Raw genomic sequence first — 121,896 nt, forward strand, 5'->3', positions numbered from 1 at the left:
CCTGATCTAGAGATTAGACGTCCTACTCAAGAGCTCTCCAGGCTGGAGGTTGGCAATCCTGCTGGTAAGCCCTCCGCCTTTATATCCTAAGCTTCCCAGATGAAGAATTCTGTGCTCCCTTCCTTCAGCACAAATTGGCTGGTCCTGCCCCCAGCAATGATCTGCCTCTTGGTTTTGGATGCCGTCCAAGGGAAGGAGCCAGCGCAGCGCCCTCGAGGACCGGGGCCAGGGGGGCGCGGGCTGGCCGCTTCCGCGACAGCAGGCGCGCAACTCCAGCCGTGGCCGGCGCAGAGGCGCCCCTTGGCCCAGAGGGACGCGGGGAGGCGTGACACGAGTCAGGTGATCCTTGCGGCCCATCTGCCCGGGTGTTTTCCCGAAGCTGGCCAATGGAGCGCGGGCTGCCCGCCCTCCCGCCTCTCTCGCCCTCCCCTCCCGCCAGCGCTGCTCGGCCGGCTCGTCTTTCACACGGGTGACCCGGGTCATCAGCATGTTTGCGCCTCGCTCCAAGCCCACCTTAGCGCCGCAGCCAATGGCGAGGGAGGCGCTCCCTCGCAGCCCAAGCCCGCGGCCGGAGGAGGGACAAGGAGGAGACCGCGATGGGGGGGGGGAGGAGGGGGGTGTATATAAGACAGCTGGGGCTGCAGGCAGGCCGACGGCGGGAGTGCGGGGCGAAGGGGGTGGGCGGCCCGTCCTTGAAAGCAAAACAAGCAACAACACTAACTCTTCCCAAGTGGGGGCAGGAAGGGGCTTGTGCCGTCTAAAGTGCATCGCGTAATCCCGTTGAAGTTGCACACGACTTAATACAGCTCCAGGTGCATGCATTTAACATTGGGGGCTGTTGACAGGTAAGGCGGGCTTGCCGGGAATTCCACGGCTGTTGCTTTGCGTTTGTGCTTAATCCCTTTGTAAACCAGATTTGGTTTTCGACTGAAGTGTTTAACAGCAGGGTCCTCCTTGCAGCTGCTTGGCGAGAAGCTGTACTGTTGCTCTTTTAAAGAGGGAGGCACCGCCTGCCTGCCTGCCTGCCTGTGTTTCCCTTGAAAGTCAATTCCCCTTTAGGCGTTTGGGTCGACCCTTGAGACCTCCTACCACCTGCAGGAGCTCTTCTGTGCCGCTCCGTGTCCCCTTGCTGTAACTCTTGGGCGAGGAGTTCTTCTGGTATGGACTGGTACTAGCCTGGCAATGAATGGTGTTTTTCTCTTTTGCAGTCAACTAGGAAAGGCGTGTTGGTTGTTTGGGGTGAGAACACGGGTTGTCGGCATGGTTGCCACCAGCACCTTAAGCAATAAGAACTCTGTCTGTATTTCTGAACTGATACAGCAAAGGTTTCAACACGCTGCCTTAACTGGTGAGTGCCAGGTGGGGGGGGGGCGTTCTAAGCACCTCTACTTCGGTTCAGGGGTAGTCAAACTGCGGCCTTCCAGATGTCCATGGACTACAGTTCCCATGAGCCCCTGCCAGCTGGCAGGGGCTCATGGGAATTGTAGTCCATGGACATCTGGAAGGCCGCAGTTTGACTACCCCTGGTGGGGCTTACTCCCCGGAAAGTGGTTTTTGGCTTGTATGTTTGGCAAGGTTAGGGGTAGAGCCGCTGGCTGGGGGGAGAGGGGCTTTTCTAATGTGAATGCTTCATTCTCTTAGCTTCAAGGAGATATACAAAAAGTTCTCTCTTTAGCTGAGTTCTCATCTGATTAAAGAATCTCTAGGCGATCCGCATTTAAACAGATGCAATTACCTTGCTTCCTGCTATGTGTGAGAGCAGCTTTTTTGAAATGAATGTCTTTTTTAATCACTTAGTGAGTGTAAACTACGAGCTCCCACCGGAAGGAAGAGCCATCACCATATAACATCTCCGTTGCCTGTTTCAGTTAACATACCAGAAGCAAAGTAGCCTACAAAAGCAAGTGTGTGCCTCACTGACAACTCTCGCTTAACAACTAGAGTTGCCAGTTGAAGTGCCAACCTTAATTGTTAATAAAAGGTGGTTACTGGGATGTTGATTTGCATCTTCAGTATCGTGAAGGTTGACTTAGAACTTCAATAGTAATCACGCCTATGAAGAACTAGGTAGGGTCACGTGTCACAACTTAGGTTGGTGGTGTTCCCAGTTTTGCTGAGCACGTATGTAAAAAGTTATAAATGAATCCAGTTTCCCCATTACATTTCCTACTACATATTTAAAAGTTCCTTAATTTGTCGAACTGAACCTGCATGGGTGAGAGAGGGAAGACGCAAACAAGTTGGTGCTGATTTTTTATTTTATTTTGCAACCATCCGACACATGGGAGGGTCGTTTGCCTCTTGGGAGTATGTCCTCCCTGGCTTATTTTGCTGACATCTGTTCCTGTGTCTGCAAAGCCCGAATACTGCTGGTGGCCCCCAATAACCCTCCTCCGTTTCATTAAAAGCTCTCCTGCAGCCCAGTTGATGTGAAAGGAAGAACAATTTAATAAGCTGTTTCAAAGACTGTAGGCTGCTTTCTGGCAACAGATCCAATACACCTAGCTGGAAGTTTGCATTAACGTAATGAGAAGCTCTGAATATATTGCTGAAGTAGGAGTTTACTAACTTAGTTATTCGATGCGGTGCAAACGTAATGCTTGGCTGCTCGCCACTGAGATTTGTTTTCTTCTCCCCGTTCCTTGCAGACTTTGACTACTGGGATTATGTTGTGCCAGAACCCAACTTTAATGAGACGGTGTTTGAGGAACGGACGTGTCAGAGTCTCGTTCGAATGCTGGAGAGCTGCCTGTCGAGATCAAAGCAGACCAAGCTGCGCTGCTCCAAGGTCCTCGTCCCTGAGAAACTCACCAGGAGGATAGCACAGGACATCTTGCGCCTCTCTTCGACCGAGCCGTGCGGCTTGCGTGGCTGCGTGATCCACGTCAACCTGGAAATGGGGAATATATGTAAAAAGCTGGATAAGATTGTCTATGACCCTACCGTTGTTCCTACTTTCGAGCTGACCCTAGTGTTCAAGCAGGACAGCGGCTCCTGGCCTAGTTTTAGGGATTTCTTCCCCAAGGCTTGCTTTACAGGCGCCAGCAAACGCACGCTGATCCTGAGTCCCGGCTTTCGGCTAATTAAGAAGAAATTGTACTCCCTAATTGGGACTGTTGTTGAAGAATGCTAGGAACACTTCTTGGAAAAAAACACACCGCCTTTTAGAAATTTGAGCCTCCAGCCCTTAGGAAATATCAAGCTTGATGATGCCTCAGGTTAGAGGACTAGGGCTTGCCCTGGTCCTTTAGGGAAGGCAGCCATAAATCCAGATGGGCTGGCAAATCTCTCAGTGCAGCTAGGTGGTTACTGGGTGGAACAAGGAGCACAGCTTTTTGATATACTTGAAACATTCCTTAATTGGTTAGCACCAGCTCGGCCAGCCTGTAAGGCCCACTAGACGGCTGCCTGTTGACCTCAGGGCTACCTGTAGGCCTTACCATGTGGTGGCTTTAAAATCTAAAAACCGACAAGGAATCTAGGAAGCTTAGGTGTCTACTGGCTTGCTAAGCTTCAAGGAGGATTGGGGGGAGTTAACTCTAAGCTTGAACTGCTGACAGTGTCTTTTGCTTTATGTGGGGAAATGGATGACTTTGCTAATGCCAGAGCTATGGGAAGATGCTGGTAGCAGCTCTTTGGTAGCCCCAAGAATAACGAGGAAAGGAGAAACACGTCCATGGAAGGGGATGCTAGTGTGACGGCTGGAAGCTAGCATCACTTCTGTCTGCTGGTTGCTTTTCTAGGCATGCTGACCTGGTCAGACTTGACCCTGTTTTCCTGTGGACTAGGTAAGAGTCTGACATGGTGATGGGGTGTCTTCTTCAGAAAGTGGTTCAGAGAAGACCAGCTCTCCCAGAGTGTCTTGAAACAATTGCACTGCAGCTCAATAGCATGTACCCTAATGCCTGGAAATGTGGTGGTGATTTGTGCTCTTTTTTTAAAAAAAGAAATGTGCCAGAGTGTAAATGTGGCTCTGAGTGTGGAATGTTAATTTGCTTTGGGTTGGATTCTCTTGGACCAAGTTCTCCTTCCATTGGAGGAAGACTAAGAAGTCGTAGGATCCAACCTCTTCTTGGTCTCGTTCTGCTGCCGGAATCTTGGCTACTCTTCGATGGGGAAACCTCAACTACCTCAAGCCCTTGGTGGAAAACAAAGACACTGCCCAATCAAAGGGTTTCCTTTCCATCTTGCTTTCCCCGCTGTCTGTTTAAAGAAGCATTTTGTGTAGTGGTGGTTTTCAGTATAATCAGTGGTGAAATAATCCTCACAACACCACAGACTCTCAGCCCTGTAGATCAGGGGTAGTCAACCTGTGGTCCTCCAGATGTCCATGGACTACAATTCCCATGAGCCCCTGCCAGCGTTCGCTCATGGGAATTGTAGTCCATGGACATCTGGAGGACCACAGGTTGACTACCCTTGCTGTAGATGGTTTAGAAATCCACCAATGCTTGTAACTTGGTTCTGCTTTTGATGACTGGTTTTAATTAGTTCTGTCCTGTTACCTCTGACTTCAGCCAAGAAACACAAAGGAAAAACTTCACAACCAAAGGGCAGAGAATGTCACCTGACCCACTACAGGCTCTTCTCCCCTCTCTGCCCATCTATCTGCACTCCAGACATGTCACCAGCATGCCTGAGCCAACCTTCATCCTCTATGGAGGAAGGTCTTTATATGAGACTCTTCCTTCCAGCTTGTCCCCATTTTCTTTCATGTTCTCCCATTTCTAGGCTGCGGCAGGAAGGTTCCTTGATGCACCCTGTGAAAAATTTCTTCTGTGCACTAAGGGTGTGGGATTCAGCTCCTCAGCTGGCCTCTGGCTATGATCCTCTGGAGATTCCTGTCATGTAACCATTCATACTTTGGAAGGGGGAAGCTCACCGATTTCTAAAGCCAACAAAAGGTAGCTGGTGCCTCTTGTGCCGTTCTAAGAGATCTTTCTCGGCTCTGGAGGCCTTTAGATCTTGCATCCTGCTTGTAAGCTTTGCCTAGTCCATCTTTAACCATGAGTGAGTAGTGTGTTTGAACGCATGTTTCTGTTTCAAAGTAGAGACACCTGTTAACAAATGGTGCTTTCTCAGTTTAGGAAAGTGCTCAATGGAATGGTGCAGAAATTGGGCTAATAGAGAAGAGATTTCAGTAGCAGATAACGGCTTGTTTTAGGCATTTGGGCTACTCGTGTTATCTTGCGTTGTACAAAGAAAAAAAAGAAGTGGGACTCCCAAGCTTTCTCCTGGTGACCGTTCTGGTTCCTACCCCTCCGTAGCATCCAATGTCAGGGAGAAAGTGATCAAAACACACGCAGGTATCTCAAATCTGTCATCCTGCACTGCAAATACTTGGTTTCTTCTCACAGAGTTTATGGGACAAATGTAAATAGGGAGGTCACATAGTGGTTGACGCATGCCCCCGACTTTCAGTTGTGAGTCACTCGCTTACTTAGCTGCGTCTGATTGCAACTGACGTTACTGCCCCGCTCCAAGCTACTAAGCCTCTGAACAATTGGTACAGGACCATCTTGAACTGGTGTTGCACTTTTTGCTTTTAAGCGTCTGGTGTTGAAATACCGCCTTGTGCAGAAATGTCTCTGTCTTTTTGGATTTGCACTGATGCTGCTTGGACTCATGCCGTGTTAATAGGTTCATGCCTTGCCTTGGTGCGGTCTTAAGAACTTTCTAGTGTTGATCTTAGAAACCGACGGTTTTTATGGAAGTCTGTAAATAAAGGAATATTTTAAATTCTCAGATCTTGGGTTGTTAATTCAAGTCTCTGAAAAGGCAATGTGACATGTAGTGTGGGGTCCTTTGGGGGGTTTTTTGGGGGGGAAGCACACAGCAGATGGGGCAAGCAAGAGGGTGTGAACTCTGCATTGCAGGAATCCCAACTTTCATAGAATTATATATGAAATAGAATTGGAAGGGACCTCCTGGATATCTAGTCCAATCCCCTGCACCAGGGGTAGTCAACCTGTGGTCCTCCAGATGTTCATGGGCTACAATTCCCATGAGCCCCTGCCAGCAAATGCTGGCAGGGGCTCATGGGAATTGTAGTCCATGGACATCTGGAGGACCACAGGTTGACTACCCCTGCCCTGCACTATGCAGGACACTCACAACTTTGATGACAGAAGAATCTTGTGGTTTCTCCACAGCTATCAGGTTGGGTCCACTGGCATTTCTTGCAGGCAGAAAGTGTTTTGGAACATGGAACATGACTCTGGATAGCCCTGATCTCAGTAGGCCAGGCCAGGTCCAAGTTCATCAGATCTTGGAAGCTAAGCAGGTTCCTCCTTGGTCAATATTGGGATGGAAGACCACCATGGAAGTCCAGGGTCGTTTGGCAAAGAAAGACATCTGGGCAAACTGCCTCTGAATGTCTGTTGCCTTGAAAAAACCCATCAGGGGTGACTTGATGACCAAAAAGAAAAAAAATTATTTTCCTAAAGCTGCTCTAAACAGGATGAAGAGTCTGGTCCCCCAAACAACCTTGGGTAGAGTTAGAGGTCTGCGGTGGATGGAAGAATTGGTGAAAATTTACCACTTTCTGTCTGCAGAAATCTGCCCAGGGATCCAAGCCAATGTGAGTTTCTGTGAACTGGTGGCTCAAATGTGCAAAATGAGTAACCTCTGACCCTTGGAAGCTCATGCCACACTAAACATAATCTGTCAAGAAGCCACAAGATGATTCCTTTTATGTTCATTACAGCAGACTCCCCCTCCTTTGAGGGACCAGAATATGAAAATTGCCTCTTTAAACAATCAGGCTTCCATTTTAATATGTTTGAAGACTGGAGTTCATTAAACAAAGCTGTTCAAATTATTCTTATTACCAGCCAAGTGGTTAACTACAGCGTTGTCTGTTATGGTTGTAGCTGTACTGGGGGCAGAACACTTCTTTAATGCAGGGGTAGTCAACCTGTGGTCCTCCAGAGGTTCATGGACTACAATCCCCATGAGCCCCTGCCAGCGTTTGCTGGCAGGGGCTCATGGCAATTGTAGTCCATGGACCTCTGGAGGACCACAGGTTGACTGCCTCTGCTTGAAAGTTCCCAGAGAGCTGGTAGCAACCTGAGCTGCGCAGCACTTGGGCTTTTGACTGCCCCAGCAAGCTTGCCCAGCTTAATCATGCATGGTAGCAATTCCACTTGAATCTGGTTTTTTGTACCCCGCTTTTTACTACCTGAAGGAGTCTCAAAACATCTTGCATTCTGCTTCCCTTCCTCTCCCAACCACAAACACCCTGTGAGGTAGGTGGGACTGAGAGAGCTCTGTGACTGGCCCAAGGTCACCCAGCTGGCTGCATATGGAGGCCCCCCAAGACAGCAGTCATAAAGACAATGTACAGGTTTTAACCTTATAAAAATTCAAAAGGAATACTGAAGCAAAGTTTGGTGTGCGGCTGAGCGTGAAGACAGTAAAAACAGTTACACGGGTGCTGCAGTGCAATTCTAACAAGGTGTTTGTGGGGGTTCAGGCCAATTTATATGGCCCTATTCTGTCCTGGAAGCAACATATTTCAATAAAATGGATATGTTTTTCAAGGAAACAGAGTACAAGTTTGAGATGCCTGCTAACAGGAATTAGTGTAGGTCTCACCTGACTAAATCGCCACGATAACCTTTGATCTGTTCTCAAAGAAGTGTTACAGTTGGCTATCCAGTGCTGTTTTTGACTTTCTGCACTGCGTTCAAAGGAAAATGATCTCCCCAAGGGGAACTGGTTTGAGAAGCTGTTTTTCTTTGTTAAAGATGCAGCTCACATCCCACTGAATCCCACTGGTTGGCCTTCCTATTGATTTGAACAAAGCCGGGTTGTGGTCTGTAAACAAAATCCGTATAGCTGTCCATGTTTCCTCAAGAGGGTGTAATGTGCACCAACAGACATCTGAAAAATCAAATTTACTTTGCTTGTGATGATGCCGGTTTTCTCTAGAGGTGACCACCCAGTTGGCTCACGTGGATGATTTGTTCACAATGTAAAACCAACGGCACTGCAAGCAGTTTTGCATCTAAGATTGTTTGGATTTGCAAGTGCCTGGGCAACCATAGTTAATGCCAATTGCTTGCTTGGATTGTATGACTTTGGAGTTGTCACCAGCAGGTTACTGCATATCATTCAAAGTCAAGCCTGTTGGAACAGCCCTTATCCAGAGGACCCAGGCTAACCTGAGCTTGTCAGATCTCAGAAGCTAAGTAGGATCAGGGGCAAGTCCAAAGGGGCAAGTCTACACTTGAAAGACAAACCATGTTCAGCTTGGAGAAGAGGAGGCTGAGAGGGAACATGATTGCTGCCATTAAGTATTTGAAAGGCTTGGAGGATGGCAGGGAAAGGTCCCTGTTGGCAGTAGAGGATATGACCCACAGTAATGGATTTAAACTATGTATAGAATGATATTGGCTAGATATTGGGGGGGGAGATTCACAGTCAGAGTAGTTCAGCAGTGAAGGGGGTAAACTCCCCCCTCACTGGCAGTCTTTAAGCAGCAGCTGGACAGATACTTATCCTGGATGCTTTAGGCTGATTCTGCATTGAGCAGGGGGCCGGACTAGATGGCCTTCATGGCCCCTTCCAACTCTATGATTCTATGCCTCACCCAGCAGAACTGAAACACTTATTTTGCAGATCATTGATAACATATATTTCAGGATGTAGGAAATTTTTGGGGAATGCAACACGAGAATGCTCGTGCGTAATATCTTGCAATCACAATACAGATAAATTTTAAGCATTTGATAAGGAATAACGTTTTCCAGATATTCCCCAGTTGCTCCTTGCAATCTGTGATCTAAACAGAGAGTTCATTGCATATTTGTGGTACCCTCTAAGGAAGACATGTCAAATTGGAAAAAATGACACCAACACCAGAAGATGCTGGTTCAAGCAAGCATCAGACATATGAAGTTTTTTGCAGTGGATCAGACCACTGGTTCATTAGAAGATTTTTCTCCTGATGAAAGGCAGAAGAGGGGATTCCCTTTGACTGGGGATCGTGGGTCCTGCACGGGAACTGATTTTTTGTAGTCTGGAAATCAGTTGTAATTCAGGAAGAACTCAAGGCCTCATTTGAAATTTGTGATATCAGCCATTATCCTCCCTTGCCTGACACCTATTGGCACGTGCCCAAATACCCACCCGCAAGAAAACATCAAAAATGGTCATGCTCAAGGGCTTTGAGCAAGGAAAGGAAGGGGGGAAATAATATGGTTGAGTAGAAACAAGCAACGGCCAGAATGTCTATTCTATACATCATCCCATCATTTGGAAAGAATTGCATGTGTGAAAAATGATGATAGCTTTTTTTTTTAACCTCCATATGTCTAAAGATGACTTCTAGGGTGTTCTTTATGGCAAAGGGCTGCATAGGGTGTATATTTTTGGGAGGAGATCTGTATTCATAAAATTAGGATTTTTTTTTAATTGTCCAAGTAATAAAGCTATAAATAGGTACCTGCCGGATGGAAACAATATTTTAAGGACTATTTATATCTCATTTTAAATGCTCCATTTGCATGGCTTGTACCCACAAAATGAGGCTTTAATAAGCCTTGCCTCTGCATCAATTTGATGTTTACTTAAGAGAAGTAAATCTATTTGAGAGACTGATTAAAATCCAAAAATACATAAGGGTTATATAGTATGTAAACAGAGAGACCTCTCTCTCTCTCTCTCTCTCTCTCTCTCTCTCTCTCTCTCTCTCTTCTCTCTCTCTGGGATTAAGCCAAATCCTTCTGAAATGCTGGCAGAAAACCCTCTCACTATCTCCCGTGAGACCAAAGAGGAAAGTAGTAAACAATCCCATTTATCACCAGGCACAGTTAAGTGCTGAGAGGTGTGAGATTCAGCAACTGGTCTATGATAAATTGTCACAACCCTTCGCTGCTTCTCCACTGCACAAAAATATGTATGCAAAGATGCAAAGACTAGCTACGTGGATATAACATGGGAGCAATCTGTAACACTCTACTGCTAAATTTTGCATGAGAAGGGCAACTGAAGAAAGAGAGAGAGTAAGAGAGAGACTCAACATACATAGTAATTGTTTTGGCAACAGCTTTCAAGATTGTTCCTCAAACTGTGAAAGATCTTAAAAGCACTATTGAGTTAATAACGAAATTAGATTCAGCGGATTTGCAAGCTTTAGTTGTGTATTATTATGCTTTGGCCTGGAGGGGGCACAGATCTAAATAATGTTTATTTTTTATACCACATTAATGGTCATGTCTTCATCCAAAGTATCCTAAGAGTTGTTTTTGGAGAGGATGCAGAGATTTCTTTATTAGCAAATCCTTATCTCCTCCCAGTCAACGGTAATGACTGGGGAAGGGAATGGCAAACCATTCTGCCATGAAAACACTAGAGAGCGTCACCCCAAGGATCAGACATGACCTGGTGCTTGCACAGGGGATACCTTTACCTTTACCTCCTCCCAAACCCTAGCCAAGGTTTTGCATTAGGCAATATTAAGTAGTACCCAGAACAATGGCAATAAGGCCAACCACATTTAACTTTGCAGTTAGAAGAAAAGTGATCACGGAGAATAGGAACAAGGAAAATCCTACCGTTGTGTGCTTAACACATATCTATAAGCACAAACCAATCCCATATGATCAAAATAATGGTAGACATTGATCTTGGAAAGCCAATATTTTACAAAAGGAATCCCTTGTTTTCTATCCTGGGGGGAAGGGGCATTCTCTGTCCTTCCAACTATTCAATTACCAAAGAAGTCTTGGAGAAGGGGCTCAAAGGTGGGCTGGGCTGTAACTTTCTGCAAAGATGTAAAAATATGCCCATTTTGCAAGGTCTGGTAAAGCTGTAACCATAGATGCCGGGAAGAATGCCAACAGACAACCGATATAGTGTCAAAATTCCTGGGAGCCATTTTGGTGCGAAGAAAAACCTAAAACAAAGAGTTGGTAGAAACTCTAGTTTTCTACCTGCATGGAATTCTATTCTGTGCAAGAGCATACAGTCCTATAAACTCTCATCTGACAGCAAGTGGTGTATGATGGTTAGAGGATCAGACTAGGATCTTGGAGACCGAGGCTCAAATTGCTATTCTACCTTGGAAGCTTTCTGTACCTTGAGCCATTCAAGCTGATCTACCTAGTGCTGTGAAGACAAAATGGAGGACGAGAGAACAAGACAGTGAGCCACTTTTGGTCCCCGCTGGAGAGCAAGAAGAAGAATGTGCCATCAAGTCACAACCAACTTGTGGTGATCCCAACCACTGGGCTCGTCTCAAGACAGGAGACGAGCTCTGAATAGCAATCTGAGTCTTTCTTGGAGGTCTTCCATCCTAGTACTGCCTGAGGCTGGCCCTGCTTAGTTCCTTTGTTCAGACAAAGATGGATGAAGCTGGGCTATTCGAGGTGCTATTGGAGATTAGCGCAGGGTATTAATAAGCATTGTAGTCCACCAGACACTTTATCCTCTATTTGTGAGAACTAGACTTCACTCGTTGCTGTTACAGGGGCTGAAGGAGGGAGGGAAGCCCCTCGACTAACTCTCTTTCTTCTTTGTTATTGAACACACAGAGAGGAAGTGATGACGCGGTCCATATGCCCAAATCAATGACAGTGAAGCTTTTTGCTCAAACGCCACTTGATGTTCCCCGATTAGAAGTTCGATTCCAAGCATACAGACATTACACCCTTGCTAATAGCTCTGCAGGCGGGCCCAGCAATTTACAAAGCCACACACAGAATGTTTTCTAAGTATCTGGTGTTGTGTTTAAGAAGACATTCTATTCTTCGTGTGGCATTTCTCAGTAGATCACTGAAAGCGTTCCTGGAGTAATCAGAGTGTTGGGCATTGACAAGATTCAGACATATAGTCAATGCTTCGTTCATTAGCATCACTGGCAGCTTCAGAATACGTCTGACACTGGCAAAATGTTCTGCATTAACTTTGCAGAGAAGATGTGGGGAGTCTTCATTTTGTTGGCTTGCAGGTATTTGTGTGCCAGTCTTGCTCCCAACAACCGTCAGTTCTTAAAAACCATCCTTGCATATTACTTATTTAGAACACAGTCCAGTCCTAGTTAGGTGCTTTTCAGCCCAATTGATTTCAGTGTAGGAGCTTTTATGGACCAGCTTAACTCTCTGGTTGAAATCAATGGGAATTTAGAGTGCTTAACGTTGGATGGATCGTGTCCTCGTGTACTGATTATGTCTGCAATCGCCTTGGTCATCTAAAACAACTGCCAAGATTTTATGAAGTTATGTTTTTTTAAAAATAATTTTATTATCCCCCTCATTAAAAAACACAAGTGAACGGCTCTGCAAACCTGGGTTTCCCTCTACATTTATACAACTCTCCCTCTTCTGTACCTGGCCCTATAGGGCAGATCTTTTGATTGGCACTGTGCAGCCAATCTTTGAATTACATATATAGATTTAAAGAAGAGTTGACGTTATTTCTTGGATTTCTGAGCTGCCCTTCTTTGATAAGGTCCCAGAGTAGCTTACAATGAAAGAGGAGGAGATTCTTGTATGTCACTTTTCACTACCCGTCGGAGTCTCCCAGCAGATTTATAATCGCCTTCCCATTCCTCTCCCCACAACAGACATCCTGTGAAGTAGGTGAGGCTGGGAGAGTCCTGATATTACTGCTCAGTCAGAACAGCTTTATCAGTGCTGTGGCGAGCCCAAGGTCAACCAGCCCGTTGCATGTGGGGGAGCAGGGAATCAAACCCAGCCACCCCTCCTAGCCATTACTCCAATCTCATACAATAAAAACATTAAAATCCTAAAAGTTTTAATCTAAACAAAACCCTACTCATTTGCTGTGTCAAATAAGCCTCCTATGGGCCTGAAGAAATGGTGCAGATGTGAGTGGAGCCCTCTAAAACCGGGGTAGTCAACTTGTGGTCCTCCAGATGTCCTTGGACTACAAGTCCCATGAGCCCTGCCAGAGTTTGCTGGCAGGGACTCATGGGAATTGTAGTCCACGAACATCTGGAGGACCACAGGTTGACCACCCCTGCTCTAAAATACTTGGACTACATTCTTCCCTGAAAGATGGTACCAAATCAGGTTCAAGAAAGTATGTGCTGAGGAAACCTGCAAGGTGAACACAATACAATAGCCCTTTGAATACAAGGTCCTAAAGACAGAGAGGCCCTCACCTGGGTGGTTAGCCTGGTTAGCCTGATCTCATTTGATCTTGGAAGTTCAGCTGGGTTGATGGGAGATGGAAGACCACCAAGGAAGTCCTGAGTAGCTACACAGAAGCAGACAACGGCAAACCTGCCTCTGAATGTCTTTAGCCTTGAAAACCCTACGAGGTAACCCTAAGCCAGGTGCAACTTGATGGTATTTTCCACCATTACCAGGGAGAGAGAGAAAAGGGTAGGTCTCTTGCTCTCATGCCCTGCTTGTAGGCTTCCCAGAAGCCTCTAGCTATTTCCTGCTGAAAACAGGGTGCCATATAGAGTTGAACGCAACCCGGCGGCGCCCCTCCCCCCCACGGCACAGCGCTGGCCGCTTCAGCTGAAGCGCATATGAGATCAGTCCCTGATTTGATCCAAAATGACTCTTACAGTGGTAGAGCAAACTGAACCTGGTTAAAAGAGAAGGGGCAGGAGTCACAATTTTTCATCTTTTCATCTTACTCTGTGGAACAGTTTGTGAAGTTCAACCGAATGAAGGAGTATTGCATTGGGTGACTCATATCTACCTCATCTAGCTTTTTTCTTTTTTTTTTTTACAATGTTAACAATGTTACAAGTTAAAAAATGGAAAAATAATCTAGAGACGGTTGTTCCATTTTTCAAAGTACTGAGTATTCAACTTGGGAAACTCTTCCAAGGCTGTTACAGTGAGTTCGCTCTCATTGGTAACCCATTTCCCCCACTGAAAAGACTGGCATCCAAAATGGTCTGGCAAGTTTTAAGTCAAAGCAGCATTTCTTCTAATAGTATTAAAATAGTTCTTTTGAATAATTTGATTAAATTATCAGAAAACAGAGGGAATAATGACAAATGGGCTGAGAAATGGTGAAATATACAAACAGGAGCCAAAGTAATTTATTTTAAACGCATTTGTTTTAAAACGTCTAGACCAGAGGTGGCCAAACTGTGGCTCTCCAGACATCCATGAACTACAATTATCATGAGTCCCTGCCAGTAGGGCCTCATGGTAGTTGTAGTCCATGGCCATCTGGAGAGCCACAGTATGGTCACCCCTGTTCTAGACCAACATTCTCAGCCTATTAAAAGCCTATAGATACATTTTTTTAAAAAATCTTCCTTTGCTTTAAATCAGGGGTAGTCAAACTGCGGCCCTCCAGATGTCCATTGGACTACAATTCCCAGGAGCCCCTGCCAGTGAATGCTGGCAGGGGCTCCTGGGAATTTTAGTCCATGGCCATCTGGAGAGCCACAGTATGGTCATCCCTGTTCTAGACCAACATTCTCAGCCTATTAAAAGCCTATAGATACATTTTTTTAAAAAAAATCTCCCTATGCTTTAAATCAGGGGTAGTCAAACTGCGGCCCTCCAGATGTCCATGGACTACAATTCCCAGGAGCCCCTGCCAGCGAATGCTTTAAATCATTTGTTGAATACAGCAGGACCCCTGCCTCACATGCTGGCACACTATCTTTTCACAACCAGCTGTACTGCTCAATAGTCTAGGCTTGTGCCAAAGCCAGACCCTGTAAAAAGTCTGACAAGACACTGCAGGGAATAGCTCCATCTTGGACCCCCCTCTTCAGCTTGTCCTTCACTATAGGTTGGGAATCACAGGGATCGCCTGACCCCTCCTTCTCCCCCATCCCACTGTATTGCTGATTCAATGGCCTGGCTAAAATTCTTTGTCTTACACATATGACTTACACTTGGCCCCTCTGCCAGGGGAAATCTCTTCCCCAAACTCAAGAGCTAGACCTATTGAGACATGATGTAGACCCATTAACTTTGTAGACCCATTAACTCCTTTGTCTAAGACCATTAACACCCATCTGCTCCATTACATCTCCATTGGATGGAATGGAGGGATGGCTGCACCCTCTTTGGGAGCACCTAGAAGTGGACCCTTTGGACCACTCATTTTGAAATCTGGAGGGGAGTCAGGGAAGAGCCTCCCAGAGCTACCCTGAAAGTTTGAAGGCTGTACCCTCAACCCCCACGCCCCAGGCTCTGGAAAAGGCAGGAATGCTGAAATTCCTATTATAGTCTATGGCACCATTGACTTTCATGGGCACTGAAGCCGAGGTGGCTGAATCAGGACCTTTGTGCACAAGCCTACTCATTATCCCATAAGGAGTGGCATTCAAAAGCACTATGCATCTATGATTATGTGCATAGGCATTACAACCAAGAAGTAAGATTTTTAAAAATTAGCGGGACCTTTAAATTGCATCAGAATATGGAGGAAGGGGATTGGTTGCCTGAATTGATTGACAGGTAGAAGCATGACACGTATGAGGCACGTTGCTCTCTTCTGCCTCTTCCAGCAGCAGGTAAGGAGGGTAAGACGTGCAAAAAGAAGGCAGATAAAGGCAAGACAGCAAAAAGGTGAGCCTAGAGGGGCGCGATATAACATTTGCCATTCTGCAGGCATGACGCTATCTTTACTAATGTGCGGAAATGCCCTATTTATTTCTGTGTCCATCACGACATCATCTGGTAGCAAATTCCACGTTTTAATTAGCCTCTATAACTGACATTAGATCAGACGGGGGGGGGGGGGCGGAATGGAACAAATACATTTTTTCCCCCTAGAGAGGACTGAACACATCCATGTTCATCGCTCAATGACTACAGCCTCATCAATCCAAGAATGTATTTTCTATCGTCCCAATCAAAATGCTATTCAGTACAGTCCGTTCACATATCCGGTTGTGAAACATTGAGTGCACATGGGAATCTCCCTGTAAATTTGATAGTATAATCATCTCCTTCAGCCGAAGTTCTGCACAATAGCTCATCACAGCACTTTTCCAAACTGCATGCAAATATAATAGACAACCACCTATGCCCACACTTGTGGATTCCAGAACGGTCCTTGGAGGTGGAGCTTCTCTGTTGCATGCTGAAGGTCCCAGGTTCAAGCCTCATCATTGCCAGTTAAAAGTCCCAGGCTGTAGGTGAGGTGAAAGATTTCGGCCTGATGCCATGGAGAGGGGCTGCCAGTCAGAGTAGATAACATGGACTTTAATAGACCCAGAGATCTGACCCTGCATTCCTCATGTATACCAAGTCAATAGCACCCGGAAGCCTCATTAGCATATTCTACAAAGAAGGTCACTGCAGCATCTATTTATTTATTTATTTTTAGATTTCTTACCCGCCGCTCCCAAGAGCTCACGGCGGTTTACAAAACGTCTGTATAAAAGTCCCCAGTGACTGCCACCCTGCCTATAGCCCCAAAAGAGCCTTACGGTCCACCACCTCCAACTGGCTGCGGATCCCTGGCCCCAGAGAAGCGCATCAGACCTCAATAAGGGCCAGAGCCTTCTCGGTATTGGCCCCCACCTGGTGGAACGAGCTCCCTGAGGAGATCAGAGCCCTGTCCGAACTTCCACAGTTCCGCAGGGCCTGCAAGAGGGAGCTCCTCCACCAGGCATTCGCTTGAGGCCGACCGACTCAGAACATCTGCTGGTCTCCCCACCCCCCTCAGACGCCCCTTCCATGACTGAACAATTTGATTTCCCCATGGATATGTCTGTGTTGTTATTCATGTTGCGTTGTGATTGTTACCTGATAGATTGTTGTAATGTTCTATGTAATTTTGTGCAACGTTATAGGTTGTTATAATGTTCACTATAATAATGTGCCATGTTCCATGTTAACTGCCCAGAGCCGTAGGAAAGGGCGGTATAAAAATCCAAATAAATAAATAAATAGTATATTGTTTCTAGATATCTGTTATTAAAAGTAGAGACTAGGGCATGAGTAGTAATAATTAACTACTGGCTGAGACCTCACATTCAACCTGCAGGCCTTATTCCTTCCATCCTATCAGTTAACCCACAACCCACCTGGTACACAGAGATAATGAACCAACTTCTCAAAATAGGATTAGCTCCTGGACAATGACTAGAAATGGGATATGGGTGAGCAAAACAACTGGTTTATCAACTACTTAGGGACACTGAGCTACCCGTATAGGGTCTTGGGGGTGGGGGGGATTTTCTACCACTTCATACTTAATGCATATCACCCTTGCTAAATTCCAATAGTTTTTTTTCCAATGCATTTCGATCAGCACTGCTTAAGGGAAGATTTCAGCACGTGCCTGTGAAGGATCAATGGTGCCCTTGCAGTCTGGGTGCAACTGAATCGATTACTCATATTCGACTGCATTGTGCTTTTTACCGGGATAGCAGAAGTAGTCTAATTTCACCTTTGTTACTGCAGTTTTCTAGATATGCTGGTGATCTTTTAGTTAACATCTTACTTGCAGATGAAGATAATAACGGTAATTCAATTTCTTATACAGTGGTGAAGTTAGAGTGCAGAACTCCTTGGTTGATGTTGAGTGATTTGGTTGTTAAATTAATGTAACTGCAGATTTACCTATGTTCTGATGCTGGTCAATGACAATGAATGAATGAATGAATGAATGAATGAATGAATGAATGAATGAATGAATGAATGAATGAATGAATGAATGAATGAATGAATGTTGCCCATTTGTAGGGTGGCTGAGATGAGCAAAATAGCTGTGGCAGAGTATGGACCATCTGGCAGATATGAGGGACTAAGGCCATGAAGGACTTCAATGTGACAGCTAATATCTGCAATGGGCAGCTAATGGAATGATTGCGGAGTATGCATTACTACTGATAAGAACCAACCTGTGGCATTCTACACCAACTGGAGTCTCCAAGTTGACTTCAAATGGGATAACTATGTAGAGTGCATTGCCATAGCCTTGTCTTGGTGTGACCATGGTGTGAATCCAGGTGGCCAGATGGACCATGACATGGTATGAGGCCACCTTGTGGACTTGACTATGTTGGTAGAAAGCATGGGGGGTTGCAGCTGCATTAATTTGCTTCTGCAGCAACAATGCTGAATCCAGTTTAACTACTAAGCTCTCAACCAAGCCCGCAAGGGTCAGCTGACCCCAATGAAAGTTGGAAATCTCCCTCCCCTCCCAGCAAGACGTCCACCTTACCAACGAGCATGGCCAGCTTCCTGCGGCCCAGCACTGGCAAAGGCATGGCAGTGATCGAAAAGGATACATCAGAAGATATGCAGAGACAAATCTCTTTCATCGCAATTTTTTTGGGGAAAGTATCTCATATTTCAGAAACATTCGGCAAAGTAACTAGATCCCTGACCTGGAACTAAATTCCCAATTAAGTATTAGAGTTCTAGAATTAAACCCCAAAGCTTGGGGTGTGGGGAATATGGATCAGAATCACAGTGGTGATAGGACAGAGAGCTATTTGCCATTTTCAAGATGGAAAACACAGCCTCCTCCTAACTGCCATTCACCCTAGAAGGGAAAGAAAATATTCTTTTTCCTCTGTCCAGCTAATTGCACGGGGAGGGATGGACTCTATTGGCAAAATGCTCAGGCGGTAGCATGAACATTTTATTTGCCCAGCACTGCAGCCTTGATCCAAATTCCCCACTCCCCTGCACACAAAGCTTATTAGGCAATCCAGTTATCTTTTTCCAATATAATGTGGAATCTGGCACCTTTCCCAGGGAAAACAATTATTGTCCCTCATTTACTACTATTTGATGCATATATCTCTTTAAAAATCTCCACTGCCTAATATCAGTGTCAACCACCAATAGACAAACAACTTGGATTGTGCAGTTTTAGGTAAAAGGGTAAGAACTAAATTCAAACTTCCCAATCAGCTGTTATTAACCTACCGACATCACAGCTTGTGAGTTCACCCAACATAGATTTGTAGTTCTAAATACAGCCCGAAGGGGTCACTGTTGACAAGGCTACCCAATCAAGACTACTTGCATGGAAAACCTAGAATGCTTCTCACTTCATTACTGTGTATTATCAAATATTCAAAAAGAAATGCACAGCAAAGCAACGAACCTTCGAAGAACATGTAGCAAATTTCTGCCTTTGCATATCTATATTGATGGGAAACAGAATTTCTTGATTGGAAAAGAAATGAATGAGAAATAGTTTCAGAGGGTAGGAATATTGGTCTGTAGTAGAACCATTAGATTTGAGTCTAGTAGACCAACAGGATGTTCAGGGTTGTAAGCATTTGAGAGCCAGAATTGCCTTTGGCAGACATAAAGGTGTCTAAGGAAGGAAGCTTCATTAGAAGGAGCTCAAAAGCTTGCATCTTGGAAATCTTTGTTGGGTCTCTAAAGGGCTCCCGGACTCGGATCTAATGAGACAAATGAAAAACAATTTGGATGAAACCGCTTTTCATGTTGCCCTTGGTAGACCAGGTGACACTGCTAGCTACATCAGGATTTGATGGTTTCATAGTCTGCTAAGGATTCAATTGCTTTGATCTCACTGGGTCACTTAGCCATTAACCGAATATTTCCATTGTACTTGCTGATGTTCCTACTGACACAATAAGGAAAACATAAGAAGATTGTGTGCACCTCTAAACAAGCTGATAGGTTCCACGGAGGTGTGTTTTTAGAGCAACCTTTATCCTAGGCATGTCCAAACAATTCAACTCCAAGCACACTAGGAAAAGTAAGTAGATGGTTAGAGAGGGGGCAAAGGCCAGGGAGAGCCAGTCTCCACTTGTGTTATTGGCATCAGTTACTGGCTGGTATGAGGAATTCAGCCAATGACTTGGTCACTGAACTTAGGGTTGAAAGCTCTGGGACCTGGGTAGAGAAGCACCAGGAGATTTTGGGGGTAGAGCCAGAGAAGGATAGGGTTTGGGGAGGGGAGGGCCTCCAACAGGTTAAAATACCATGAAGCCCACGTTCCAAAGAGACCATTTTGTTCAGGTGAATGGATCTCTATTGCCTGCAGAGCCATTATAATCCTGGGAGATCTCCAGCCACCCCCTGGAAGGTGGCAGCCTGATTTGAACAGTTTCATTCAACTGGGGCATGCCGGTACAATGCACTTCTAATTGTTCTATTCAATAACCATGGGAGGACAGGAAAAGCAGTCTGAAGGACTTGGGAGTTTGTTCTTCCCAGAGTTATTGAACTCATTTTGTCTGGGCTAGGCTGAAATGACCCAGGAGATTAATCTCATTTTAAAAAGGCCTCAGACATGGTGCAGTAATATTTTTTCTAAGCCAAGATGCTGTCATGGTGAGGAGCCCGAGTGGGAAATGGGGCAGAGACCAGCACACGGGCAGTCAGAAAACACTCCCTACTCTAGGCCAGGGCCCATTTATCCTTATCCATGGTTCCTCTATATATTTGTGAAACAGCCTGGGGGGGTGGGATGTGTCCAGCTGTCCAAGTTGGAATAGGGCCAATCTGGCTGCACCCTGATTGGCCCTGCCCCTGCAGCTCCTACCTTCCGTCCCTGGATTCTAGCCTCTTTGCTGTCAGATGCACCTCAGTGCCTGAAGCAAGTAAGGGGAGAGGGCCCTGGGCAAAGGGTTGTGGTTGAGGGTTTGCTAACGAGGGGCTCTTGACCTACTAGGCTAGGCCTGCTCACGAGGGCCTCCTGGCCTGCTGACTGCCTGCTAAGGAGCTCTGTCCCGGCCCTGCTAATGAGCTGCCCAGCCCCCACCCACCCCACTTGATCCCCACCCACCCCACCTAGGAACGGGCTTTGAAACTAGTTTTGTGTATAATCAGAATAATTCACTTGCACCTTTGGCTTTTGCCAATTAACTTGCTTTCCACTTTCACACAGGGCCTTCACAGTCAGCTGTCTAGACTGATATTTACTTGAGCTGTTAACTGATGAAATATTTTTAGTTGATGAGTGGAGAGTCATCTTCATGGATGACTTGGCTGATTACACTTAAAGGAAATGAGTACATTAGCTAACAACTTTTCCAATGTCTTTTGGAGATCTTGGCGGAAGAAATGTGAGATCTCTCACTTTTAAGAAGCAAGAACTGTCATGGGTTTTAGGATAGAGTGGTAGTCTCTAATGTCCAGAACCAGAGTAGGAAGAAAATAGAAAGTTTTGAAGGGCCTGCAAAAGAGCACTCTTCCACCAGGCACTGGGCCAAGACCCACATCTGCATCTCCAACATCTTCTTGGGCCCCCTGCTAACCCCACCTCTGGATTCCTGCCCAGATTGCTGGCCCCCATCTCCAGCTAGGACACCCAGTAGAGCATCACAATTTGTTTGCTTGGCTAATTAGGATATTTGGGGAAATGAAGCCATTGCACTAGTCATTATGGAAACTGGTTTTTAGTATGTTTCTCTATTTTATATAAATTTATATTCAGTCTGTTTTAGAGACGGATGTAAGCCGCCCCAAGACTTCTTTGGAGAGGGGTAGCCTAAAAATCTCAAAATAAATAGTGTGCAGTACACTTAACGTTCAGCCCCCTCCATTAAAACTCACCCTAACTTAGGCTGCCAATCTCCAGGTTGTGGCTGGAGGTCTCCCACTATTTATTTATGTATTTATTATCTTTATGTATTCCGCCCTCCCCAAAGGCTCAGGGCAGTTCACATAGAACAGGAACAATAAAGTACTTTTGTCCAGGTGATATAGATCAGTTCACCTGGGGGAAAACTGGCCCCTTTGGCAGGAACAATAAAGTACTTTTGTCCAGGTGATATAGATCAGTTCACCTGGGGGAAAACTGGCCCCTATGGCAGGGGTAGTCAACCTGTGGTCCTCCAGATGTCCATGGACTACAATTCCCATGAGCCCCTGGCAGCGTTTGCTCATGGGAATTGTAGTCCATGGACATCTGGAGGACCACAGGTTGACTACCACTGCTCTATGGCATATACCCCACTGAAGTCCTTCCCCCAAACCTTGCCATCCTTCCTCAGGCTGCAGCCACAAACTCTCCTGTTAGTGTCCAATCCTATGTTCACCACTTAATCAATAATTGGTTTCGTTTATAAAACTGCAGATTAAACCAGTTAAGTCAGGAGTATCTCCTGCAGTTTCTAGAGCTGGGTCCATTTTGCCTTGGCTGTGCTCACTTCCAAGGGACAGAACGCGCATTTGGTCTTAAATGACTTTCTCCCCCTTTCTGAATCTACATAAACATTCACAGGTGAAACGTTCTGGTGTATTAGCATCAGTTATGAAAAATCCCTGAATTATAGGACCTTTAAATTCACTAAACTAATTAAATAATAAATTTGAAAAATTGGTGGGGCGGGGGGAGAACCCTCTATGGAAGTAATGCAGCCAAATATGTTTTGTGCGGAGAAAATACCCAAGAAATTTGTAGACAGGAAATTGCTTTCCTCAAAGAAACCATTCTGATCTATGGGGAAAGTGCCGTTCATCTGGTTTCTTATACTGTTTATAGCAATGTTAATATTGTTGAATTTGCCACTGAACTGACCTGGGAGACTGGTCTACAAAATACTCCAACAATGCATTGGCGACCCCTAGTGCTCAAAACAGGAAATGTCACCCATCAAGAACAGGCAGCTATGAAACTGAATCAGACCAGGGGTCTATCACAGGGGTAGTCAAACTGCGGCCCTCCAGATGTCCATGGACTACAATTCCCATGAGCCCCTGCCAGCGTTCGCGTTCGCTGGCAGGGGATTATGGGGATTGTAGTCCATGGACATCTGGAGGGCCACAGTTTGACTACTCCTGGTCTATCAGGTCACTATTTTCTGCTCTTATGGCCAGCACCTCTCCAAGGTCTCAGGATCGCCATTCACATCACGTACCATCAATGAGATGCAGGAAACCAGCAGGGCAATCCTTAGCAGAATTACACACGTCTAAACTTCAGCTCGAATCTCTGCAAAGCACCCCCCTCCCACTCCAGAGACAGATGTGTTAGTCTGCTGATGCAAAAGCAACATGACACTGTAAACATTAAGAGATGTGTTGCTATGCAAGCCTTTACTACAAAATGGAATGTACAAGGTGGGGGAAATTGTGAATAGTGTGGTTAAAAGGCCATGAAATGCAGGTGGTAAGGTCTGTGACGTTTTATGTGAAAGTCAAAATTATCATAAATATGTACATGTACTGACCATTTACAGGAACTGCAGTTACTCGAGCAACAAAATTTAACAACCGTGAAAGGTCAGAAATAAGTCGTATCTCTTTTCAGTCCTGGTTAACCCAATTAAATATATTTGTAAATTCTATTTCAGCAATTACGCACTGGAGCCTTCCTTTTATGTATCTTTGTTGGCAAATGTTGACTTTCAGACCAGCAGGATACCTTCAGCGGGATACCTTCAGTGACCAAAATGTTCTCACCATTTATGAATGCTGACTTCGGAAGGCCTGTCCTTCTTTTCTTTGGCACTGAGATTGACCTATTTGTCCTATGTCACTTCAGGACTACATCAGAATAAAATCAGAACTGAGAAATAACATAAAACTCCCCTTCTCCTGTGTATTTATGAAAGGCCAATAGCATGCTCAAGAGCAGTTCTGCACATTAAAATTGCTCAGGAGAGTGACGCCAGTCTTTCCCTGGACCAAACATCCCAGTCACCTGAGCACAGGAAGCAGCAGCCTTATACTGAGTCAGACTCTTGGTCTATTCGGCCAGTATTGATCAGCAGCAGTTCTCCAGGGTCGAAGGCAGAAGTCTTACACCATCACAATTACTTAATCCTTTCAACTGGAGATGCTAGAAATTATAGCCAGGGCTTCTTGTATGTCAAGCAGATGCTCTACCTCTAAGCTGTGGTCCCTGATGAAGGTAGGATTTCCAGATGTACAAAGACATGTGCTTATAGATGCATGCACATTCATGAATCATAGAATCATAGAAGAGTTGGAAAGGACCCACAGGGTCATCCAGTCCAACCTTCTGCAGAATGCACAAAGTTCACAACTACCCACCTACCCACAGTGACAACTTCATGCCAGATGATGCCCCCCCCCCAAAAAAGCAGAATCCATGGCTAATCTGGCCTGAAGGAAATTCACCTCCCAGCTCCAAAGTGGAGATCAGCATGTCCTTAGGCTTGCAATTAATGACATCCTTGTTATCTGCTGGTTGATACCATCACTGGTATAATATTGGTTTGATTTTTCCCTCCCCAATTGTAATACGGAGAGCTATCCTAAGAGAAAGGTATCTCTTTCTCTCATTGGCCGGCACATGTGACTTTAGGATACCGGAGGAAAACCAAACAAACCACTGCAGGACTTCACATTCCAGGCAGAGCCTGCATGATGGCTCATCCCCTTTGTGGGGGGATTTAAGGATTTAATTTAAGGATTAAATAAATTGACACACAGACAAAGGAATTACCCAGAACACAGCTTCCATTCTCATAACCTACCATTCTCTGAAGCACAACGGTTTCAACTGTACTTTCCTTGAACGCAAGGAAGTGAAAATGTGAAATGACGTTAAGTGATATTTTATTTATGTCATTATATCAATCTCATAAACTAGGCTATTTTATTTATTTATTTTTATTTTTATTAATCGCCTTGTAAGTGGTGGCTTTTTGTGCCAGGAAACCACCTCGTGCTTTAGCCCAGTGGTCCCCAACCCGAAGGCCTCGGCGCCAGGCCGCGGCTCCTTCTTCCCTCCCCCCCGAAGCGAGAACCTCGCCAGGCCGCGAGCAAATCGGCCGCCAAAGCGGCCAATTAGCTTGCAGCCCGGCAAGCTTCTCTTCCCTCCCCTCCCGAAGTGAGAAGCTTGCCGGCTGCTTTAGCGGCCGATTTGCTCGCGGCCCGGAGGGGCCGGGAGGGGAAGCCGCGGCCGCCGGCATGGCAGCGGCGCAAACGTGCGTGCGCGGACTGCCGTGCATACGCGTTTGCGCTGGGGCTGCCCGCGCGTGTGCGGGCCCCCGGGCCGCCCTCTCCGCCCACTACTCCACTGCGGTCCGCAGCCATTGGAAGCTTGCGGACCGCTGCTTTAGCCTGTATCCAGCACATGACCGTGGCTACAACCAGCCCAGGAAGCCTTTGCAAATTGGTCCCCTGTTGTCCCATAAATAAGGTTCCTAAGTACACATGACAACCGTGTGAAGGCATGCAGCCATAACATCTCACAAAACCAATGTTTATTACATCTGTCTAGGGATGGAAAATGGGCATCCTGTAGAACGCAATTATTCCAGCACTAACTTGAAGGAGAGGGGACCTCCAACACAGAAGCATCTTCTGTTCACTGTAATTATCTTCTCCGGCCAATGCCGCTTTTAAGCAGTGGCAAATACAAAATAAAGATAATTTCCCATTATAGATTGTGCAGTAAATAGACACGCTGCATTTACTTTGGTCACAATGGTGCGGCATAAATAAATCCTTTTCCCCAAACAATTGTCTTTAAACCCTAAGGCAATTCCGACGTTGGTCTTAATACCAGCATTCGGGACGCGTCATCTTCTTGAATGGAGTTGCAGCTAGCTTGTTCGGGAGCCATAAATCATGTCAATTAACACAAAGCACAAGACAGAAACAGCAGTTCCAAGTAACAGAGATGTAGCAGTGAACAAAACAAGCCAATGTACATGGACAGAAGGGGCACAGGCTCTTGTTCTTTAAAAGTGCAGGTCTCTCAGGGCTGGTCCCTGTTCTTGATGTTCTCCAGGAGATTCTGGGCTTCTTGGAGTCCGTGACTAGCGGCTCTCCTGAGAAGTTTTTCGACTTCCCTGGAAGGAATGCAGTGATCATTATAGCCTGGTCTAGGCATGCAAGGGAATCAGGGGTTACTGGGGTGGCAGGATGCTGAGCTGGTAAAATGGACTGTACCATGCTAGATTATAGGTGAGGGATTCTTTTTTTTAATTCTTCACAATAATAATTTCCTGTCATTGAAGTATTAACATGACTTGCCAAAAAAAAAAGGCTAGAACTTTACTCCCTGATATGCTATTTTTTTAAAGTAAGGAGTTTTAACATAGAGAGGAATATAGACAATATAGACAACTTCACTACAAGAGGGGATTTGGTAAACATATGGAGCAAAGGTCCATCAGTGACTATTAGCCACAAGGTATAGATGGAACATGAGCCTCTTGTGGCGCAGAGTGGTAAGCGGCAGAAATGCCGTCTGAAGCTGTCTGTCCATGAGGTTGGGAGTTCGATCCCAGCAGCCGGCTCAAGGTTGACTCAGCCTTCCATCCTTCCGAGGTCGGTAAAATGAGTACCCAGCTTGCTGGGGGGGTAAACGGTAATGACTGGGGAAGGCACTGGCAAACCACCCCGTACTGAATCTGCCATGAAAACGCTGGAGGGCGTCACCCCAAGGGTCAAACATGACCCAGTGCTTGCACAGGGGATACCTTTACCTTTATCTATAGATGGAACACTGTATCTGGAGGAGTGATGCTCTGTGCTTGAAGAGCAACAAGGAGAGGGCATCTGGCATTCTAACCTTGCTTGTAGACCTCCTAATGGCACTTGGGTTTGGGCCACTGTGTGATACAGCGTGTTGGGCTGGATGGCCTTCCCTTATGTTCTTAAGACTAGGACACTCCTCTCCTTGAAGCCTGGTGCAGCCCATTCTGTCATATCAGTCTTCTACCACCTCATTCTGTATCACAGGCCCAGATGAATTGGTATGGCCTGGGGAGGGAAGAAGGCTTAAAAAGACAGCTACATCTTTACGGATCTCCATTACTGTTTATGTCTTTGTAAGCCTACATCAGTGTCTCATTAATGCACAATCAATTGCTAGAATCATATATCAAGTAATGGTCACAATCATGCTTTCAATATGCCGAGCTGTGGAACTTGATGAAATATAAGTTATTTCCATAATTCTAAGTGCATAGGCCAGACAAGCCTCTCAGCAGAATTTAGAAGCTTCAAAAGCAGGGGTAGTCAAACTGCAGCCCTCCAGATGTCCATGCAGCATTCGCTGGCAGGAGGCTCCTGGGAATTGTAGTCCATGGACATCTGGAGGGCCGCAGTTTGACTACCCCTGTTCAAAAGGATCAGCTCTGGCTACTACGTGGATTGTCTCAATGTCTTTAGAAATCAGCTTTTTTGCTCTCCCTATTTTCTTCTCTTGTGATTGTGATGTGGGATCCTTACGCACAAACAAAGCTAGGTCTACATTTATTAACAATCATTCCTACAATTGATTTGTTTAGGAAATGTTAATGCCACTTCTCCAAATCAGCTTAAGGCAGCTCCTATCCTTTTAAACTCCAGCCCCCTCCAAAAATACCTTCTCTCTGAATAGCAGCACTGGGTACAATACTGGTAGATAGTGGTTTCTGGCCAACTGTGTAAACCAGGAGGCCCAATTAGATGGGCTATTGGTCTGGTTCAACATGGTTGCTCTTCTGCTCTTATCCTCACAGCAACTTTCCATAATGGCATAAAAATCACCCAGCATGGCGGGGATCCCAACCACCAATCAGCAGGATTGCAGGGAGAACGAAGAAGGCCTAGGACATGATGCCAGACACAAATCATGACATCATCATGCCAGAAGCTTCCAGGTGACACTCTGATATTTGGGCAAAATCACTATGGCAGGAGCCAGTTTTACCATAAATCCCCCCCCCCTAATACTAGAGCATCACCTGGAAGTCACTGGCATGATGATGTCGCTTCTTGTGGGCTGGGCCTTTCTTTGTCTCCTGACAAGTCCCCCCTCTCTGCCCCCTGCTGGTTGCCAGAGGGGCAACCCTACTGTAGGAAGCACTGGAATCTGTCATGCCTTTGTCATCTAACTCAGGACACAATTGCTTAGAGAAGAACTTCCATAGCAGCAGAAGGAAACAATTTACCCTTCTTCAAGCCCCCCTGTCATATTCTTCAGTCTTCCAACAGCCAAATTAAAAGAGGAATGAGGGTGGCCACGCTCTGCAGCTTGACTGAAAGAGAGTCAAAGAAAGAAGTGCCAAATGAGTTCAATGTACAGAAGATGTAGCCCATGCCTACAAGCCCTACTAACTGCCATGCTAAATGCAGAAGACTCTTGGCAGGCCACAATCATAGGCTGGTGGGCTGCACTTGGCCTGGAAGTTTCTAAGATGTATGATGCAAATAAACTAAGATGTATGTTGGTCCTTATACATCCCCGAATCTGGCCCATAGCTCTGCCATTTCTACAAGGCATACAAAGTATTGCTATGAATTTTTAGTCCAAACCAGCCTCCAGTGCAGCTTGCACAAAGTGAAAGAATAAGGTTGTGTATATCTCTTTAATCACCCAAAAGCCAACTCCCTGGTCTCCAAGGGCCTTCCAGCCAGAATATGGTCAGATGTCTACTCTATACCATTAAAGGCTGCAAACTTGACTTCTTAGGCCAGAAGGTCCATTCATTGGGGCGGTGGGACTGCAGTTGGTGAATTTTACATCCATAATGGGTTGATATCAGAGGCTACTATGGGAACAGATGTCTCAATTTATGGACTAAATCGCGGATGATGAGAAGCATTTAACTAAGGCAGTCATGTTAAAGGGTCAAAAGCTGGGAAAGCAAAAATTGAATGCAGCTCAACATGTAGCCAATTGTCATAGTAGGACTATGGTTTCAGGAGTCATTATAATGACACCAGGGCCAAAATCGAAGACCCGTCCCCCTTTAATGGTAGGGAGCACTTCAGCAATCAGATTAATGAAGTTCTAGATCGTATCCGAAAGTATAAGATTACAGCTAAGTCATCATCGGGGTCTCAACCCCACTGTATAAACAGAGGTATAAGTAAGGCCATTTAGGTTCCAGATTATAAGTTCCAGATTACGAATAAAATCAACTTTGCCCACATCTTACCTGAACCACCGCATAGCTTTTTCTTCATTCTTTTGCACTCCAGCTCCTGATAACGAGGCAAAGACTCATCAATAAAGTTACTAACTTTTTCTGACCTATGCTACCATGCATAACGAAAGCTAGCACTATAGCATCTCCCATTTAAGTGGTGTAGAGTCTAGAGACCAGCCTGGCCCTGCTCACATCTAATTGGCAACAGCTTCTACTCATCAACCCTGGAGGGTGGGACATCTCTCAGGGAAGCAGAGAATTAAAAAGGACAGGCATAATTTAGAGCAGGGAGTCTCCTTCATAAGAGCCAGGAACTCGGGCCAGAAGGTATGCTTGCTAACCAGCTATAAAAGGGCAGTGGAAAGAGAAGAAGAAAACCTAGGATGCCATTAAGCCCACCTCAAGCCTATCGAAGCCACCAGAAGGAGGCTCAACCCCAATAACATAGCACACTCTCACTCACAAAATCCAGATTCCAGCACTTCAAGAACATATTCAAATATCTAGATTTGAGTCTGGTACCACCTTAGAGACCAACAAGATTATTGAAATACTAGCAAGAATGCCCATTGCAACCAGGAATGCAATGGGCGCTAGGACCCAGGGGACACCGGCAAGCACAGATCTCTCTCTCTGTCTCTCTCTCTCTCAGCAGGAGCCATAAGAGGTAATCAGGGGTCGTTTGCAGTTTGGTGCTCCTTTGCAGTTTGTCTCTGTCTCTCTATCTCCCTGACAGCAGAAGCCATAGGAGGTAATCAGGGGTCGTTTGCAGTTTGGCAGGGCTCTCTGTGTCTGTGTGTCTCTCTCAGGCATCTGAGAGCAAAGTGGCTAGCGTCCAGGGAAGGAGGGCAGGAGCTGAAGAGGGAGGGTCAATTAAGGTGCGGCTGGCCCTATTCCATCTCAGACAGCCAGGACACTCTCCACCTCAAGGGCTGTTTCACAAATATTAAGAGGAACAATGGATAAGGATAAGCTTTCATGAGTCAATGCTCTCCCCATCAGATACAAGTCTGTCAGGCTGATGAATTTCCACTCCTTCAGGCTGAATGTAGTACCTTCCATGAAGCTATTTTCAGGAGGCAGCCATGCTGGTCTGCAGTAGAACAGCTAGATTCAAGTCCACTTGCACCTTAGAGGCCAACAAGATTTTCGGGGTATAAATTTTCAAGAGAGACAGGGATTGATACATTTCAGGTGGGTAACCATGTTGACCGGAATCAGCAGAGTAGAGTTTGTGTCCAATGGCACCATTCAGAACAACAAAGTTTAATTCTGGGAATGAACATAAAAGCTTGTGGCCAGAATTAAACTTTGTTGGTCTTAATGGTGCCATTGGACTCAAACGATGTTCTGTGGATAGATACCAAAAATCTTGAAGGTGCTTGAAGGATAGATACTCTTGAAGGTGCTATTGGACTTGACTGTAAGTGTTCTACTGAAAACCGACACAGCTATCTCAATGTGAGAACAATTTGCAATATAGCCATATTCAGATTTCTGTAAACAGCACAGAAATTTGCAGTAGCACCGCAGATTCAGTACTGTACAGATATTCTTCCTCCCAAAGGCAAATGCTACAATCACATACAGCTAGATTGCCTTAAAAGCACTGAAGCCAACCCAGAACAAGCAAAGATATTACTGATTTAGAGTACTCTTACCTTTTAAATATCTCTGTCCCACAATATGCTGGGCATTGGGATACCCTAGGTGAGCGTACATGTGAGCCACGTGGAAATGGAAGTTTTCGTAACACAGCAAGATGTACAGCAGGATAAAAACAGCCCCACAAATAGCCAACAGCTGAAAGCAGAAGAAAAGAGCCGACGCACCCAGTAGTCTTCAGTCTTTGCAAAGGGAGCCACTTTTTCATCTGCCACTTGAAAACGCTTTTAATTTTGGCAAACATGCCCACTTCCTTTGTTCTTCCTTTCCAAATCCCCAAACTTCTAGTCTCCCCGTCACCCATTCCTTCTATCGTTCTCCTTCTCTTAAAACCCCAATATAAAAGGAAATGTTGGAGGTGCCACTGTGAACTGCAGAAGGTTGTTCCATGAGTCCACTGTAGGTTCTGATCCAGCAACTGACAACCAACCGAGATGTGTCTACACTAGAAATGTGTAAACGTGAAATAAAACAACGACTATGCTTTCTTCAGGATATGCTGGCACTTATAGTTGACTGAGGGTGCTAAAAGGTCTGTTAAAGAGGCTTCTTTCCTTTCCACTTTCCTAGAACTTCCTTTCCCATAATTCCTTGAGTGGACAGAATGAGTGTTAAGACATTTGCAGTGTAGCTGTACTCTTAGAGTAGTGAAGGAGTGTGGAATTCTGCCTCTCCCCTTGAACTTGACTGCTGCCTTTTTAATGCCCAATTATTAGTAGGGCCATTTTCCATAGCAAGTCTTGCCAATCTGTTTTAGGTATGTGCTTGCTATTTCCTGGGGACTGAACATTTGAACTGAGAAATCAGTCTTTTCCCATGATTCAGATCCCTTGCTAGCAAAAGGTGCTGTTCCAACATCCCATGCAGTTTTGGACCCACAAAACTTGCAGAAATTCTAGTCCATGCTGCCTGGTGAGGCAGAAAATATTCTTTAATGCTATATATAAAAATATTTAAACAATCCGATGAAAACATATACAAACACACATAATGACACAACCCAGGAGGAGAGACATACTGTTGGATATCGCCTTTGGGTGCACATAGAAATACATATCTCCACCCAAAGTCCAGAGGTCTGCAACCTTTTGCAATTAAAGAGCTAAACTATCAAAATTCAGAGCATGAGATCAACAGGGTCCACTTAAAACAGCTAGGGTTGCCAGGTCCCACCCTGGTCACTGGAGGGGCAGGGCCAGGTCGTGTTGCCAGACCCAGGCTGGGAAACCTCTGAAGATTTGAGGATGGAGATTGGGGAGGACAGGGACCTCAGTAGGGCTCAATGTCATGGAGTCCACCCCCTAAAGCAGGGGTAGTCAAACTGCGGCCCTCCAGATGTCCATGGACTACAATTCCCAGGAGCCCCCTGCCAGCGAATGCATTCGCTGGCAGGGGGCTCCTGGGAATTGTAGTCCATGGACATCTGGAGGGCCGCAGTTGCCTAAAGCATCAATTTTTCCCCAGGGAAATTGATCTCTGTAGTCTAGAGCAGGGGTAGTCAACCTGTGGTCCTCCAGATGTTCATAGACTACAATTCCCATGAGCCTCTGCCAGCAAACACTGGCAGGGGCTCATGGGAATTGTAGTCCATGACCATCTGGAGGACCACAGGTTGACTATCCCTGGTCTAGTCAAGAGATAAACTGTAATTCCTGGGGCTCTCCAGATCCTACCTGGAGGCTGGCATCCCCCAAAAGAGCCCATCTGCACAATCAAAAACATACAGCGTAACATTACTGATAATTGTTGGTTAATAATCCATGATTTTTTCATAGCCTAACCTTCATTTTTTGCAGATCCTTTAGTGGGAAGCAGGCTATATGAGGTTGCACAATGAGTAATAAGTACACAGGAGCACTCTTTATGATTGCTTTAGAGTGCTAGCACAAACCTGTGCATTGTTCACATTCAAATTATTGGCAAATGCTCACCTTGATTGTTGCCCTTTCTGTAAAGTACCTCTAAAAGTCCCCTAAGTCCCATAAAAATCCTTGCCTGCCATTTCCCACCACATCTGAGCCTCTTGTGGCGCAGAGTGGTAAGGCAGCCGCCTGAAAGCTTTGCTCATGAGGTTGGGAGTTCGATCCCAGCAGCCGGCTCAAGGTTGACTCAGCCTTCCATCCTTCCAAGGTCGGTAAAATGAGTACCCAGCTTGCTGGGGGGTAAACGGTCATGACTGGGGAAGGCACTGGCAAACCACCCCGTATTGAGTCTGCCATGAAAACGCTGGAGGGCGTCACCCCAAGGGTCAGACATGACTCGGTGCTTGCACAGGGGATACCTTTACCTTTTTTACTTGTTATTCTAACATGCTTCCCCTCCCAAACACAAAGATTGGTCATAGTAAGCCACATCTGGCTCTAAAGCCATAGGTTGTAGATTCCTGCATTGATTCATAGAATCATAGAGTTGGAAGGGATCTCCAGGGTCATCTAGTCCAGCCCCCTGCAGAATGCAGGAAATGCACAACTATCTGCCCACCCACAGTGACCCCAATTCCATGTCCAGATGATGCTTCCCCCCACCACACAAAAAAACCCAGAATCCCATGTCCGTCTGGTTTGGAGGAAATTCAACTTCTGATCCCAAAGTGGCGATCGGCTTTTCCCTGGGCATGCAAGAAAGGGCCACAAGAGCCAGGCTCAGACACAATCCCTTCTGCCCACCCACTTACAATCTGCCTAAGTTCACGGAATCAGCATTTCATACAACCATTTCATACAATTGTTGCATATAGAGTTGTAGTAAAACTCAGTTCATCACCAGTAAGCCACAGTCTTCTGGTGTAGATTGGTACAGATTATCACTGTGTGTAAGTGTGTGGGGAGGTGTTGTTTAATTTTAGAAAACAGTTTTCTAACGTTTTTGGGTGGGTGGCGGGCTGGAGAACTGCAATCTGGGTTTTTTTTGTTTGTTTGATAAATCAGACATCTTTTGTATAGGTCGCTGGTGGGCCATCTTATCAGCCAACTTGCAGGCGGTGGCTGACAATTTATGCAAAGCTAAGAATATCAAACAGAAAAAAATTCTACAATGGGCTCAAATAGTCGTCAGATAACCTCTTGATCAATAAAGCCCTCCCATGCCTTTTAAGCATGACAAATGGTGATTTTATCCTACTACACATGGTTGTTGTTTCCAAAGATGAGTCATTAGGAAGGGAAATTGATCACTCTGCCTTAAGCAAAGGGTGCCACCTTGAACAAAGCTTTACAAAGGACCACTGAAATGATGTTATATGATGATTGATTGTCTTGTTGTTGAATTCCCTCCTAAAATGGTTTAAATAAACCTAATTCCATATGAGCCATGCAGTTCGCATACAACTATTGTCTGGGATGTGTATTTGGCTAATCTGAGCTGAAAAAAATACCCTCCCCCCCACTAGCACTATGTCTTTCTCTTCCATCTTTCCTGCATGGGTGATTTTTTTTTTATTGATATCTATTTATGGCCAGCCATCTTGTGGCGGTCAACAACAAGGTTAAAAACCAATAATATAAAACAATTAAAACCCAGTCCCTTAACCATCCACCCCAACCCCACACAGAAGGTGTATTTCTCAGTGTTACCAGAAATTAGTGGAGGAACCTAAGAGGAGCCCATTTGAACACAATAAACAAGAGGCCGTTCCATATGCGTCATTTCCTTGTGTGCCCTGTTGCATGCCTGATGTACATGTTCATCCTGCCGCTTCTTTCCCCTTTACTGCTGAACAAAATATGCATTTTGTCTTTCCCCCTGTGGTCTCTCTCTCTCTTTTTCTGGTATTCAATAGCTTCAAGTCTGTTTCACCTATGATCACTTTCCCCCACTGAGTCATTAAGAAGATCAGGAATGCCTTCTGTGAATGAGCAGCTGGATGTTCTGTAGAGCCTTCTTAGCGCCTCCATTGCCTGGCCAAAAACTCCCCCAAAACATAACCCCCAAACCACCCTGGTCCCTGGTGCATTATCATCTCCCTTGCGCTTGAATAGTTTCTCAATAGTGGCCATGGCCTTTTTCTGCCAAATGGGCTAAAGAATCTGGCTGGAACACCAGACAATCTGGTATGTCAAAAGGGCACATTCCCAGGAAAGGATAGGGACTCCAGTCTGCAAAGCTCCCTTGAGTTACAGGTTTCTTTGGCAAGGCCCATTTCTTCTTTCATATAGAAGAAGAAGAGTTGGTTCTTATATGCCTCTTTTCTCTACCCAAAGGAGGCTCAAAGTGGCTTACAGTTGCCTTCCCTTTCCTCTCCCCACAACAGACACCCTGTGAGGTAGCTGAGGCTAAGAGAGCCCAGATATTACAGCTTTATCAGTGCTGTGGTGAGCCCAAGGTCACCCAGCTGGCTGCATGTGGGGGAGCGCAGAATCAAACCTGGCTCGCCAGATTAGAAGTCCGCACTCCTAACCGCTACACCAAACTGGCTCTCAATGAAGGGGTGCTGCATTACCTTTGTCCTTTCCTGTGGTTGGGGATGGAGAGACATCAGGGATGCAAGTGCTGCTGCATCAGTAAGAACCCAAGGCTTAGGACTGAGCTGCCTCAGTATGACCTCAAACTGACAAAGCATACCATGTGTAGAGTGCTGACTGACCAGGAAACAGGACATGTCCTTGCTCTTGTGCTTTTACAGCCAGAGCAGCCAGATGAAAAGCCGGCAACCCTAGAAGTGACATGTTTCGAAACAAAATACTAAAAACTGTAACAGAAATATAGTGGTTACTGTGCTGCCCTGTGTATTTTAAAACTCTGCCGCCTCAGAGATCCATATCAACCTAATGCATCAGTTGCCTTCTGGGCAAACCGAGGATCTTTCCGTCAACACCATAAAAAGCAAAAAAAACAACAACATCAACCCCACTTCCCAGCTGTGGCAACTCACCTCCCATTTACTCCACTCAGAAGAAGGCTTCTTACCCCTCTGGGATAGATTTGTCTCCCAGATCTCAGGAGGAGGACCTGTTTGGCTCTTTCCCATTCGTTTCCGCTGCACCATGATGGATTTCATATCCCTCTGTGCTCTCTCCTACTTCTCCCCAAGCTCCAGTGAAGCACAATCCGCTTTATTCTCCTCCTCCAAATCCCATTCATGGTCCCTGTCCAATCCCCAATCTTTCCTTTTGTTTGCAGTTCCTGACATTGCTTCTGTCTCTGATTTACAGGCAGCAAGATGTGGCTGGGCTGCTCATGATGGCACAGAGCAATCAAAGAAAGTGCTATTCTTCTGGTTAATTTCATCCCATTTTTGGCAAGATCACAATGGTTTAATTGCACTACAGATATTATTTCAAAGGAGCTCAGATTTCAACAGAAAATATTGGGGGATGGGGGACCAGTGGTCCTGACAGAGAGAGAGCGTGGAAAACTTCAAAACATGCTAAACAACTTCTGCATGGAACATTTCTCAGCTTCACTCTAATTTTTTTCAGCTATTCTGTTACTATGAACAACTAAATTTTTGCCTAGATACTTTCAGATCCAAATATTGGTGTCCATTTATCATTTTAATGTTCAATCTATTGCTAAGAAGCAAAGAGGAACAAAACAATATTGCATCAAAGCAAAACAATTATTAGTTAGTTGTGGCTGCAAAGAGTCGAGGAAAGTGATGTTTAAACCAATCTGTACATAGTGACAGCTTTATGCCAAACCGTGCAAAACCAAAACTTTAGATTGAAGTTGCTTTCACACAAAGCTCTTGCCTGGATTCCCCCCTCCCCAACTGCAGCACTGTCATCATCCACCTTCCAGGGGTTCCTTGACGGGGCTGCAGGCTTCCGAAACATGCTTTGGTACAAGGCTAAGTGAAAGATCCTACATAAAGTGGTTTTGGGGACAGTGTGAATGAGAATTAGTGGATCTCTGTGCCTTCCTTCACACACTTGGCATTGCATCGAGCACCACTTCTCCTTGAGAATCCTTTTCTCTCCCTGTATCCTAACACTACAGCTATAATCCTACTATCATTTTTATTTTTTTTAAATGGCAAAAAGCCCACAGGAGGTCAGGGTACAGAAACAGGGGACACAAAGCAGAAAATGATTGAAGGATGAGACCAAAGTCTGTCTAGTCCCAACCACTAGCAGGCACCAAGTGACTTGCTGGAATAAATGTTGTTATCTGTTAAGGCAGCTGTCCCCAACCCCTGGGCCAGAGACCAGGACCGGTCTGTGGATCAGTCGGTACTAGGCCGCGGGTCCTCCTCATCCTCCGGCTGCTGCCTCGGGGGCTGCCCTGCCACTTTGCCACCGGCTCACGTTTGGTGCTCTCCAGCGGCTGCCATGGCTGGACTCCCCCTCAGCGTGGCACTGCGCAGCTGCTGCTGGCAGCGCCCCCCAGTGGGTGGCGGGAAGTCAGGGGCGCCGAACTGCCCCCTCACTTGCCTCACAGCAAGGGAATCCTGAGAAATTCGTTTTTCACTTTTTGAAGCAGGTACTAACAGGGTCTGAATTGGGGCTGGCCAATGTGAAAACATAGACATTCAGGCTTTCCAGTCTGTTTCCAACATTGTTCCCTATCTCCCTGTAGTGTCACTTCCACCATCAACTCCTCCAATTCCCCCTACACTTAAAAAAAAATGCTGGTTGCATTACAACACTATTCCAAACTAACGTAATAGTTCTCCCCCACCCACTGTCACAATTGATTAGCACCTTACCTCTCTTGTTTGGTTAAGTTTCAACCTTAGCCTTGATGTCAGTGAGATTGGTGACCCTTCGCATGCTTCAGCAAATTGCTCCTTTCAGAAATACAATGTTGGCTGATCATGCTTTATGTCTTTTAAAAAGTTTTCGTCCACAGATTTGGAAAAATTGGAGTGGGGTTGGCTTCATGTGTGGACACCCTCAATAGTGGACAGAAGGCATGGCAGAGGACAAGTTAGCATTCCTGAAAACGAAGATGTCATTCCTTCTCCCACTTCACCCCACCACCACATTGATGAAGCAGCCGATGAAATCAACCACTTCCTGAAGAAGTATGGAGCTGAAAACATTTCTATTGCTATACTCATCTATCCTTCTCCTTAGCCATTTCTCAGGAATTTGTTTGCCAATTGGTGAACATGCTTAGGGCTAACATAGCTTCGAAGGTGCTGTAGATGTGAGAACTCAATCACTTGCATAATTTTTTTAAAAATGTTTTTTCATGCTGCGTGGGGATGGGTGGGAATGGCATGAAACAACAACCTACCTTTTTGTATCCCCACCACCTTGTTTGTGTGATTGCAGTTTTATTTATTATTTATTTATTTTCTTAGATTTTTATACTGCAATTGTCTTTAAAAAAAAACAGAACGATTTCAGACTCGTTCAAAGGCAACAAAATGGCACTAGCAGATGATTGGATATTTTTTGTCACCTGACAAAGATGGACAAGTTTTGTTTTGTTTTGAAGCTGCTGGGAAGTTTCCCTCAACTTCAGTGTGGAAACAAATTTGGGGGCTCAATTCAGGGGCAGAAAGAGGGGAAAGAGGAGCAAAGGCTCCCAATGAGGAACTCGGAAATAGTCTAGGGAGCAATCCTGAACTTTAAAAACAGGAATCTTCATGAAATGATGGCTGGGTGAGTCCTCACTGCGAAAGCAGTCCTTCTTCTCCTTCAAGGAGCTCAGAGGAGTATTAGAATTGCCAGCTGGCTTGGAGAAGAATGTCCTCCTGACCCTTTAATAGCAGTCTAAGGAATTGTTATTTGCCAGGTGCTGTTATTTACCACAAAAATCTTCAGCTGTCCATTTCCTAGCATTAAATCCTCTATTCAAGAGACTGTAACCGTGGGGGGGGGGATTAAAGGGTCAGTTGCAAGAGTGGACTCTTTGTTAATGAGACTTTATCCTCAGGTACACATTTTGCTGTGGAGATGATCATTACTAGATTCGTTTTCATCAGGAATATGGCACTGTATGGGGTGCCATACACTAGCAATCCCCAACCTGTGGGCCGCGGACCACATGTAGTCCTTCGACTAATTGGAGGTGGGCCATGAAAGATGTCTTCTCCCCCCCCCCCGGCCCTTTACTTCATCCCCCCCCCCCCCCGGCCCTTTACAACACACTTTGGGTGTCATTGCCTCTCATCACTCCCAGATGGGACTATCTCGTTGCAGAGAAACAAGCTCAGGGTTCCCATTGATTTGACATTGTCATGAGTTAAAATTTCCATGAAAATAAAATGTTCCTTATGTTCATTGTTGTGGCATGTCTGTATCTTATTTTGAAGGGATGTTTAAACATTACCATAGTGATCAGAGAGCGTTAGGGCAGTGGTTGAGAGTAGAGGAGTAAACTACCCCCCCTACCGGGCCTCAGTAAAATTGTCAAGCGTTGAGTGGTCCCCGGTGATAAAAAGGTTGGGGACCACTGCCATACACAACCACACTTTTAATTCTGCTTTGAGCTGATACAGAAAGGGTTAGCAGTTGGCCTGGAAAATCAAGTCTTGTCCCTTTAATAGCAGTTTAATGTGTGGAAAGTGGCAGTTGACGTTTTTTGCGGCATGCAGCTAAACAGAACCCCCTTAAGCTTCTGTTGAAGAGATGGGGCTATTAGTGGTCAGATCCTGCTGCACTTTGAGGGGAAGTTTGCCCGCAAACACCTGTCAACATTGCCTGCACCTCACTATTCTGTTAATTCTGAAATCCCATTTCTGTGCTAGAAATGTGCAAATGTGTGTCAGTTTTGCCAAGGCTGATCAGCAATATTTGGACCCACGCAGAAAGCAGGAGATGTTCTCTCCAGTCAAATGTCATTCTTACTAGGAGCTGCCTTGATTCCTCAGGTGACATCATTATAGACCCTTTGGGTTACTCAATTGCTAACTTTTCTCTCCCCTATCTAGAAACAATACCCATTTGTGAGTCAATGGTGCGCATAAGAATGTTGCTACTCTTATCACTCCTTAGTGATAAGTGATTAATCATGATTAATATACCTACTGCGCCCTATCCATGTCCTGCTCTCTACTCCAAGGGTCATCAAGGCACTATTTCGAGTTTTGCATTTCCTCAGCAGAACATTCTTCCTTGAGAGGTGGAATTTTTAAGCAGAGGTTAGATAACCATATGACAGAAATGCTGATTTTGTGAACTTAGGCAGATTTTAAGTGGGTGGGCAGAAGGGATTGTGTCAGTGCTTGGCTTTTGTGGCGCTTTCTTGCATGTCCAGGGAGGTACTGATTTGGAGGAAGGTTTCCTCCAGGCCAGACAGGCCAGGGATTTTGGGTCGGGGGGGGGGGCATTGTCTGGCTATGGAATTGGGGTCACTGTGGTGGACGTGTAGTTATGAATTCCCTGTATTCTGCTAGGGAATGGACTAGATTATACTGGAGGTCCCTTCCAACTCTATAATTCTTTCCAAGGCACCATTATAGGAGTACAGTTTGAAGCCCATATAGTCTGGGTCCCTCTAGCAGAAGAATTGGAGAAAGGTTGATGTATAGGAGAGTGAAATAATATTTTTTAAAATTATTATTCTGTAAAGAGAAGCCTAATGTACCAAACTGTTTTGTAAAAGAAGGCCCAGAAAACTGTTCTTGATTGTATTTTGGAATGTTACCAAGGCTGATATGTTCTATTCTCAAGGCCAGAGACAGTTGTTTATATCATGCCATTGTTTATGTTACCAGAGGATTGAGAAAGAATGGGAAATCACCTTTTGTAACCTTTTCCCAGTGACTTAGCATAATGGCAATGGGTGGTCCTGTGGGATATGCAAGGGGATGGAGACCCCGGGTTATTGGTTTGACCTGAAAAGCATCATCTTTCCATGCCTTCAATGGAATATTATAAAATCTCATGTAAAGCTTTGTTCGACACACAGGCTTTTTTGGGACAACCCCCCTGTGTTTGTTCTGCTGCAGTTGAATAAAATTATTAAAAGATTTTCCAGTCTAGTGGTCACTCTGTTTGGGTGCTGCACACTAGGCAAATGATTCCAAAATGCCCAGACCAGGCCCTGGGCTATCAAGGTGTTCAATGTGTTGAGGTAAGGGAAAGATAAGTCTCCAATATTTGTCCGGGATATACTGAGCACATTTACATAGTTCCACTGCTTTTTCAGAGACCATTTTCTCTTCGTTGCTGCTTCCATTTTCATCAGTGCAAGACTGCAACTGCGTACATAACTAGAGTCTTCGGCATGGAAACACATCGTTATTCTTTGTTCCTTATATTGTACTCTTGGATAACATTCTCTTAGCACTGTAGCAACCTTAAGCAGGTTTAATTTGAATCCGGGTCCAGTGAGAGAAATTTACATAGAATGTGTGTCCTGCATTGTGCGGGGGGGGTTCGACTAGATGACCCAGGAGTTCCCTTCCAATTCTGTTACTCTATGATTCTATGAAGCAGCATCTGTAAAAGAAAGTCCCATGCTTAAAGCTAGATGCAGGGGGGAGAAAGATGTCAACTGAAGCTGGATGATGAAAAATTAGAATGGTGGGTAGAGAAAGGGAACTTGTTAAAACTCCTAGGCATGAGTTTGTAGTATGGCCAGCTGTGTATGGATAGTTAACCCTTTTCTAAATAATGGGGTAACAAAGGATCACACCCACTGTTTGATCTTTAAAAGGAATCGGCATTAGAGCACAAACCTACCTTGGAGCTAAAGCATCTGCCTTAATCTTAAATATAATGATACAGCCTGCAATTCCAATAAAGCAAAAGAAAGGCAAGTTAGTTCCTTCTGAGATTTCACAACCTAGTTTTGTAAAATTCTATCAATTTCCATCTATTGCATCAAGATGATACTGTCTGGTGTTGGCTCATTTTATTATTGTGACTGGGTGGTGCTGAACTGTTAACCACAGGAATCCTGAGTGGACAACTTGCTTGCTACGCAGTTTGATACCTAATTTAAACGTGAGGCGAAAAAAATCTGCTTCGCACTATAGTCCCTGGGGCAGAGCTTTCGATCTGTTTCCCATTTTACAGGTCCAGTTTAAAGGGGACACTGGGTGGATTGCAAAGCTGTTGGCGACATTTCCTGCAGTCATGATCACGTTGAAACCTGGCCCAGATTTTGTGTGTGTGTGGAGTGGGCGTGAGAACCACTCTGCAGGTTTCAGCTTAACTGGGGTGCCGGTTGACGGCTGCTGACCCCAGTTGCTCTCTGGGATCCTGACACAGACTGCAATGTTTGCCCGAGCTGCATTGCTGCTCCCTGAGGACCTCTGAGCCTGCGACCTCAGCGGGACTTTGTATAGTGGAATATATTATAGGTACAACAAAAACTGAGTCCCATGGCGCTTTTAAGACCAGCAGGCATTTATTCAAGGCGTGAGCTTCCGCGTGCAGGCACTCTTCCTCAGTCAAAATGGCACGTTGTGCTCTTACTCGAAGGCACTGCAGCAGACGGCGACGGAGCCGTCTTCAATACTTATGCAAACGAGGGTCACTTTGGGGCTTCAACATGAGAGAAATGTGATTAGTGTTGGCTGACGCGTGAATGGCTGCCCTTATGGACCCTGAGGGTTTAAAAAGAGAAAGTGGTCTGGGCATGGGGTGTTGGCACCCGCCACAAAAATTCCCCTCACAACGACGAGCCTCTGAGGGGCGGGGGGCGGGCTGTGGCTTTAACCGTGGGCGGGGCTCGAGCACGCCGCTTCTCCGCACGCAGACGGCCGAGCCTGACGTCCGCCATCCCGTTCCTGATTGGTCCGATAGCAGCGCAGAAATCACCGCCCCTTCGCTGCGATAGGTTAATTCGGCGGCTCGGGTTCCCCGGATGTGGGTACGTTAGAGCGGCTATAAAGGATTCCTGAAAGGGCGGGAGTGGAGGCAGTTTTGAATTGCGGCGGGGCCAGGAGAGAAAAAAAAGAGGGCCGTCTCCCGTGGCCCGCCGTCTCCAAACCGCCTCCCTCCAGAGCGACGAGCTCCCTTTCATAATGGTGAGTAGCTTTCCCTTTTATCTGTGCGCGCGAACGGGAGGGGGCGTGAGGCGGCGGAGGTTGACGCTGACGTGCGCGGGACAGAGCAGGGGCGTCAGGAGCGAGGCCCAAGTCTCGCGCTGTTAATAACGCACGGCGGATATTTCTCTTCTGAAGAATGGAAAAGAAAAAGAAAATAATGCGGAGGTGGAGGGGCGCGGTCAGGCGCACGCGATTGCCCGTCTGCGGGTGCAACTTCAACGGCGCATGCGCCTGCGTCGGTGGTCGCGGTGAAGGACGCATGCGCGCTTTGTAGCAACCGCTTCCGAAACGCATATGATGCAGCATGTTTTCAGCCGGGAGAAACGGCGAGTGGGGGACGGGGGGTGAAACATGCCAATTTGCCTCTTTTTTTTCTCCATATGTGTTAGGCTGGGGGCAAAGCCGGCAAGGACTCCGGCAAGACCAAAACGAAGACGGTGTCTCGTTCCCAGAGAGCCGGTTTACAGGTGAGCACGTGGCCAGATCCGAGGTGGGCGCCTTTTGTCGAGCCGTTCTTGTTCTGAAGCTTTCTCTGGCAGGCTACTCTCTCTCAAAATTCCTCCCACGTGGGCTCCTGGTTTCAAAGTTCCTGTTCCTCATCAGCGTTTACTGCTCTAAGAATACTTTGGAATGTAGTGGTTTACATTAACTGCTTGGATTTGTGCTGTAATCCTTTCTTCTGCACATGCAGTTCCCCGTTGGTCGTATACATCGGCATTTGAAGTCGAGGACTACAAGTCATGGACGTGTTGGGGCTACGGCTGCTGTGTATAGTGCTGCTATCTTGGAGTATCTCACAGCTGAGGTAGGAGCCTCTTGTCCTGTGTGCAATGCTGGAGTAGTGGGAGGCTGAGAATGCACTGAAACGAGCATCTAGAAATAATATGCAAATTAACTAGAATACTAGAAAAAAACATTTGCAATAGCTAGTTTGTACTGCATCTCTCTTGAAAATAGTCTTTGATATGTTTGAGGAAATGCTCCCCATCTGAAAGTAAAATTGTCATTGCAGGTTCTTGAGTTAGCTGGAAATGCATCCAAAGACTTGAAAGTGAAGCGAATTACTCCCCGTCACTTGCAGCTTGCAATCCGAGGTGATGAAGAACTTGATTCTCTCATTAAGGCAACAATTGCTGGTGGAGGTATGTGTCGACTTGAATAGTACAAAGTCTTGTGTAAAATGCAGCAATGTAAGTTTGATTTGTTGTAATGCTATGACATGATCAAGGGTTGCCAGATTCGTGCTGGGAAACCCTTCAAGATTTGGGGTTTACGGGGGACAATGCTGTTGAAGCCATTCTCCAAAGCATCTATTCTTTCTAGTGGAGCTGATATTTGTAAACATCTAAAGGTGATCTGTAATATAAAGCATCTCCAGATGTCACCTGGGAGCTGGCATCCTTGATATGGACTATTAATGACTTCATCATTGGAATAAGCTGATGTAATTTTTTTTCCTTGTCTCTTTAGGTGTGATTCCACATATCCATAAATCCCTAATTGGAAAGAAAGGGCAACAGAAAACCGTTTAAAGATGCTTGAATTTGGTTTTTTTGGACTCTTTAATGCTCAGTTGTCCAGTATTGGTGGGTTCCAGTGGACTGCATCTGTGAAACACAACTTTGCCTTTCTGTAACCTTGAAGGTGGAGCTCATTGAGCTTTCTAACAAACCAAAATTCCTCATTTGAAGTCTTAACCTTATTTAAGTGTTACATGGCTTCAGAGAAGCTGTGGTCTGTAGAGATTCCTGACTGTTTTTAGAAATGTTGTATTTTAATGATTCATGATTTTGTTGCTGATCTGTAATTATTTTTTTGCTTCAAGTTCCTTCATTAATTTTTTGCATCTATAAGCTAAGATTTAACTACAAGAGACTTGTAAGCTAAGCAGGAGCTGCTGCAAAACTAATAAAGAATGTGAAGTACAAAGCATCATTGCTGATGTTCATCTCTTCTAGTTAAAGGATATTAATAAGCAGAAACTCAAAGTATTTGTGTTCTCTTTTTTGTACAGACCTTTTTGCCCCTTCAGTGGATTAATTCAATAAATGTTATCAGTATGAAATGTTTGCTTTGCTGAAGATTTATTTATTTGATTCCTATACCATTTTAAAAGTAGCCAGCAGCAGCAGTTTGATCAGAGATGCATCTGGTAAACTTGGACTATTCAAAGTTTATTCAACAGTGTCTACAAAGGAAATAAGAAAATAGCTATAAATATCTTTGAACTTTTAGTACCAGTATTTTAAATTGTAAAGAGGGCTCTGAAGAGATGGTATAGAACTCCTAAATTGTTTAAACCATGTTTTAGTATTCATCTCTTGTTCTGCAAGTTGCTTGTTATATCTTGTTGCAAAGAAAATGGCCCTTGGGTGAAAGTGAGCAAGCTAGCAACATGAAAAGAAAAGGAACAAGGAGAGGGTATAATCCAAGACCCGGGAGGGAAATGCTTGCTTCATCCTTATGGCCTAATTGGCATTCAGAGTGTAGGTGTTCAGTTGGTAACAGCATTACTGCTATGTTATTTTTCAATTTATAGTGGTGCTTTTATAAATTGAACAGGTTTTTCTCTGCAGATTTGACTGGTAATCATAGTTGAATTGTGGAAATGCTGAACTATTAACATGAGCAACATTCCATGTGCTGAAGTCAGTTCATGCTTCATGCTGTTGAGATATTTTTAGTTGTGGAAAGTGCCATCACAGCTGACTTTATGGCAACCCTAGAAGGTTGCCAAGGCAAGAGACCATTACCTGGGATCTCTTGGAGATCTTCCATCCACATAACAGTCTGAGCCAACCAGCCTACTGGGCTTGAGAGCTCAGAAGTATTACATTTGAAATTGCCCTACAGTTTGAGCACCTGTATGGAGCACTGCCAGCAGAATTGGAGACCTCTATTATGTATTGGTCTCCAGGATGTAGAAAGACATACTGAGTGAAAACACATCACACAAGAGCCCCCACCATGCTGTGTGGTGGGAAGGAGCATTGAGTGTTCATCTTTAAACACCCAATATGTTGACCTAAAATGTCTGACCTTCCCTATCTTATTTCTAAACAAAGCCCAGTGGTTGCTTCAGACCACCAAGACTTCCCAACTGAATCTTTTATTTCTGGAATAGAGTACGGCACACCCAAGACCAAATGAACGTAGGATCTAGTGTAGATCTGGGTGGGCAGCCAGTGGGGGTAGTGCAGACGCTTCAGCTGCTTCTAGGGTACAACTTGTCGCTAAATAGCGTGTCTAAGTTTGGGTTTGTTTTTTTTAAAACTGCCTCAGCTGCCATTTTCTGTGGCTTTGAGCGGTTGCTTCAGGCATTTCTGCCAGGGCAGGCGCGCAGAGCAGGGGAAAGCCATTTTCCGGCAGCGTCCCATCAGTCCCACTCCCAGCCCCGCTGTCACCGCGGCCTTTGCCTGCCGGGTAGCCGCGCCGTAGAGCGCATGCGTAGAGCCAGCCCGGCAACCGGTCGCGGTCTGTCCCCGGAAGCGAGAGCGGCGGCGGCCCTCGGCGGCTCCGTGTTCCCAGCGGCGGGCCTCGGCGTGAAGGAGGAGGAGGAGGATGAAGCGGAGGGTCCCCGCCGGCGGCCGCGGTCTGCAAGGCACGGCGTGAGCCGAGGCCGCGCGCTGAGGTGTTGCCGCCGAGGCGAGTGCGCCCTGCCCGGTCCGGTCCCGTCGGAGGCGCCCGCCGGGTTGGCCCCTCCGCTCTGGCCCCGTCAGGCCCCTTCTCACTGCGCTGCGGCGGGCGGAGGCGGCGGAAGGAGAGGCCCATGGAAGGGAACCGCGACGAGGCGGAGAAATGCATCGGCATCGCCCGCGAGGCCCTGGAGGCCGGCAACAGGGAGCGCGCGCTGCGCTTCCTCAACAAGGCCCAGAAGCTCTACCCGACCGAGACCGCCAAAGGTGAGCGAGGCGGGCGGCCCTCCTTCGCCTTCTGCCCTGGCGCAAGGGGGCCTTGAGGGCCTGGGCCGCGCCGGGCCTAACGCGCATACTTCCCTGCGAGGTGGCCTCAGGGCGGCCCTGCCCGCAGCCCGCCCTGTGAGGTAGGCCCGTCGCCTTATCCTCCGTGTGGCCCTGTGACTATGGACTGCAGTTACAGCGGTGGCAGGGGCTCATGGTGATTGGAGTCCATGGGCGTCTGGAGAGCCACACCTGCCATAAGGGGAATAAGGGGACCTAGGGCAAGTGAGAGCGGCTTGCCTGGGGGCCCTGGAGTGGCTTTGGGGCCGTAGTGAAATGTGAACCAGCCTGCAGTGTGATCCAGGGCAAAGTTACGCTAGAGTGCCTAACCCCATTAGGTTTAGGTGGGAAGGGGGGGATAGGATTGCACTGCCTGTGTTATTTCTATTTTTCCCCATTTATTTAGATTATGATAGCTTCTGACAATAACAAGCCTAATGTATAAGAGTGAGACTAAGTATTTAGATAAAGTATGTACTTTCAACACGCCGCTTAGTCTTGCCATGGTTTACATCAGCCCTGTAAGGTATGCTGGCATTACTGTTTCCCTGGAGTCGAGTCTGCCTACTCTAAGGCTTAATCTGGGCTTTCTCAACAGAGGGGTTGTGAAACCCTAGGGTTTCTCGACAGTCCTGTAAAGATTTGCTGATTGGGTAGGCGTTAAATTAAATTAAAGGTGTATCAGATGATATGACCATATAAGGTTATATTGACCCCCCCCCCTTTGGCGGCACATCATTGCTGAACAAGGCTCGTTGCATGGGGTAGCGATTGGAGTCCAGAGAGGAAAGTATTCTTATTTTAACGTAATTGCATTGGAGGGGAGTAGCAGGGGGCCATGGAGCAGTGGATACCTAACCCAGCCCTGTTTGTGGCCTAGTGGAATAGACTGCCAAGCCATTTCTGGCATGGAGGGGCAATCGCATGATGTCACATCTGGTGGGATTGCCTGGGTGAAGTCACTTCTGGTGACATGTGACTTCCAGGGATGTGACTGGGAAGTGTGGCCTGCTGACATCACTTCCGTGTTTTCTCAAAGCCTGAAGAATGTTTTAAGGGTTTCTCAACAGTAAAAGGTTGAGAAAGGCTGTCTTAATTCCTTTGTTACAACCACTCTCATTGTTCTTAATGAAATATTATGTTACTGTTTAATTGTGGTAGTGTTAATTAGTACCTTTGCAAGATGATTTGTTGTAGGTATGGGCTGGACTTTAAGTAAATATCTTGGGACTACTATTCTGTATCTTTAGTTTTTATTTTTAACACATAAATGCAGGAAAATAGTTGTGGTAAGATGTAGATTATGCTTGTTGAAATGTTAGAAATGGAATTTGGGACACATCTATTCAATACTAGTTTGAGTGTGTTTCAGATTGCATTGCTTGTAGGGGGATAATGTTCCATCATAAATTTATTTAACGATAAATACGTTATATTTATATCACGCTTTCAAGTAGGCTGGTATTCGAAGATGGGAAATTGAGAGGGTTGAGAGAGGTAGATTACGGCTATCTTGTCAATTTGATTTTGCAATAAGATTTGAAATCAGTGACATCGCAGATCACAGGTCATTCTCTTATAGTCTTTATAATGGGCCAGGGAGGAGCTGAACATTTTGGTAGAGATTAACAGCTTCCTTCACAAGTCTGCTGTTTGGGGCAAGGTGAGAATGGAAAGACACTGGCATCCCTCTGATGAAAGTACTTCCACCCACAAAGTAGAACTCGCACCTTGGCCCACCTGTGGCAGCCCAGATACCCCTTGAAATACTATTCTAGGTAGTTCCCTGTGCACCAGGGAAAGCATTTCAAGGGGCATTTTGAATACAGTAGGAGAGGGTAGGTGGAAAGGTTACTCCATGGGCAGACATCCTTCAGCCAAGGAAAGCTTGACTCTGTGGCCTTTATGAAGGATGCACTTGGGTTGTTTGTATTTATTTGCTGATTAAATTATTTTGCTCCTGTCTTTTATGGAAAGGGACAAAATCCATTCTGAATATTTTTCTCAGTTCCCCCCACATATGTTTGCAGTCTAGAACTAAAAACTTGCTGTTTTAATGAAAACTTTTGAATGTGGAATTATATATGGCTCTGATTGTACAGCTCTATCCCCATCTTCTGTCTTCCAAATTTCAGCTCCCTATCCATCCCTAATTCCCAGATTATTTCCTCTTTTTTCTTTCCATTTAATTTCAAGGTGCTTCATGAAATACTTTTAAAAGATACTTTTAAAGAAAGGAAAATTTGGCGATCCTAGTTGTACCATGGAACCAGAACTTAATGTTGAAGAGTGCAAGTGCGTTCTCTCCAGATACTTTAGCTCATTGTAGCTCTAGGTTAGACCAAAGAGTTATCCAAACTATTTCTCTGCTAGATAGCAGGACTGCTCATTTACCATTCTCCCACTCATCCTCTGTCAGTCAACAAGCTAATGTCTCATCCCAGCTTGGTGTAGTGGTTAAGAGCAGAGGCCTCTAATCTGGATAGCCAAGTTTGATTCCACATGCAGCCAGCTGGGTGACCTTGGGCTAATCACAGTCCTCTTAGGGCTGTTCTCACAGAGTAGCTCTGTCAGAGCCCTTTCAGCCCCACCTACCTCACAGGATTTCTGTTGTGGGGAGATGAAGGGAAAGACAATTGTAAGCCACTTTGAGACTCCTTCAGGTAGTGAAAAGCAGAGTATAAAACCTAGTTGTCATCTTCTTCCAACTCTAAATAACCTCATTTTTGTCCATGCTTGTAAATGTTGGTCGCTCTTAAATGGAGTAAGTAAATAACTTGAGCCTCGTCTGGTTCAATGAGTGAAGAAACAGGATAATGTAATATAAATTTTCTTGATACACGTCCCCCAAAAGCTCTGAAAGCACAAACAGCTTCATTTTATCATTTATCCCAGATATTGCTCATCTCAAAGTAATTGTTGCTGACATCAGCTGACTTACGGCAACCCTGATAGGGTTTTCAAGGCAAGAGATTTCCAAAGGTCATTTGCCATTGCTTGCCTCGGTGTCACAACCCTGGTATTCCTTAGTGGTCTCCCATCCAAATACTAGTCAGGACTGATCCTACTTAGCGTCCAAGATCTGACAAAATTGGAGTTGGTCTTAATTCATGGCCATTGTTGCTAGTCCAGCAATCTCTCCTGAATACATGTCTGAACAGTTTAAATGGGCTTTGGCTTCTCAAAGCAATTTTGTACCTTTATTACTGTATATGAATTAATACACATGCCTTTTTACATATTGCTCTTCCTTTAGTATTTTGATACTTCATTCATATGTTCTGTTAATCAGACTGAATTTAAAGTATTGGCTATCACAGACAAAGCCCTTCATGGCCTTGGACTCTCATATTTGCAAGACCATCTCTACCTCTGTGATCCATCGTGTCAGTTCACTCATTTGAGCAGTGCCTTTTGCAGGGGCCAAATGGGCATGGTCAACAACTGCTTGTATATATGTCTTCTTTGTTGTGACCCCCCACCTTCTGGAATGGTCTCTCTGAGGAGGTCACCATGGCTCCCAATTTCCTGGCTTTCTGCAAACTATGCCAAAGTGAATTATTCAAGAGGGTTTTGCTGTGCTAATAATAGGATGCTGAACCAAATGATCCACAAATTAACTTGGATAGGTTATTAGGATCTGTGTTCTATACTACTGTTTAAACTTTATAGTTTGCAGTGAGTTGGAGCCTGCTATGTAATTTTACTTCATTTAATGTGTTGTGGTAACAATTTGCTTTTTGCTTCAAGTCTGTTTTTATATTTCTGTCTGGTTCTACAACCCAAATTCTATTTCATTGTTTATTGAATGTCCCATCCTGCTGATGTTATTAATTCACGCTATGTAATCCACCTTGAGTCCCAGTGAGAAAGCCGAACTGTAACATAAATAAACAAATAAAATCTCCAACATCCTGTGAGTGGTGTTATGGCTAGGCTTGCAGGTTGGAACCGAGGTGGTAATTAAAAATGTAATAAACCAGGCAATACCCTAACTCAGGGGTAGTCAATCTGTGGTCCTCCAGATGTTCATGGACTACAGTTCCCATGAGCCCCTTGCAGCAAACGCCTTAACTGATTCTTATATGTAGATAAAAGACACAACCAAGAAATACACAACTGAATATATGATTAGCCCAAAATTGTCATATTCATGAGGTTTTCCAAGGAGAGGTAAAGTTCCCTTTTAACTTCTTGTGATATTCCATGTGCCTGGTATCCGGATTAAACTAATTCACCTCACTGGATGTTTGGTATTGCTATTTTTAAATTGTTTTATTTACAACCCACCTTTCTCACTATGTTTCAGGGTAGATGATATGGTGTGAAATAATGCAGTCAAATAGCATGAGCCAGTGAACAATGCGATAGGACTCAGATTACAGAAAATAGAAGGAATACAAGAATGCAGCTCCCCAAGGATCTGTGGCTCATGCAAGTGTTATGATGGTGGGCTAACTTTGCATACATAGCTGAGGGCTCAGTTTATATAAGACACAGGACACATAGGATGTATGTACAATGGTTCTTTATGGTCATATAGCACCATATAGTAATTTCATTTATAATTTTAATGTTTTTAATTTCTATCCCACCCTTCTGCATGGCTCAGGATGGGTGTCAGTCAAACCTGAGAAGAAGCACATTTCTCAGAAGCAGCATGAAAGATGAGTCTTGTAGCCCTTGTAGCCCAACCAGACAGATTCCAGCATAAACTTGATTCAGATCATTTTTGTGTGTGTGAGTCTGAGCTCTGACTCATGAAAGCTTGTGCTAGGAGACATCTTCTTATTCCTCAAAGGGCTACTGGTGTACAGTTTGCTTTTAGTTCTGCAAGTGCCCATTTAGAATGATCCAATGGCCAGGTTTATCTAAAAAGAATATAATGGAATGGCATACAACTGTCTCTGTTCACTTCTGAAAGACTGTATTGGCTAACCAAAAGGCCTTATTCTATTCAGTTGCTTCAGTCCTGATGAAGATGCCGTTGGCTCAAACTGCTGTTTACTTAAGTGCATTTTGTGCATTAGTGTACTGGCCTTCTGCAAGAAGCATATTTTTTAAGTAGTTTCTTGGTGTTTCTCTTTGGTCATGACATCGATAACAGCACTAGATGGGTAAGACAGTAGGCTTAAAGGGTAAAGAGGGCAGTTATGTGATCTTAAATTTGCCAAGAGACCCTTTGAAGTTACCTGCTTCACAAGTTTTCACTAGCCAGGGCATTGCTTCTTAACCTTTAATCAACTCCTGTATGACCGCCATGAGCCAGCCTTGGGAGCGGCAGTCATACAAATCCAATTATAAATAAATAAACTACATATCAGTATTTTCACATAACTCCAACAGCCACAGTTTTTAAAAGAATATAGACAACGCAAGCTTGTATTTTGCTATGGATACAGTGCACAGATCCGAGGCATAAATTCAATGAGATACTTATGCCTGGAGGTAACAGTCATTTCCTTGATTTGATTCCTATTTGTTGTATGTTACCCTTTTATTAAAAAAAGAGGCTGGAATAGAAAATCTAGGATTTTATAACTGAAAAAAAAACAACAACAGAAGACTGAAAAATACACTGAAGCTGTTAGAAACACAGTATATAGGTTATAGGAGAAATAAGAGTAATTATATTGCACTCAGTATATCTCTAGCTTGCTGAAAATGGGATGAGTAATAATCATTACTGTGTAATGTGCTCACACAAACTCTCTTTCCTAAAGAGGTAAAATTTCTAGAAATGCTGAAGGCATGGGGGAATTTCCCTCTCCTCCCCCACCCTCGAGAATTAATAATCATTTTGTGGGGAAATGAAAATGTACACAGTACTTTCTTTCCAATAAGTTTCTACTTTAACATTATAAAATGCATAATTTATAACTTTATTTATTTGATTTGTACATCGCCCTCCCCGCAAGTCGCTCATAGCAGTGAACAAGAAGAAACACTAACAATAATATAGGTTAAAAGTTATAGACATTGCAAAGCCATTTTAAAACACATTTTAAACATATTCCATAACTAGCAGCTGCATTAGTCCACATTTCTTATGGGGGGGCATTGATGTTATAGGATCACTGGCTCCAACCAAATGCTTGGTGGAAGAGCTGCCTTGAATATAAAACATAAGTTTAGTGGCACCTCAAAGACTAACCATCATTCCAGTATTTGTTTCTAGGTGTTTTTTTTTAATTATAAACTGGAATTAAAAAAAATAATGTACTCACGAGATAAAGTAATTTGTGTTAAATCTTTGCATTGCCATTAGGCTTGTATTTTACTGCAACATTTTACCATTGGCATAACCCTTTGGAATGATTACCTTTGAATATGCAGCTTATGCCCTCTTTCTCTGCAGTATTGTTGGAAGCAATCGTGAAGAATGGGAGTGCTGCTGGGAGTGGTGCTTACTGTCGAAAGCCAGCAAGTGGCAGTGATCAGAGTAAACTCAATGGCATGAAGGACAGCAGTGCATCCTCTGCGGGTGAAAGCGGGAAGACTTACACCAAAGATCAAGTGGAAGGCGTACAAAGGTATTGCTTTAAGTAAACTGTCCATTCCTTTGGTAGGACCATTGTTTAGCCTGAGAGTTCAGGTAAGGAGATATAAAGTAATACCTACTCAAATGTGATTTATGTGCAGTAAGAATACTTCACATTTTCACACAGTTCCCTTAAAAGGACATTAAGCCAGTCCTTTGGGGGGTGATAACGGCTCCAAGTAAAATGTTTTGGTATGAGAGCTAGTCTTCCAGATGCCATATTAGAAATATATTTTAATTGAACTCATTGCTTTTTGTTTGACAACATCTCTTGGTAATAGCAATTTTTCAGAATAACTGAAATAGATTCCAGCATGCCCTCTAAGACAGGGGTAGTCAACCTGTGGTCCTCCAGATGTCTATGGACTACAAATCCCATGAGCCCTTGCCAGCATTTGCTGACTACCCCTGCTCCGAGACATTTGAGCCTCAGGGACTGTTAACCTAGCATGTGCCAGGGACCTGTTTTCCCAATACCAGGAGGGGCTTCTCTCTCTCTCCAACTGCTGCCACCACCTGGCTTTTGTCAGAATTGCTCACTTGAAAGGCTTCCAGCTTCCTCTCTTCTGTGTCTCCCACTATCTATTGTCTGGTTACTATGAAGACAGCTTACTTCCTTATGCATCACTGAGGGAGTAGCTGATTGCCAACTTAGTGCCCGCCCCCAGTGCTCTTTTTTAAAAGAAGTGTGCCTAAAACAGTGAAAGACTAAGATGGTACAGAAAAGTGCTTACCAGTATTAAGTTATAAATCATTTATTGAAAAGAATATGTCTGCATGTATACTCACTATACAGCATCAGATTGAGCAAGGGATCCAAACCAAAAGGGTAAAATGCAGTTCATCTGTCATTTCTTCTGTGCATGCTCTAGTGGATTTGACTGTATATCTAATTCCTTTACTTAGAAGGTTACAGTTGTTATTGAAGCCTCTGCTCAAGTGTGGCAATGGCTACCTCCTGTCAGATGGGATCAGCACAACACAGCCTCTTCCTCACTCCATGGAGTTTTTCCATCCCTGTTTGCCCACCCATTTGGAGGGGAGCGTCAGATAAACCCTCCCTGGAACCTCCAGAAAGAGATCTTTCTTGCATTTTAAACCTTCAAACTCTCTTTCCTGGTAGATGTCACTTTTCTAGGGGCTGAGAGTGGGGACTTGGTCATCTCATTGTCTCTCTCTAGGCCTTCTAGCATTTTCAAAGGGTGGCTAAGATGGGCTCAGAAGCTTTTGAATTGACTTCCTTCCTCTTCTCTACCAAGATACAGTTTTTTTAAAAAACTAAAAGTGAAAGTTCTGCTCAGTTCAAACCTCCAATGGAAAATACATTTCTCCACAGTGAAGATGGGCTTTTTTGGTCTTGTTGACTGCAGCCAATATTATTTTTCTTCTTTTAGTGCCTTCATAGATAGTGTACCACAGTCACTTCTAATTAAGTTAGATTTTCATTCTAGAAAGGAAGATAAGTGTAACTGGGGTGCATTGTGAAGTAAAATCCCTGTAGGTATTGCGAGGTACCAAGTTGGGATAAAAACAGACATTCCAGGGAATGGCGGAAGTGGTTTTGACTATATCTGCTGTATTCTGAAGCATTCCAGATAATATTTATCCACACTGAATAGCTAAACAAGGGTTAAGAAACAGAATACACTCCACTCTCCCCTTTCATGCTCAGCACTTTGTAACCAAAGGCTAGTATGGTGTAGTGAATAAGAAGAGTATTGAAGCAGTATCTGGGAGACCCAGATTCAAATCCCTACTTGTGTTACAGAAACTAACTAGGTGACCTAACTGACCTCACAGGGTTGTTGTGCCAATAAAACGAACAAAAGGAGAATGACGTAAGCTGCTTTGGGTCCCCACTGGGAATTAAGGAAGGGTATAAATGTAATATAATTAATTAATTTAATTAACATTTGTAAAACAGATGCTGGGAATAGGGGTGATCAGCCATAGAGGTGGAGGGTTGCAGTGAAGAGGGCAATGTTGTCCCTTCCTCTTCATCTATCAGTGGAATGTGGACTAAGAGGAAATTTTGAACCTGACCAGTCTCAAAATAACCAGGTCAATCATATTTGTACTTGTATAAACTTTAACAATGTGTGTTGGGGAGAAATAATAAATAAGCGCCTTTTGTTTTTGTTTTAATATCCTATACACAAGAGATACTGCTCACCAGCTATTTCAACAGAGTGTTGCTCAGTGACACTTTGACTCCGTTGGGATCAGTGCAAGATGCAATAATTCTCTACTGATTGCATAAGTCCTAAGAGATCATGCGGGAGTTTGAGAGAGGTTGAACAGAAGGTTGGTCATTTGGTTACGCTAAGGGGTCAGTGAGAAGCATGTCAGCACATGTGACAATCTTAGGGTGGTCCCGGCTGTATCTATAGCTGCATCTAATCTCATTTAAGAGAAAGACATAGGCTTCTTTCATTTTGCATAGCTGTTGCCGTGAGGGAGAATTAAGCCACAGCATCTTCCTGTATTAGAGTTGTACTGGTTTTGTAGTGTTATGTTGAAACCAGTTGGCTTTTGGGAAGAACATGTAAGATTTTAAATTTACATACTCTTTTTTTGAGAGAGGACGATTAAGTGAGCTTGGAGCAGAAATGCACCTATTTCTGCTTTTTTGTTTTTTCTTTTTACTCTGAAATATTTAGGCTCATTCCATGAGAGATTACAAATTTGTGGATCCAAATGGATTGTTCCTTCTAGCCTGACCAATTAGCTATTCTTTTTCCCCAGTCAGTAATTCAACATAATAAGGTTTATTTTTCATTTATGATTTTTATTTTTTAAATACCCTATATACTCATGTATAAGCCTAGTTTTTCAGCAGCTTTTTTCACAGTGAAAAAGCCCTCCTCGGCTTATATGCGGGTGTATACGGTAATTGAAATAAAAACCTGCTCCAGCCAGCCAGTCGTTGCTCTGGCAGCTTGTAGGACATCAGCCGTTTGACTGAGGGACTCTGATCTTTTTCTTCCTTTTACCTTCACTTCTTCCTCTTCTTAATCACTTTTTCCAAATTATTCTTTTGGTTTCTGTGGATGAAAAGCGGGGTACAAAAACCAGCAGCTATTCATCCTCTTGACTTTTCTGCATTTGTTGGGGGGGTTGTCTGGATGGGAGAGCCTGTGATGATGGAGCATTTCCCTCCCTCGGTTTATACGTGAGTCAATAAGTTTGTCCAGATTTTGTGGTAAAATTTGGGTGTCTCGACTTATATGAGGGCTGGCTTATATGCGAGTATATACAGTAACCGTTTACCTAAGTGGTCTGCATCTGTTAGGCACTGATATCTTGCAGTTATTTTTTGTGCGGGAAAGCTCTTGATGATTTTTCCACTGTACTGGGTAACATATTTATGAATGAGAACAAAGTTTGAGACGACTAGCACCTTTAAGACCAACAAAATTGAGCTCAGACACGGCTACACAACTGTATTTATGAACGGCTCACCTCAGTGATCTTTTGTTTTATTAATCATGTAGTCATGAGATAGGAATGTTATCTGAAATTGAAATGGGAGAGGAAAACCCCTCCGGCAGGCCTGCCCGCAGGGTCCAATTGACACACCTGTCAAGCTCCCCCTCTCCATCAGGCCTGCTGGACAGCTGGGAAGGTGACCCATAGGAGAAGCCCATGGGTGTCAGCCTCAATTTGAGGTCCTTCCTAATCACCTGCTTGCACTCGAAAGCTCACGCCTTGAATAAATCTTTGTTGGTCTTAAAGGTGTTACTAGACTCTGATTTTATTGTCTTACTCAGACACACTTTGTAGGTTTGAAAATTATAACAAATGGGCTGTCATTGATGTAATTAATCTAAGCTCCATTACTCTCTCTTGCAGTATAAAGAAATGTAAAAATTACTACGAAGTCCTTGGCGTGTCCAAAGATGCTGGTGAAGAAGACTTGAAGAAAGCTTATAGAAAGCTTGCTCTGAAGTTCCATCCTGACAAAAACCATGCCCCAGGAGCAACGGAAGCTTTTAAAAGTAACATTTTATAATTCTCTTATAGAGGGAGAAATGTTTGCTGCCCAACTCATTGTGTTGCTATACTCATCACTGTAATAGCAACTTGGATTCAGGACTACACCTATGAGAGGAAGGACAGTTTGAGATCCAACTATAAATATGACTCTTAAAACAACTTGAAGTGTCTGAGCAAAATAAACCATACCCACGATGTCAACAAAGCTTTAATAATGCCGTTGTACAGAGGGGTTAATCATTTTCAGACTCATTCGGACTGTGAACAGCAATCCAAATAGCCATGCATAACTGTTCCAAATGCAAAATGAAAGTCTGAAATTCTGTGTTTTGAATACCGGCACTCTTCTTCCTCCATATGGCACAATTCCTGTCTGAGGGCAGTGTTGGAGGGGAATTTCAAAAGCAGTTTGAGATATAGCAAGAGCCTCTTATAGTGCAGAGTGGTAAGGCAGCAGACATGCAGTCTGAAAACTCTGCCCATAAGGCTGGGAGTTCGATCCCAGCAGCCGGCTCACGGTTGACTCAGCCTTCCATCCTTCCGAGGTCAGTAAAATGAGTACCCAGCTTGCTGGGGGGTAAACAGTAATGACTGGGGAAAGCACTGGCAAACCACCCTGTATTGAGTCTGCCAAGAAAACGCTAGAGGGCGTCACCCCAAGGGTCAGACATGACCCGGTACTTGCACAGGGGATACCTTTACCTTTAGATCAAATATCATTGGCAAAAACCATTTAGAAAAAAGCCCTCAAGTTTCATTGAGCTGTGATACCAGTTTGCCTTGTTACTAGGGTGTCATACTTTTATTTCCAGCAGTGTAACAGTGAACGGACGGAGGCCAACGGATGCTTCCTTTCAAGCATGCAATGCCACACTCAGCTGATGTCATCTTAGATGCAGGGCTGTTGCCATATGTGTATCTTAAAGTGATTGTTTTTCTCTTCTCTTCCCCCCACCTGCATTTCAGAGATCGGAAACGCGTATGCTGTGTTAAGCAATCCCGAAAAGCGAAAACAGTATGACCTCACAGGTAGTGAAGAGCCGTGCAATCACCCCAGCAATGGCAGATTTAATTTTCACAGGGGTTGTGAAGCAGACATTACTCCAGAGGACCTATTCAACATGTTCTTTGGAGGGGCATTTCCAACAGGTATTTATCCTATGAAGCAACTAACCTTTATCTTTTGTACCAGTCCTGTACCACTTTGTATAGGACCTAGTTTAAAACAACATATAAATAGGGCAATAGTAACTGTTAACTATTTTGCCACATCCAAGGTGTTTATCAGTTGCCAGCAGAATTCTACTGAATCATTTAAGGATGGTGGGTGGGGGTGTGGCTGTCTTAGAACTTGGTTGCCAAGTGGTCTGGAGGAAAATGTTCTGTCCTTTTAATGGAGATTTAAAGTGGATATGTACAGTTGGAACAATTTGTGGCATGGAAGTAAATAGTAAGTAATATCCCATTAACCCTTTATTAAAGTTACAGAACATTTTTCTCCAGGCCTGTTGACAATCATATTTGGAATTGCATTTTGTCTGTTCCAGACCTGATGAACAGATTTGTAAAGCTTGAAAGTTTATCTTCATCCCAGGCAACAGTCCAGTAAAATATTTTTTTTGAATAACTGGTATATAGCTAACATGAGAAAAGGCCAAATGTTTTTCATCTCTATTGTTGTTAATTTTGTTTATGAAGGGGCAAGATGTTACTTGTACCACTTTGTAGAACATATTGTATATTTTATAGTCTCAAACGGAACATTAAGGTTCCTCTTCCATCTTTTTGCTTTGTGCCTCTTTCATTTGATATACTCTTCCCTTCTCCTCCCTGTTTTCTTTAGGTAGCGTGCATTCGTTTTCTAATGGGCGGTCTGGCTACAGTCATCAGAATCAGCATCGTCATAGCGGACATGAGAGAGAGGAGGAGAGGGGTGATGTATGTTTATCCTTGGCAAAATTTTACTTGGGCATGTAATATCTGGCAGGGACTAGTATTCTTTAGAGTAAAACTAAACAATCAACATAGCTTGCAGTTGGATTGCTCCTGTCAATGCCTATTTACTAAAATGAGTCAAAAGGACAGTAGCCAGTGATGAAATGCCTGCTTCATTTGTTAATATTGGAGATTTTTTATCTGTTTCACTTTAAATCAGGGGCTGGATCCTCTCAAATTTTCCAGTCAATCTTATTCAGTTCTGTTCCTTGGTACAACTGTTATTCCTGACTATGCAAGTCTTTGCAGTGGTCAAAAGGGGGCCCTCCTTTACCAGTGTTCGGAGCCACACATGGAATTCACTCAATCGGCTGTTTATGGCAGGGGTAGTCAAACTGCGGCCCTCCAGATGTCCATAGACTACAATTCCCAGGAGCCCCTGCCAGCATTCGCTGGCAGAGGCTCCTGGGAATTGTAGTCCATGGACATCTGGAGGGCCGCAGTTTGACTACCCCTGGTTTATGGGGTACAAAACGTATAAAGATTGGAAGTTGGAGTCAATTCCAAGGTTTGAAATTCCAAGGATTGGATTAAACGTTCTGAAAAAACAGCTAAGATTAATTAGATTACAAGCCATGAAGCATTTCTATAATAATCATTAATGTAAAATTAGAGACTGCTGTTTTTGGTTTTGTTTTGTTTTTCATGCGGTTGCGAATGACTTGTAACAAATGTTCTGATTTTGAGATTTCTTGCTACGACCAAAAATATATATTTTTTGGCCTGCCAGAATGACCTTGGTAGAGTTGAACTAGTTAAATAGCCATTGTTATATTCAAAAATAACAGTTATATTATTTTTTCCCTAAAGCAATGAGAGAACTATAGTAGTATGTTAGTGAGAGTCTTGGATTAGGAGCCAAGAGACTTGGGTTCAAATCCCTGCTTCACCATGAAACACTTTGGGTGATCCTGGATTAGACACATAGTCAACTGAATCTGGCTTACAGGGTTCTTATGCGGATGGAGTGAGGAAAGGAGAAAGACATATGTTCTCTTGAGCTTCTTGGAGGAAAGGCCAGATAAACTTGTTACAAAATAGATAGAATGGGTTTAAACTATAAGCACCATGAAAGAGCAGAACATGAATGGAACAAGTTGCCTAAGGAGATTTTGAAATCTGTTTCTTTAGAAGCTTTCAATAAGAGGTGGGAATCGGTTAGAGGTTACTTAGGTTCAAATCTTTCTTGCCTCAGGACAACAGGGGGACAGCTATATGCCTTCTAACCAAAATAACTGTGGGATTTCATGTCTGATGTTTCATTCTCCAGGGTGGCTTCTCTATGTTCATTCAGCTGATGCCAATTATTGTATTGATTCTCGTCTCTTTGTTGAGCCAGCTGATGGTGTCTAACCCTCCTTATTCCTTATACCCAAGATCGTAAGTACATCAGTTCTCATTATATATGTATAATAAACTCTGACTTATAAAAATATACCCCTGTCCTTTTTACATATTTTAGAGGCTTCCTCTTGCTTGTATCATCAGACTTTGAATACTTTCCCCTGCTAAGCATATTTTCAACATAATACGCCCCAAAGGAAGAAATAGTTTTGTATTGTGTTGTGTACAGTATCTGTTGACCTTAAAGACTGGGCTGCTGTTGAAATTCAGATTGTGAAACTGTATTGTGGAATAGTGATAATCTTGCAGCACTTGCCTTCAGGAATTTCTCTCCTTCAGGTATACCTCAGTTTCTCTGCAAAGAGATCTTAATTACTGTGACACATAGGTTGCCTGTAAAATGCCAAGACAGGAAAGGTTTAAAAAGCCGACAACCTTCTGCTTCTCTTTTGTGTTTACTTGGGCCTAGTCTACTTTTTATCTAGAGGGGTAACTGTCCCAAGACAGTGTACAAATAAAGAATAAACATAACAATAGCAACAGAAGTGACTGTCACAAACATTAAAATACTAAAAAGCAATTTAAATGGTTCAGTTTAGGAGCATGAAAAAATAGCCAGATAAAAGTATGTAATTTAAATGTAGCTGTAATAAGACCTGAACACTTTAAACAAAGAAGTGAAATGAACAAATAAATATAGGCAGCCACAGGAATTGGTTTCAACATCAATCTGAGAAAAAACACCATGGCATAGCTGGCAGATACAACCGTATGACAACCAAAAAGTTCATATAGAACCTGTCTTCTTTTTTATTCAAATTGCATGTTTTTCTGCATTAACATGCAACAAGATGCTGGTATTGAATACCTTGTTTTACCTCAGTTTTATCTCAGCATATTTCACCTGAAAAGATGTGGAATACAAAAAGCAGAACCATCACAGTATCCAGAAGAACTCCCCATCCATTTAATACATTCCAAATGCTTACCAGCAGAGACAAAATGGGGTTCCCAGGCAGTATAGTAACCTGCATTGCATGGGTCCAGTCCATTGATCCACAAGCCACCATAGTGTATTACAGTCTCCAGCTGAATGGAGTAAGAGTTAAATGTAAACAGCTGAACTATTCCGAATACAGAACTATTTGTTTGCATCATAAATGGCTTTCTGATTAGTGGTTACTGTCCTGTACTGTAGTATTTTGTTCTGGTTGCATGCCTCCAGGATATTGAAGGTCTAATTAGCAGTAGCAAATCAGACTACTCTGATACTTCTCACTACAGACCAGAATGCCCCAAAAGACAGTCTAAGGGGGGAATCAGAGGTCTGCCACAGGGAGGAGAAATCAACAGAAAATGTGTGTCTCCTTTACATCAACAGAAATGTTTGTGGGATCTAACGTAGTATTTTGCAAGCATAGAATATTCCCCAACATTGAAGTCAATGAAGGCAACTTCTATTTGACCTAGAGTTCCATATGCTCATTGGAGCTTTGTAAAACTTTGGATCACCATCACCCTTTAGATCCAGTGTGTGAATTTGGCTCTCAGTGTTGGGCATCTGACTGGTCAACTAACAATAAGTGAACCATCTCCTAATAAGTACAACACTTGCCTTTTCTCTGCTGAGCAGTTTTACGGTGAAGAATGCTTTACTAAGGGTCTAATTACTAGTATAAGAAGTTGTCTCTGGGATTTGAATTACTGTTATGATAGAGTTGTATTGTAGAGTTCTCAATGCTTTCTTCTCTTCTGGCAATTGTCATTTTCTCTGTTAATCCATTGAGATGTACAGGCTTTAGACACCATTATCTGGTGTGTGATTTTCAGTGAGTTAATGTTAAACTTGTACCACTGCGGGGAGAAAACTACTCTGTGATACCAGCAGTAGCAATTCAAACCACTCTTCTCATTGAGATAAGGGAAACCAAGTCATGAGGCAAGCCAGGCTCATGTTTGTTTGTTTGTTTGTTTTACTGGAAGCCAGTCACAAATTCACAAGAAGATAGCTGGGATAGCTTCCGTTTCTTCAAGTGGCCTGGTGTCCTCTTAAGTTCAGCTTTTGATTTTGATTTGGAGCTAGTTACTCTGGAACCTCAGTTACTTTTGCTTCCTAAGCAAATTGATTTTCTCAAATTTTTGGCAAAAGAAACTGGATCTGCAAATTCTGAGTTATTCCCCTTCTCCTTATGGATGGTTATAAAAGAGAGAAATGTTGATTTATCTGATTTGTATGCACATAGATAAAGCTTCTAATGAGAACTATGTTGCACCAGGCTTGTTTTCCTTGGCTGACTGCAGCACTGGACTATTCCCAAGGGCTGACAAAAGCACCTGTGTCTCCTTGTAGGAGTTTGGGCCAAACCATTCAGATGCAGACAGAGAACTTGGGTGTTGCTTATTATGTCAACAAGGACTTTAAAAATGAATACAAAGGAGTATCGCTACAAAAAGTGGAAAAGAGCGTGGAAGAGGACTATGTATCCAATATTCGAAATAACTGCTGGAAAGAGAGGCAGCAAAGTAAGTTAAATTGATGAATTGTGTTGAGGTTTTTTTGCAAATATGTGTTGCATTAGATTGTTGAATTACTAAAAATGCTGGCAGAACGGCCATTTCCCTGCCTTCCCCAGGCAGCCAGCTGTTTCTCCTGAAACTTCCCTCACAAGCTACAGAAGAGGAGTGGTTATAGCAATGGGGGAGGAGAGTCAAGTAAAAGTTTCTCTTTTTCGGTCTTTCACTGATACAGCACACAAATTGAAGAGGCACTTTTACTTGATGTTCCCTCCCCCCAGAGAATTACAGTCCCTCTCCCCTCTATTCTGTGGCATGTTTTGCTTGTTTGCAAGTCTCCGGCAGAGCAGAGTCTTGAGACACAAGGCAGGCTGTTTGGGGAAGATGGCAAAGACCTTTATCAAGACCTTCCATTAACTTTCCTAGCAGAGACATGTTTTTCAGCCCCTGGGAAGCCATTATTCTCTCAGCCTTGCATCTCCCTCTCCCATCTGCAATCTAAGGCCTGCCTTAAAGGATTGTGAAAGGCTTACTAAGGCATAGTATTTTACACATGCTTTGAATACTTGCAGTGCAAGCAAGAAATGTTGTTTATTGTTGCTTATGAAAAAAGCTGCATGACATCTCTGGGACAGTGAAGATGTGTATGTCTCTAAATGTGTGTATAGTGCTAGCGTGGGTGAGTGGCAGGGCACCCTGGTGTGCTTTGTGAAAAGGGTTTTGAGGTGGAAAACAGTACACATGGCACCATTGCAACTTTGACTTGCCACCACTCATTGTTGTGGTTGGAGATCCAATGGGGAAAATCAAGCAGACCTGTTTAGTACTAGCACCCTAATGAAAGCATTAGGCTACCCCTGTTAGTTCCTGTCAGTCTCTAATGCTTAGTTTTTTGTTTTTAAAGAAACAGATTTATTATATGCAGCAAAAGTGTACCAAGATGAACGCCTTCGGAGGAAAGCAGAAGCCATTTCAATGGACAACTGCAAAGAGCTGGAACGATTGACCAGTATCTATCGAGGAGGATGAGCTGAGATCTTTGGCCTGTACTGCTTGAAGTACATGTCGTTTCTGTGTATAAAAACAAATCCGTACGCTGAGAAAATAATATTCAGTCATAAAAGCTGAGAAGAGAGGGGGATGTAAAACTCTACTGTGTAGCTGTTTCCAAAAACCTTATCCTGAAATACTGATATCATTTAATAGTCTCTTTACATAGTCTAAAATATAGGACAAGGTTTGTTTACATCACTGAAATGTCATTTAAGTTTTACTCCCCAAGCTTCTGTGAACTTTTTCTGCAAGGAAGAAGCCGCTCAGATGGGCTGCAACCCTTTGTAGAGATGTAGACGTAGCAAATTCTCCTTCTGAAATACTTGCCATGTAAATATGTGTGGGGAAAGAGCACTTTTGTGTATATAAAAATGTTAAGAAAATCTCAAAGGCATTTAGATGCATTAAACCTTTTAATCTCATGGACGGAAGAAATAGTATGACTACATCATTCCTTAGATGTCAAATATGTGGAATGGAAAGGAAAAAAAGTAACAAATTCATCTCCTCCACATAAAAGCTTCTAGCTCAAGGGAACTTGGAATTCTTTCTTTAAAAAATAACTTGACTGTGTAGATTCCTGATAAGTTTGGATAAAGCAGTCCAGTACCAGAGGATTGGCATTCCTATTATGGTTTTAATACATTATGTCAAAGCAGTGAGAAAACAGGCAGCTGAATTAAGCATTGACTCTAAATGAAAACCTGGTATAGATAATGCATTTAATTCTTGGAATACTTAATAGCATTCTGTTGTTTTGGTACTAGAGAAGAATACCTGATTTAATTAAGCAAGTGATGCTGCTGAACAGTCCTGGGTTCTTTTAGGGTCTCACAAACATCCTTTAAAAACTGATGGATGGGTATGAAACAGAATCGTGCTCTGAATCCTCGGAATTGTGCTCTGAATATATATATTCAGAGGTTACTTTTTTATTGTTATAGCAGAGTAGTGGTTATTTTGAGATCAGCAATTTTGTTACTGCTGCTTCCTGTGCAGGCATCAAAAGTGGGTTGGGAAATTCACTCCTGAGAGTTAAGCCTTGTGCCTTTGAAACTCTTTTGCTGACTACACACTTAGTTGGTCAGTAAATTGTAGCTGTGAACAGTGGTTGCAACGGTGTAGCTTTGGCTAGGGACAAGCGTTTAAGAACTTGGATATCTGCACTTTCAGCCCAGATGCATGCAGGACAGATTTTGTAAAGAACATTGGGACAGAAGTGATCTAATTCTAGGGAACGATATATGAAAGTGTATATAGTCACTTACGATCTTAATATAACAGTGAGTTTTGAGAAATGGTATGCAGCTTACTTGATTTGATTTCAACATGTCTTTGATTGCTGTTTCACATTTAGTAATGAAATGGGGAAAATTGAGATCCCATACACTTTGCAGTTATAGTTACAGCAGTTCCCACATTATACCATGGAATGCCACTTTCAACTGTAACAGAGTACCCCAGCTGTTTGGTGCTCTCCCCCCCCCCCCACTGAGAACCAGCCTACCATGACAAAAGATAAATTACAGATTTTGGTTTTACAAACAGATCAGCAGTGCAGTACTGTGCAGAATTATTCCCCACTGAAATCAGTGGGCTTGGGTTGGAATAACTCCGCCTAGGGTTGTATTGTAAACTTCCCTGAAGTGGCTTTAAGATCCATTGGTCTTGATTCAAATGTTCACAAGAACGCAAAGCCTTCATAGACAGCTCTAAAACACAAAGCCCTACAACTGTTTAAATCAGGGGTAGTCAAACTGCAGCCCTCCAGATGTCCATGGACTGCAATTCCCAAGAGCCCCATGGAATTGCAGTCCATGGACATCTGGAGGGCCGCAGTTTGACTACCCCTGGTTTAAATGGTCTTTCCCTTTCTGTAGACAGCCATCGGAAAGTCCACACAGTGTGTGCAGATCTGCTTTTCTGGGTTACGGCTGCTCTGTGTGCGACCTTTCATTTAATTTTTCTGTAACCTGTACTTAGCCAACATGCATTACATGGAAAAAAAGGAATCTTGAGTCAGGCAAGTGGCACCAGCTGGAGAAGCCCATTTCTGTACCTCTTGAGTTCAAAGTACATGTCTAGGCTGAGCTCCACCAGATGGTTTCAAAGCTTATTTGTCCCCATTACAATAATTTGTGATCAGGAGATAGGAACCATATAGCAGTTCCTGAGCACCCATACATGTGAGGCTATTTCAGTTTGTTTTTTAGCATACAGGTTCTATTTGCAGTATAATATCCAATGAATATAAGTCATTTTGAAGGTCATCCAGTTTGCTTGACTTGGTGTCAGGTGCACTCTGGTACACTCTAAAGTTGTTTTCCCTTAATTTGCCTCCCTTTCCTATAGGAACAAAAATAGTTTAGAAAAGTTAGCTTCAGACTAATTAAGTATGAAAATGAGCTGCTTCTTGACCTCCTCTGCCAATACTGAAATAATGGATCTGATTTTCATAATCCTGACTCTTAGCTAAAATATACTACATCTAGTGACCAAACTCTCCTTGGGATCCCAGGTCCTAAAGAGACCCGGTGGGCCTTTTCAGCCTTGGTGGAACGCTCTGCCAAATGAGACCAGAGCCCTGCAGGACCTTTGACGGAGCTGCCAGGCCCATCATGGACACCTGGTCTCGCTGGCCTCTTTACCGGCCTCGGCCAAACTGCACTCCTTGGGGAGGTCCAAACTATGCCTCTCCCCGATCCCATGATAGGGCAGTACATTGGAGCTTAATTTAATGTAAGTAGTTTTAATCTGAATTAGACTTTATTTTTGTATTTTAGAATTTTATTTATGTGATTTTAATCACGCTGTGATCCGCCCTGAGTCTGTTGAGATAGGGCAGAATAAAAGTTTAAATAATAAGCATGTGATAATGATCTTGAATACGGAGTTCAGTGCTCCCCAGCCAGTCAGCTTTAAATACATTATCACCGTGAGCCTCATTGACATTGCCTTGTTGCCAGGATTCCTTGAGAGAATCTGGTGTTTCCTTCAATCTGGGGCTTTTATTTCATTTTCTTCAATGAAACTATTGACATGTAACATTTATTTTCTAAGCTGAGTTTAAATAATAAACAAAATATGCTACATCTAGTGACCAAAATCCACTTATGATCCCTGGCCCTCAGGACATCAGATTGGTCTTAACCAGCTTGATGTAGTAGTTAAGAGCGTTGGGTTTGATTCCCCAATTCTCTACAGGCGGCCAACTGGGTGAGTCACAGTCCTGTTAGAGCTGTTCTCTCAGAGCTCTCTCAGCCCTACCTACCTCACAGGGTGTCTGTTGTGGAAAGAGGAAGGGAAGGTGACTATAAGCTGGTTTGAGACTCCAGGTAGTGAAAAGTGGGGAATAAAAATCAGCTATTCTTCTAAGAACTTAGATGATTTGTCCTGCATGAGCAAAACTCTTATTTAAGAGATCATTAAGCAAATTCTGAGTACTCCACTGGTAACACACAATTTAAAAAGGACTATAGTCCTTGGTTAAGGCTCTGTGGAGATCAGTAATGAAGGACAAACCTTCCCAATTATTCTGATGTTCCCCTGATGTGCAAACTCTGGGCAGTTCCAGACATACTCTCAATTTGCATGGTGTAATGCTACATACAGCCCGTGCATGCATTAAAAGTCTACCCTTGATCTTTACCCCAGGATCCAGAAGGAAGTACACTTTGAAACCTATATCTAATGGAAAAGATGCTCACATGGCATCTCTCAAATTATTTCACTCAATATCTTCTTAAGCAGCAAAATACTGTCACTGTAGATCAGTTTGGTTAGACCCTCTGCACTGTCAAGAGAAAGGTGCTGGTGGAGGTGGGTCTTTCCCCACATACCCTCTCCTTAGCAGCCCCTGTGAGCTCCAAAAAAGGCAATGCTTGGGAGGAGGGACCAGCACAGTCATTCACATAAAATGGGAGGCTGACTTGATGAGAGGGAAATGAGCAAAATGGTCCTCTTCCTCATCTGCCAGCAAAGTGCTCACAAGGGAAAGGAAGGCAGGAAATACCTCTTATTCCAGTGTCTTAAACTGGCAGTACGTAGAATTTATATATTATATTCCAGTGAATCCCCCTGAAAATTAGTACTTAAAGAGAATGTTTTCGCATTAACGTTATACATCAGTTAGCTATGAAAAATATTTGTGTGTGTGTGTGCTGGAAAGCTTAGAGACTTGGGAAAGCTTAAACAGGACTTTTAAATTAGCAATTTCTAAAAGCAGGTCCATCCCACGACATGAGCTGGGACTTGAGAGATTAAATCCTTTCGATGCAAACTAGGTATGGACGGTTGCTTTTGTTGCTTAATCATAAAATCCTCTTTCGTTACGTTGAGTGACCTGAGAGTACTCTTTTTAAAACTTAATGTAATTCTTTGGTGTGTTAAAATGCATGCATGTAGCTTTCCACTGGAATTAAAGAATGTTCTCTTTGGGGATTTATTTGCTCTTACCCACAGATGAAAAGAATACTACAAAATAACTGAAAACATAAAGGTTCTTTTCATTTTTTTTCACAGGCGGTTTCCAAAATAGGCAGCCCCTATATTTAATAGCCCATCTTTCCAGGTTAAACTAGACATTATGCAGAAGATCAGTTCTCCTTGTCTCACTTTTATTTAATAGGAGTCACATGAGGCTCTGGGATAGACCAGTACACAAGCACTATGGGTGCTTGTTTATTCAATTTTTTCCTCTTCTACTTCAGTTTCATGTTCTTCCTCCAAAACTGTTGGTTGCAAATGCAGTTACAGGATCAGAACACCCTCCATACTCCAGTCTTGTTTTCCGGATTAGATCAGGAAATCTACGTGGTGGAAGGGTTAATCACTCTCTCCAGTGCCACTTTTGTAGTCCAGTTCCGTTCCCCATGCGGTTCCCTTTAAATCAAGGCACTGGGAAACCCAGTCAGAGATCTCCCACGTACTGTGCACTTTGGCATGATCCTTATTGGCTGAGCTAGGTGTGCGTCTTCACTTGGTCAAGCTCATTCTTTTTATCCTTGTGACCTCACTGGAAACAAATAGGCTTAAGAATTTATACTTTGCCTTAAGGAGCTCACAGATGGGACTGTCGTTCGCCCTAATTCTTAGCAACCTGCAAGTTATCAAGTAGCTTGCCTTTGAAAAAGAGGCTCCAAAAGATTACATTTTCTTTCATGAACGGATGTTTAAATCCTTTTGTCATCCTGTCATATTTATTCATTCACAGGACCCTTATCTGTGGCAGTAATCAAGGTATATCTTCTGACATTGTCTCCACACGCCTCAGCAGCTGTGGTACAAATGGAAGCCAGATATGGGAGCCTAACAACGCATGCTTACGCTTTGCTGCTACTAGTTCAAAATCTTTTTAGTCAGGGGTAGTCAAACTGCGGCCCTCCAGATGTCCGTGACCATCCAGATGTACCTAGAGCAGCGAATGCTGGCAGAGGCTCATGGGAATTGTAGTCCATGGACATCTGGAGGGCCTCAGTTTGACTAACCCTGCTTTTAGTCCTTTGCACATACATTTGATTTTTCCTATAATCATGCTTTTTTGTTTTACATACAAACACCAGTTTACACAGAGCACATCCCCCCCCCCCCGTGTGCATCTTCATAACTACCAGTTTCTTAATTTCCTTGCTGGTTAATCCTAGGCTTGGTCTCAGGGAATTTGTGGTAGTCAGAAGCTAGCAACATGGGAAAGAATATCTCGGGATAGCCCCATTGCTGTTTTTTATTTTCTTATTTGTGCACATCGGTCTTCTAGAGCCTCAGCTGTGTTATTCTTAGTTTGCAATCGTCTGTATGGAGTACCCTGACCTAGATGGCCCATGCAAGCCAGATCCTGGAAGCTAAGCAGGGCTGACCCCACTAGTATTTGGATGGCATTCCTCCAGGGAGCAACAGGGGTCATGACGTGGAGGCGGGCAATGGCAAACTACCTCTGAACGTCCCTTGCCTGGCTGCCAGAAAATGCTTGGATCGCCTATATACAGTATACATGCCATATGATAAATAAATCTGTATGGAGCAGGCCTCATTTATGGAGTGATATTCATTTTAGGGAGAGGACAGTTTGCTTCAAAATTAAAGCTGTCCTCGTTGCCTCTAACCCCATTTCAGAATCGACATTCACTAATAAGATTGACTGTAGACAGTCTTAGAAGCACTAGTAAGGTGTGTTTCAAGGCATCTTTTCTGGAACTTCCTTGTTTATTGGTTGTAAGGATGTACGATGGTAAATCACTAGGCCATGTACATTGTCCTGGGAGGACGGTGGGTTAGAATTCACTGAGCCATCAGAGGGCATGACCTGGATTTAGAAGCAAAAATGTGCTGCCTTCCTTGGCAGTAAGTCATTTAAGCTGAAGTTTGTCAGCAGGCCGAGGAAGAATACAATTCTTGTAGTTGGAAAGATACACAGGCCCCCTTCTCATTAACAAGCTTTTCCTGCAGGCCTCACTGAAATGAACAGAGATCAAAATCACTAGTGAATCAAGGCCCTCGTGTTTAGGGAATACGTGGCCTACTTGTTTAACCGAAGAATGTTTTTTCCTAATTTGCAGGACAATTAAGTATTTCAAGACCACTGAATTGGAGATAGGCTTACACTTCCTTTATCTTCCTTTTAAGCATGTTAAACTGTATACCTTATATTAAGGATTACTTTTTAAATTACAGTTGATTTATTTTGTAAAGCTTGTTAAGGTGTGTGTTTTGTCCCTTGTTTTTTCTCTTTGCCCCATCTGTTATTTTGAGAATTGCGAAACTTGTGAATTGATTGCATGCACATTTGTATGAAGAGATGTATTTATTTCTTATACAGCTCCATAACTCAAAACTTGTAATTGTGTAATATGTTTCCACAGTATGTTTGTACAAAATACCATTAACAATGGGGGTTTTCATGTCATACTTAAAGGAGCTGCATTTCTCCAGTTCTTTGCTTCCCCCACTATGGCCCGGCCCAGTCTGAATGCTTAACCATGGTTGACACCAACTCCTGTTTTGTTGTCCACACTGGTTAAGATCCCCAGCAGGTAAAACCATGGTATAACTTAACCTTGCTTAGCTCTGCCTACAAAGTGTGTCTAGGGTAGACACTAACAATACTTGCAGATACGTGTAGATGGAGACCAGAAAGGAGAGAAATTGCTATGACAGATATTTGATTGAATGGTTGAATAAACCAATGTCCAAATAAGGGGTTGCAACCTTGTTTGAAGCCAACCCTGAACCATGGTTTTGTTCAGACATAATCTTTAACCGTGTCTGAGAGAAAACACCCTGGTTATGCTTACTATCAATGAGAGCCAATGTGGGAGAATGTTCCTATGCACATCTGATTTTGCCAGGGGCATTCCTCCACAGTAAAATGTATCTGGAACTATTTTACAAGCCATCTGACACTTCCAAATTGGTTGCTGCCTTTGGTCGTTTTTCTTATAGTGATCTCTAATTTGACTTTGGGGTTTTCTAAACATGAAAGAATTCTCCAATCTTAACTCGGAAGTCAGTTCTATTGACATCAGTCAGAGTTTATTTTTAAATCAAATGTGTCTAGAATGAGCTGCCAGACATGCGTTCCCTTGCCTGCTTTAAAAGTTGGAAAGGGGCTTCAGTGTTAGTTTTTGAAGGGCTGGTAGGATTAGAGTTTGCAAATCATGCTTATGACGCCTATAATAGAAGCCTTGCAAGGGAAAGTGCGGTGAAATTAAAGGGGCATCTTAACAAAGAAAGATCTTATTTTATTTAACTATAGAAGATTTAATGGTTAGGTTTAAAAAAAAGGAAATCTGATTTGTAATGTACCTAATGTAATATCAGACTTATATCAAAATAAACTTATTTTCTGTGTGAAATCAAGCTGCTTTCCCCTCATTTCCCCTGTGAATAAGGCAAGAATATATCCTTCTTTTACAAATAGACTCAAATGTTGCACATGGGCCACCAAAGCTGCCCATGATACCTTGAATGGCTTGTACTCTGATACCAACAGTAGCTTTTGAAATATGCTATACAAGAAACGAGGGAATTCTCATATTCTTTAAAATGACTATGATACTAAGACACATCGGTATGATCTTGAATATGCAACATTTGGTTGGACCGCCTTTTCTAGTATGAGCCCTCAAGAGGGCTATGCTGTCAGTAGTCCTTACACCAAGGGAGGTGAGGATTGTTTCTGCCCAAACTTGGGCTGTGTTAGTGGCAGCCCCTATCTGTTGAAATGGGCTACCAAGAGTGCAAGGAGAGCCATCTTTGCCAGAGTTCAGAAAACGTTACAAGGCTATTCAGAAGGACCTTTGCGCTGTTCCCTTATTGTTCCTGTTTTTTGTTAGCCCTGATAATAGTGTTTTCTGTTGTACTATGTATTTATTGTTGTAATTTTTTAAATATATATCTTGGTATTTACTTAGCATATACACTGAAACTACTTTTCAGTGATTCCTGTTGTCAGTAAAAAAGTGGTATATAAATATTTAAATATATTTTTCAAGTGCCATCTCTTAAAATTAAGGATACCTGCAAAAGAAACGTAGTGGTTCATTTCCCAGGTCAGAAGGTGGTATTAAGAGGAGAATCAGGAGCAGGAACAAAGTTCTGTTAGTGGTTTTAGTATTGAGAACATTAATTTGTGCCATGATAATGGAAGGATATTTAAATTCATGTTCATCATTTGCTCAGTAGATGACCTATGAGGTCCCTTCCAACTCTATTATTCTATGATTCTATGCATGTGTGTTGGTTGTTTCTTACAAACATGTGTTCACTTACATAAAGGATGTGAAAGTGTTCACTGTAACACACTCAGGGCTGCTCGTTAGCCCTTAAACTTTCCCTCCTGGAAGTGCAGCTTAACAAAAAATAAATGGGCAGTTCTCCTTTCTAGGAGATCCAGTGAATAGTTGTAGCTGCAATCCACGGAAAAACTGGAGTAAACTAAGAAATGGTTAACAGGCTACAGACTGGCTTTTTAAAAAACTAGCCCAGCATTGTATTTTCCCCTTAGCAACTTCCATATTTAAGAACCAGCTTAAGTGTTCTGGTGAACGCAAAGCTCATTTTTATTATGACCCACTAAAAAGTGGTGTCGGTTCTGGACTCGCCCCCCCCCTTCCCTCATTCTTTTCCCTTTCCATAATGCCAAATCTATAATGGAATAAGAAGTACATAACTCCCGCATTTGAATAAGAAATTAAGGTGTCATAACTGCTTCGTTGCCGATCTGGTCTAGATCATGCACTCCTTCAGCAGGTGAGAAGCTACTGTGTCCACGATGGAAAAAAAACCCTGCAAATAAAAAACTAGCACTGTGGACTCAAGTGCTAGTTTTCTACCTACAGGGAGTTATCCTTAAGGCAGATAAACATCCTTTTCACCTTGTCATTTGTCGCTTACGTCTCAGATTGCATTGAGGCGATGATGAAACCGGCACCACTCACTACCCCAGCCCTGACGGCCCTCTGCACTCCCGAACTGAATCCGCTCCCTCTCTCGCTCTTTCGCTTCGAGCGCAAACCACAGCGCGGGTGCTCGCCATCGAGACGCCACGTCCTAGAAGGGCAAATCAGACGCCGGAAGCCAATGAGGGCCACTTCCGCTTTCCGTTTTTGCCGGAACTTCCGCTCATCACGTCGCTCCGTGGTGATGACAGGGCGGAAGCGACGGGAGTCGCCCCGTTGCTGTTTGACAGTCACATGACGGAGGCTTAAAGGGACCGGGGGCGCCGTCGGAGGCGGGTGCGTCAAGGCTCTGGGGTCGGGAAGGGGGCCTGAAGCGGGCGGGCAGCTTCATTGCTTGAACTGCGGGAGGCGGGTGAGTGCTGCCGTCCATTGTGAGCACTGGGCGGAGGGGGTGGCTTTCCCTTCGCTCCAGGAAGCGCAGCAGGGAGCTCGGCCACGGGCGGAGGGGTTGCTTTGGGTTGTGTCACTCTAGGGCAGGGGTAGTCAAACTGCGGCCCTCCAGATGTCCATGGACTACAATTCCCAGGAGCCCCTGCCAGCGAACGCTGGCAGGGGGCTCATGGGAATTGTAGTCCATGGACATCTGGAGGGCCGCAGTTTGACTACCGCTGCTCTAGGGACCCCTTTGCATGGCGTGGGATCGCTTCGAAGCGTGGTGCGATTGCTGGTCAGCGTTTGATCTGATGTCAAAAGGTCTCAGGGAGTCTTGCAAGCTGATTGTAAGGAAACGCCGCTGTCGGTTTGGGGACAGGCGTTTGGAAGCCAGTTCTACCAGTTTAATTAGGGTTTACTTCCAAAAGGTTATGCTTAGAATTGCAGGTTAAATGTCAAAAAAAAGTAACTATGTTAGTTTCATGGACTCGGGTGCATAGCTGTGTTGCCTACATATCGGAAGAAGTGTTGCATGCACATGAAAATGAATGCCCAGAGTTAAACTTGGTTAGTCTTCAGTTTGAACTCAAACTTTGTTCTGTATCATTTTCAGTGTACCTGGTAATCCACGTTATGCAAAGTGTGTAGTGGTCAAGAATGTCACCATAGTATCTGGGTGTGGCAGGCTTGAATCTCCACTTTTCCCTTGGAAGCTTGCTAGATGATTGTGGGCCAGACATGTTCTCTCAGTGTAGTGTACCTAACAGTGTTGTTGTGAGGATAAAATCAAGGAGGGGGAAGAAAAGCCACTTTTGGGCCCTATTGGGGAGAAAGGCTGAGTAAAACTGAATATTATGTTTGTTATTATTGTTACTGTTTGTTGCTGTTATTATTACTATTACCTTTCATTCATTATAATTGCTGAGTTTAATGTATTGTTTTTGTTTACATTCTGTGTGAACCGCCTTGAGCCTTAGGAGAGGTGGTATACAAATGTAATAAATAAAATAAAAATAAAATATATACAGTTTTTTAAAAGGTTGATGTTGGTTTTCAAGCTACATCCTTTTATTTGAAAATGATTCCATCTTGAACATGCTGTAGTCTGTTAGCTGATCAAAATGGAAGGTCAAGACAAAACAGTTCATCTAAAGTAATTCTATCAGTGAGACTGGCCTACTGTATTCTCTGGAAGCCAGCCAGAGAAGTTTGCAGATTTTGCATCCCCTGCTTTTGTTGCTGGAGCTTGTTGTAACTTCTGAGTGTTACAGTGACACAAAGAAAAGGCTGCTGCCAGCATAGTTTTTAAAGGAAACTATAATTTCTGGAAAAGTTGCGGAGTTAGGTACTGAAGTAGTACTGATTTCCTTGCGTGGCATACTTTCATCATTCATACAAGATAAACGGGAACTTGTGATCAAGGACGACTCACCAGTTAATCAGCATGTCTTTTGGTCCAAGGGATCTGCCCAGCAACTGCTGACAAAACTGAATACTTTTTTCCTGTTGGTGGAATCTTTCCCACTCAGGGTCAATGGGAGCTCTTGCTCAGAATTCCACCCACCCCATTCCCTTCAGGCCTGCAGTGAAGGAAGCCTCTGACAGGAGAGGAATGCATTTGTCTGTGTCATACTGAGGGGCAGCCATTGCTGCCACCTGCCCGGGCAACGGTTTTCTAGAGCCTGTTATGTTTTGTGCAATGGGCTTTAGTACTAGTGAGAAAATAAGCAGTGCTATTTTTGCTCTCTCTCTTTTGGAAGAGTTCCCATTCCACGTGATAATCAGCTGTTAGCAGTGCAATTCAGAGTAGAATTGCATCTGTCTATATCCATAGTGGACATAGAAGGATGTAACTTAGTTTAGAATTATGCTGTTAGTTACCATAATCTACCACTGGAGGCATTAGTGATAATTGATTGTCAAGATGCTTGTATCAGTGATATAGATGGTGCTGTTTCATTAGGTTTGGTGTATCACTCTCTCATGGACTACAGTAATTATAATTAGGTATTTTTTATTTATTCCTTATATTTACATTCCACCCTCTCCTTGCAGCTCAGGGTGACAAGTGTGCCATCAAATACAGAAGTCATTCAATTGTATGTAGGTGATGCACATTGACATCTGAGCCTTGTCAAGCACGTAAGAAGAGAAGCCGTAAAGAAACAAGATAGTTAAAGAATGGGAGGCAAAGAATGGCACAAGAGAGGTTAAAAGGAAATTCCTGACCTTACAGGCTGGCTCTCTGCCAGTTAGATTGTGTTGCTGTCCTGTGGTTATAAACCCTGAAAATATAATATGGGCATCTACAAATATATTATGAAGTATTAACATGTTAGTATGCCGATGTTGCATACTCTAATTTTCCGTCATTGATCACAAAACAGGTAACTTTATTTTTTCCAGGAGTCTGGACGAATCATTTGACTGTCACTGTTTAATAAGATGGCTGACGTAAGTATATGTATCATTGTCATGTGTGCTTGGAATTGTTTGCTTGACAGTGCTTTGACCAGAATCCATTTTGGATGCTGACAGTAGGTATTGTAAGATCTCAGTAGCCTTAGACTGCATAGGAATGTCTTGTGAGTGTTTTTAAAAGTTAAACATTTAGTACCATTTCCTTTCTCTGCATGCTTGTTGAGTGGCATGGGGATTACAGTTAGCATTAACAATTTCAACTGCAGCCTTGTGCACACTTATTTGGGAGTTAGTTCTATTGGACAAGTAAACGTGTATCGTATTATACAAGTATGTAAGGAAATTCCAGTTAATTTCCATTTAATGAAATGAAAATGGAGCTGCATGACTTCTTGTATGTGACATAAATGACTCAAGAGACAAAGTTGTTTGTCTTTTCCTCTTCCAGGATCTGAAAAGATTTTTGTACAAAAAGCTGCCAAGGTAAAGTTCCTATTGAGATTAATGTTCTACTGTTGTGTGTGCCAAAAATCCTAACATCTTTCTATGAAATGGAACTTGAGGATAAGTCCCTTTTCCCCCCCATAAAGTTCACTGGCAGTGAATATAGTGATTTCATCTAGCATAGCTGGCTTTAAAAGGGTGCTGGACAGATTCATGGAAGAGAGGTCCTTCAATGGCTAATTGCTACGGTGAATAAGGGGAACCTCCACATTCAAAGGTAATACCCTCTTAATATCAGTAGCGGTAGACTACATCAAGGGAAAGCCTTTATATCTGTTCCCTGTTTGTTGGCTTTCCATGGTAAATGCTTGGGCAGTTTGGTGTAGTGATTAGGAGTGCGGACTTCTAATCTGGCATGCTGGGTTCGATTCTGCCCTCCCCCACATGCAGCCAGCTGGGTGACCTTGGACTCGCCACGGCACTGATAAAACTGTTCTGACTGAGCAGTGATATCAGGGCTCTCTCAGCCTCCCCCACCCCACAGGGTGTCTGTTGTGGGGAGAGGAAAGAGAAGGCAACTGTAAGCCGCTTTGAGCCTCCTTCGGGTAGAGAAAAGCGGCATGTAAGAGCCAATTCTTCTTCTTCTATTGTGTAAAATTATTTGGTTCATTAATGTGATGCAGCAGGTTTTATATGTTTTTAACTATTCCTAAGGAAATAGTGTTTTTCAAGAAAATTTGTTGTGATTTAATGGGCTGCATGAATACCAGTTCATAGCTTTTCAAGTACCCGTGTAAGTACATGTATCCTCAGCTGGTTGTTCATATCAGTATACAGGGAAGGGACTGCTGACAAACATCTAACCCTGCATGCTCTTCTGTCTGCCTTGGTTCTTCTGGTCCCATGGACTTTGATCCATGTTAGGCTTACAGGTGTTGACTGCCAGGCTTGATAGTGGCCACAGGTATCACATCCTGTTCTCTTTCTGCTCTGCTGTCACAGTCAGGTTAAGGAAAATAGGGAAATCTTTTAATTATGAGATATGAGGACAATTTTGGGTTAAATTAAATGTCATTGATATATAACACGGGCTTTCAGATGTCGTATTATAGATGGATCATATATTCCCAAAGGCTTTTACTTATAAGGGCATATTATTTTATTGCCAAGAAATTCAAAGCAGAATCAAAAGGACTGCCGTTCAGTCTACCTCTAGTGCTTTTGAGGCCTTCACCCTTCCCTCTGCAGCCCATTATATGCTCTTGAAAGCCTTGTATGAATGCTAAGATGGCTACTAGAGGAGCAGAATGCAAGACAACATTGGGAGAGCAACAGCTGGACGGGGGAATCACCTGCCCTAGAACACATCTGGGAAAGCTTTCTGTTCACATGTGATTGAAGTAATCTAGACTTCAAGTTTTTTTTAGTACACAACCTAGGCAGACAGTTGTTTTATTTATGAGTTGTAGACTGAATTGGGTTAACTCTAATGCTCGCATCATTCTCAAGTATCTGACAAAGGGAGGTTTGACTCCTGAAAGTTTATACCCTAAAAATCGTGCGTGTTTCTAATATGCTACTGAACTCAAATCTTGTTAATGGTTGTTGCCCTTTTTTCTCGAGGAGCTCCTGGTAGAATCCATGAGTGTTCAGGAAGCAGGTCTAGTGTGTAGCTTCACTTCAAGGGATAAACCTGTGTCTAGCACCACTGAGTCTTTTTTAAAGGATCAGGAACAGAAAGAATTCTCTGAACCATACACCTCCTGAAAGAAAGAACCCTTCACGTTGAGTATTGGTGGCAGCAGGGTACTCGCATATTGGTTGCGTTCTATGGTTATTTTTCAAAGAATGCCTTCCAGTCTTGAATTCCGTGAAATAGTCGTAAAACATCAGCCGATCTTGAAAATTGCAATGGTTAAATGGATTGACTGAATGGTTCTTAAAGGCGAAACACCAGCAGCCTTGCAAAGTGCTTAAAAGTCTACCCTGCTCATTTTTTGTTTCAGTGTTGAAGGACTTCATGCTATCGTCGTGTCAGACAGAGATGGTGTGCCTGTTATCAAAGGTAAGGGCTAAATGTGCGTTTTTAGATAATTTCCAACACGAGAATGATTATGCCCTTTCCTCGCCTGGGTCAGTGGGGAAAAGTACTATGACTGAGGAAGTTGTGTGCATAAGCCACTTCCTCAGGGTTGTAGTGTTGGGTAACTTATGACTGCTCATGCTACTCTTCAGAAAGGACATACAATTGTATTTATTTTTTTATTTTTTTAATTAATTTATTTATATTTTAACTTCTATACCGCCACTGTCAAAGACTCGCAGCGGTTTACAATCAGAGAATAAAACAAGCCAACCCATAAAATCCCCATAAAATCCCCAGTACATTAAAAGATGGCTGTTCTTTGGAGTTAACTCTCCATCTCTCCTCCCCTGTCCAGCAGCAGTAGCTGTTCTGCATGACTGTATTCAGATGCCGAATGTCAAGTGTCCTTTATTGTTCTAGTTGCCAACGATAACGCTCCAGAGCACGCTCTCCGACCTGGCTTCTTGTCGACCTTTGCGCTTGCCACCGATCAGGGCAGCAAACTAGGCCTCTCCAAAAACAAGAGTATTATTTGTTATTACAACACGTATCAGGTACGAGGTTCAGGGCTTGTTTCTTTGTGGGGGATGAATGGATTAGTTTGGGAAGCAATACAGTGTCACTTAATACTGAGCATCAATTTCTGTTGTAACCTGAGAAGAACATCATATTAACTCTGCTTGAAGCCATCGTTTCTCTCTCTCTCCCTCCCTCTCTCTCTCCCCTCCCCTCCCACCCGCCCCTCCCTTTCCATGTCCTGCCTTTTAACGTTGGTTGGACTGGCAAAAGCCCTGACTACGCACTTGGTAAACCACAAAAATCTGAGATTGGATTAGAGTCCACCACAAAAATCTGAGCATACTGGTTGCACTGTGAGAGTTGACACTTGTTGGCCTATGTGCAAGTCGGTCCCCATGCAAACATGATAGGCATGTGCGTGTGTGTTGAGATCAGTCAAGCATAATTGGGGGGGGGGGGGGGACAGCACCATGAGGAGCCAAGCCCTTCAAAGTGAGCCAAATATTTGCCGAGAGCTCCGATTGCTGGGAAACCCGGACTTCTTCCATCCCTCAGGCATGATGGCTGAAGAGGTTGCAACAGTGTAAGTGTCCTGGGCAGTTGGTACAGAATGCAGCTGTGTGGGTCCTTACCAAGTCATCTTGGAGGGTCCATGTGTAGCCGCTGCTGAAACAGATGCACTGGTTGCCAATTTGTTTCTGGATCAAGTTCAGGGTACTGTTTTTGACCTTTAAGGCTATATGTGGCTTAGGTTTTGCCTACCTGCAGGACTGCTTGCCTCTTTATGCCCCCCACAGGGCCCTTCGCTTTGCTGACAGTTCTGGGGCCCCAGGAGGCATACCTGGCCTCAACCAGTGACAGGGCCTTTTCGGTCCTGGCCTCTACCTGGTGGAATGAGTTCCTGGATGAGCTGCATACCTAAACAGACCTCTTGGGGTTCCAGAGGGCCTGCGAAATGGAGCTCTTCCACCAGGCATTTGGTTGAGGCCGGGTTGATTCCTGGGGTCATAAGAATGCGCCCCACCCTCCCACCAGCTCAGGATTGAGTATTAGACCTGTCCAGAGCCATTAGGTAATCTACCCCTGCTTTCCCATTTTCAGTCATTAATATTTCCACACCGTCGCCAATGACTTGAAACTTTGGGGGAGGAGTTCTTGTAATATGATCTCTTGTACAGGACCAGGTACAAGGCCGTATGAAAGGGCCTCAGTTCGAGACCCTGAAGAGCTGCCAGTCAGAGAAGACAATACTTTCCTCAGTAGCCCAAATGTATAAAGCAGCTTTAGAAGGGTATGTTAGGGAAGGTAGTGGGGCTGGGACTGCTAAGCTGCAACACAGTAAATTGGGGTTTTGAACATCATATTAATAGTATTTGAAACTGTCTCTCTGTCTCTCTCTCTCTTTTGCTGATTGCTTAAAATTCCTGCTTGTATTATCTTGTATTAAACTTGTTTTAAGTGTAACTTGTGAGCTGTCAGGAAAAGGCTTCTTAACTGTATAATAGTTTTTGAAGTCCCTGCCTCCTTTCTTGCAGGTGGTTCAGTTCAACAGGTTACCACTGGTAGTCAGTTTCATTGCTAGCAGCAACGCCAATACAGGTATGTCTTCAGGATCAAGAAATGCCGCCGTCTTCAGCATCCAGATTGCTGGGCTTTCAGTACTTTGCACAATACATTTGTTAAAGCAGCAATCCTCACTCACTGGCCTTGGAGCTGCCTGTGACCCTTCTGAGTATCGCCCCCCATCTTTCAGGAAAGTGGACATGCCTGGTGGTTCCCATTTAGCACAGAGAAAGTTTCTAACCACCAGTCTCTTGCCATACTGGAGTTCCACTTGAAGGGTACTTTTAAAGTAGGGAAGCATTTCCTTTTAACAACCAGCTTGGTTAAGAATTCTGGAGGGTGTGAAAGCTTGCACATGGTTTTAGACTTACGTCTAAATTGTAAGCTCTTCCCTGCACTCCACATACTAGCTAAAGTTCAACAGGGTTAGAGGGAGACTGGCTGAGGTTCAACAGGGGTAAAGGGAAGGACATAGGCTTACATGCTCAGATCTACTATGGTTGGTGATAATTGCAAATGCCCTAGCCCAATCTTGTCAAATCTCAGATGCTAAACAGGGTTGGCCTTGATTAGTACTTGGATGGGAGACCACCCAGAAGTCCAGGGTGCCTAGGTGGAGGCAGGCAGTGCAGACCCCATGGGTCTGCCATCCGTCACTATGACTTGACAACACTTTCCACTCCCAGTTGTGAATGTGGCTCTCTGTGAGCAGTGGCATGAATAGTCCTGCATTTAAGGCAGGGGTAGTCAAACTGCGGCCTTCCAGATGTCCATGGACTACAATTCCCAGGAGCCCCCTGCCAGCATTCGCTGGCAGGGGGCTCCTGGGAATTGTAGTCCATGGACATCTGGAAGGCCGCAGTTTGACTACCCCTGATTTAAGGCATCAGTCTATTTGGGGGAAGTGAGAGTGGTGGGGGATCAGTTCTGCAAAAGTGGTGAGAAGGTCTCCTCTCCGGCTGCATCTGTTTACAGTGCCAAGCAGCTGTTGTGGCATGTGTGCCAGGGCCGGCAAAGCAAGACTAGGCAATGCCCGTTGCCCCTGAACAGGAAAGGGAAGATTGGTGGGAAATAAATAGAATCATTAATTAAATAAATAGATGTCAGCTACGCCGGACTCTGCGCCACAAGAGCCTCTTGTGGCGCAGAGTGGTAAGGCAGCCGTCTGAAAGCTCTGCCCATGAGGCTGGGAGTTCGATCCCAGCAGCCGGCTCAAGGTTGACTCAGCCTTCCATCCTTCCGAGGTCGGTAAAATGAGTACCCAGCTTGCTGGGGGGTAAACGGTAATGACTGGGGAAGGCACTGGCAAACCACCCCGTATTGAGTCTGCCATGAAAACGCTGGAGGGCGTCACCCCAAGGGTCAGACATGACTCGGTGCTTGCACAGGGGATACCTTTACCTTTACCTTTTACGCCTGATGGCAAACAAATAAATAAAAGCCCAGCAGGCTGAACCATAACGAGAGATGTTGATTCCTCATCTTTTACCAACCCAGGAAGCCAATGTAATAGCAGATCCTGCTGTGCAAATGTTGCTTGCACGGCATGAAACTTGAGACGAAATTCTCCCAAGAAGCCCAAACAGTAGGCATAGCCGCTCCCAGCAGAAGGGAGGTTCCCTTTTGTGCCAGGCCTCTGTTCTGTTTTCACCTCTTTGCAGGGTTTGGCTTTCCAGCAACTACTGCACTGCTGGGAGAATGGCTCTTCTCTCTGTGCAGCTCACTTCCGTGCAAAAAGTTGAAGTGAAATTTAAGGGCTTCCCCCCCCCCCCCTCAAATGCTCAGTTTTGGTTTCCTCTGTAAAGGGAGGGTGGCCAGTGTTTGCTTTCCAATGCCTCCATTCTGATATGCTATATTTTGTTCTGCATTTTTTCCCCTCTCGTGTTCTCAGGGTTGATTGTCAGCTTGGAAGAAGAGCTGGCGCCCTTGTTCGAGGAGCTGTGGCAGGTGGTGGAGGTATCTTAATCGGGTCCATCTGCAGAACGCCGCGTCTTCCTCGGCACCAAGCGAAAGAGAAAGAAAAAATCAGTCCTGCTCAATGACCTGCCATGCAAATGTCACTTCCTCTTGTTTTAAATTTAAAAAGGAAGGTTCTTTATCGTGCTACATCTGCAAATCACATACTGATATGATTCTAAAGCAAGACTTTAGGGAGAGGTGGGCTGTGGCTGCATCCATGAAATTCCGGGGGATCTTTTGAGCGACTCCCGTGGAGTTAACCTCAGGCAATGCATTGTGCGGATCATATTTCATGAAGTGTCCAAAGCAGGGAAAATAGGGTTTGGCCGAGTATGCTACCCGCAGCTTCCTTAACTGCGTGGGCCCCTCTGCCTTCTGCTCTGCCATTATAGAGCCTGGGAGCAAAACATGGCTGTAGCATTATCTTGCAATGATCACGTTGCAAGGGGCGGGGGGTGATAGCCAGAAGGCTGACTGCTTTTCAACAGATGCTTGCTAGTTCTTTGGCACTTTTGGTGCAGAAATGGAAGTTCCCAGTCGTCGTCTGTTCTCTCCGCATATTTCTTTGTAAAATACAAGGAGGAAATCTGTGTCACCCCGGGGATCACTGATGTCCAAGAACATGCAATGGGGACGCTTTGCGGGCTCACTTCCTCTTGTTCGGCTGCCTCGTTTACCCTTCCTTGTTCCGAAACAAATTTAAATAAACGTATTTATAAGATATGCACCCCCAGACTCTTCTGTAAACAAGTGTACTGCGACATGCATCCTTTGATACGTTAGTGCAGTATTTGCAAGACAAAAAAAATAATGCACAACCTCCATCAAGAGATTTGTTTTCCTTCTTGGGTGGGTTTGTTGGTGAAAACACCAGGTCTGTATAAAGTAGGCTGTTTTGAATCGCAGATTCTTCCTGAGACTCTGAAAGAATATTGAGCAGGCGGTCGGACTAGATAGCCTATCTAGCCCCTTCCAACTCTATGATTCTAAATCAGTACTCCAGAAAGAGTACTGTGCCCCGTAGGTTGAGCGTCCAGCGGACTTGGCCTTAGTGCTTTGTTTCTGCCACAGCCACACATTCCTCTTGTGCAGGGGTTCCCAACACTGTGTTCATGGGCTTCATGGCTCCACTGCCCCCTTTTCAGGCACCCACCAGATGGGGCCCCTCCCAACAAGGCTTCTGATTGGCTGCTGGAGATCTGATGGGCTGGCACAAGATGAAATAGCTCCTGTTCAGTGGCACCTGCCACCATAGTGTTGGCTAATGCTATGAGTTCTTTCTCACCTAAGATGATGCCAGAGTTTACTTCTGGACGAGTTCTCTGTGAAACCAGCCAATGCTTATGAAAATAGCACACAGTAATGTTTTTTTTTCCTCTTGTTATCAGTTTATTAAAAATCTATAATAAGGATACAAGAATATATAAACTCTTGCTGTTCCTGCTACATTTGTGCAAAACTCTACCGTCTTCTGGTCCCAATCTCTAGTTTTCTGTATTCACAGTTTGTTTTGAAATGTTTCCCATATAAACACAAGACTACATTAAATACAATAAACTAGTACTGTTTCTAAAAGCATGTAAATAGATGAAATTCTAACCAATATGCTCATCCCATCTTTCTAGAGAAGAGATTCCTTACCATTATCAGTAGTTATGCCTGTTAATAGATTCAAGTGGTTAGCCACGTTGGTCTGAAGTAGCACAACAAAATTTGAGTCCAAATTGAATCCTTCAAGAATAACACGATTTATTCAAGGTGTGAGCTTTTGTGTGCGTGCACATTTTGTCTGAGGAAGTATGCATGCACACGAAAGCTCAAGCCTTGAATACATCTTTGTTGGTCTTAAAGGTGCCATTGACTCAAATTTTGTTATGCCTATTAATGGACTCATACCTATATATTCTCACTAGTGTGTACCTACAATTGCTTTTGCTGTCGGACCCACTCACAGTACTTTCCTCCAATGCAGGTGTGTCAACCATGCCTTTTAAATCTCTGTAGGAAAGGTTTGGTGCTATTGGCATAACTGTATTTCACAGTATGCCAAATACATTGCTCCAAAACTGTGTATATGTTCTGGATTCCATTGCTGGAATGGAAACATTTCTGGATTCTATTCTGTAGTCAGAAACGCCATCTGCACTGCAGGCTGTGAACCAGGGGGAAGGCTGCATATTTCCTTTTGCACTCTGTTGCAAATACCCACCAGCATTTCCTCTCTTAGGACATATGCATGTTGCTGTGCCCAACTGTATTAGAGTAGAGCAAGATTAAAAAGCAGAAATTTGGGCTCAGAGGTGTTCTCATGCTTACCCTCCCACATTGTATTTGCTTTATGGAAGGGGGGGTGTTATATCCAGGAATCATTTTTGGGAGGGGCAAGGAGAAATATAGGAAGGACTCTTTCATGTAAATGGCTGTAATACAAAAGAAAGTATAAAACCAATTTTATTTGAGCAGGCATAAAATAACAGAATGTGATATTGGTTGTGGTAGGACTAGGAATTTTAAAAACCTAAATGACAATCTTCATGGGAGAGCATTATGTGGGTCAAAGATGCAACACATGGCGCTCTTATATATGGAAGCTTTTTGAGTGCCCTGCTTGCCATGGCAGCTACCTCTAACCCACCCAGAAAAATTCAATAATTTGGTTCTTCCAAGGGAGTACCCTGTGAGGTTTACAGCATGGGCCAGCTACTGTCTGAAAAGTCGTACCAGACCGAGTGAAAACTCCTTTCTTTGTCATGTGCAGCTTATTGCTTGAGAAACGAGGAAATTACTGGGAACGTGTAGGGTACTCCAGAGTTTTTACAACTGAAGCTTCACAGGTCATTCAATGGCTCATACTATGAAAATATCCAAATCCTTGGTGTTAACTGCAACCACCACAATTGCTTTCATTCATTCTGAGCAACTGGAATCATCCACATAGAAAAGAAGTGATGCTTAGCAGCAAACAGGAATACACAACACGGCACTGTCCAATACAGAAAATGGTGCTGGCCATCATCACATCAAGACTTGTTAATAGTTAAGAAGGTTTTTTTTAACAAAAAAAAAGTTATACACATTCATAGAGGGTAGTTTCTTCAGTAGGTATTAGCTGCAATAGATAAAAATGGACTTTCCACCTTCAGGGTAAGGATTTTTCTGAAGGGAGACATCAGGGTTGACCAGCTCCATCATACTGTTATCACGTGAGAGTCCAAGTAGCATCTGGATGGTACTGGGGTTGATGGATCTCTTGTCCAACCCAGCATGGAAGCTCTTCTGTTCTTCATGATAGCAAACTTGATGGAGCATCAGTTTGATTTAGTACAGGCCAAATTCCAACAGGCAGACCTATGGCTTAAGGGTGCCATCGCGCTGGCTGGCTTGTTTTCTTATCTGTGACTAAGCGAAACAAAATAAAAATCAGCAACTGTTTTCAGTACCTGTGGATTTTGAACAATGGTTCATGATTTTAGGCACTTAGTCCTTATCAGAACAGCTGGACTGCTGAAGACTTCTGCAGAAGGGGAGTTCCAATCCTCCACCCCTGCTGTCCTACTTCCCAACATTGGCTCCGTTTCCAGCCTTTGCTTTTGTTTCTTTTCTGCGACTCTGGCTGTTACTCAATCTCATTCATCTCATCTGTCCATAAAGCACAAACTGCAAGCTTTTACATCCTTAATTTCTCACAGGACAGAGAGGGGAAATGAAATGCTATAAGTGCAAAGCATCCAGTTCCAAATAGCTCAGTTCAGTGGAAACGGAAGAACAGAGCCCGTTCTCTTCTGCCTAGCGCCAAGGCAAATTGAGGCTGCACAAACCGGTAATTTGCACTTTATGGATTGGCAAAATGCATTATTTCCATTCCCTCTGTTTGAGCCTCCAGTCTACTGTTTCACATAGCTCAGTGTTCTCTCTACTCTGACTAGTAGCTAGCAACATTCTGGGGGACATAGGAGAGAAAGGTCTTGTTTGGTTACTTCAGATCCTTTTGAAATGGAGGAAGCAGGGATTGAACCTAGATTCTTCTACATTCAAAGCATTCCCACTGAGTCACAAGCTCTCCCCACTGGTTCAAGCGGCCATCCGCAGTGCTTTCTGGTGAAGTACAAAGAGCTGAAATTGGGAAAAAATAAATTGTGGATCCTCAGATTAATATGCAGAATCTCTGGCTATTTTGCATACCAGTTTATATCCACAAATACAGGCATATTCCCTTTTCAATACTAGTGAGGCCACAATGGAAATTTAGCCTGATCCATTGTCAGCAGGAAATGCTGTCTGTCATCATTAACACACCAGCTGAAGAGTTAAGTAACGCTTGCTGAATCTTGTGACACGGCCATTTCCTTACCAGTTTCCATTGCAATATCTTAATCCACTCATCTGCTTCTACTCCGGTCTTTGCGTAGAGATAATATGTCCTCAGTGGGAATACTAAACTGTTTAAAAATAGAAATAAAGACATTATACAATAAACAACCAATAATTATATTTAGCTATTTAGGAATTTTGTAGGATGCTGCTGCAGGGAGCTTACAAGTAAAAACAACATAAATTAACTAAAATGCCATACGTTACTGAGATAAAAAGGAACAAACCATTAAAAACAAGCTATTTGCATAAAAAAGCATTAAACAACCCCTGAATGCCCTAAAATACGGGTTCCCAATGTGGGCAGTACAGGGTGGAGTGTTGGAAGTTAACTCACTTAAGCCCCAGAGAGTCAGACAGGATTTACTATAGTTATAATCAGCTTTTGCTGAGTTGATATTCATATTTTTGGCTTAAATCTGTATTTTATATACATTTCAAAGCATGTTCTGGGAAGGACAAGTCAGACTGGATTCAGAAGTGATGGTGAATCAATCAATCAATCAATCAATGAATCAATGGGCAAATTGGGATGGCACTGCAGACTATCGGAAAGCTGAACACTCCAACCATTTATGCACTGGAGGTTTCATGCCGGGCTGCAGGCTGGAGTTTTAGTCGTGGCGGGTTGCCCCACCTCTTCCTGCACTCACATGGGGGAGCATTTGGCCCGGTGCGCCTCATCCGCCCCTGATTTGTGCTCCTGCGCAAGAGCAGGGGCGGTGAAGTTCCCAGTGCGTAAACGGTCTCCCTAAGGCATTTAATTACCTGTGTTAATAAACTCTTTTTATACATGACAATTCACAAGATTTCTGAGAAGAAGCATGAAGACAGACAGACACACATATACAGGAGGAAAGAACGCTGAAGTTTTATTTATTAGGCCACAACTTACCAAAAACAATTGACTTTATCCTGTGAATAGTCAAACTGCACAGCTGTGCATTCTGTTAAGTCTAGTGCTCTGATTGGCTCTGTGGACTTGAAAATAAGATTGTTTTTGAAATAATCATTTTTTTTAAAAGAACCTCAAAGCTACCTCATTTTATAAAATTCCAGTTTTGTACGTTTGTTGCTTTGATGTTCATCTGTGCCTGTTTCCTACATGGGCGTGGGGTGGGTGTGACTTTTTTTTTTTAATCCTCCTCTCCCAGCTCAGTAACTCTGAAATTATACAACTGAAAATCACTTCCATATAGGGCACTGGGTGAATCCCATTAGAAATATATACATGCAATTAATGGATATTTTAATGGATAGAAATATATACATGCAATTAATTGATATATTAACATTGTCACCAGTGTGGGTTCCCATTCCTTAAATATGTGACCAAAAAATACCCTCTATGAGTATTTTCCCATGCAGGACAAAACTTATATACACATAACCCTAATCACAACCCTAATCAGTTCCCCTGGAGAAAATGGCTGCTTTGGAGGGTGGACTCTATAACAGGGGTAGTCAACCTGTGGTCCTCCAGATGTTCATGGACTACAATTCCCATGAACCCCTGCCAGTGCTTGCTGGCAGGGGCTCATGGGAATTGTAGTCCATGAACATCTGGAGGACCACAGGTTGACTACCCCTGCTCTATGACATTAGTAACTTTAGGAGCAGGAAAGAGCCCTCAAGTTATCTTCTCAAGCTACTGTTATATTACCCCACTGACCCACTGCCCATGTTAAGTGACAAGCAATGGGTAGAAAGGTCCCTTCCAATTCTATGATTCTGTGATTCTATATACTTCAAATGCAATATTCTCACTCACCGTCTGGTCTTTATAATATTTAAGTTCATTCCTATGCAGTGTAAACCATCTCGTTTTCCAGTTCTGAAAGAATAAAACCCCCACAAGAAAGGGAAGGTGATTTAGATTTTTTATAAAATCTAAAAGGAAACACAACTGTTAAAAATAAAAAGCGGAAAAGCCCAAAATACATCCCTACTGCTGCTCGAATACCAAACCAGGCCTAAATTAAATCCCAAATTTAAATGTGATGGACAGCAGACATAGGGGACACATTAATTGTCAGTTGCAAAGCGAGTGGCCAATCAGCTGAAAGACGGACTGCATTGTTTCATACTTAAACAACAGGAAGTTAGTTCATGCTGGCTCTCCAGGGTGGTGCAACAGTAGAGTGACTAGGATCTCAGAAGCCCAGGTTCAAATCCCCACTCTGCTATAGAAATACATTATGTGTCCTTGGGCAGGCTTACCTAGCTAACAGGGCTGCTGTTCTGGGGTGAAATGAAGCAGAGGAGAACTATGTGTAAACTGCTTTGGGCCTTCATTGTGTAGAATAGCGGGGTATAAATATATATAAAGGTAAAGGTATCCCCTGTGCAAGCACCGAGTCATGTCTGACCCTTGGGGTGACGCCCTCTAGCGTTTTCATGGCAGACTTAATACAGGGTGTTTTCCCAGTGCCTTCCCCAGTCATGACCGTTTACCCCCCAGCAAGCTAGGTACTCATTTTACCGACCTCGGAAGGATGGAGTCAACCTTGAGCTGGCTGCTGGGATTGAACTCCCAGCCTCATGGGCAGAGCTTCAGACAGCTTTTCTGCTGCTTTCCACTCTGTGCCACAAGAGGCTCATAAATACACACACACACACACACAAATCAGTTTAAAAGCATATGTAACTCTTCAGAGGGCAAATATCCTCAGAAATATCACACACTTTGCAGACTGCCACTGATGACAAAGCAGTTGTGGCTGGGACACCAGTTGCGTTCTGTATTCCATATGCATTCTCCCTGTGTTGCCTCCAGCTGTGCATATGCCCCAATGCTTTGGCTGCACAGTCTGGGCAGAAGACACCTGCGGTATCTCTTACCTTAACTATTTTGCCTTGTTTGGTCAGATAGCCTTCTTTTGTTCCAAGCTGCAGGGAAAGAGATAAAGGTTTACACGTTGGGAGGAGGTGGGGGCGGGAATGGCTGAAGGCAAGGAGAAGTAAACCAATCACTAGTCATTACAAAACCATATTTGCTGACATAAAGCAAAGTACAGCTTTCCACTACACCATTGCTCACCCTATCTTGATAACTGTGTTATCGTATTTCTGGCAAGAGCAGCTGCTCTTTGCCTCCACAGGAGATAAACATCTAAAGTCATTCCCTTAACTTTACCCTGTTGAGGGCCGCTTGGTTATCCTCTGACATTGCTTCAGAGCTTCCCAAGACTGTAAGAGGTTAACATTTAACTAATTTCCCAGTAGAGTTAAACTTCTTTTCTTGCAGCAAGATGACCCTCTTGGGCCAACAGATTCCAGTATCTTAAGGCCAAACGAGAGCATAGAATCACAGAATCATAGAGTTGGAAGGGGCCATACAGGCCATCTAGTCCAACCCCCTGCTTAACGCAGGATCAGCCCAAAGCATCCTAAAGCTTATTATGACCCATCGCCCATGTTCTCCAGGATGTCCAATAAAACTTTGGCCTTTTTGTGACAATGTCTCCGGGTTAGACCAAAGGATGCCTCCACCATTTAAAAGCCTAACGTGGACAATTTCAAAAGGCTGCAAGGTAGGAGAAGATGCTCTTACTTCACCTCCCCTGCTCCCTGCACCTTTTCAAGTGCCAAAAGAGCCACGGATCATTAATAACAAAGGGGAACAAAGGCAATACTTGCTCTACAAAGAATATTCTAGCTAAGCTTTAAAAAGTTTATACTTAGTGCATTCATGGAATTTCTGAGCATTTCACATATATTTCCTATTTATGCTAACAAGAACCCTAGAAGGTAGGAAAGTGTCACTGACCCATTATTGTAGGTGGGCAGCCCACTGAGGCTGATCTGTAGCCCCTGATCCATCTAGATCAGGGGTAGTCAAACTGCGGCTCTCCAGATGTCCATGGACTACATTTCCCAGAAGCCCCTGCCAACATTCGCAGAGATTCTGGGAATTGTAGTCCATGGACATCTGGAGGGCCGCAGTTTGACTACCCCTGATCTAGGTTTTAGTACCCCAAACCTCTCCAACAGTGCCTGAGGGGCTGAGGGTCAGAAGAGGGAGGTAAGAAGGGAAGGAGGAGGAGGTAGGAGAAGACCACTTCCATGAGCGTAATGATTGTAAGGTACATCACATAGGAAGAAGAATATAGCCTTTATGGATCCAATTAATGTTCTATCCAATCTAACAACAGAGCAGAAACTCACCGATGGAGCATTGGGGACAAGATCGATTTCTGTCTTTCCTGTTTGCATTGCTGTGTGAACACGCACAGATTCATAAATAGAAGGTTCTTCCACTTTCTTAGGGTACGGGTGTTTCAGTACAATCAAAGTACCTAAATAAAGGAAAACAGAGATTCTCCATTTCACATTTTTTCCCCTCCAGTTTAGATTTCTCCCAGTCCTTTTGAAGATATGGTGAGACTATTGAGACAGACCTATTATGCATGGATGTTTTCCCTCTCTTTCCCTGTGCATGTTCATTGGATTTTGTTTTTCATTCTGCATTGATTTTCCTTCCGGTTACAGCCCCTCTGTACACCTGCGTAGTTTCAACTCCTGAGGACATGCATTTTTAAAAAACGTTTAAATGTACCCACATGCAGGCACTATTTTTGTTACCAGCGAACCAAGATTGCTAGACTCATATTGCTTGTTTAAAAAACCCTTTTAAATGGGTAAGCAATAGTGGAACATACATCAAAGAAGGGAGGAAAGTCACTAACGTTCTGCTGAGATACAGCTTGAAGAATCTTTAGTTCCTATATCAAAAAACAGCTCTAAACTGACCAATAAGGAGAGACAAATTATACCACACACAAAAAAGGAAATATTGGTGCTGCAACACTATCTGTTGTTTTTTTCTTTCACTGCTATGCAGAATATGTACTGAGATTCCCAAGAGAAAAACCGGGGAAATGTGTGGAGCACAGGCACAGCATTCAAAGTAAAGCCCTACTGACTCAATTTCAGTAAAAATTGAAAGTGAGCAGCGTGTGCATAGCAGGCCATAACAGGCCTTGGATTCCACATGGCTTAGCATGGGTAAAGGTATCCCCTGTGCAAGCACCGAGTCATGTCTGACCCTTGGGGTGACGCCCTCCAGTGTTTTCATGGCAGACTCAATACGGGGTGGTTTGCCAGTGCCCCAGTCATTACCGTTTACCCCCCAGCAAACTGGGTACTCATTTTACTGACCTCAGAAGGATGGAAGGCTGGGTCAACCTTGAGCCGGCTGCTGGGATTGAACTCCCAGCCTCATGGGCAAAGCTTTCAGACAGCTGCCTTACCACTCTGTGCCACAAGAGGCTCTTCTTTAGCATGGGTAGGCAGAGGCAAAATATGACTGTAAAAACAAACTTGCATGTCATGAAGAACAAATGGGTTTGATCTAGCCAGGCTTTTTACTCAGTCGTTCCCAATTCCCCATTTTATTACAGTTTCCATCTCACATGCCTTTTGCCCATGATTCTCAAAAAGTAGTTTTGGTGTTCAAAAAAGAAACCCCTGCCGTTTTCAATAGAGGAAAAGCTGGTAGGGTCCAATGCACTATGTCTTAAATATAATTCAAAATTATGCATGGGATTTAACCTCACTGATGGATTTCTGTGGGCTACAGTTAAGAGGTTAAAGGGCTCATAAGAACTGACAAGGCTAAGGAAAGCACCTTACAAAAACTGTCATCTATGTGTCAGATACAAATGGAAAGGGATACAAACAGTGACACATTCTGAATAGCTGTTACTTGGTTATGACCTGCCTCCATCTTGGGGGAGATCTGCAAGAGAACATCACAGGTCTTTTTTTAAAACAGGAATTATGACACTTCTTTGATCAAAGTAGGGAAAGTCATTTTAGTAAAAGGACTTTGGCATTGGCTTATACATCAACGATGAGCCTCTTGTGGCGCAGAGTGGTAAGGCAGCCGTCTGAAAGCTTTGCCCATGAGGCTGGGAGTTTGATCCCAGCAGCCGGCTCAAGGTTGACTCAGCCTTCCATCCTTCTGAGGTCGGTAAAATGAGTACCCAGCTTGCTGGGGGGTAAACGGTCATGACTGGGGAAGGCTCTGGCAAACCACCCCGTATTGAGTCTGCCATGAAAACGCTAGAGGGCGTCACCCCAAGGGTCAGACATGACTCAGTGCTTGCACAGGGGATACCTTTACCTTTACTATACATCAACAGACAGACAGACAGACAGACAGAGACTGTAGATAGACGACAGACGGACAGATGGACGGATCAATCGATTGGATCGAAAAGGATCTGCTTCACCACGATCTTCATTTATATCCTCTCTGCATCAGCAAATTTGTAGCTATTACAATAATAGTAAAACAAAGATTCCGACAAAGCGCTGTTTTGTGACCAGCCTCACCTTCCACAAAGTGAAACAATCTTTTAGGGGGGTTCTAATGGGACAAAAGGCTTTTATGCAATAAGCTTGTTTGTATCTCTCAGGCTTCGTCCCATTCTGAAAACGGCAACTGTCTCTGCCAACTCCTCTTCCTGTGTGTTGCTCCACATAGGAAAAGAACATGGAAGGACGCGGGTTCATTGGCCCTGTGAAGTTCCACACCTGTTTTGCAGCCTCCTGTACTGTCCGTTTCAGGCACATGAAAGGAGTTTCACCGAGCAGGCAGAATCTGATTAGGCAGTTGGGAAGCCACTGGGCAATTCTATCATTCAACACTGGGGATCATGTTCGCTGGTATCATATAGCACCAGGTCTTTAAAAGATAATGGATGTAACAGATGGTGGGGGACAAGGGCAGGAACCTACAATAGCATGCAGGATTCCTGAGAATATCAAAACTAATATTAAATTATTAATATTAAATTGTATGTAAATGTGTGGAGTAGCTGCTGGGGGTGCTTGTCTATGAGCAACACCTTCTATGTTTTTCTCAATGAGACTAATGGGCATTCAGCGAGGCCATGAACTTTCCACGCTGCCTGAGCATCAGTCCCTATGGGGCCTAAACTGTTCAGCATCATGAAATGGATCCAAGGGAGCATTTCCACAGACTGAAATATTTCCATCCATGAAGCAGGATTCTCTTGTCCCTCTGTAGCCCCACAGAGTGCTGAGTGCGGCATTTCAGGTGGCATTTGGGGCTGCCATGGGAGGAAGGTGGCAAGAAGGTCACCTTCCACAGATAGAAACCCTTCTGTCTGTAGAAACACTGCCTGGGATCTGAGCCCATGTTTGATGCCACAATTTTATTTTGTAAAGAAAGATCAATGTTGGAAACCTTGAGAGGGAATTGGCGGGACGTGCAGCATACAATTGTTCCTCTGCAGTGCGGAAAAGTAAAAAATACTGTACTTTAACTACAGAAAAATGTGTCCTCACAAATCACATTCTGACGCTGTGGGCTTTGTGAACATGGAGAAGCAAAAGGGCTGAATAGCACAGCTTTGGGTGTAGTTGTAGCATTGATTTGAATGCCCCATCTAATCCTTCACCAGGCATTAAAGCACTCAAAAGGTCTGTATCTGAGGTCTCCCATGATGACAGCGCCATCTCTAGAAAACAGGGCGGGGGGCTTAGGCAGCTTGTGACCAAATAGCGTGGACTTATAGAGAGCTGATTCAAATGAGTAGCCATGTTGGTCTGAAGTAGCACAATAACATCAGAGTCCAGTAGCACCTTTAAGACCAACAAAGATTTATTCAAGGCGTGAGCTTTCGAGTGCAAGCACTCGAAAGCTCACGCCTTGAATAAATCTTTGTTGGTCTTAAAGGTGCTACTGGACTCTGATTACATAGAGAGCAGGTTCCTGGAAAATGCCCTCTGAACTAATACCACAGAGGCAGAACTATCCAAGGATGTTTCGGGAGTGATCATGGCTTTTGACTCTCTGTCCCCTTCTCACATGGGCAGGTATTTGTGCACTCTTAAATGTCAGCTCCAAATGGCTAATTTGTCATGTAATTGGTTGATAATTGGATCCTTTCTTCTTTTTCCAGGCCTGTTCTAAGAGGTAGCTGTCTGTCAGAAAGATGAGGGGCATCTCTTGTGTTAAGTAACAAACCTATTTAAGAACCATTTAACAACAGAGCTCAAGTTTCAGGGCAGAGAGTCAGTCGGGGCCACATCAGTGCTGGGTTGACCTGGGCAGCAGTCAGACTTTAAGAAAACAAACAAATCAGAACCCTTGTTTTTAACCTTTAAAAATCTGAGATATTATATTGAAACACAAATACATAAAGGTTATATGGAATGGCAGTAAGCATTACACTAACTTTGTGTTACTATACTAGATTTTAACTACAGATCCCCTGGTGAAAATGTGTGCTTAGAAGGCTGAACTCTATGGCATTGTATCCGTGTGAGGTCCCTGTCCTTCTCAGGCTCTACTCCCAAATCTCTAAGAGTTTCCCAGCCTGGATCTGGCAACCCCACCCCCATCCCTTTCTGGTGGTCAGGAAAGAACTGACTTCTCTTATAGCCCCAAGATTTTATAAAGTTATAGCCCCAAGATTTTTAATGGCTGATTGTGATCTCTGCTATTTCATTTGGATATATTTGATTTTTATGGGATTTTGTGCCTGCTTTTAATTGTGTGTGGTTGCTGTTGATGTTGACTTTTTCGTTTGTTATTCCATCTTTATTGATTTAATTGTTTCTACTTGGATTTATGAATGTCTTTGTTTTATTCATATACTGTTTTGGGGAAGCGGGGAAGCAGCCCGTGTAATCATTAAATAAATATTTTTTTAATACTTTCCAATTTACCAATCAAAATTTCTCTCTCTCTCTCTCTTTCTCTCTCACATACACACAGAGAGAGAGCGAGAGAGAGAGAGAGAAGCTTTTCCCCCCAATGAGTTGGATCCAACTAGTTTTTCCAATTATGAAAAAGGAGGAGGTAGTCTTCTTTGATTACCAAAGGTCTATGCAAATAACAGGCAAAGTTATATAGGACAAGAGCTGTAATCAGAAGGGGAATCAGGTGAGATTGAATAAGATTAAAGCTGGTTAGATCCAACCCTAAAAGTTGGGCAAAAATATTATTAGATTAAGGACTGCTATTTTATTAAATGTAATAATGGTAGAAGGAAATACTTTTTGAAGTTCAAACACTTGATCTATTTAAGAAATAAAATTAATGATACTATGTAGTTGACTACATCTTTTTTCTCTTATTCATAACCTGTAATCAATATAGTTGTAATAAGTGTCCTCCTGGAATATTTATTACTTATATGACAGAGATCTAATTTGTGCAAAGAGGTGCAGGAGTGGAATATTGGGGAACCAACAGGATTCACATTATATATAATAAAATATGAAATACTACAAGGAGGTGGGTTCTGATGCAGTCATAGCCTAAAAGAAGGGAGAGGAGAGGACTAGCATAGAGGTATATCTGAATGTGCAAGAAAATAATCTGGTACAAGTATTAAAACAAAAGTCACCCACCTGTCTCACTGCCAATTAAAGGCTGATTGGCAAAATGATTAATTAAGTCTCTCAAGCTTGAAAATTCATTAAAACCAAACTTGAACGAAGATCCAGTGTACTCCACATGAAAATGTTTGACCGAATCTTTTGCTCTGGAACAAAAATAAAGGAAGTATTGAAATATACAACCGCAGGTATGATTTATTTCAACCAATTGATTCTGTGACACCTCCCTAATTCCCTGGTGTTAAAAACTGTAGACAACTGTAGAATTGACTACCTTTTCTTTGTGAGTAGTTTGCTCCTATTCTTCCTATATGTCTTTTTACTTCATCTTAGACAAACAAAGGCTGTCATTCACATCTATGGAGAAAGTTTGTACCTGGAGATAGCATGAAAGTTGGGACTAAAACCTGCCTTAGAGCTGCCAACCTCCAGGTGAGGTCTGAAGATTTCCTGTTATTAAAATTGATCTACAGACAACCAAGAGCAGTTCCCCTGGAGAAAATGGCTTCTCTGGAGGGTAGTTTCTATGGCATTGCACCCTGTTGAGATCACTCCCCTCCCCAGGTGCACCCCCAAAATCTCCAGGTATCTCCCCAAAAAAAGATGGCGACTCTAGCCTTCCCCCGTTCTGGCGCTGTGTGTTCTGGCCTGAAGTGGATGGGATCTTCTGAGATGGAAGATATGTAGGTCTTTACCCTCTGTTTCTCTGCATCATATAGGGCAGGGGTAGTCAACCTGTGGTCCTCCAGATGTTCATGAACTACAATTCCCATGAGCCCCTGCCAGCAAACGCTGGCAGGGGCTCATGGGAATTGTAGTTCATGAACATCTGGAGGATCACAGGTTGACTACCCCTGATATAAGGCCCCTCTCTGTTCCCTCATCTACCCCTTCCCAGCAGTTTCCTAATAATCAAAGGACTTCACTACCAGGAAGCCCACCTGCACCTTCCACTGTTTCATCCACAGAGCAACAGCTGTATGTATAGCGGTGTTCAGCCTGTGAGCTAGATTTGAAAGATGTCATGGGCCAAAGGATGGTTTAATTTGCATAGTTTTGCCAGAAATAACTCGGCAAATTTGCATAACTTTCTGAAGGTCACAACTGATGTTAAAGCGAGTGTACACTGGACGCTGTTCAACTTAGGTGCTACCCAAAGGAACAGTGCTATTTTTAAGAGTACGGTTCAGCCGAAGTGAAACTTCAAAGAGCTTCTATGCTCCACTGATTTAATATAAGCGTCAACATGCGCCTCTCTCTGCCAAGCATGGAAACCAGTTGAACTTAGAAGTACTTAACTTTGGCCATATTACATGATTGTAATTGGGAGGGGGAGAATCTACATTGAAGATATACGATATGATAACATTTATTGTATATAGCCAAAGGCCATTACAAAACATAATTAAAAACAATATGGTGAAAATATGAATAAAACAATATTTCTCCCATATTGCAGAAGATATACCGTCTTATATATTCTTATTTAGATATTACGTATAGATGGATGGAGATGGTGTTTAGTATTTTTAATCTAGAGTAGGATTTGAGAGGGAAGGCAGCATGGTATAATCCAATGTCATTGGATCTTGGAATCTAAGCAGTGTCAGTACCTGGAAGAGAGACCACCAGTGAAGATTCTGCAGAGAAAAACAATGTCAAACCATCTCTGCTCCTCACTTGCCTTGAAAGACTCTTGCTGGGGTTGCCATAAGTCAACTGTGACTTGACGGCACTTTAGAAGAAAAAGAATTGGTTTTTATATGCCGCTTTTCTCTACACGAAGGAGTCTCAGAGAGCTCACATTCACCTTCCCTTTCCTCTCCCCACAACAGACACCCTGTGAGGTGGGTGAGGCTGAGAGAGCCCTGATATTACTGCTGAGTCAGAATAGCTATATCAGTGCCATGGTGAGCCCAAGGTCACCCAGCTGGCTGCATGTGGGGGAGTGTAGAATCAAATCCGTCTCGCCAGATTAGAAGTCCGCACTCCTAACCACTATACATGCTAGCCCAGTCTTGTCAAATCTCAAAAGTTCTCTGTGGAGTTCTCATTACCTCTGTGAACACTCACATCAACAATGGAGCATCCACATGGTGGTCTCCTCCATACTTTGCTTGACACAGCTCCTTTCCCCCCACCCCAAATATTCCCTTAGAGGGCATTTTCAAGTTTTAACAAATTGGCAATTATTGCATCCACATAACTCTATAGCCATATAACAATTACTGATCTTTTTATAGTCAAAGAAGCCCTTTTCAGTGACAGAGGAGGAATATCAGTCAGGGGTCCTGGAAAAATCGACTGTAGTGGGTAGAAATGCCGAAAATGTGTGCTTCTTGCCCACACAGCCTGAAAACAACCTTTGACAGGAACCTTAGAGATTTGACGGGAACCTTATAGATTGAGCAGCAGACGAATATGCTAAATATTAAAATGCAAATATTTATTATCATTCATGTGCACATTTAAAATTTTTCAAAACATCAACTTTGGTCTCACACTATTGCCCAAATCCAGAACGTATTGACACATGGATAAACGACCTGATACAAAAAAACAAAAACAGGTGTTTCAACCCCTTGAGGTCCTCCTCAGTGGTCTGAGATTTAAATCTACTCGTGTGTCAAGCCAGGTTTGCAAAAGATTGGGACAAGAAGTCTTCTCTATGTTTATAGGTGAAAAGGTTATAACATAAAGTTATAAAGAGTCAACCAAAACGGGATCCTAGGTTAAGTGACTCGCTTTCTGTTCTATCTTCATCAGTGATTGCTCTTCCAATATACTGTCACAGTAGTAGTCGTAGTATCACATTGGCAAAATGCTCATAATCGTCTGTGATACTACGACTACTACTGTGACAGTATATTGGAAGAGCAACCACTGATGAAGATAAAACAGAAAGCGGGTCACTTAACCTAGGATCCCGTTTTGGTTGACTCTTTATGTTTGATCATATGTTTGACCATTTAGACTTTATGTTATAACCTTTTCATCTATAAACATAGAGAAGACTACTATGTGCCTCGTGATTTCCTTTTTCTTCTGAGTTCACATTGAGGAATCCATGGTTCTATACTTGAAAGATTGGGACAAAGCAGCAGGAAACCTGAGAGGGGACAGAACAAATGATGGTGCCATCATAAAACAAAACCTCCAAAACAAAAATGGCTCCAATTTATTTCTGTGCCAAACTGGAGCAAATCCTCAATATGGAAGCAACCTTTATTCCATTATAGCAAATAAGTTGGCCAAATGGCTTTCTCCCAACCTTTTAGTACATTGTATGGGCATTTTGATCCATGTTTATGAATTCGAATACCAGGGTGATGTCGTTTCAGGTAATTGACACAGAGTAAGAATTCTGCAGTCCTCGGAACATGACACCAAGAACATCCTAACTCATAAAAACAACAAACTAGCTTGTGGCATCTATTAATTGCAACATAAGCTTTCGAGGACCAGAGCCTGCTTCCTCTGATCAAAAGCTTATGCCTCTGCTTGTCTTTCAGGTACCACAAGTCTCATTGCTGCCTCAGCTTAACCCAGCTGACCCCTGGATTCTGCTTCAACATACTTTACCTGACTGAGAGAGAAAATAGATTGGTCTTGCCGTTACTCTTCCGTAAGAGGAAACTCCCGTCACTCCCATTGGAAAGAAGAAGAGCTTCCGCAGCATGCCGAGTAAGACTGTCATGATACCACCTAACAAGATAATAAAGTTCATGAACTGTTAAGGGCCCTGTTGACTATAGTAAGCTATAGAGCCAAACTCGTTTCTAAGTTATGGGAAATCCATACACGTAGAATAAATCAATCTACACACAAGAGCACTACAGTATATTTCTTTTAGCACAAGCTCTCTCACATCCATGGTGCCGAGGATTTTGCAATTCCGTGGAAACACACACACACAAAAGAGATAGAAAAATAAAAATAGACTGGAAAAATGCAAAGCATGTGTAGATTACTCAGAAACCAGAGAAAGAGCTAGATAGGACTCCCACTGGACAACACTTGCGGTACTCTGGTTTGTCCTTCAGATACGATCCTAATCCTAAATCCCATCTCAAAAGATTTTAATACGGAGCACAATCCTTACACCTCCATGTCTTGGAGAAACATCAGAATCACATAAGGATCTGCCTTATACGGCAGTCTTCAAGCAAAGGTTGGATACACACTTTTCTTGGATGCTTTAGGACGCTTTGGGCTGATCCTGCATTGAGCAGGGGGTTGGACTAGATGGCCTGTGTGGCCCCTTCCAACTCTATGATTCTGTGATTCTGTGAATCAGATCCTTGGTGCATCAAGGCCAGTACTGTCTACCCAGTGGCACTCCAGGATCTCAGGCAGAGGTCTTTCATATCATGTACTGCCTGGTCCTTTCAACTGGAGATGTCACTGATTGAGCCTGGGAGTCCCTACATGCAAAGCTGAGGCTCATGCCACTAAATCACAGCCCTTCCCCACTGGAGTTGTAGATTTATGCTGCAAGTATTCTCCATCCTAGCCTTTATCTTCATCCAGTACTTTCACAGTATTCCTCCAGTCCTTGTCTACAAAGGTTCTTTGGATGCCCAAATCCTGGCATCAAACCAAATGCCAATCTCTGTGAAATGTGTTATTTAATGCAGAATTATACATTTTGCAGAGCCCAGCGTACCCTCACAGAGCCCTGAATAGAAAACATATTTGAAACCCAATGCTGTTAATACAGAATAATGGTAAGATTGGAAGCTGCTCCAAGAACCAGTAACACAGCACATAGAAGAAGATCAAAGGGCCGTCCCTAGCAACACCTGTTGCTCCAAACAAGCTGATTAAATAAGTGCCAAAACAAAAGGCCCACACAGCAATAACTCCATATCATGGTGATCAGCAATAGTGAAAATGCAGTAGGGAAAACATGATGCATGAAAAAAATAATATCCATCAAAACTGGGTGAATGGGTACTCAAGCTTATAAATTCTTAAGAAGTCACTCTTCCTATACCTAGAAGGACTTAGTTCCATGTAAATGTATGTAGGATTGCCTACTTTATTTTACTGTTTGGTTTCTTCATTAAAAACATCCAAGTGATCCAGAGATGAGTGCCAATTTTAAGCCACCCAGGCAAGCAATATCAACAGCTCTCTCCGAAACTATGTACACATTAAACAAAGATGCCATCCAAAATAAAATGAGACATCCTAAAAGGGAACAGGGCCAGACCTGACCAGTTCTCCCAGGCCCCATTCCAAAGTTCTGCATTCTTCCCAGTACATATCAGCCATGAAAGATGTTCAGCGGCATGTAATTTAATTGCCCTGGACATGACAGAGGTCATGATGACTGCTGCTAGAGAAGCACAGCCTAGTCAAAGGGGTGCCCCCTCCTCTCGGCTGCATGTCAGCTCTGAAAACCATTTGCATTCTTTAAATGATAAAAAAATTGTACCTGTTGTTAAGGACTAAAAGATCTTTGCAGTCATGAGTTCCAAAGAAAAGAACAAGCAGAACTGTACTAAATGCTCTAGGAAGCCTTTCCTCTAGACAAGCAGCAGAATCACCATACGCCATGATATGAAGTTTTCCAACAGTGAAATTCTCAGTGATTGGTGGACCAAAAAATATGAGATCAGGCAGACCTTCTGGTACTCCAGTAGAGCTGCCAGTTCTAGGCTGGAAATTCTCAGAGATCTCAAGATCCCTGCTTCATCCCTCTAATATTATTATTATTATTATTATTATTATTATTATTATTATTATTATTATTATTATTATTATTATTATTATTATTATTATTATTATTATTTAATTTTTTAGTCCGCCCTTCTCCAAATAGGTCTCAGGGCGGTTTACAACATAAATAGTTAAAACACAATAAAATCCCCAAATATTAATTGGGCTGCTGCACTTTGGATCAGCTGAAGTTTCTGGACTGTCTTCAAGAGCAGTCCCACAGAATTTATTGCAGTTATCAAGCACAGATTTGAGCAGAGCAAGGATCCCTGAGGCCCAAGGCCTGGTTTTCAAGTGAAGAAGATAAAAGGCTATACTGTAGGCCAAAGTTCAAAGGGAGACTTTGCACAAACAGCCAAGGAGAAGAAGAAACATTGTTATAGCCTTATTGCTAACACTGGTCTGTTCAGAACAGATGTTTCACCTCAGAACGCAAAAACTACGCTGGATTGTCTACCCAATCAGGAATGCAAGGACTATATTGTCTATCTCAACTGTTGCTAGTAGCATCTCCCAAACAGAGAGCTCAGGGTAAGCATTTAACTGAGACCGTCAGCAGGTTCCCCCCTCAGACATCCCTCCATGGCCTGAACCTGTCTGTCCTCTCTGGAGGCCTTGGCTGGGTTCCGTTCCTGTTGTAGTGTTCATGATCACTGAAATTGCATGATTGGATTGTTGTTGTTATTGTTGTTGTTGTATTTGTTTATGTTATGTATTAATTTGTTCCATGTATCCCCCATGTTGTATGTAAACCGCCCTGAGCCATATGGAAGGGCGATATAGAAATCAAGTCAAGTCAAGTCAAGTCAAGTCAAGTCAAGTCAAGTCAATCAATCAATCAATCAATCAATCAATCAATCAAATATTCACACGGTAGAAAGGGTTGATGATAGCAGAACGTCACTGCAATCTCTTTGCCAATGAAACCCCCCTTTCAAAAGGGGGGAAACAGCAAGGCACTTTTCTGAGTGACTAAGCCCCCACTCCGAGCCGTGGCTACTGCTGGTCAAATAGTGATGACCCCCTTTTTCCTTCTAGCATCGGAACTCGATGGAGCCACACAAATGGACACTGCAAAGAGAGGCCTAATGCAGATTCCTTGAAGGGATGGGTAAGCATTGGCCCAGAAGAAGAGCCTATGGAGGCTTTGAAAATGATTTCAAATATACCCTTGTTTGAAAACTTCACCAGTACTATTTTCAGTCCAGTGGACTATATATTTCTGACGGAAAAACTGGGACCAAAAGCAGTTGAGCAAATCAATGGTCAGTCATGCTGTGTTGTCATTGAACTGTTCTTACTGCTTCTCACGGAAGTCAGTGAGTTCACGATTATGTTGCCATTGAGGTTTCCAACACGCTTCTCAATGTTTCCTCATTTCCTATGCTAACAAACTGTCCAGAGACGCTGTTGGTTAAAAAAAGTATATATCAATTAGTCACCTCAGTTCACTGTCTAAGTGGCTAAGCTGGCACTTTTTCAAAAGTTTCAAATTTCACAAATTATTGGTCAGTCAGGGTAACATTGGAGAATACAAGCATCGCTTCTATTTCTCCAAGGTGGACGACAATTAAACTGGAAGGCAAGTTTGGCAGTCAGAGCTACTTTGTCCATGTTTTCTGGTGAGCCAGGACAATATGTATGACTGGTATATTTACACAACCAAACATCAGTGCTGTACAATTACATCGCTGTCATTTGGTTTGCATACATGGACAGCCATCTGTTTAAAACTTTGTCACGTCACCCCCTCAGCTTTCCACACAGAATCCTACAGTCCTTCCACGGCCTCTTCTGCATGATCGATAAGCTGATGAAAACTCACTAAATACATCGTTGTTTTTCTGATCTCTGCACAGAAGACTTAATTTACTCTGCAGAACTGATTTTGCTCTGCATGGTGAACTGCCTCTTCGGTGCTTTAAGCATCTTTTAAGCGTTGTTTCTGAAAGATGCTTTTCACTGATTCATTTCTCTCCTGCCTGCCTGATATGCTCTATTAGCCATGCAGAGAACTTCTTTAGTTATGCAGATTAGTGACTGCTTTAGAGAACAAAGAGGAGTTGGCAAAACTGCAGGGGGCAGGGCTATGAACTGTTTCATGCAGAGAACATTGCAACGTAGTTTTTCAACAGACTATATTCAATGCAGAACAACGATTGTAATATAATAAAGCGGTCTAAACTGAGCTGTTTTTTAAACTGTGTTATTTGGCTCCATGCAGAATACCTCCAGGAGATACCCTCTCAGTTCACATCCACATCTTCCTCACATACATTCATCTCACACACGCTCACAATCATCGATTGTTGTTTTCTTTACTCTTAATACATGGCTATTAACAAAGTGCGGCCTCTGCATCTCCCTCCACGCCTCCCCGGCCACCCTCTTTCATAACACCACTTTCATAATGTCTCTGTGCTAGTTTTTCTTCTCAGGAAATTGAACAAGGCTCACATAATGGAGGGTAGGCTCTGCTCAATGTATAATCAAGTCAGCTTGTCTCTAGATGATCACGCTGAGAGTCAGCATTGTTCATTATTCTCAAATGCTGCACCCTTCAGTTTATACAACGGAAAGCACAGTGGAAGACCATGAAGTGGATTTCTATGTAGAAAGTCCCTACAAAAGTTGGACATGGAAATGATTTTCCTTTGAATGCTTTTCTGCCCAACCAAAACGAAGAGTGTGATTTAAAACAAAACTGCTGATCGGTGTCCTCTTCTACATCAGAGACTTTTATTTATTTTGTCTTCGCATGAAGGCCTTTTCAGTGGAAGACATACGATGGATTGATTTAAAAACCATCTCTTTTTCCTCAGTGGGAACCCAAAGGGACTTACAAACATAATTTTCCCGTATTCTGTTTTATTGGCACTTTTGCATCAAGCAGATTTGGCTGAGAGTGTGTATCTAGCAATCTTCCATGCCACAGTGGGCATTTGCACCTGGGAGTACAAGCTCCTAGTCTGCCCATTATACCATGCTGGCTCGTTCTAGTGTAGGGAATACTATTTTTTTGTGGAAGAGCATTCAAACACCTTCTTGATGTGTGAAGAGGTATAGTCCAGGCACAGCTTTACAACTTTTTAATGCTGGCCTTAATGTACCTATCCATAGCCCAAGCAGATTTTCCAACTGGTCATACAGCAAATGTGGGTAACTCCAGGTTCTGGCTACTGTATCTGTGAAGGAAATAATGCTGATAAGGATGGCCCCAAGTCATCTGAGGCCACGCCATTGCAGACGTAGTGAGTAAGGCCAGAGACAGAACGAGCATGCCCCCAGCTACTGGAAGCCCGTTGAGGGCACAGGCAGCTAGGCCGCCAGGTGTTGCTGGACAGCCCTTGTGTTGATGAGGGGGTGGGGAAGAAGGGGCTGGGCAGACCCCCATATTTAAGGGGCTGCACGCACACCAAGCGCCCCTCTGGTTGAATCTGTGAAGGAAATAATAATGCTTATAATGACTAACTCCTTCCCTCCACCCAGGCTTCTTATTTTCTTCCCGAGGGCTTGGGATCTTCTGCCCCCAGCAGTCCCTTCCTGCCATAATCCAGCTGGCCATTGGGAGAAAAACTGTGGTATAATGGGAGGGGGTGATTTCAAGTGTCCTAATGTCCTAACATCACTTCCTGTGCAACGGAAGTGATGCATCAGCAAGTTGCTGGCGATATTCTAGCAAATAGCCAAAGCTCTGTGATTTACCATCACCAATGGTCAAATGATGTAACTTTCAGTGTCACAGGAAATGATGTCAGCATGATTCCAACAACAACACTACATTACCATTAAAGACCCCCATTCCTGCGAGTCACCAGGTTCAAGCTGGAAACCCTACTTTCTCCAACTGCACCTGTAGGAGTCCTGTTGCCTATAATTGCAAGTTAGTGCTAAGGATCTTGGATGCCAGGCAGGTCATAAGAAAATCACAGAAAGGATATAAAGAAGGGCTATTCAGACTCTAGAGAATTACAAGAAAATGGCTAATTCAAATATCGCTTCATAGATCTCCATACCATGGCCTAGAGATGAGGAATGCCGTGAATATTCCATCACCTCTTCCTCATCTCCTCTCGTGCCCAAATCTTCTCTGTCTTTCTGTGGTTTTAGCATTAAAACTGCTTCAGGACTAGCTTTCAAACTGTTTGAAATCATACTCTGAAAGAGAATTGGAAAGCCCATTTTCCAAAATAACCACAGTCACTCACATCACATGCAGATGTAGCACTAAACTATGGAGACAACAAGCCATCTCTGATAGTGAAAGAGGGAGGCCATGGAGGGTCAGGGCCTGTGAGGGCACATTTTTAATTTCCAGATAATGATTGGCATCATGCCATGGAAAGGAGACTGGGGGATGTGATACCTTAAATATAGCCAACGACAAGATGAAGTTCACGTTTGGTACAAGGTGCTGCTGGGGATCAAAGAATCTTGTTCCACATCTGAAGCATCCGTGGCGGGGAGCCTGCATTCTCCCAGCAGTGCATTGACATTTTTTGTCACTGTGGGGAAAGTGATTGGTGGTGCCTGGAGTTTTGCGGTTGCATTTGTGATACTGCAAGATTGAGTCGTGCCAAGACAGCCTCCCCTTCCCCCTTTTCTATGCCATTTTCTAAACTTTTAAGAATTATTCTTGGGCCAGGTGGGGAGGTGTTAAAATGTTTTTTCTTTACAAACTGAGCACTGTCCATTGTACCACTCTGACACAGGAGAATTCATGAAGGACTTTAAGTATGTACCAAGGGTTACCAACTCCAGGTTGGAAAATTCCTGGCAGTTTTGATATGGAGTCTGGGGGAGGTGGGGTTTGGGCAGGGACCTCAGTGGGGTACAATACCGTAGAATCCCTCCTCCAAAGCAGCCCTTTTCCCTGTAGTATGGAGATCAGTTCTAATTTCCAGGCCTCATCTGGAGATTGGCAACTGGTGTGCCCTCCCCAGCAAACACCAGAAAGTCTAGCCTCTCCCCTGCAGCAACTTCTCACCATTTTAAATTTGTCCCGCTTTCTGCTGTGGGCTTTGCGAGTCCTCATTTCCAACACAGTCAAACACAACCTTGTAGATTAAAAGCAGGGGAAGCAGAAAAGAGCTTTCTTTCATGCACCACAGACATCTTACCTGTCCCCCCTTTATCCCACCATATTTACTAGTAGAGTTGCCAATGTTAGGCAGAGGCTGGAGATCTCCTGGAATCACAACTGGTCTGCAGGTGACAGAGATTGGAGAAAATGGCTGCGCTGGAAGGTAGAATCCATGGCGTTAGACCCCACTGAGGTCCCTCCCCTTCTAAAACCCCACTGTCCCCAGGCTACGCCTCCAAAATCTCCAGGGGTTTCCCAACCCAGAGCTGGCAACCCTATCTATTTATGTGGGCTCTGCGCTAGCACCAAGAAAACAAAGACTGGGAGTAGGAAATGTTCAGAGTCAGGAAAGCCCCTGCTGTAGGTATCTGCAGCTGGATGATGAAAACAGTGGTTTCAGCCTCCCAGAACTCCCTGGAGGAACAGAAGAAGACTCCTCAGCCCACTTGAAGCTACAGCTGCTGTGCTTACCCGAGGTCCTGGAGCTCCTCTTCGACATCACCTTGCCCCAAGTGGTGGTCCTCCTCGTGGCTCATCCTCCCTCTTTCTTCCAGCTCGGCTATGCCCATCCGCAACACCTGCTACACCTTTGCAGGGTACCACTAGTTCCCGGAAGGAAGAGGTGAGAGCCGGGGAACGGATTGGCAGACCTTTGCCTTGGCTTCTTCTGTTAACAGCAAGGGGAAAACTCCACCACCCAGCCAGTGCCGTTGCTTCTGCTGCTGTTCAGAGTGAATGAGGAAGTGAAATCGAGTCCCTCCCTGCCTGCCCCGAAGTACCCCTCCCTTGCCTCTCCGGTTCAGGCAGACAGAAGGGGGAGGCCCCCTGGTGAATGCAGCCTGGGCTGTTCTACCTCTCCGGCTTTTTCGACTTTCTTTGCACTACAAGGCACGGGGAACAGGCACTGCCGGCTCCAGTGCTTGTGTTTGTTGGTGCACGTACATGCAGACAGGTGACCGTGACTGCAAAACAAATAATAAACGAAATTTTAGAAATACAACGGGAGTCCAATGGTGGCCATTACTTCCTAAGGTCAGGATAAAACTGAAGCCACCTCAGGGTGGCTTAAAGACTCAGAACATTGATTAAAGCTGACAGATTGTGTGAGAGCTCCCTTCTTCAGAGACATGAGAGCTGAAATCTGTCAGGGCTCATATGCACAACAGGGATAGGGAGTGTTACAAAGGAGACAGGCCTCGAGTTTGCATTTTGACCCTCTAACACAGTGGTTCTCAACCTTCCTAATGCCATGACCCTTTAATACAGTTCCTCATGTTGTGGTGACCCCCAACCATAAAATTATGCAAGTTTTCTTTCCCAGAAATTAAACCGAAACTGACCAATGGTGTGAAGATCCATGGTTCATGATTGTATATGAATTGATTTTTTTGGGGGGGGGGGGTTCTCAGTTCAGTTCTGTCTCTTGTCCCACCATGCCGATCTCGCTCTTTTCCGCTGCTCCAGACAAATGAATGCTCTATCTCCATCTGCCCTACAAGGCTGTTGTGTAGATCAGGGGTAGTCAACCTGTGGTCCTCCAGATGTTCATGAACTACAATTCCCATGAGCCCCTGCCAACAAACACTGGCAGGGGATCATGGGAATTGTAGTCCATGGACATCTGGAGGACCACAGTTTGACTACCCCTGGTGTAGATGGTGCCGCCACCACCACCAAGCTGCTGGCCCTGCCGCGACCCCTGTGAAAGGGTTGTTTGACCCCCAAAGGGGTCCTGACCCCCAGGTTGAGAACCACTGCTCTAACAACAGTTGTGATTGTTTCATACCTCTGCTGAGTGGCCGAGTTTCTTTTTGTACTGGGTTTTGTTTTGAGCTGGGCCCTCCCCACTTTTCTGTTGTGGATATAAATAGACTTGAGAGATGAAGAGAAAAACCTTGCTGAAATTAATGTCATTTGTCTTTAAGGCGCAACTGAGCTTCTGTTTTAATGTGTGAAAATGAACATTTGTATCGGTGCATATACATTTGTTTTTTCCGGATTATACAACAGAAAGGCAACCTGAAAATTCCCAGCGTCTTATGAGGCAGGGTGGTAAAGTGTAAACCTAGAATGGTTTTAAAAAATCACATTTGGAAAGGCAGCAAAGCACCTGCCTACCTGTGCTAGCAGGACCAGCATGAAGTCACCTCACGGATCTTTGAATCCTCTGGGAAACCCGAGTTTAAATTCCTGCACGGCCGTACCACACACTGAAGACCACTGGAACCCTTGCAATCTCCATACATGATCTCCATACATAATCCTACCTTGCAGGATTGTGGCAAGAATAAAAAGATCACCCCCACTCATAACTCCCTGAGCTCCTTAGGAATAGGGTGGGATGCAAATGATTTGGGGAGTGTTTTTCGCAGGTTCTATGTTTTTCTTGTAGGGCCGACAGGACTTCTGAGTGAAGCAGCTTTCCGAGTGCTAGCAGGCACACTGACTGAGCATGGCTGATCACCAAAAGTCACACGGGGAGGACTGAATAAAAAACAAACTGTGTGGCTCGAAAAGAATGTCCGCAGCACAAGCCTTCCATGCAGATTGGTACCTCTTCCGTGAAATAACTTCCCCTTCCCCTTCCGGTTAGCACTTTTGTTTTCTTGCCCAGCCAAGGGGAAGAAAACAAGCTGAATGGCTTTTGTTTGTCTCTGTGGGCAGCATTCTCACTGGCACTCTGTTCTCTCTTGGAGAGAGGGCCGGCCTGGCTTGGCACCATTTAGAATCCAGGGGTAGTCAAACTGCGGCCCTCCAGATGTCCATGGACTACAATTCCCAAGAGCCCCCTGCCAGCGAATGCTGGCAGGGTGCTCTTGGGAATTGTAGTCCATGGACATCTGGAGGGCCGCAGTTTGACTACCCCTGTGTCATTTGAGCACAGCCTCTCTCTTGATCTGCTGATGTCTTACTTCACCCCCTCCCTTGCATTCTCGGTTCAGGTTTTGACCTTAGCTCTTATTTTTTGGTGATTCTGCTGCTTCACCACTGATTTTCTACTTAGCCAGCTTGGTCTAGGGGTTAAGAGCGGCGGCTTCTAATCTGGCGAGCCGGCTTTGATTCCCTGCACCTCCACATGCAGCCAGCTGGGTAACCTTGGGCTCGCCACAGCCCTAATAATGCTGTTCTGACTGAACAGAATCTCTCTCTGCCTCACTGTCAGAAGGTCTCTCAGCCTCACCTTCCTCACAGGGTGTCTGTTGTGGGGAGAGGAAAGGGAAGGCGATTGCAAGTTGTTTTGAGACTCCTTCGGGCAGTGAAAAGCGGGGTATAAAAACCAACTCTCCTTCTATGCTTTTGAAGGGGTGTGTGTGTATGTGTGTGTTGTTATGTGTTGTCCTCTTCTGAGAACAGCAAGATCTTCTAGAGCCCGTGCTCACCTGGGCCAGTTGCTTTTGGAGGAGAGAATGCCGGAGAATGATAATATAAAGTTTGGTTTATTTACAAATAAGAACACAGAACACCGAGGAAGGCAGAGCAAGGAACACCTTTAAGACCAACAAAGCTTTATTTGAGAGATAAGCTTTTGTGGGTAGGCATACTTCTTCAAATATAATGAAGGCAGAAAGGCACTCTGGGTTACTCTACATCAGATCCCTAGAGACACAGAGAGAGGGTCTTTTCGCACAGGGATCTTTGTTGCAAATTGTTTGCGGAATGAAAAATCGCCATTTAAAATAGTGGAATTAGTCGTTATGCATACCTGCCTTTGTAGTGGAATCAGTTGCGTTTTTTAGCGTTTCCCACAGGCTTCCGGTCTCGGCAGAAATCGCTAGAAAGGAAGCGCTATTGCCAAGCTCGTCCCGCCCCTGGCCGTCAAGCAGCCAATGGGCAGCCGTTAGCATGCTCCCAAACAGCCCCTTTCCCTTTAAGAAAGGTTTTTTTTAAAAAAAAACAGACCCATAGCAACGAATCTAGGTAGATTCGTTGCTACGGAGAGACCCATCCAGCTGCCTAATGTGAGCTGTCGCTTGATTGTATGATCGTTTGCACGCTGCCTCGAGTGATAAAAAAAAAAATCCCCCCCCCCTCTCACGGGCCCGATTTTCGGCTGAATTTATTTGTAAAAAATAAAGGGACTTTATTTCAGCAAACGGGCTTTTCAGTGGTTTGTGCTTAGTGACTAAAGGTGAAGGACTGAAGCCAGGGAAGCCTCTAAACAGAAAGAGGCTCGCCGGTGCGTTTATCCCCGCTCGCTCGGAGAAAAAAAAATGGCGATCGCTTCGCCGGAAGTTTGGAGGAGAGAGCCAGGGGGAGGGACTTTGAAGAACCAGCAACAATGGTAACGCACAGGTCTTTAGCGCTACTGTTGCAGATTGGTTGCAGGAGTGTATCGCTATCCGGAGGGTGAATCCACTTTTCTGGATTCCCCTGAAAGCGCCACAACGAAGCGCTTTTTGCTGATTGGTTTCAGGATTGTTGCAGATTGTCTACGACGTCGTGGGTTATGGCAAATTAGTAGCGTTTCCAAATAGCAACCATTGTGCTACTTTGAAGCCGTGCGAAATGGCCCAGAGAGATCCTGCACCCTCAAGGTGCTTCAGCCAGCTACCTGTTGTGTCTGTCTCCCAGCCTCTTCTAATCTCAAACTGCAGTTTCCTAACATGCACACAGAAAGACAGTCGCCTCCTCCCTTCAGCAGGCTACGTAATTATAACAGAATTAAGCAACAATACATCTAACTAAACCAACACCACAGAAAAAGAGCCACTAGAACAATAAAAAAAAAAAACATCAGGAATAATTGCCAGCTGAGTTGCCAATTCCAGCTTGGGAAATTCCTTGAGATTTGGAAACATGATTCAGATTGGGACAATAGCACACAAGAAGAGGAATCATTAGCATGGCCTTGGCAAATGTTGGGAGATTTTGAGGGCAGTACCTCTAGAGTGTAGTGCTTGGGGACGATGTGATATCCCTTCTGGGTGATGCCCTAGACCAGCCATTTTCAACCTTTTAATCATGGAGGAACCCTTGAAATAATTTTTCAGACTTCAAGGAGCCCTGGAAGTGATGTCAGTTGGCCATGCCCCCAGAAGTGACATCACTACCCACACGTTTAGCCCTCCTTTTGCTCCCTCCCCCGCCTTTACATCTACTATGGTGGCTCTGCCTCATGTAGGATGAAAAGAACAGTAGGAGCTGAGAAAACCCACTTCAGAGTTCCCGTGGATCCCCTTCAGAACTCCCGCAGACGCTCAGGGGTCCATGGAATCCCTGCCCTAGACATTTCCCCTAATCTCTCTGATAAACACCATAGGGGCATGGGGAAATTCCTATAGCATCACTATAGAGACCATTTTCCAGCCATTTTTTCCCTGCTCCTCAGTTGCTCAAGGGCAGGGGCTGAGGCTGGAGTTCACCTGGCACAAATAGGAAATGGCAAGCCTGAGCAAAGGATAAGCCTAAGTATCAACCTGCTCCCCAAGCTGTTCTCGCCCCAGTGGATGCTTTTTCCCATATTGGGGACTGATGGGGTACACAAAGGTTTCTCCAAATAGCCCTTCCCTGGGGCCCTTTCAGATTAGGGCCTGGTCTGCACATGTAAGATAAAGCACTTTCAATGCACTTTAGAAGTAGATTTTCCTGTTCCGCACCGCAAAATCCAGCTGCAAAAGCACCTTGAATGTGCATTATCCAATGTGTGCGGAATGGGCCCAGGAAAATAAACAGTGGAGGGGGGGCATAAACACCCTCCCTATGTGCTGGACTCTTGCTAGGAAGCAAGGCCTCACACCCCTGGGACCTGTTTCTTCAGCATGGGATTCCAAGATACATCTGATTGTATGAGGAACATTTGGGGAAGCACAACATAAAACCAGATGATACGCAACCACCTGGTTTTAATAATGTACCACCTTTTGAATTTGAGCAAGAACAGAATATTCACACACCTGATACCGGCCCAAATGTAAACTACGTTGACCAGATTGTCCCACTTTTGGAGGGACATCTAGGGACACCTAGCACATTGTAATATATATATCACAAATTTTCGTTGCTGCATATAGACCAAATTTTTAATCAAGAACCCTCCCTGGTCAATGGTGTCCCACTTTACCAATGTTGAAATCTGGTCACCTTAATGTAAACTGCATTCACACACCGCTTTCCAGCAGCAGATTTGTCAGCCTCTGTCCCAAAGCCACGGTTTATCTGGAGGATTATTCCCTGGACAGAAAAAAGTGAAGCTGGCAACTGCCTTCATCATGACAACCAGTGAACACTAGAGAGCAATATTCTTACCTATATTAGCAGAGGAGAATTTATCCCCAGAACTCCAAACTACTTTCCTTTAAAGCTAGCATGCTTTGCTCCATTTGACAGCTGTCTAACATCTCCAGTGAAGGCAAAACACCCGCTCTCTTTCTGAATGGCACACCATAGGGCTGCCAGCCTCCAGGTGGGACCTGGAGATCTCCCAGAATTACTACTGATTCCTAATTGGCAGAGATCAGTTGCCCTGGAGAAAACGCCTGCTTTGGAGGGGGGTTTCTATTACATTATTCCCTGCTGCTGACCTTCCTCTCCCAAACCCTGCCCTCTCCAGACATTTTGCAGCCCAGAGCTGGCCATCTTAGCGACACTAGCTATACATTACAATTTCCCTGGTCTTGCACCTGCATTGGATTGAGCAGTGTGTTCTGAATTTCTGTTCTTCACAGCTACGTTTCTCCTGATCTGCCATGGGACTGTGACAATGCAAGGAGTTTTATGCCAATTTTTCTACCAAGGTTTATTTGATAGTTTTTAGATGCATTAACCAGTTTTCATTGCCAGGAGTTTGCTTTAATTGTGTTGGTTAACCACCATGGGGACTGCACCAATCAAAAAAAAAATCTGTCACAAGATTCATTGACTAACTTGCAAACAATGTCCAAGTATGTGAGGGAAGACCCACAGAATGACATTCTGCCCAGTTATCACCAGGCCAGGGAATATGCCTGTCTGCGGCAAGAAGAGGATTTTCTCAGGTTCCAAACCAAACATTTTCCGGTCAGATGCTTGGGAAGTGCAGAAGTGTTGCAACAGGAAATGCGGTCTGGCGGGAGAGTGCGCTGGGTGTACAGAACTAATAAGAAGCAAAGAAGCGTGGATTATAGAAGACAGTGTACAAAACAGTCCCTAGGATCACACTGTGCTGAACACCGTTGCTGGGTGCAGCCGATCACTGTAAATAAAATTTGCAAACTAATTCTAAGGATTTTCCTGCATAATGGTTTTGTTTGGTAATGAATGGGCATTCTGGCTGTGTCAAAACAGTACTGCTTAAAAAGAAAAAAGCTAATTAGGATTGCTAAATCTGGTTTGGGAAGATTTAGGAGTGGACCTGAGGAGGGCAGAGTTTGGGGAGGTGAGGAAACCCAATAGAATGCTTGGGTCAGTGCTCAGCTCCTCTGACTCCTTTGCTTTCTGTAAGGTCATTTCTTCTCACCAAAATTCTATTTCTTAATTTTAAAATCTCATCTCACCCCTACCTTTTTCTTTCACCTTAATTTTTGGCTTGTATATCCATATCTTATTAACCCTAAATATTTATACTGATTTAAAGGGCTGCTATCCATTTAGGTTCCACGTCCATTAAAATCCTCTTCGGGTTTATTTCAGCATTAAGAAAAAAAGTCACCAATGAAGGCCCATAGGAGGATGCTAGCCAACAGTCAGCCCCATCCCCCTTCTCAATTTCGTATCCTTTTGAAGTGCTAGAGCATCTATAAAGGCTAGATGCTCTGGAATTTCTGTTTACCCTATGAAAAACTAGGATTGCCAGACTCCCCTGTATAAGGGGTGGGAGTGTCTCCCGTTGCCAGGATTCACTTCCCTACTGCTGATCAACTGGCTGGCAGGAGTGGAAAAAAGATGCAGACGTCCAGGACATCAGGGTTACAGTCTGGTATTGGGTTAAGAGCTCTATGGAAGAAGCCAAATTTTCCATAGAGTCCTTGCCCAAATACCAGAGTGTCACCATTTTGAGCAGTAGTATGAAACAGGAGTTGGAGGCAGGAGATTCCTATTGGTAATCCTACCAACACTCTATGGATAATCCCAGCATGTATCAGGGTTTGCATTTGGTCCCTTTTAGATCTATGTTTTTATCCTATGCATACATTCCTAGTTATCTATGCCTGCTCACATATTAGACAATGTGTCCTTTTTCTCCACTAGGACTCATAGATGCTACGGTGAGCAACTTCCATCTAATTAATAAATGGGGAGGGGTTCGTTTTAGACAACAGCCCTAGTTCAAGTCAGTAGTCCCTTATGGCTGTTCTTAAAGAAAATTAAAGATGCTGAGACCCAATGGTAAGTCTCTTTCAACTTGTCAATTTGAGAGATTAACGTTTGCAGAACGTTATGAACCACTGTATGTTTCTGGGCGTTAGTAGTACCTCCTAGTGCTATAAATTATCCCTGTGTGACAAAAATCATAAGCACCCCCTTGCTTTCTGCTGTACCCTTGCTTTTGTGAAGGAGAAGCACTTTAACCAACATTTGCGGTGGTGCAACCAGAAACCCCGAAGACCGCACAAGCAAGAATTTGTGTTACTGGTGGCATTTCCAAGTCATTGACAGCTTGGTTTGTTGCCAGGGGTTTATTTAAAGCCCCAAATGCCAGCCCCCTGCTCTCTGCACGGAAGACTTCTAAGAAGAAAAGGCTGCCCATTCCATAAAGGCATTTGAAAAAAGTCCCGAGGCTTTTAAGTCCCCTTGAGTGGTGTCCAATGTGTTGCACGCCATCTATTCGGATTCCCTTTGCTCCCTCCCTCTGCCCCTCGCCAGTGATTGATATGAATGATGGGTCTCAGCTCTGCGGCCTTCCATTTTGGGTTGAGGCATTTGGGTTGCAGTAAAAACCAATACTTTGACACATTAACACCTGCCCCCAACAGCCTATCAGAATGTTGGTTATAAATAGAGATCCTCCCAAGAGGCATAGTCTTACCTGGAACAGTCATCTGTGAGTATTAAAAGCCATGATTCGTGCTTGTCTATTGCTTGGCACTTCTTGTTGACCCCCCCCCCCCTTCTGAAGGAGGAGGAAGAGGAGGAGGAGGCAGGAAGTTATTTCTTTCAGTACAGTATACAATGTTATCTTGTGGGAGTTTAAGGGGGCCCATTTGTTCTCTCTGAATCCACGTGGATTTGTTCAGAACCTTCCGTACTTGCACTTTTGAGCAATACGCTCTCTTCTGTACTATTTAGAGGATGTTCTCAACATCAAAACATGGGTTAAATAATGGCTCGGAGGTGTCATTTTGTGACTCTCGTTTCAGTTGTTAACAAATCAGAATTGTGTACTTGCTCTCTTCTCCTTTCTTCTCTTCATCAACCATAATACACTAGTGCAGGTATACTGATACAAAAGACTATGGTTAAACAATGTTCTAAGTGTGGCATAGTGATTAGTGTGTGTTAGATTAGAAACTGGGAGGTGCAGGTTTAAATTTTGACTTGCTGTGACCTCGGACCAATCAGTCTCTTTCAGCGTAACTGACCAGGGCCCATTCTGCACACATAGGATAATGCATTTTCAATGTGCTTTCGCAGCTGGATTCTCCTGTGCGGAACAGGAAAATCTACTTCTCAAGTGCATTAAAAGTGCATTATCCTATGTGTGCAGAATATGCCCTGGATTGCCCAGGCTGGCCTGATCCATCAGATCACGGAAGCTAAGCAGGGTCGGCCCTGGCTAGCACTTGGAAGGGCTACGTCCAAGGAAAAGTAGGGTCATGACACAGGGACAAGCAATGGCAAACAACCACCAAATTTCTCTTGCGTGGCTGCTAGTTAACCTTAGGATCTCCTGGCTACATTACACACATGCTGTAAGATAAATAAATAACCATACCACTACTTCACAGGTTGTTTGTTGTGGTGATAACAGAAAGGTGAACCATATAAGCCATTTCAACGAAGAATTCCTGAAATGTGATGTCATTATTAATGAGAACAGGGGAAGGGGTAATTATTCCAAGGAGAAGAAGGATAGGGAAGCAGGATTACACTTGAGGTAGTGTGGTTTGCAGGGAGCCAAATACCTCCATTTGCATTGGATCATTTCGGTCATTGGCCTGTTTATGCAGCCAGGAAGGTTAAAACATAAGGCAATGTTTCTCCTACCCTCATTTGTCTTCCAGACTATCATCACATTCCTCTGCAAGAGGAATGGTTTATGAAACTGAGTCTCGTCGTAATGTTCGGGTTGCAGAACGCTTGCAATGGGGACCATCTGAAAACTGGCAATCAGCAGGGACTGATGCAACACTGGATCAGGACCAGTGAATTTACTTGTCTCCTTGATTGTGGCCCATTCAGCCCCACTTTAAATTTCTGCTTGACTTGTTATTGTAGGTCATATGTGTGCAGGGGGACTACTTTGAGTTCACTCTGAATCCAAAGAGGATGCAGCTTTGACATGAGAAGAAACCACATTACCTCTCCTGTACACTATGCCATAAGTGAAGCACCCACAAAGACCTCTGGGGGAATCTCATTTTATCTTCCCTCACAAATTACCCTTTCTACTCTGAAAAAGTCCTATATTCTCTCCCCTTTTCCCACTTTCTTCTCTCCTTTCCAGCCACCTATCCATCCTGGGCTCATTTCGCACATGTAGGATAATGCACTTTCAATGTGGTTTTGCAGCTGGATTTTCCTGTGCAGAACAGGAAAATCTACTTCTAACGTGCAAGTTGTGCAGCACTAATTGCTAGGCTGGGGCCCGTTTTTTGTTGCTGACCACTGGGCTTAGTTACACAGTGGTCAACCAAGAACTTGGGAGGTGAAGCCTCATTTCATGTGAATTAGCCTCCCCCTGTTCTCTTCTGCTGCTTTCTTCTCTCTGTTTCCCTGCTTTCTTCTTCTCCTTCTAACCTATCCACCAGCCTTGTCTTCAGATATATTTCTTATTTCATTTATATCCCATTTTTTCTACAATGGGGACCCAAATCAGCTGATATCGTTTTCACTCTTCCACTTTATACTCACAACAACCCTGCAAGTTATGTTAGGCTGAGGATGTATGACTGTCCCAAGATCACCCAGTAAGCTTCTCCCACAGAATGGGGAATTGGAACCTGGGTCCTGCAGATCCTCTAATCACTGCACAACAATGGCTTTTGTTCGTGACTGCTGTACTAAGGAGCTAGTCCTGTGTAAGTCATGCGAGGTGCAGAGTATCAAGTCAACCGGTGAAACAGTGATGCCTGGCCTGGCTGTAAGGAGTGCTCCTTCAAAGGTCGAAGCCCTGGAATGTTCCCTCCCCCTGCCTTTTGCTCACCAAGGTGCTTCAGAACGAACCAAGAGGCAAAATTTTGTGTTTGTGAAAAGGACCCATTTGGAAAAAGTGGCCTCCATTGCAAGAACATGCTTACCTTTACATCATCTAATGTCTTGTGGAATCTTCTGTTGCTAAGTGATTGGACTCAGCCCTTAAGGCGGCTGTCTCATGATTGTTCCCACCTCCCATGGCAGCCATTTTGTTGTATCACCAATCCTCAGCATTCAGGATGCGCACACTCAACAAATTTGGGGGCAACCGGTATAGAAAAAATTGTGTACTAAGTGGTACTGTATATTCTCTCCCTTTCCCCCTCCCCCAAATCCAGTGTGATCCAGTCCTCTCCACCCCCCACTGGGTTATTTATTATAACAGAGGTGATAACAGCTGTTGAAGGGGCCCCACGTGACTTGGATGTTCACTTTCTGCCAACCGGTCAGCCAGTCCATCAAGCCTCTTTTTATTTTTACAACACCTATTCATAGCCGCTCTCTCGACCCACTTCAGAAGAGCTATAATTAGCTCTTCTTAAACCCCCATTCAAGATAAACAAAACACAGATGGTGGGAGTGAGTCCCAAACTCATCTGTATGGGCAAATAAGGAAGGGAGGCTTGGCTCTGAAGCTTCAGGCCGGCTGCAACAGAATAGCTCTGGTTTGGGTTAGTTGAAATGGAGCCTTTAAGTCAGCCCCGGCACAACTTAACCGAATTTGGTCAGTTGATCAAGGGAAGCGTTTGTTTCCATTCTTATTTGCAAAGCTGCGAGTGGCCATGGCAACATACAACAGATCGAGTTTCAGTTCCTTCTGTTGGGCTGCCTATTTAAAGCACACCCTGCCCATTCGCGTTCATTGTGACAGATTCTTTTCTTCAAGCCATTCATTTAGTTTTGCCAACACATACATCCAGGTCCCGGGTCAGCAGCTCAGTTTACAAGAGGACCACTGGAGAGAAATCAGACTTGTTCCCCTCTCTATATTTCGTAGGTTCTGTTTCTTGGTCATGCTAAATAATGATGGATGTTGAGCATTCAGTAAGACAGATGGACACTATTCTTAGTTTTCAGGGGACTAACAGAGAGCTATATCATGTCATTGTAGGGAACACTAAAGAGATATGGTGGTTAGAACTTAGGAGACCAAGGTTCAGATGTCCACAAGGTCATGGATGCTTAATGGATGATCTGGGGCCCGTCACTATTTTTGTTCCAGTCTAACTTCTTGCTGTTACCAAGGACACCAGCCTTCCAGTGGGACCTGGGGATCCCCTGAAATTGCAGCTCACCTACAGACTTAAAGAGATCAGTTCCCCTGGAGAAAATGTATGTTTTGGAGGGTGGATGCTCTGGCATTATACCCCACTGAGGTTGCTGCCCTCCCCAGGCTCCATCAGTGAATCTCTAGGCATTTCTCAACTTAGATTTGGCAATCCTAGGCCCGATCTCCTGCTGGTGGCCAAGGAGTACCTGGCAACCCTATGCTGTAGGGATGAAATGGGTAATGTAATGAATGAGGTTGAATGAACAAAGAGGTTACAAGCCACTCCAAGTACCCATCAAAGTTTGAAAATATCTAACACAAATGGCTTGACTCCATACATCTTTATTCTGATCACTTTCACTTCAAATATTTTTGTTATTCTCCTGTTACAGATTTCATGGAAGGAAAGGATCCATGGGATTTAGGAGGCTTCTGTAGGAGGCCAACTCAAAAGGGACCAAACTTTTTTAAAGGACATTCTTCTACCACCAAATTCTAGGGATACAGGTAGTGGCCCAAAACTATAGAATGATGTAAAGGTAAAGGTATCCCCTGTGCAAGCACCGAGTCATGTCTGACCCTTGGGGTGACGCCCTCTAGCGTTTTCATGGCAGGCTCAATACAGGGTGGTTTGCCAGTGCCTTCCCCAGTCATGACCGTTTACCCCCCAGCAAGCTGGATTCTCATTTTACCGACCTCAGAAGGATGGAAGGCTGAGTCAACCTTGAGCTGGCTGCTGGGATTGAACTCCCAGTTTCATGGGCAAAGCTTTCAGACGGCTGCCTTACCACTCTGCGCCACAAGAGGCTCTTCATAGATGATGTAGCATCTATCATTTGCATAATAATACTGAAAAGGTAGGGATGGGAAGCCATGGAAAAGACTGAGGTCTTAGTGCCACCTGAGAGGTCCACGATGAAAGAGGAGGAAGCCAGAAAGGTCCCTTGCAGGCTGGGAAAGAGAAAATGAGATTCATGATAATGAGAGTTGTACTCAGCATGGCTTCTGCAAAGGGAATTCTTCCCTCACCAATCTTTTGGAGTTCTTGGAGAAAGTGAACAAGTAGACAACAGTGACCCAGTAGACATAATATACCTGGACTTTTGAAAGGCTGTTGACAAGGTACCTCATCGAAGACTCCTGAGTAAACTTAGCAGTCATGGGTTATCTTACAGATTTAAAGCTGGCTTAATGACAAGAAGCAAAGAGCAGGAATAAATGGACAGTTGTCAGGGTCCCACTAGGATTGTTATTGGGGCGGGTACTATTTAATTTATTCATAAATAATCTGGAACTAGGAGTGAAGAGTGTAGTGGCCAAGTTTGCAGATGATACAAGATAATTCAGGATGGTGAAGATCAAGACTGACCAAGAGGACTTCCACAAATTGGGTGAGTGGGAGACACTTTGGCAAATGTTCATTATTGGCAAATGTAAACTGATGTACATTGGGACAAAAAATCCCAACTTCAAGTATAGGCTAATGGGATCTCAACATGCTGAGACTGAGAGAGTAAAATATCTTGGGGTCAGAGTAAAGGTAAAGGTAAAGGTATCCCCTGTGCAAGCACCGAGTCATGTCTGACCCTTGGGGTGACGCCCTCTAGCGTTTTCATGGCAGACTCAATACGGGGTGGTTTGCCAGTGCCTTCCCCAGTCATGACCGTTTACCCCCCAGCAAGCTGGGTACTCATTTTACCGACCTCGGAAGGATGGAAGGCTGAGTCAACCTTGAGCCGGCTGCTGGGATTGAACTCCCAACCTCATGGGCAGACAGCTTCAGACAGCATATCGCTGCCTTACCACTCTGCGCCACAAGAGGCTCTTGTGGGGTCAGAGTAAATAGCTCAATAAAAGAGTCAACCCAGTGTGCTGAAGTGGTGAAAAAAGCAAATTTATGTTACGGATTACTAGGAAAGGGATAGAGAATAAAATGTCCAATATTGTAATGCCCCTGTACAGCTCTATGGGGCAGCCTCATTTGGAATACTGGATGCAGTTCTGGTTACCGTATCGCCAAAGGGACATTGCAGAGCTGTATGGAGGAGGGTGACAAGGCGATTAGGGGATGGAAAACCTTCCCTATGAAGAAAGGCTGAAGAGTCTTGGACTTTTTTAGATTATATGATAGAAGTTTATGAAATTGTGCATGAGACAGAGAGAGCTGACAAAGATAAATGTTCTCCCTGCCCCACAAGATTAGAACTCAAGGGCATCCAGTGATGCTGATGGTTAATAGGTTCAGGACAAATTAAAAAAAAAAAGAAATACTTTACACTGTGTCT

The 121,896-nt window shown here is 44.0% G+C and overlaps 6 protein-coding genes across 11 annotated transcripts; 4 read left to right on the top strand and 2 right to left on the bottom strand.

Moving 5' to 3' along the window:
• Positions 1–151: 151 nt before the first annotated feature.
• On the top strand, positions 152–5,745 carry DDIT4L (DNA damage inducible transcript 4 like). Of its 4 annotated transcripts, XR_013224904.1 has the most exons (4): positions 152–339; positions 1,209–1,348; positions 2,649–4,301; positions 4,409–5,745. XR_013224904.1 is itself a non-coding variant. In XM_077300777.1 (3 exons), exons 1-3 carry the CDS (start codon positions 179–181, stop codon positions 3,131–3,133), a joined length of 786 nt encoding a protein of 261 aa, XP_077156892.1. In that variant the 5' UTR covers positions 152–178; the 3' UTR covers positions 3,134–5,745. The 4 variants fall into 4 exon arrangements, 3 of the variants coding, with proteins under 3 accessions (XP_077156892.1, XP_077156894.1, XP_077156893.1); XM_077300777.1 differs by having other exon boundaries at positions 2,649–5,745; XM_077300779.1 differs by lacking the exon at positions 152–339 and adding an exon at positions 411–469 and having other exon boundaries at positions 2,649–5,745.
• Positions 5,746–24,876: 19,131 nt separating this feature from the next.
• Positions 24,877–35,481, bottom strand: LOC143819910 (uncharacterized). Its single transcript, XM_077302070.1, has 5 exons — positions 35,274–35,481; positions 30,400–30,541; positions 28,748–28,793; positions 27,758–27,844; positions 24,877–25,666 (listed from the first exon to the last, which is right to left on the bottom strand). The coding sequence occupies exons 1-5, from the start codon at positions 35,397–35,399 to the stop codon at positions 25,573–25,575; spliced, it is 495 nt and encodes a 164-aa protein (XP_077158185.1). The 5' UTR covers positions 35,400–35,481; the 3' UTR covers positions 24,877–25,572.
• Positions 35,482–42,100: 6,619 nt separating this feature from the next.
• Positions 42,101–44,358, top strand: H2AZ1 (H2A.Z variant histone 1). The gene is made up of 5 exons (XM_077300780.1): positions 42,101–42,272; positions 42,683–42,760; positions 42,985–43,098; positions 43,306–43,435; positions 43,764–44,358. The coding sequence occupies exons 1-5, from the start codon at positions 42,270–42,272 to the stop codon at positions 43,823–43,825; spliced, it is 387 nt and encodes a 128-aa protein (XP_077156895.1). The 5' UTR covers positions 42,101–42,269; the 3' UTR covers positions 43,826–44,358.
• Positions 44,359–45,724: 1,366 nt separating this feature from the next.
• Positions 45,725–71,545, top strand: DNAJB14 (DnaJ heat shock protein family (Hsp40) member B14). Its single transcript, XM_077300781.1, has 8 exons — positions 45,725–46,195; positions 52,611–52,785; positions 56,646–56,791; positions 57,756–57,938; positions 58,633–58,727; positions 60,055–60,164; positions 62,479–62,651; positions 63,547–71,545. Exons 1-8 carry the CDS (start codon positions 46,063–46,065, stop codon positions 63,669–63,671), a joined length of 1,140 nt encoding a protein of 379 aa, XP_077156896.1. The 5' UTR covers positions 45,725–46,062; the 3' UTR covers positions 63,672–71,545.
• Positions 71,546–73,276: 1,731 nt separating this feature from the next.
• LAMTOR3 (late endosomal/lysosomal adaptor, MAPK and MTOR activator 3) lies at positions 73,277–83,235 on the top strand. Of its 2 annotated transcripts, none has more exons than XM_077300785.1 (7): positions 73,277–73,426; positions 75,929–75,976; positions 76,392–76,426; positions 78,394–78,452; positions 78,894–79,027; positions 80,528–80,591; positions 82,447–83,235. In XM_077300785.1, the coding sequence occupies exons 2-7, from the start codon at positions 75,968–75,970 to the stop codon at positions 82,518–82,520; spliced, it is 375 nt and encodes a 124-aa protein (XP_077156900.1). In that variant the 5' UTR covers positions 73,277–73,426; positions 75,929–75,967; the 3' UTR covers positions 82,521–83,235. The 2 variants fall into 2 exon arrangements, with proteins under 2 accessions (XP_077156900.1, XP_077156901.1); XM_077300786.1 differs by having other exon boundaries at positions 73,347–73,502.
• Positions 83,236–84,949: 1,714 nt separating this feature from the next.
• DAPP1 (dual adaptor of phosphotyrosine and 3-phosphoinositides 1) lies at positions 84,950–107,834 on the bottom strand. 2 transcript variants are annotated; one of them, XM_077300782.1, is made up of 9 exons: positions 107,542–107,826; positions 99,846–99,968; positions 96,276–96,409; positions 91,053–91,183; positions 89,727–89,774; positions 88,657–88,719; positions 87,781–87,866; positions 86,866–86,953; positions 84,950–85,913 (listed from the first exon to the last, which is right to left on the bottom strand). In XM_077300782.1, exons 1-9 carry the CDS (start codon positions 107,637–107,639, stop codon positions 85,863–85,865), a joined length of 822 nt encoding a protein of 273 aa, XP_077156897.1. In that variant the 5' UTR covers positions 107,640–107,826; the 3' UTR covers positions 84,950–85,862. The 2 variants fall into 2 exon arrangements, with proteins under 2 accessions (XP_077156897.1, XP_077156898.1); XM_077300783.1 differs by lacking the exon at positions 84,950–85,913 and adding an exon at positions 85,926–86,627 and having other exon boundaries at positions 107,542–107,834.
• Between the last annotated feature and the right edge of the window lie 14,062 nt (positions 107,835–121,896).

This window comes from Paroedura picta, chromosome 10, assembly GCF_049243985.1.
Source record: "Paroedura picta isolate Pp20150507F chromosome 10, Ppicta_v3.0, whole genome shotgun sequence".
NCBI classification, from domain to species: domain Eukaryota; kingdom Metazoa; phylum Chordata; class Lepidosauria; order Squamata; family Gekkonidae; genus Paroedura; species Paroedura picta.

Excerpts from the sequence above, each read along its gene's own strand:
- DDIT4L (XM_077300777.1), top strand. The coding sequence starts at position 179 with ATGCCGTCCAAGGGAAGGAGCCAGCGCAGCGCCCTCGAGGACCGGGGC. Across the intron at positions 340-1,208 it reads GGAGGCGTGACACGAGTCAG|TCAACTAGGAAAGGCGTGTT; the intron begins GTGATCCTTGCG and ends TCTCTTTTGCAG. Across the intron at positions 1,349-2,648 it reads TCAACACGCTGCCTTAACTG|ACTTTGACTACTGGGATTAT; the intron begins GTGAGTGCCAGG and ends CGTTCCTTGCAG.
- LOC143819910 (XM_077302070.1), bottom strand. The coding sequence starts at position 35,399 with ATGAAATCCATCATGGTGCAGCGGAAACGAATGGGAAAGAGCCAAACA. Across the intron at positions 28,794-30,399 it reads GGGACAGAGATATTTAAAAG|GAGCTGGAGTGCAAAAGAAT; the intron begins GTAAGAGTACTC and ends CCTCGTTATCAG. Across the intron at positions 27,845-28,747 it reads AAAGCTATGCGGTGGTTCAG|TCAAGCTGCAGAGCGTGGCC; the intron begins GTAAGATGTGGG and ends ACTCTCTTTCAG.
- H2AZ1 (XM_077300780.1), top strand. Across the intron at positions 43,099-43,305 it reads TGGAGTATCTCACAGCTGAG|GTTCTTGAGTTAGCTGGAAA; the intron begins GTAGGAGCCTCT and ends TTGTCATTGCAG. Across the intron at positions 43,436-43,763 it reads GGCAACAATTGCTGGTGGAG|GTGTGATTCCACATATCCAT; the intron begins GTATGTGTCGAC and ends TTGTCTCTTTAG.
- DNAJB14 (XM_077300781.1), top strand. The coding sequence starts at position 46,063 with ATGGAAGGGAACCGCGACGAGGCGGAGAAATGCATCGGCATCGCCCGC. Across the intron at positions 56,792-57,755 it reads AGCAACGGAAGCTTTTAAAA|AGATCGGAAACGCGTATGCT; the intron begins GTAACATTTTAT and ends CCTGCATTTCAG. Across the intron at positions 62,652-63,546 it reads CTGGAAAGAGAGGCAGCAAA|AAACAGATTTATTATATGCA; the intron begins GTAAGTTAAATT and ends TTGTTTTTAAAG.
- LAMTOR3 (XM_077300785.1), top strand. Across the intron at positions 78,453-78,893 it reads TGGTGTGCCTGTTATCAAAG|TTGCCAACGATAACGCTCCA; the intron begins GTAAGGGCTAAA and ends TTATTGTTCTAG. Across the intron at positions 80,592-82,446 it reads TAGCAGCAACGCCAATACAG|GGTTGATTGTCAGCTTGGAA; the intron begins GTATGTCTTCAG and ends TCGTGTTCTCAG.
- DAPP1 (XM_077300782.1), bottom strand. The coding sequence starts at position 107,639 with ATGGGCATAGCCGAGCTGGAAGAAAGAGGGAGGATGAGCCACGAGGAG. Across the intron at positions 99,969-107,541 it reads GAGGAGCTCCAGGACCTCGG|GTGGTATCATGACAGTCTTA; the intron begins GTAAGCACAGCA and ends TTATCTTGTTAG. Across the intron at positions 88,720-89,726 it reads AACAAGGCAAAATAGTTAAG|AACTGGAAAACGAGATGGTT; the intron begins GTAAGAGATACC and ends TTATTCTTTCAG.